The 144,179-nt window shown below is 50.3% G+C and overlaps 1 protein-coding gene across 2 annotated transcripts; it reads right to left on the bottom strand.

Moving 5' to 3' along the window:
- Positions 1–25,865: 25,865 nt before the first annotated feature.
- Positions 25,866–142,958, bottom strand: Adgrd1 (adhesion G protein-coupled receptor D1). Of its 2 annotated transcripts, XM_059249082.1 has the most exons (26): positions 141,897–142,958; positions 141,778–141,814; positions 131,044–131,127; positions 128,429–128,524; positions 126,428–126,550; positions 118,540–118,719; positions 113,091–113,345; positions 110,336–110,391; positions 109,038–109,193; positions 101,415–101,474; positions 98,537–98,654; positions 97,400–97,510; positions 95,876–95,951; positions 94,247–94,388; positions 66,246–66,319; positions 58,169–58,292; positions 51,572–51,675; positions 50,438–50,549; positions 49,984–50,137; positions 40,248–40,314; positions 38,637–38,703; positions 29,721–29,812; positions 27,883–28,009; positions 27,514–27,555; positions 27,134–27,226; positions 25,866–26,194 (listed from the first exon to the last, which is right to left on the bottom strand). In XM_059249082.1, the coding sequence occupies exons 1-26, from the start codon at positions 141,960–141,962 to the stop codon at positions 26,099–26,101; spliced, it is 2,712 nt and encodes a 903-aa protein (XP_059105065.1). In that variant the 5' UTR covers positions 141,963–142,958; the 3' UTR covers positions 25,866–26,098. The 2 variants fall into 2 exon arrangements, with proteins under 2 accessions (XP_059105065.1, XP_059105066.1); XM_059249083.1 differs by lacking the exon at positions 128,429–128,524 and having other exon boundaries at positions 141,897–142,954.
- Between the last annotated feature and the right edge of the window lie 1,221 nt (positions 142,959–144,179).

Raw genomic sequence — 144,179 nt, 5'->3', positions numbered from 1 at the left:
ATGACACTGTGTGTATATGGCAGCTAGTTGGGATGTGTGGGGTCCTGCCGTGTAACAAATGATCCTTGGATCTCAGTTCTCTGATTCCTGGCCTGTGTTTTCTGTCCTTGGTCCTATGGCTAGGATATTGTTTCTTTTTAAAAACTATTTATATTTTTTGACATTCGTGCACATGTAGAAGTAAGAGATTAGGCACAGGAATCATTCCACAGAATTCATCTGCCTTATTTTTTGAGTTAGGGGCTTTCAGTGACTTGCTCAGTAGGCTAGGCTGTCTTCCCAGCAAGCTCCAGAGGCCTGTCTCTATCTCCTTGGTGCTAGGATCGCAACTGGGCACCACCATGCCTGGCTTTTCATGTGGGTGCTGGGAATCATGCGCTCATGGAGAGGACTTTCCTGACTGCTCCATTTCCTTAGATGCAGAGGGCACAAAGTCCCTGTGTTGACAGATAGCACTCAGGAAACCAGAACTGTTAAACACACAGGCTTTTCTCTTCAACAGAGGGATTTATATCTGTTTCTGCCCAGAAGTCTGGGAATGGATGTATTTAATAACCTGATGATCTTTGCTACCTGTAAGGCCAGGCTTCACCTGAATCCCTCAGACTATTATGTTTATCTTAGACTCCTGAGCACTGTTTCTCAGTCAATAGAACCTAGTCTTATGAAAGATGTCCCATGTACTTTGCAGAAGAGTTTACTATTATGGTTATCCCAGACCCTTCCTCTGTAGACCCTTATCCTGAGCACTGTTTCTCAGTCAATAGAACCCATTTGTGTTATTGGGTTGTTTTATTCGTTGTCTCTTTGGGGGCCCATCATCCAGCTCCCAAGTAAATCACACATGGAGGCTTTTTCTTACTTATGAATGCCTGGTCTTAGCTTGCTTGTTGCTAGACAGCTTTTCTTAACTTAAATTATCCCATCTACCTTTTGCCTCTGGGCTTTTCCCTTTCTCTTACTTCTGTAAATCTTACTCTTTCTTGCTCTGTGGCTTGCTGTGTAGCTGGGTGGCTGGTTCCTGGAGTCCTCCTTCTTCTCTGGCTGCTGCTTCTTCCTCCCAGATTTCTCCTTCTATTTATTCTCTCTGCCTGCAAGCCCCGCCTATTTCTCTCTCCTGCCTCACTATTGGCTGCTCAGTTCTTTATTAGACCATCAGGTGTTTTAGACAGGCACAGTAACACAGCTTCACAGAGATAAACAAATGCAACATAAACAAAAGTAACACACTTTAAAACAATATTCTCCCACACCCATTCTTATGGAAGAGGTCACAGGTACTTTGCAAAAGACATGCACCTTGCAAAGGAGTTTTGATGTAGTTATGCCTTAAACTTCGTTGTGATAACTGTCACAAGGAAACTTTTTTCCCCAAAGTTTCACTGTGCTTAAATACATCAAAAACAAACTGCTCTGAGTCAGACTCTACAAGTTTGAACCAACACCAGCTAACTAAGTTGTGTTGAACCCAATTTCCTTCTTGCCTCACCTGGACATGGCATTTGCAGGGACCCCCCACACTCAGATCCCCATCTTGTCACCTTTTAAAAAGATTCATTTATTGTTTTATTTATGTATTCTTGTGTGTCTATGCATGTATATGAACAGATGTGTGTGCAGTTAGCTGTAGAGACCAGAAGAGGGCATTGGATCCCTTGGAGCTGGAGTTGCAGGCAGTTGTGAGTGCTAGGAACTGAACTTAGGTCCTCTGCAGGAGCAGGAAGTACTCTTAACCACTGAGCCATCTCCCTAGGATCTCTTCATGTCTTCTTTATACTGCGTCCTATGGCAGAGGGAAAAACAGAATACGATAAATGACACACTGAGTCCTAAGGGATTTCTTGACTGCTAAGATTGGTGCAGGGATGGACATGTGACCCGGTCATACCTAGTGATTCGAGGAGATGATTGATGGGAATGCCTGGACCAAGTTAGGCAGGCTTCCACCATACCAGAACCAGAGCGGATGTGAGATCTGGGGATGCTGTAGCCCCTTTGCATTCACGAAGAGAAGCTTGGCTGAAAATGTGCTACTCTATCCTGTGTTTGACCAAAAAAAAAAAAAAGACATGATTTTATATAAAAATTACACTGCAAAGTGGGCTGTCAAAATATTACTATCGAGCCAAATGACCAGCCTTTTATTCTCCTCACCCAAATAATGATTCCATTTTAATTCCACAGTAACTAAGCACATTGTCTTTGTAAGTGTCTGAATAGTGTGTGTCTTTTTAAATAAGGAAAGAAGACAAGCACACCACAAAGGAAAATTATTCCACTATTTCAAAGAAATCAATGACACATGAAAGAGAAACACTCATTTCTAAAGAAAGGAAGGAGAAAGAGTTGGATGTACTCCTGCTGCTGATGGGTGATGGCGGTTGGTGATAATGATGGTGATGATGGTGATGATGATGATGATGATGATGATGATGAAGATGAAGATAATGAAGATGTATAATGATGGTAGTCGTGGTGATGTTAGATCATACAAGGATGGTGCTGGTACTGTTGCTAATGGTGGTGATAATTATGAGTGAGATATTAATACTGGTGCTGATGAAGCTAGTACATTACTCACTGGCTTGTGTCCTTGGACAAGTGAATGTATCACTGCCGTGACTCAGTTTCTTCATCTCCAAACTGAGCAAAGACAACTGACTCTTGGGGTAGGGACCAGTGGGTAGGGCCTATAATCAGAGCTTCATGGGCGTGGCCCGCTCAAGGCCAGCATTGGGAATGCTGGTTCTTCACACTGGCCAGAGGAGACCCAGTGTCCTCCTCCAGGGCTGGCATGTCATTCCTGACAGAATGCCCTCAGCAGGGCCGTGACTCCCAGGAGAATGGCTCTTCTCTTTCAGCTGTCAGCTCCAGAACCCCGGGCTGACTATTAAACAAGCTGTTCTGACTCCATGTCCTGCTCTCCTGTCAGCGGGAAAACTACAGCTTCAGAGGACAGATCTTCGAGGAAAGACAAAATGTCACTGGCAGAGATCAAATCAAGAGCGTGTCCTTTGGTAGCAGGTGTCAGCTGGGCTGTGAGGACAGGCCCACTCTGTTCCGATTTGTTTCCTTCAAAGTTGGTATCTCCCAGCTGTCCACACAGCCCACGCTCACATTCAGATCTGGGACTCTAGTGAGGAGTAGAAAGCCTGTGGGAAGGCGGGATGACATCGTGGTCATCAGGTTACTGTGGGCTGTGATATAAAGATGTGAGGTATTTGAGATGACAAGGACCCCTTGTCTTTTTCTTGCTCTGCCCTGTCCTGGTGGTCTACCATCAGAACCATGGCCAACCTAACGACAGGCTGTGTCCAGACCATCCTGGAAGATGTTTGGGACCTGAGGTGGGTCATCCATGAGAGTGCAGGAGAGGATCCAGGGGCAGTCTGCACTGTGCAGAGTCAGCAGCAGCCAAGGGCAACAATAGGGCTGAGAGCTGAGTCCTCTTGCTGAGAGGGGTGTGGCCCGGGAACAAGGGCATCCCTATAGAGAGAGGGCTTGGCACTGATCAGTTGGTGGCATTCTGGGGCAGGTGAGCCTAAGGTGCAACTGTAGTGTTGAGAAGAGAGACTGTCTAAGCAAGCCAGGCAGGTGTGTGGGCAGCACCACTGACCGAGAGCTTGGACTGTGGGATCAGACACTGGATCACACCTGGGCACCATGGAGAATCTCTGAACCTTCTTGTGACTCTGTTTCTTCAGCATTAAAATGGGGGAAGTGACGACACCTGCCTTATAGGCTTGTGATGACAACAGAGAAGTGACCAATGGAAAGAACACAGAGCAGTTGCTGGCATGTGTCAAGTACCACATACACTGACAGAAATGGTGATGGTGTTTTGGACAGCAGTGATATGAAGGTGATAATGATGATGATGATGGTGGTGGTGGTGGTGGTGGTGGTGGTGGTAGTGCTGAGGATGATGGTGATGATAAGGAAAATGGGGACTAGAATGAAGAAGATGATGACAATGATTACAGTGATAGTGGTGATGGTTATGATGCTGGTGATGATAAGGAATTAATGATGATAATGAAGATAATGAAATAGTAACAGTGATGGCAGTGATGGGGGTAATGGCGATGATGGTGAGTGTGCTAGTGACGTCAGTATAAGAGTGTGATGGTGATTACACTGACAGTAATAGCAATGATGACCCCAACAAGGATGGAGATGCTGTTGCTGCAGCTGGCGATGGTCCTGATGCTGTTGGCAATACTGAACTAACAGTGATGACAATGACTTGGGTGCTGTTTATGATGCTGGTGATGATAACAAAGATGGGTCTGGTGGTGGCAATGTCAATAAAGAATAGAATGAAGATGAGGACCATAGCATGATGACAAGGACTGTAATGAGAATTCAGGTGATGTTGATAAAGAACTGGTGAAGATGACAGTTGGTGTCAATGACGTGACGGTGATGACAGGTACAGCAATGATGATCCTGATCATGCTGGTAGATGTCCAGCTCAGAGGGGAAGAGTTTAGAGTCCTTTGTTACTTCTTCAAAGTCTCCCCATCCACAAACACCGGCTAACTGCTCAGGAACCCAAGCCAAGACCATGTAGAGGACTTGGGCACAGGCGTGATTTCACCTCTCATCAGTGCTAAGCTCAACATCCACCTTTGCAGAATGAAGATGACCATCACACCTGTGCTGTGGGGTTACTATGACTACTGCATCAACGACGGACAGCACACTTGGGCAGCAGCTGGTGCGCAGTGAGCACTAGATTCCTGATCCATCCCTCCTCTCCTTCTGTGGTCCTACCACGACTCACACATCAGTGGGGATCCAGTGCACGTCCTTGATCAAAGACTATCCCTGGAACACACTGTCTATTTTCTCTTCCCTCACCCTGGAGAAGAGGATCTGGGGTGTGTCACTCTCCTGGGACAGGCTGTGGCATCCCTGTGTTCCTGGACTCTGGGGAAGTGACTGCCTTCTCAGGACAGTACCACCCTCTTAAGCCAAGGACCCGGCCTCACCAGCCATGCCAAGGGCATTCTCTGATCCAAGCACGGAGCAGGTCTATTTATAGACTGATCTCCGTACTGATGGAGATCATCAATAAATTGCTGCTGTTACCGGGAATTAGGCTCCTGTTGGAATATTGTCTCCAGTGAACTATCAAGGAGGCGACTTAAATTTACAAATGAAATATCACACTAGGTGAGAGGCCTCACACTGCCAGAAAGGGGATCATTGTTTTATTCTATTCTGTTTTTATTTTTAGAAATTGTCTTTACTTACACAGAGACACATGCTCCGGCCACTGTCTTAGCCATGCATCTATACAAACACATCTCCCTTATGGAGCTGAATGGGATCAGGCTGCTTGCTGTGATGGCCTCCCTTTCCAGCCATACCTTGGGCACTCCCTGTCACCCGAACCTTTGCATGGAGTGTCCCCAGGGCCTCCAGCTCATCTAGCCAGAGGCTGTATGGTACGGATCTGTGTTGGCTCAGAAACTGGGCAGGGAGGAGTCTAGGGGCAAACAGCTGGGGGCAGGCAAACCTTATAGCTGGCCAGGGTAAGCCTGAAGAGGGCACAGCCTCTGAAGACCCCTCCTCCTCCTGAGGTTAACAGAGCAGCCCAGGGAGCCAGACCCCACAGCTCTAGAATTATAGTTTCAAGTGCAATTACTGCTTTGTCACTGCCTCACAAATGTGATTTTCTTCCTTTGAAATGGATTCGTGGATCTGACTTGGCCTAGGTACAAATCAGCATTTATGGCTGGATCACGGACACATGATGATGTCTCCACTGTCTCTGTGCCAGGCCCAAATGGGCAGATTCCACATCATACCATATTGGCGAAATTATTAAGGCCACTCCACGTAGTTAAAAGGGAGGTTTATTTAGTGGTGTAACTTACAAATGAAGGGATAGGTAGGTCGCAGGGTCTGGGAAAGACGTAGCGCAGTCTGGCGGTGTTCTCTGGAGAACTCTGCTCGGTCTACCTCCAGCGTCCAGGGTCCAGGAACCAAGAAAGATGGCACATCCAGATCTCGGGTCTTCAGGGTCCTCTCTTGGCCCCGCCTTGTAGGCGTGACAGTTACCAAAGCCTCAATGGGGGTTGGAACTTCCAGATCAAGGTTGGAATGGCTACCCACTACAGTACCAAACCGGGATCACAGTGCATCCTGCCTGCTCTGCTCTTGAGGGCCCCAGGTGGTCACTGCCACGGGCATGCTGCCCAGAGACCAAGCTTGTCAAATAACAGCCCTAGTTAAGAGCCATCAGCAATGATCCTCATTGTTGTACTGTCCTTCACTGCTTCTGAGCCCTGAGACACTCCCTGACCTGAAAGAGGCTGAGACATAGCAGTCCGTCTGGCCCGGGGCTGTCAGTCATTACAGAGTCCATTTTCTACAAGACCCTGATGGCTCATGGGAGTTCCATCCAATGGCTCCTTTTCCTTGAGGGTGAGTGGCTGGTTCAGCAGGCCAGCTTCGTCCAGCAACTCTGGAGACATGGGATAGGAAATGTGTGGGGTCTCCCCACCCTTGCTGTGTAGGTGGAATGTTTCCAGGTTTAACATATGCTGTGCATGAGGGCATATCTGGGGCTTTTTTTCAGGGATGGGTATGTAATTCTGTGGATATATCTGATCGTGTTCTTCACTCTTTCTGGGCCCACTGTATCCAGCATCAGAGAGCATATTCTAAGATAATCCCATTTTGACAGGGGGACAGGAGGGGCCAATGGGGACACTTGCATAGTCTATATTTTAAAGACACACCTGTACTCCATACTATAAAGAGGAATCAGGGCATACATACATGGCATCACTCGCTTAGCATGTACACACTACTAAGGGTTGGCTTGTCTGAGTTAGCCCCTCCCACCCAGATGCCCCAGGAAGAAGAGAAAGTTGACATCACAGCATCGGGTAAGCTGGACTCAACATATCAAGAAGTAACAGAGCCTGGACATCCACAGGACGAGGAAAGTGTGTGAGGGCTGATAACGGGAGAAGCACCAATGTGGCGGGTCTCAGAAACATGGTAAACCTCCAGACGAGAGAGTCCCAGCTGAGCTCTGGAATGACGGACTGCCTTTGATTCCCGCCTCCCTCGCCTTTCCCATGGCCTATTGGCTGGGGGATGATATAGAAGGCAGATATTTAGGATGGTAATCCCACTTTCTCACATCACCAGCTGGCTGAATAAAACCCAACTTAAAGAGACAATTCCTGTCTCTGCTAATTGGCCTCTGTTGTGCATCAGGAGGGATGAGCTCCCGTATTCTGGTTACTGTCCTGCTCTTTGGCCCCATCCATATGGTTTCTGTCTCACCAAGATCTTCACTCTGTCAGCAGATCTCTGATGGATTCTGTCGGGGATGGGAGGAAGGGCACACTCCCTTCCCCTTCCTGTTCCCTACTTTAATGTACCCCCCCCCACTCACCAGCCTGGCTTCGGGATAGCTCAGACTAAGCAGGTCTAGCCTGGGGACTCAGACTGTTCACGTCCTATGGACCCAGGGGAAGCTGAGTCTGGGCAGCCCAGGTGGGTACACAGAAGCTCTCAGATCCCCTGTGGGGTAAAGGGGGTTCCAATCAGCCCTCCAAGGGCTGCTCTCCAAAGATCACTCAGCTTGTCCTTTTAGCCTTGAGTTCCTAATACCGTCATCCTTCCAGCCCTGCTACCCGCACAGGGGGATCCCACCCAGGGCCATCTTCTTCCTGGGTCCTTTATCTAGGCAGAGGCTCATGGGTAGTCCATGAGTCCAGGGACCGGCTCGGTCAGGTGAGGGATGTGGTTGCAAGGGAAAGTTGGAAGTGGAGAGACGGCTTCCTCTTCAAAACAGCGAGCTGCAGAATGAGGGGAAAGCCTCCGCAGAGCAGAGTTCAGGAGGGCTACAAAGGGCTTCAGCACAAAAACAAGACCCTCAGGACTTACTCTTGCCCGGTCACTCCTGCTGCTCGGCAGCCCTGCCACACCTCTGTCCCCCACACACCGGGTCAACCTACCCCGAGCCTAGATCACTCTCCTCCTACATGCCCATCTAAACCTCACCCAAATGTCACCTCCTCAGAGAGTCCTTCAACAGACTTACAGTGACCCTTATCGATCACTCTAACACACAACCCACATCGAAGAGCACAGTGGCCAGACTCTACCCTCTCCTTCCGGCAAGGTTATTCATTCCGGGCACAGGGCACAGATCCCAACCGTTGACGCCCACAGGCATCTTCAAGACAGAGATAGCTCCAGGAGGCATGTCCCAGGGATGAGGCTGAGCCACTGTCACACACTGGTGCCTACGTGCATCCTTTAGCAGACTGGATGAAGAGCCTCCCTCAGCCAACATGGCCAACACCCCTTCCCTGCTACCTTCTAGAAAACAGCTTTTATGCTCATGGGTCCTCCATAGATGTGTGCCTGCACCAGGGGGATGCCAGTGCCTGAAGTAGTAGGAGGAGTCCAGACGGGAACTGGCCATGTGTCCATCTGAGGCAGGCGACAAACGCACTATTTCTCACAGCAAATATCCCCACCCCCACTGGAGAGCTGATCTGCACACCCGGAAAGAAGATGGCAGAGGTGGAGCTGGGTATCACGGCCTTGGTGTCACAGCTGCTGCCTATGACACCTCCCTCCTGATGTGGAGGCACCGTCTGGATTGTCCCAGCAGGGACACCGTGGGTACGGCGTGATGTAGCCAGGGCTTGGAGCCCCTCCATTCTCTTGGTGGACAGATCGGAGATGGAGGGTGTGGAAAGTCTTTGGATGAAAGAGACACCTGAGGCCCTAGACTCACTGTGGGCATCTCCTCACACCAAGATCCTCCCTTGCGTTCCCTCCCTTATGCATTTGGTCACTCCGCCATTGGCTAGGAATGATCAAGGAGGGGAGGGGCATTCAAGTGATTTAAAAAAAAAAAAAACAGAATTGGATTTAAACTGTGCTCACCCATGTCACCTTGAGGTTATGGCTATCCTGGCTACTTATGCTTCAGAGCTCTGAGGCACGGCCCTGGTGTTCGGGGTCCGGCTTGGGGAGGAGGCAACTCCCGTAGGAATCCCGGAGTCAGCCTTACTGCCTATGTGGCCGTACAGGGGTCACCTCTTCGTTTACCTCAGTTTTCCTCTTGCTAAAATGCTGACGTTGGTACCCAGAGCCCTGAGGCAAGGTCAAACACAAGCATTCTTCAGTAGCCCTCAGTGTGGGTCCACACAGCAGACTCTTCCTAAGTAAGATCATTACCGATTTCTCCAGTGCTGATAGTCAAGGGTGTAGGGTTGCGAATCCACTGAGCTGTCCAAGCGTGTCTGTCAGTAAACGAGGTGCTGGGATGCAAGGCTTTAATCAGACAACGCCCCCTCCCTCAGAAATAGAGTTCTGGCCTCCATAATTATTTATGTTAATATTCACTTTTCTCCCCAAACCAGCATTTCTTATCATTTCAGTCCCAATATTTAAACGTCCATTTTAGGATAATCACAGGAGCTGGGCGAGACTATTTGTTATTTTTTAACATGGAAATTGATATTCTGGTTTCATAAATCCTGCCTTTCACGCATCGCCTATGGGTTATTAGCGTTCAGTCAGCGCATCCATTTCGCCTCTTCATATCTCATTTCTCTGGCTCACCTTCCCAAGGAAGGAGACAGGCTCATGAGTCTGCAGTCAGCTCACTTTGGGCTCTTTTTAATTTACACCTGACAGAAAACTAAAATTGCTCAAACTTCAACTTCCCATTTTCCCTCAGCTGTCTTTTCAGCCACTATTGTTCCCTTTTCTCTGTGTTTTTTTTTTTTAAGATAAAACTTCAAAAATTGAATGATTTGGAGGTGGGCAGTTGAGCAGCATATTCATGATGTTTTGCAGGGCTTTGGAGCCTTCCAGGTGTAACTCTTTCTCCTGCTTGGTTAGAGTGAGATACATTTGTATACATTGTTTCCCTTCAGCTTCTGCAATACACAGAATTGTTTCCTAATTGCTCCTTAGATTTTTCTTCGCTGATTGTGCAGGAACAGCTGGGTTTTGTGTTGATCCTGTTCCTTGCCACTTTGCTGAGTTTGTTAATGTTGGGGGTGTGGAGGGGGGAAGAGAAAGAGAGACTTAGCAGTTCTTTAAAAAGATTTTATTTTTATTTCTGCATGTGTGTGAGTGAACATGAGTGCAGGTGCCCAAGGAGGCCAGAAGAGGGCGGCAGATCCCTTAGAGCTGGAGTGACGTATGCTTGTGAGCCCCAGACTTCCATGTTGAAAATGAACTCAAGAGCAGTATGCACTCTTAATCACTGAACCATCTCGCCAGTCCCCAATTGTTTGGAAATTGTTTGTTTGTTTGTTTGTTTTACTGAACCAGCTGATTTTTCTGTTTTATCTCCGCTGTGCTCTTTGTTCCCTCTCTCCCACTAGTTTTGGATTTACTTTGCTCATCTTTAGAGTATGAAGTCAGATCACGGATTTGACCTCTCTGTTTTAACATTGCTGTTCACATTGCTGGCAAAGCGGCTTTCCCTGCAGTCCAAAAATTTGGTGTCTTTTTTATTTTTTTCTTCTTTATTTCATGTTAAAGGTATTTCCCCCAGGACTTCTTCTTCTAACAGCTCCTGAGAGCTTGTGGCTCCGTGTGTTAGTGCATCCGGGCTCTCTCTCTCTCTCTCTCTCTCTCTCTCTCTCTCTCTCTCTCTCTCTCTCTCCCCCTCAGCTAGCTTCGGTCCACTCTGTGTTGTTAATTGTATGAAACACAGACAAAACCAAGGTCTGTCCTGGACAATGCTCCACACGGGCACGTATCCTATGACTGTTGGCAGTGTATTCCTGATCTATTGGGTCCAGCTAGATCATGATGTCTGCATCCTCCATCCTGTTTCCATCCCTGTCCATCATCACTGTGTTACTGAGAGCACCTCCCTTCTCCTCTTCTTCTCATTTTCAGATGCCCTTGCATAAAGTTTACGTCGGTGAACCCCAGTTCATCAGAGCACCCTTACAGCTGGGCCTACCTCTCCCCATGCCAGACCCTACCCATTTCATCTGCTGCCCCTGTCACCCAGCTCTCTATTATGGAAGGGCTGTGGCTTCACCTCCCAGATGCAAGGAGATGCCGATGGTGAGGCTGGACACCAAGGGACCCAGCTGAGGTTTGACACATGGATGAGAAAGCATTAATTATCTGGAAATAGAATTCAAAATATTTTAGATGAAGTCAAATTAGCCTCCAGCTGGGACTCCGGCTGAGCAGATGTCACCTCATCACATCTCACTGCCTCTGCCTTCCTGGAATCTCTGCCATGTGAGTTTAATTCACAGAACTTAGCCTTGCTCTCCACTCACACTCCACACCTGAGAGGCCTGGACCTGGTGCCGTCACAGGAGCCAGTGGTGAGGTAGTATCTCAGGCAAAGGGGTCAAAGTCCAGGGCCTTCCCAGTCAAGGTCTTGTCCTGGACACAGGCTGTCATCACCAAATCCATGTGGGCTCCAGAAAGGTCGTTGCCTCTCCCCACAGGGTGCAGACAGTGTTCCGGGACTCACGCCTGAACCGGTGATGACAGAGAGGAATTCCCCGCTGCTCTGTAAGTGATGGTGTGTGGCTCAGGCCTGCCAGAGAGAGGATAAATGGCCCCCGAGAGCCTGTGAATGTGTGAAAGCCCAGATCATAAAGAGCAGTTTTCTTAACAAAATCAATCTTTAGATGTATGGTTTTCACAGCCAGGACGGGGAAAAGCACAAAACACGGTAATCGGAACAGAAAAATGAAAACACTTTGGCAGATCCAAGAGCTTTCTGTGCTGAGAGGCGACTGCTGGGCGTCCACCAAGTTTGTTTAGAAACGGCAGCATTGTCCGAAAGGTGGGGACTCACAGGGTCCTGGCTCAGCTGGTGGACCTGTCAGGACTCTGCCGGCTGTTATGCTGGTCCTTCTTGGACACGCCCTTCTCACACCTGACTCCCGTCGATCTCAAGGTCAGCTCCACGTGGCCCTGACAATGACACACACACACATACATACACACACACACACACACACACACACACACACACACACACACATCCTCAGCCTCAGGGATGGCAGCCAGCTTGGCTCTACAAGCTGAGAGCTGCTTCCCTTTACTTTCAGAAACATGGCCTCCCACATCAGCTCCTCATGGCCACCTTCAAAAATCACCACTGACTTGGAGGCTCAGAGAATGGATGTGTGTTTTCTTGCTGTTTTATAGGTCAGAAATCGGACACAGAAGTAGCACAGCTCAAGTCAAAATGTCAGTAAGTTGCTGGCCTCTCTGGAGACCTGAGGGGAAGCCCTTAGCGTGTTGGAGAATTCAGTGCCTGAGGGTTTAACACTATGGTCCCTTTTTCCTGATGGCTGCCAGTTGAGGTTTTACCAACTTTCTGGGCCCTTGTGTTCACTGTGGCTTACATCTCCTCTGTCCTCAAAGCTATTTCTTCGTTCTGGTCCACTGTGTGCTCCATCTGGGAATGATGGACACTGATCCACCATGGGTCCTTCAAGCTCCCCATGATCTCAAGTTCCACAGCCCTAATCACAAAGTATCTTCCCTCAGATTGGGGACATCCTTACAGATTCTGGGGACTGAAAGATAAAAGGCGTTGGTTATGGTGCTGGTTACCAGCGGAAAGGTCATGGTCACAACAGAACCCAGTATCAGTATTAAGAGCTTTATTAGGAGGAAAGGGGGGGAGAGGGAGCAGAACAGAGCAGAGAGAGAGGGTGGGGCCTTCGTCCTGCTTTTAAGGGCTCCCAGTACGGAGCTACACCATGCATGTGCTGATTGCTTGACCATGGTAGTCACCAACGCACATTGATGACGTAAGACGCAAGACCAAATTTTGCTTAACTCCTGGACTGAGCGTGTGCGGTCACACAACTGGAGTAAGGGCAGAATTCTATCAGGGATTGTAGTGGACATCTAAGGGACCATTATTCCGCCAACCACCACAGCACCATGAGCAGACTAAGGTGGAGGTTTTCCTGACTCCATTTCCCTACATGAGATGCGGCATGACTTGATGAGGACTTCTCTGTCCACCTCGTCTGACTTGAAGGTCAAACTTCCTGAGGTCAACAGCTTCCAAAGGTCCATCACTGAACTTGAGTCTAGGTGCAGTGAGATCCTCAGGGTGCCCTCAGATGTGGGTTTCTAGAGTACAGTAGACAGATGTTGACCGAGCTGGTCCCTTTTGAAGGAGACCTTTTGGGGGAGTCTATGGCTGTCAAGAATGGCCAGTGAGAATCGGGCCAGCTGTCCAAGAAAATTAAGAATAGGTATTTTAAGCCGAAGCTTAGCTTTTAAGCACCGGGGATGACTTCCCCTCTCTAGGCCCAGAGGAGGTTAAGTGAACATCTGAGGGCCCTTCTGGCATGTAACCTCGTGTGCAATCTATGTCCAGGAAAATGCCTTTTTAAATCAGTCTCTTTCAAACCTGATCTTATCTTTACTCCTTCATCTCCACAGAGGCAGAAGGCCTTCTCCTGTTAACACTGGTGCCCACTCCCATCTCCTACCCATTTCTTTGCAGCAGCTCCAACCCCCCCCCCCCCACTGTGTTCCCACCCTAAGCCTCGACTTCCTGCTTTCTTCTCCTGGGATACGCAGCCCCCGCCCCCTGCACCCATTGCCATCTTGAAGAACCTCCCTGGGTGGAGCTTTGTCAATTTCTCTAGGGGTCTTCAAAGCAAAAATGAAATATACATGAAATTTTCAAAGAATGATTGGAAAGGATACGGAATAAACACAGTAGAACTAATGAATCAGACATGCCAGATGCAAATGATAAACTCTAATCCTTGCACAAGAGCCCTGCAACACGTGACTTCCAGCTCTGAGCCCCGGGGATGTAGGATACTGAGTGATAGCAAAACCTGGGAACAGCAGAGCCAAAGGCATGCAGGAGGACATGTGTCACTTTCCTGCTGGCCATGCTTCTTTTCCGTCACAAGATATGCCTTCTTTTGAAGAGGATCATGGCCGTAATGATTTCCAAATATCTGTCCTTAAAAAGCGGTGTCCATTTCTGCCCTAGTTAACTTTAACTGTCAATGTAATACAGCCTATAGAGTCATCTGAGGGAAAAAAAAGCCTCTGCTGAGGAACTGTCTAGGTCAGATTGGCCTGTGGGAATGTGTAAAAGGGTCAGCCCACTGGGGGTGGTGTCATTCCCCAGGCAGGTGGTCCTAGGTTGTACAAGAAGACTAGGTAAGCGTGAGTGAGTGACTGAGCCAGCAAGCAATGTTTTTCATGGTTTCTGCCTTGAGTTTCTGTTTACGTTCCTGCCCCAACTTCCCTCAGTGACAGAAGTATAAGCCAAATAACCCCTTTCCTTCTTTAAGTTGCTTTAGGTCAGAGTGTTTTATCTCAGCCACAGGAAGGAAATGAGAACAACTTCCTAGCCATACTACCGGCCCGTCTCCACTGATGAGAGATTCTGTGCTCACTGTGGTCAGTGCAGGAGCAGGCCACCACCATCTCCATTGCCAATAAAAGGGGCTAGGATGGAGCACACCCCAAAAGTCAGATGTCTCCGCACCTGCAACCTCAAGAAGAACCAATACAGCCTCAATACAGTCACCCTTTATTTCAGGAGGGGTAGACTACCAGCGGAATGGAATAAATTCTCCAGGGGCTACACCCACCGCCAAGTGGTGCAGAGGCAGAAGCAGCTACAACAGGTATGAGGGGAGCTTGAGAAGCACATGTTGAGGAAGGTTGACACTCAGAGCCTCACAGAGACTTGCTCCCTTCCTTTTCAATCAGACACACTCAGGGTCCTGCTGGCTAATGGCTGATGTGGTGGGCCGAGGGCTGTAGGGTCTGGGCTCTTTCTCTCTGTAAAGCCTCAGATCTCTCCATGGGGCTTGTGCCCCCCCCCCTCCTCTGGAAAGAACTGTAGCTGTTGCAATCCCATTTGCTCCCTGGAGACTCCACCGAGAGCCCACCACCTTCGGCGTGTGTCTCAAAGCTACCGGATGTCATTAGGCTGTGTTTCTGGTTCCCGAATGAAGCGGAAAATCCCAGGACTAGGGTTTCACACCAGCGCACACGTACACAGTCTGCAGCTCTCTGATATCCCGGATCAGTGGTGGATGATCTGTCAGCTTCCGAGGCTGTATGCTAAGCATTTAGGATACAAACTCCAAATCCACTCAGGGCCTGGGGACCCACCCAATCACAGCCTATTCCATTTGTAGTGGGTGTGGGAAGTGAGAGGAGGTACTTGGATTGGGACTCAGTACTCCACCACACCAGGGCATCACCCAGATGGGTCCTAAGAGGGCCATGCCATTGCTGGATCTGAGGGAGCCTGACGCTCTGTAGAAACAGGCAAGCACTGGGTATGTAAGGTAATTAGATAGGCTCTGATTAATGGGAATTGACTGAAAGTGAGAAGCAGGTGCCTAGGCTCTGTCCCTTCTTCATGTCCAGGGTCCTGCAGGTGGGGGGCTCTGGTGGTTTGAACAGGTATGGCCCCCATAGACTCTTATATTTGAATGCTTGGCCCATAGAGCATAGCACTACTAGGAGGTGTGGCTTTGTTGGGGTAGGTGTGGCCTCATTAGAGGAAGTGTGTCACTGGAGGCGGGCTTTGAGGTCTCCTGTGCTCAAGCTACACCCATTGTGGCACACAGTCTCCTTCTACTGCCTGCGGATCGAGATACAGAGCTCTCAGTTCCTTCTCCAGCACCGTGCCGCCATGTCCCACCTTGATGATAGTGGACTAAAGCTCTGAACTGTAAGCCAGCCTCAGTGAAATGTTTTCCTTTATAAGAGTTGCTGTGGTGATGGTGTCTCTTCACAGCAACAGAAACCCTAACTAAGACAGAGACTTTCCAGTCAACAGAACAGAGTTTAGTTCTGTGAAGGGCATTTTTTTTTTCTAGAAAAATCTTTATACTGGGTCTCTGGGACCCTGAGACGCTGGTGGGCATCTCTGATCCAAAGAGGGGCCTGTGGCCCATGCTTTTGGCTCTGATTGGTGCAGGGATGGTCACCTGGTCCAGCCAGTCCAATCCCAGTAAACAGGATTTGCCCCAGGGTTGGTGGAAAAGGCTCTCACACTTTCCATGTGCTGTGCTCTGGCTCTAGAGAATAGCTCACTGCCAATAAGAGTGAGCTTCAGATCTGCCCCAAATCTGACAGGTGCTGGGTCTGGGAGGAAGCAAGGGCGACCAGCACCATCCTGGCACAGTGGCCACAGCTTCCCTCCTGGAGCCTGAAGCCAAAGCCTGAGAAGCTACAGCAACAGCTGAGATGGAAGAACTGAGCTCGATTCTGATGATGTCATGAAGCCCGCCTACTCCCTCACCCCCTACCCCCACCCCCACCCCCGCCACCCCTCAGCCTGCTCTGTAGAGAGCCAGCCCCGCCCCTCCCCTTTCATCTCCTGAACACACCTGAGGTGGTAGCCTTTGTTCCTGTCACCCACCTGTGCCACACTGAGCTTCGGCTCTCAAGCCTCAGTTTCCCCTCTGTGAGAGGAGACGGGGGGGGGGGGGGGATCCTGAATGAAGCTGGCATGAGGGCACTGGGGGAAGTGGGTGTCCAGAGGGGCCATTTATTCACTTCTGCACTTTTATGCCCACCCTGAGGATGAGGCAGAGAAACACTGGCTATCCAGAAACCTTGATGCCCCCAAAGGGTGCCGTTCCCTAAAGCAGGACCCAAGACCTCATCGCCCATCTGGGCTCTCTGCGTCTATCCTGGTAAGACCGAGAAAAAAGGAGCCGGCGGGAGAGGGTCTGCCCACTGGGGCTGGAGTCCATGGAGAGTTCTGACTGAGAAGACATTGCTGCCCAGGACCTGTCCTCGTAGAGTGCCTCACCACACGCAAGCAGGCTTCCAGGCTGTCCCGGTGAGGGGAGGGTGAGCTTAGCCTCAGAGCCCAGCTCCTGAGAGCTGGAGGGAGTGCTGTCTGGAAGGTCAGTAGGTGGGACACCAGCCTTGGTGATGCCGTTAGCCTCCTCCAGTTACCAGAGACCCATGGGAAGGAGCTGAAGAACTGGGGTCCCCTGAAGCCTTCACCTCTGTTCACCCTACACCATTTGGAGAGACGGGTACCATAGGAAACTGCTTGTGGGCACCATTCATGGGAGTGATGCATCTGGGTCACCAAGGGAACATAGATGTGGTCACTATAAGCGACATATTCATCACCGCAGGTGAGCTGCAGGGAGCACACAAGTTGGAGTCACAGAGCATTCGCACATATGCACGTAAGTGACCCACAGAGTCACACCTACATGCGACAGTGAGAACATGCCAAGGCAGACACAGGGACCCCAAAACGACACACACGGAGAAACCATATACAGGAAATGCACAAAACCCACCCATATCAGCCCCGTGCTCAACCGTGAGACACACGGGGTAAGACAGGAAGAAACAGGCACCCCAGATAAGTATCGACACGATGACATGTACAAAGGACTCAAGATGGCGACACATTCTGGTAAAGAGGCGGCTTAGACCCAAATGATGTGGACAACACGCAGAAGCTGCTCACACCTCAACATGATACACGTGAGAAGCCCACCTGTCGCCCAGGTGAGCATGCCCAGACTCCACATAGCCTGTAGTTAGTGGGCATGCCCACATAATACATCAGGGTTGCCTTATCTCCCGGTGTCAATGGTCCAGTAAAGCCTTTATTTCCGAGATTAAAAAATATGCTTATGCAGACAGTCCTGGCTGACATCTACATAAATCTTCTCTGTTGCGTTCTGCTGCTCAGGCTTCCCTCAGCACCCCCCGCTCTTCCTGGAAGTGCACCACAACCAGGATGTGTAACTGCTGAGTCCAGATGTGAGAGAGCACAGGTCCCAGGAAGCCTCTGGAAGCTTCAGCTTGGCTGGCACTGCGTGAGAAAACACCTGCTTCCTGCATTATTAAAGGACCCTCAGGATGCTGTTGGTGAACCGCGGGAGTGATGCTGCTCCTTGGCTGTCCATCTGTGCGTCTGTCCAGGTAAAGTGATACAGCTGCGTTATCTCCCAGCACTCACCACACTTACGCTGGGGAGACTGTGGACCATGGATAGTCCGGGTCCCTGTGAGGAGTGCAGGGATGGAGCCTGCTGCGTACCAGGCACTCCAGTGTGAAACTGTCTTTCCTGCACCATGTGACAGGCGCAGGGTATCAGACCCAGGTTTGTAGGAAGGCAGTTAACCTTGGGGGTTTTGACTCACCGAGTGTCGGGCACAATGCAAGTGGATTCCTAGGTGTATAACTAGCCGGTTAATTTCCTTGTCTTTAAAGTAGGGTGTAAGGGCAAATGAGCAGATGGGATCCTGTCATCTGAACTGCCCAGGGTCCCAGTCTGAAGCTTGGGGACCCAGGAATGAGGACCCAGTCCTAGTACAGATGATGGCCTGTGGCCCACAGCACAGCCTGAGTGTTGGGCTCTCTGGTGGCAAACACTACTGCCCAGGCTCTGGTATTCCACTCTGTGCATGTAGATTTCTGGTATTCCACTCTGTGCCTGTGGATTTCAGATACCCCACGGCTATACTCTGTGGGACAGGCTTGGGAGCTAGACCATCCCTTATAATGACTGCCTAAACTGTCCCTCGGCTCTCCTATCCACGACGTTCTCTCTCTCTCTCTCTCTCTCTCTCTCTCTCTCTCTCTCTCTCTCTCTCTCTCTCTCTCTCTCTCTCTCTCTCTCCCTCTCGCAAGGAGAGCTAAGAAGTGGGGTTCTGCGTGAATTAAAAATGCATTAAAGCTCTCAAAGGACATCAAAGGCAATTTCAGTTCCCGAGAACAAAGTGCACGTCTCAGAGCTGCGTCGCAATTCCCAGCATTATGGGTGCCCCCTCCAGCGCCTTCTCTATCGTTCACCTCCTGTGCGTGGTCTGTGCCGTGACACTCACCATCGTTTTAATTACAAGCCCATAATGCACAAATGTAGTTGGGAGGAAAGGGGACACAGGCCCCTTGGAGGGTAATTATGTGCTTGTTACAGCTCATTGACTGTCTCTCATGGTGTATGAAACTCACACTAGGAGCCCAGCAAGGACCTGGGTGGAGCGGCGCCATGTGTCACTCAGCGCGCATTTCTAAGTTTCTACCGTGCCCAGGCTCTGTGTTGCTGGAGGTGTAAATATTGCAGGACAGAGCACTCTGGTCCCTGGGGTGTCTCCCATCTGCAGAGGACTCAGAAAAAGGCCTGAGACTTTCCCAACAATATAAAAGTTAAGCCAGCAGACATTACGAAGGAAAAGCATGTCAGGCTCTGAAGATATGGCACAGAGGTCCAGGGAAGATGTCCCCAGGAAGTGACATTTGACCTGAGAACTTCGAGCCAGATAGGTGAGGGACTGAAAAGAAATACAGAGCCTCAAATTCATGGTGATGTCACCAAGAGGCCCTGGGTATTCGAAGCTATGTCCCTGCTCCCAGCCTCCCAGCTTTTAGATTTTGTTATACCCCTTGGGGTCTCCCTTAGGGCACCATGAACCTACGGAGAATGGAACCAGCAATGGTTGGAAAAGGCACAGACAGATCACAGCTCAGCAGGAAACCAGAAGCGTCTCCAGGGACACCGCCATGACACTTTGTCACTAAGTTTTAGAGGAAACGGATGACACCATCTCCAGTCAGCCAGACAGGCGAGGAAGAGCACAGACAGACTGCCGATGTACCTGCTGGCACACTCTGCCATTGCCCACTGTTGTCCAACTGCTGAGGAAACTCATGGGGCAGCCAGGGGACAGTAGGCGACTTACTAGCTCTCCCTTGAGGCTGAAGAGAGCTGGAGAAATTATTGTTCCCTAAAGGCTCCTATATCTACCAGGGCTGGATGGATGTCCTGGATAAGTGCACAACACACCTAGAGGTTCCAGAGGCAGGAGCACTTGAAGACCCGCTACCAAAGCGTTGAGGCTCTGCATCATGGTGCACCCCACAGAGATCACCATCTTCTACTAGGACACAGCAGGGACCATAGGGGACTAAGGGCATACCGCACAATGAAGGGGTGGACACACGGGACCCCTGGGTACACCGTATGCTTAGGGGATGGCCATGGGAGGCTAAGTGCTTGTGGCACACCAAGAGGAAGAGCCACCGGGGACTGTGGGCCTCCTGCACATTGGGGTTCAGCTTCCGGGAGCTGCTTTCTGCAGTCAGCCCACACATGGCCAGAAATCACTCCTCTAGTGACAGGTGAGTCAGAGGGAGGGTGAGCCAGCTGTGAGTGGCTGAGAACTCCGTGCCATAGGCGCTGAGGCAGGACGAAAGCTTGCTTCCCTAACAAAGCTAAGTGGGGAGTACAGTGCAGGGCTGGCCTTGTGTTTAACACTGTGGGGGGAGGGCCTGCTCTGTCCTGTCTCTAGGGTACCCTCTGTGTTAGACTTCTCTGAAGTTCCACCATGGCTGCTGGAGCTCTGGCCTCCATGTCCACATCCCATCAGCCCGTGGCAGGAAGGCCACCATCCCACCTGACTCTAGTCTGACTGCCCCAGACCCCTCCCCGCTTGTGTACCGGCTTCACACTGAGTCATCCTAGCCACGGCTTGCATCCTGAGATGTACCCTGGGAGAGGCAAAGACATTCTCCCAGCACGGCCAGAGGAGAGGAAGGATGTCGTGTGCACCAGCCCCCCAGCCCGTGTGGAAGGAACCTGGCCAATGTCCATCCACAGCACACAGCACGAGAAGAGGGCGACCATTCCCTGAGAATGAACCCAAGGAAGCCTGGAGAGCTGCAAGAGCAGGCGGGGAACACAGAGCGGGAGGCTTCGCGCATCAGAGCTGAGTTCACAGCTGCAAACCCAAAGGATGCGGAAGAGGCTGTGGGGCCAATTACAGAGCAGCTGAGCTGGAGGCAGGAGGCGCCAGGATCCTGGTTCCCTGGGCAGACTCCATTAGGCCCATCCTTCCTTCCCGATTAAATCTCCTCTAAGTGCACCTTCCTAAGGGAGAGAGAGACTGCTGACAGCTTGCATTTTACAAGGGCCACAGGTGGCACCCCCAGATCCCCGCCTCAGCTCCAAGCCAGAGATGATGTGTGGTGCAGTCCTTCTGGCCATAGTGCTATCCTGGGGCCTCTGCAGTGACCCACCAGGGGCCCCATTCTCTCCCAGTAGTAGCCCCAAAGGGACTCCATGGTGCATCCAAGAGAGGGTTCTATGGTGCATCCAAGAGCAGCTGTGCCCCAGTCAGGGACTTGGGTCTCTCTCAGCCATCCTCACGGACCAGCTGTAGCTAGAAACTTCTCTGTACCATCTGTGGGCTCTGGAATTGACAACGCAGGGTCCCTGGGAAATGACGACAGCCACCCTTGTAGCTCCGGGGCTGAGGGGCTGCCATACCAGTCCCTAGAAAGGGTGAATTGACAGAGATGGAGTCCAGAGTAGTGACACACACCTTTAATCCGAGCACTCAGCAGCCCGATCTCTGAGTTCGAGGCCAGCCTGGTCTACAGAGCGAGTTCCAGGGTAGCCAGGGCTACACGGTGAAACTCTGGCTTAAAAACCAAATAATGAATAAAGTTTCTGTGGTTAATATCTTAAGCAGCATCGTGGAAAAGGAACAGAGCACGCAAGACAGATGGGAAAGGTCGACAGGCAGACATAAAAGTGACCGTGCCTCTACTTAAAGCTATTCCGTAGCAACATGGGAGGCCTCTGGAGGCCGCAGAGACTCCAGACAGCCAGGGAAGGAGTGGGTAGTTTGGAAACAGACTGAGAAACTCCCCAAACAGAAACAGAGATGAGAAGGTGTTCTAAAAGCACCGGGAGTGGGGACTGGGGGGCAGTTATGAAAGAGGAAGCCATGGGAACCTGGGAAGAGACTGCAGTGTGTGTGTGTGTGTGTGTGTGTGTGTGTGTGTGTGTGTGTGTGTAAAAATAGTGACTAGGCCAGTGGGTGGCTCGGTTGGTAAAGGTACTGGATGCCAGGCCTGACAACCTGAGTTGATCTCCAGAACCTGCATGGTGGAAAGAGAAAATCAGCACCAGCAAATTGTCCCCTGATTCCACAATGAGCTCCAGCATAGGCTGGCTCTGTGTCTCCGTCTCTCTCAATGTAATTTTAAAAAGAAAGGAGCTAGAGAGATGGCTCAGCACTTAAGAGCACTTTCTGCTCTTGCAGAGGTCTGGGGTTGCATCTCCAGCACCCACATGGTAGCTCACAACCATCTGTAACTCTAGCTCCAAGAGACTGATGCCCTCTTCTGGCCTCCTTGGGTACTGCACACACACATGTGCACAGACATACATGCAGGCAAAAGACCCATATACATAAAGATTTTTTCAATAATGTTTTAAATTAAAATGAATAAGGTAAATGACTGAGAACATTCCAACACACCAACCACAGATACAGGAATCCTTCATGGTGCAACACACACACACACACACACACACACACACACACACATGCTCGGAAAGTCAACCAAGATGTGTCATTAAAATGGTGCAAATCTCAAGTAAACTTCTGCTTAGGTCAGAAGGCGGGGGGGGGGGGGGAGTTGGAGGAGGGGGAGCCCAGCTTACCCACAAAGCAGCAAGAATAGTGTTACAGAGGAACTTCCTACCAATTCTGCTCAGGAAGATGGCGGACAGTAATATTGGAGCAATTGAAAGAAACACACACACACACACACACACACACACACACCAGTATTGAGTTATATAATTCTAGCAAAACCATTCTGTGGAGAAAGTCAGCTCTGCCTCAGACAAGCGGACAGAGGAGCTGGTACTCAGCACGCCTCTTCCTTGCAGGAAATGGTGAGTTTCTTCAGAAAGCGGAAAGTGATTAGATCGGATATAAACCCTAATTAACACGAAGAACAGAGTCCCAGTAGTGGGATGCCCAAGAAGAAATAAGGGAGGGTAGGATAAAGCGCTGTTTCCGTTCCTAATTGATTTAAGAACTAGCCGGTCCACTACAGGAACATGGCAGCAGTCTTACCTTATTAAGTTTTGTCTTTTGCACCTTCTGCTACCTGTGGTCTACCAGAGTCTAAAAATATGACACAAAAAAATCCAAGAATTGATTTTTAAAAACTGCATGCCCTTCTGAGGGGTGCCATAAAAATCTCACGCGGTCCTTTTCTAGCCACCTGGAATGTGGATCTTCCCTCTGTCTGGTGTGTCCATATATGCCTCCTGACTGTCAGCTGGAAGCATCCAACCCTGTAGGCTTCTGGCCCATCCACCATGTACAGCATCCACATCCTGTAGGCGTCCTGCCCATCCGTCTATCACATGCCCCACCACATGCATGACAGAGCCAATCGTGTTCAGCATCCACACTGCATATGTCCCCTGCTTGTTGGCCTGTCACGCCCATGCCATATATGCTTCTCCCTGCCAGTCACTCAGCAGGCTTGGTCATGAGGTCAACAGTGATTGGTTCAAACAATGCTTATCGAGGAGGCTAAGGCTATGCTGGGATGCCCAGGTCATCACCATGCTTCGTCTGGTCTCACCGGCATTGCGTCACCCCACACCCTCCCAGGAAGAAAATACAAACGTAGTGCGTTCAGAGAGAGATCAGAGTCCCACCTCTCCTGACATTGCTATAGTTGGATCGTTACTATTGCTGTTCATCTCTTACTGTGACTGTGAGTGACAACCCACTGACCAATGAGTAACTACAATTTAGCAGGTTGGACCTACCGTAGGCAAGTCCGAACATCCGCTGGGCTGCACATCAACCAAACTCTCAAGCCTTAGCATGAACCTCACTCTGCCACCGAGAGCTAATTTTAGCGGAATAAAGAAGGTGCGTGCTGCAGCCAGTGAGGGAAATACGTTTGGAAGGGTTGTCTATTGAAGCAAACAGCCTAGGAGGACCCAAGCCAGACAGTTCCTTCTGTTGTTCCCTTCCTTCCCAAGCCTGCTGTTTGCCCTGGGATGCTCATACCCACCCCTGGGATACAGACTCCTGGGACGGAATATACTGGGTATACAGTAGGCGCTGAGGCTTTTGTGACAGCATCCTGTTCGGGTGCTGCTAACCACAGATTGTGAAGCCCAACACTGTAGTTAAGGACATTGAGAGTTTATTTTATCAAAACCACAACATGTCTTCACTATAGCAGCAACTCATCATCCCCCCTCTGCTGTAAACTACTCACACACACCATTCCTCCTAATTTATGTGGGGCCAAATTACACACAGATAATAAATGATTGCGGAAGCCGAAGTAGGTAGCCTATAAATAAAACCACACGCTTTCACTCACTGGAAACGGGAAGCCGAGACAGGGTTTGCTCTTGGCTTCTCTCGATATATCAGCTACATAAGAGCGAGTATTACAAAAAGCCAGGAACTGAGACTCCCACTGGGAATAAAGACAGTCCTGGCCTGCCTTGCCTCAGTGGGAGCCCAGTATGCATGGGGGGCGGGGATACAGTGTTCTCACTACTGGGAGCTCAGCAGGGCAGGTCAGACCCTGGGTCACTGGTGTCTGGTTTGGGGAGTAGTGAGATGCTGAGCAGTGACCACACACATTCTGTAGACAGGACTTGTCACCAAACACAGAGTCTCGGCATGACCTCAGCCGCACTGGCCAAAGGGGCTACAGGAGGGTAGGTCACGGGGGCCCAGGTGACTCATAGATCTAAGTCCTGGCTTCGACAGAACCAAGTCTGGTCCTATAGCCTTCTGGCTTCTGGAAGAGATGCCTTCATGGGGGCTGTCACTTAGGGGCTGGGGTGTGGCTCAGTGTGGAGTGCTTGCCTAGCTATGCAAGGCCCTTGCCCCATTTCATTACAAATGGAGAAAAAGAAAAGAAATTAATCAAAGCCCAAAAGATCCATAGAACTGAGTGGAAACATGTTCTAAAGCTAAGCAAGAGGGGGGGGGGCAGGAGCTCAGAGATGTCATGGGAAATGGGGGTTTTCCAGTATCAGGGTCAGACTGGCCATCCGTGCTGTGCATGCCATAGACACTTAGGTTCCTGTCACACTAGTTGACCCTTCACAGCCTGTTCCATAATTCTCCGTGATCCCCACCCACACGAGGATCTTGTTGACAAGCAGTTGTCACAATGACTAAATGACTGTGCTTCCCTGGGCTGGGTCTGATTCTGTCCACTCATGCCAACCCCAAAAGCCTCCAGTGGCCACCCTGCCCAGGAGTGGGGACTTTGTGTGGTCACTGATGGGAAGAAATCAGTCTCTGCAGTGTGGTGGTTGGTCTGGTGTACGACATGAGGGACATCCAATGTCTAAGCGACCTGGTGCCTCGTTGGCTCTTACACAGAGGTGGCATATCTAAGTAATGAGAAAGCAGACCTGTAGGGGTAGCTACGCCCTGCCCCTCCCAGAAAACCAGGAGATGCAGATGCAGGTGGTTCCTCAGCAGAGGATCTCAGTCCTAGAGGAGGCAGTGGACAGAGAGAGGCTCATGTTTGAAACCTAACGCTGACTTTAGGTCCAGCGAGGCACAGCTTGCAAGGAATAGGCTGAGTCAGTTCCTAGGCAGTGGCTCCATTAGACTGTCTTCACAAGGCTCCATCCACAGGATAGTGAGTGACTCCGGACAGGCAAAAGCAGAGACCCCAGAAGTGGTGTACAGCTAGGGTGGGAGGTGGCCCAATTAGCGTCCCCTTGCATGAAGATGTACATTCCAATTAGTGCTGGCCTCACCCCCCACCCCACCCCCGCCGCCGCCGCCGCCGCTGCCGCCGCCGCCATTAACTCAGCTATGTCTGTTGACCCTCTGGAGACACGCAGGACCTTAGGTACCTCTTAGAACTTTGAGTCTCCAGCAAGGCGGAGGTTATGACCTCTTGTAGCTGCATCCTCCCGTCTCATTTATCACAGCCTTGCTGGTACTGTGCTCTGTGCTCTCATGATAACAAGGGAGGTTCACACTTAGTGTCACCATGGGCTACATGCACACTCTGTGCACACAGTGTGCACAGAGGATAGACGTGTGCCTACCACATCAGGGAAGAAGGGCCACATCATCGCTGGCCACACCACCCTGAGTCAAATTGCAGTGATAGAGAGGATACTCTGCACAGTTATAGGTCGGGGCTGCGATCCCAGTCCAAGGCAGCAGGGAGAGGGACCCATGATGGAGGCAGGGTGTGCATTTTTTTTTTTTTCTGCTTCGGGGAAGGCACTTGTTTTGAATGGCAGCCACCCTGATCACACAGCGGACAGGTCCACACGGTGGGCAGAAAGGCTGCTCTTGTCCCAAGGACTTAACTTTGTGGATGCCACGCCTGGCCGGGTCCCGTTGACCTGCAAAACACAAAGGGAGGTATGAAGACAATTTCAAGAGGTAGAATTTCAGTCCGTAGGAATACAACAAGCTTTGGGCCCGGGGCCATGTGAGGATCTGGGACCGCACTTCTGAGACCCAAAGAGTCAAGACCAGAGCACCCCAGGCAGGTTCTAAGCCCATGAAGGTCAGGTTCTTGGCTCATCACCAATCAGTCAGGTGAGCTCTCTTTGCGGAACACGCCATGCACCAGGGACTTGGAAAAGGGGGAGGGGCACTGTTAGACAAAGAAAGCTAAGCTTCATCTTGGCCCTCATGAGTTTATTTCCAGGAAGGGGACAGACAACGGTCATTAGGAAAATGGCGGAGGTGGGAGACTGACCATAAGTAGAGACACTTTTACCTAGTGCCATCCAGGAAACACTAGAGCAGTGATTCTTAACCTGTGGGTCTCGACCCCTTTGGGGGTTGCCCATCGGATATCCAGCATATCTGATATTTGCATTATGATTCATCACAGTAGCAAAATTACAGTTACAAAGCAGCCACGAAAATAATTTTATTGTGTGTGAGGGTGTGGGGGGGGGGTCACCACAACATGAAGAGTTGCATTAAAGGGCCGCAGCATTAGGAAGGTTGAGATGCACTGCCCTAGAACAAAGGGTTAGTAGATGACAGATAAGTGGACTGCATTGCAGGCTAGACCCTCCCTGGGGCCTGGAGAAGATGGAGCTGTGGGCGGAGCTCTGTATTTAAACAACAGCTTGCAATAGCATGCATCCTCCCTGAAGCAGAGGCTATGTCCACCTGCAAGCAGGCTTGCAGCCAGGATTGCTGGTCCAGGTAACAGCAACACTAACTAGAGCCCTGAGGATGGTGAGGAGAAGGAGGAAGGCATTTGGAACAGGTCTAGTGAAGCCAGGGAAGGGACTCAGGAAGACACGTCACATTGTACTCACGATATCGGAACTGAAGGGCTTTGTGTTTGTGGTACGGGCAGAGCTGCTCGTGAGGGACCAGACCTTGGTCTTGTGCTTGAAGGCAGCTCTCACCTTCAAAGGCAGAAGAAAGAGCCTGAGAGGGAACTCCAGAAATTGACCTAGCAAGTTCTCAGGGGTCATTGCCAACAGCCTCTAAAGACTTGCTGTGGTGTGAGCCCCAAGCACCCAATGTAAGGGCGTGGTATCGGAGTTGGTACCAGTATCGACATCAGAATCAGTGGTTCCTAAGCAGAACCTAACAGGGATTGTTATTACCCTAGACAACACTGCCCTTCTCTCTGTGCCCTTATGGAAGTGAAAAGCTACTTGGAGCTGTCAAGGGGGTGGGATGGACATACCTCTGAGTTTAGGACACAGTGAAAGAGGAAGATGAAGAGACCCTGGGAAGGAAGGGGAGAGACAACATCAGAGCCACACACTGACACAAGGTCCCTCCATCACTCGAGCCTGAGGGAGACATGGGCATAGCTCACTGTGGCGGCGGGGAGGGGTGTGGGGGGAGCGGGGAGCCTCAGGCCTGCAGCCCCAGGGAAGGGAGATTTCCAGATGGCTCAATTCAGGGAGGGGCAAAGACCCTGATCACCACCCCCCGACTTCCAAGCAGAGGACACCAGACTCTGCCTTAAGCGGGCCTTGGTGCTCACACCCGACAGGGATGATGGGAGCCGTCTGTGTTGCCGGCCTGTTGGCCCGCAGGCTCTTCTTACCTGCAAGGAGTTGAGGCCAGCAAACATGTATTGGAAGACCAGGGCCCGGTCACTGACAGCCAGCACTCCAAACACCCATGAGGTTCCCAGGATGGGTAACAGCACAGCGACAGCCTTGGCCGTCAACCTGGAATGGAGACGGTGACATTCATGTTAGCCATGGGCAGGCGGACCAGGCCAGGAGAACCTTAGGGGGCCAGGTCTGCTGTGAGCAGAAACGGCTCAGCGGGGAATGAGACGGGGTTGTCTGTGGACTGCAGAGCTGCAGACACCAACCTGGCTTCCCAGGGTACCCTGATCTCTGAAGCTCCACAGAGCCCAGATGGGGCCAGCATTTGGTGGTGGGGCTTCTGCAGAGAGAGGTAGGGGTGAAGGCACCTCCTGGCTGGGCTCTGGGAGAGATGGTGGGTGTAAGGGGGGGGAGGTAGGAGTGCAAACATTCTGGGCACAGCGGCAGCCTTGGTCCTGCAGGTGCCAGGCTAAGATAGGAACAAAAGCCTGGCCTGAGTATGAGAGCTGGGGACAGAGCGGCCACCATGACCACTGAAGAGCCTTAGGGTTGAGGATGGAGTGTAGAACAACCTCCCCCTGGTCAGGCCACAGTGGGCAGGGGACAGTCCCGGCTCCCCCACCCGTGAGATGGAAGAGGTGAGGAAATGCTCCTGACCCTCATGAACTTATTTCCTCATCTAAGCACAGCCTAGAGGGTTCTAGGAGCAGAAAAAGCCCAAGAGAGCTGCCTCCACTTGTCAAGTTAATTTATGGGGTTTAGAATCATTAGCTCATCGATTTGCTGTTGCCTGTTCATAGTTTTGCCCGACGCACTGTTTAAAAAGTCGCTTACAGGATGCCAGCGGCCTGGCATCCCAGCTGTTTCTACGGGAGCTCCCAAATCACCTACGACGGGGCCCTCAGCCATGATCCTTAGGGTGCAGGGTGCTGGCAGTCCTCTATGGTCAAGGAGGACTATGAATCTTGGGTCCATGAATCCCATGAGTGAATCGCACCCCAATGGGCACAAGGCCTGGCCACTGTCACCATAGTCCCACCACACCCCCTTGTACAAGAAGGAAGACACTCTCCCAAAGAGGCCACTGGCCACCGCTGTTCTGCCTCTAGGAGCAGAGTGTAGATTTGGGCATGAAGCCCATTCAGAGGAGAGACACAAAATGGGAACTGAGCTCAGGAGATTGTATCTCCATGTATGGGGTATCTTACAGGCTCAGGCCTTCCTGGTCACTGCATCTCCCTCTGCCACATCCAGTTTCTACAGGTTTTTCTGACAGGCCCCAGTAGATAAGTACCAAGAACCCAGGCAACCTCAATTGGCATGATGGTCCCAGGGTGGGAGGTGAGGGCGGGGTACTTCCAAAGATCCCCTTCTCGTTTAGTGGTAGCCCAGTGTGCATGGAGCACTGCTTTCTAGAATGTTCCATCACGTGGCACCCCAAGAAGAGGGCTTTGTTGTTTCCTTTCCACTGTGAAGGAAGTGAAGGGCAGAGGGGCCCGCTGCTGCAGGACCTACAAGTCAGATTTTCATCTCTAGAGTCTCCGTTTTCCCTCCCTCCAGCCATCTCAGATTCTGGCTGGAGAAGTCCCAGGAGGGCATCTTCATGTGGTCCCCAAGGCTGCAGTCGGACCTCCTCTTGCATCGTTAGGAGTAAATAATGGAATAAGGACCCAAACCAACTAAGGCTGACCATGTAGGGCTTGAAGATGCAGAGCCACTCTGGAGGAGACTCAGGTGCTGGTCCTGGGAAGCAACGTTGTCCCTCCTGAAGCCTCTCGTAGCCCCCATGGACAGTGCAGTGGGATGTGGACAGTTGGGGTCAACTTACTTGAAGGCGCTGGGGTCCCCGTGTATCTTGTAGCTGTCGGTGCTGATGTGGGAAATGACCCTCGTCACAGCTACCAGGATAACGATGTTGACCTGTGAGGGAGGAGAGGGAGGGAGGCAGTGAGCGGCCGGGTCCATCCACAGGACACAGGAACATGCCCCCACAGTAGCCACTTCTCAGGCAACAGGGAACGCGGCTGGGATGAATTCAAGGCAGGTCCCTGGACTTTGAGTAGGACAGATGCTACATAAGCCTGCCCCACAAGCATCACGGTGGAAAGAATGAGTGTGACCTTTGGGGTCAGATGAACCAGTCAAAGCACATCTCGTGTTTGCTCACTCTGCCAGACCCTGGATACCTCTGTGGGTCCTGGGGATCTCTGCTTCCCGCTGAGACAAAGATTGGCTGGTGCAAACTAACCAGAGAAAGAGGAGATGCCTCATTTGCTCAGTCCATATATGGCAGCCGGTTCTCATCACCCACACACCCGTATGATGTTTGACAGCCATAGCGGTGGGGACGTGTTATCTGTGCCCAGCACTGCTCCTGCTCCAGGGTGGGGACATAGGGACATGCTGGGTGACTCCAACACTCTAGCCCAGCCCCTCTGCTAGCAGCTCTCCTGAATCCGAAATGTTAAGGGGCGAGGTAGGACTAGCAGGAGGAAGGACCCCCAGTCTCTTTCCGCTGGAGGGGCCAGTGGGTAGGGAGAGCGATGCCTTGGCCGGAGCCCATTGCCTTAAGTGTTAAAATCTTTGAGATCATCGGGAAGCCAGCTCCAGACTCACGACCTTAGAACTGACAGAGGCATCACTATCATGTGTCTCAGGGAGGCTGCTGCTCTGTCCAGCCTTGTGCAATACTGGAAAGGCCTGCAGTCAAGACCTCTGACAACACAGCCTTGCGACCACATGCATGCATCAGTGAGCCTAGGTGGCTGTTGTCCCAGGCCATTCTGAGACCCCTCTGCAGAGAATGCCTGATTTGGGGGGACTTGAGCTGCTTTCTCCGCTCTCATTCCAGCTGGTATTTTTCCACTCCAGCCCTCTCCCTCTGCCTCCTCCCGACTCCCATCCGTCATCCAGAGCCTTTTGTTAAAGGTTTTCAGCTGAGACAATTCTGGGTCTGTGCTATGCCGGGGGAAAACGAGGCACTATGGGTACCTCGCCTGTCCTGTCTAGACTCTTGCTTACGCTACCGTCAGACATGAACAAAAGCTTAACCGTCACTTTCCCTTGGTGCCTTGTTGCCCTGGGTAACAACAGAGTCTCCCAAGGTCGGGGAAGATGAGAGAGGTTAATGCATAACCAGCTAGCCCGGTGTCACGCAGTGTCCTGTAATTCAGCTGCCCTCCAGCCTTCCTACAACTGATGACAGGGGCCAGAAAACTGCAGTTGACAGGAGCAAGAAGAGACAGTGGGTGTGACGGGGCCGCTGACTTTTAGACCTAGTTACACTCCAACTAGGACAGTGACAGAAGTCAGAGCAAGCTATGCGTTGTGGTGACTGATTCAAGGGACAGGGGTGTCACCTCAGACCACCAGGGCCATTGACACCTGAGAGCATCCTGCTGTCTTCAGTCACGGTGCCCCGGGCTGTGTGCCCCATATCCTACAGAGCACCCACTGGGTCACCAAGGGAGAGCGGAGAGGGAACAGCCCCAGCTCACAAAATCACAGACCCTGCCAGGCCGCCTGTGATTCGGTAGATTTTCTTGGGGAAAAAAATAATAAATGCTTTTTTTGTTTGTATGCCTTTGGTTCATTTCCAGAGTGCTGGGTTTCTAACAATGCAATTCTTTTTGCCGTCCCCCTGATTTGGAGGGTAGAGTTATTCCGTCTCCCACTGGCACGCTGCCAGCCTGCCCCTTTCACTATGGGAATGTATAGCTTAGCTATCTCACACACCTGTAAAGGCTGATGATCGGAAGCAAATTGGTTATGCACCAGTGGGCTACAGATGTGGACCGCAGGGCTCTCTAGAGGTCATACCTATGACACAGCCATGGTCCTTTTTCCTGCCTAAAGCCTCGGGGCCCAGGTCCCCTGGAGGAGATACTACTGGGGTAAAGATACAGACGGAGGTGCCTAGTCTGCAGAAAACCCATGTTGATGGAGAAGCTAGTACCATGCCTGCTCCCTTGGGGAGAGTTAATACTGGGGGATGGAAGAGTAGACGTGGGCAGAGATTGTTCATATATTCAGATTTTTTTCATATATTCCTAAGATTGTCTCTTAACCATGTCTGTTACAAATTTAAAAATCAAATCACCTAACTACTTTTTAATCTGGAGCAATTATAAATTAAAAGGAAAATTACTTGAAACTCATCATCGGTGTATATGTCAACAGCGTCCTTGGGGGGTCACAAAGATATTTAACTGGGCTAGGTTCTAGCGACTTAGGAATGTGATGGGCTTGGGGAAGAGCCACAGGATGCTGCCTGTGGGAGAGATTCTGATATCTTGTGCCGGGTCAGAGGTCACACTACCCAGCTTCTCACGTGAGCTGAGAGGCCACATCATGATGAGCAGGCCACATGAGCTCACGATCACGGCAACTTCTCCAGACGCTATAAAAGGTGATTCCATCTCAGATCTCAAAGCAAAGACCAGAGATGTAGCCCCATGTCCCCAGGCTTCCTAAACCAGGCTACCAACAGTGCAATTGACTCACGAGAGAGTGTTTCGTGAACATGAAAATGTGACAGATGAGAACTTCAGGATTTTTTGACCAAACTACACTACAGTGTCTGGGCACCAGCAAAACTGCTCACATTGCTCTGTGCCCACCCATCACCATTTCTCTTTTTATAATTGTTTTTCTGGGTTTTATTTCTGCCCTAGGTGTGTCTGGTTTCATTTGGAAGCCTTGGACCTGGTCCACCACCTCTGTAGTGACTTATCTACATGTCCGCAGTTTCACATCTGTTGCTATGCCTGGACCATCCTGTCGGCAGCGGCACCGGGAGAGGGTGATCCTGCATCCATGTAGTGATTCAAGCCAGTGGCTTATGAACAACATAATCTAGAATTTCACAGAAATACAAAGCAGAGTGGGTCTGACCTCTCGGCTCCACGCTGCTCACTCTGGCCCACATTCTAGCAGGACTAGGGAGGCCTGGTTTGGTTGAGACGCTGTGTGACATGAGCGTCAGTGGTTTGCAGCAATTTGTGTGACCTGTCAGGTTGGGGCCAAACATCAAAGAAACAATTCCAAGCTGCATTTCAGAAGAGTAGAACTGTGTACCGCGCAATCAAACATAAAGCTGAGTACAGGCCAAGACGACCCAGGAAAAGATCATGGTGGCCTCTGGGGGATGAAGGAGGAATGGTAGGTGAGGCCTCTGAGGTTGGGTCTGGCTCTTCAGCTCTGTCAACTCAGGATCATCTAGGATCTTTTTTTAAAAAAAAAAAAAAAAAGCGGGGGGGGGGGAGGAGGATGTGCAGCAGTGTTTTACAGGGAGAAGCTATCCACATCTGTACACACATACACAATATATAGTATCCCAGTGGTATGTCACGTCCCAGAATCCCCGTGTCTTGTGTCTGTCTGGGAACTCTGTGTACAGCCTTGCATGTGGCTCTGGACTTACATGCCTATAGCTCTTTGTAACAGTGGATCTATGTGCCTATAGCCCAGTCTGTAATATGTCTATGTCTGTAATTCTGTGTAGCCATGGATCTATGTGCCCATAGCTCTATACATCTGTGGATCTATGTGCCTGTAATTCTGTCTGTAGCTATGAATCTATGGGCCTGTAGCTCTGTGTCTGTCAGTATCTGTGGACCTATGCCTGTAGCTTTGTGCATCTATGTACATATGGGCCTATAGCTCTGTGGATCTAAGCATCTATGAGCCTATAGCTTTGTGGCTCTGTGGATCTAAAGGCCTATAGCTTTGTGGTTCTGTGGACCTATGAGCCTATAGCCTTGTGGCTTTGCAGATCTATGCGCCTATAGCCTTGTGGCTCTGTAGCTCTATGAGCCTGTAACCCTGTGTATCTGTGGATCTATGGGCCTATAGCCTTGTGGCTCTGTGGATCTATGGGCCTGTAGACTTGTGGATCTGTGGATCTATGGGCCTATAGCCTTATGGCTCTGTGGATCTATGGACGACCTGTAGACTTGGAGATCTGTGGATCTATGGGCCTATAGCCTTGTGTCTCTGTGGATCTATGAGCCTATAGCCTTGTGGCTCTGTGGATCTATGGGCCTGTAGACTTGTGGATCTGTGGATCTATGGGCCTATAGCCTTATGGCTCTGTGGATCTATGGACGACCTGTAGACTTGGAGATCTGTGGATCTATGGGCCTATAGCCTTGTGGCTCTGTGGATCTATGAGCCTATAGCCTTGTGGCTCTGTGGATCTATGAGCCTATAGCCTTGTGGCTCTGTGGATCTATGGGCCTATAGCTCTGCAGCTGCAACTGTCTATTCATTCATGTGTCTATACTTGGCTTCTCGAGGAAGACAAGGATTTTGAGTACTAGGATCTTTTCTCTTTGCCATACCTGGAGGCATTGTTCTCCTGTCCTTTTTGGGACAGGCACAGACCAAGTGAGCCACTGTGGGACACAGGCTACAGTACCCATTCTCTTCCTGAAGTCTCTCTTCTCGGTAGGGGTGTGGGTGGCAGTGTGCACGCTCTTTGGACTGTTCTGCATTCCCTTTTGACCAAGCTTCTACCACATAACCACAAAATATCACTGCATTTTGAAGTGGGGCATTCAGAGAGGGGATGTATTAAACTGAGGTCATTTGTATGGGTTGTAATCAAACAGAGCTATGGCCTCCCACAGGCAAATGGCCAAGGAGAGAGGGAACCAGGGAAACTGACCCGCTGAGCCTTTGATTTCGGATATCTGGCTTCAGTGGCAATAAGGGAATAATTCCCTTCATTCAAGCCCCTGGTCTATGGCACTTTCTTGCAAGATCTTGAGCAGATGAAGCCCTTGGGAACTGCTGGTCCATTGGACAGGTCTACATTTAGCATCGTCAAGTTGGATGGTGGTTCCTGATGCTGAGGGGCTCAGTTCTGCTTTTCTTTTTGGCTCAAGGTCTAGGTGACTAGCTACTGTCCACAACCTCCTGCACCCGCAGCCTAGCCCTCACTAGTACAAGTAAAACTACACATTCTGACACACACATCCTACTTTCTAAAATGGCTTTACTTGAAAAGTTTGCAGGCCAGCCTGGCAGTGGCAGTGTACCCTTTTAATCCCAGCACTCAGGAGGCAGAGGCAGGCAGATCTCTGAGTTCGAGGCCAGCCTGGTCTACAGAGTGAGTCTCAGGACAGCCAGGGATACACAGAGAAACCCTGTCTCGAAAAACTGGGCTTCAGAGGGGTTTCTGCAGCTAAGAGAAAGTACTGCTCTTGCAAAGGACCTGAGGTTGGTTCCCAGGATCTACATTGGGTACCTCATAACTGACTGTAACTCCAGCTCCAGGGAATCCAATGCTTCTAGCCTCCTTGGGGACGCGCACTCCACTCACGTGTATAAACCCACACAAAGATACACACATATACAACATTAAAAATAATAAAAATAAATCTTTAAAACTGTGCTAGCCTTGTGGGGGTTGTTTTTAGATGCATATAAAGTCTAGGCATGGGGCAGTAATCCCACACTGCTCCCCAGGGAGCCACCATTCAGGAGTATCCGCCCCACATTTTCCCATCCATTTCCCACTTGCTTGAGAATAAGTGCCCACGGAGAGCTTTTACACAAATGGGGTCAGGCCACGCTTGACATCCAAAACTTGCTTCCTCCATTTGGAAGTAAGGCAGAGAATTTCTGGGTGAATGAGGGCATAGCTCAGGAGGGCACAAAATGCCATCCCACCCCTACTCCGGCACCCAGCCTGAGGCCTGGCAGTCAGCAGGACCAGCCACAGCATGCCTCACACCGGGGATTGGCCACTTTTTTCTGCCACGGGCTGGGTAGTGAATACCTTTGGCTCTGAAGGCTGCAGCGTCTGCTGCAGAATGTCTCTGCACCACAATCTGAACAGCTGCAGACACATTGTGAATCAGCGGGTGTGGCTGTGGCCCAAAACCTGACCTCAAAGTAGGTGTGGTCGCGCCGTTACCACGAAGCCCTTAGAGCAGCGGTTCTCAACTTCCCTAATGTGTGACCCTTTAATACAGTTCCTCATGTTGTGGTGACCCCCTAACCACAAAGGTTATTTTCGTGGCTACTTCATAACTGTAATTTTGTTGCTGTTATGAATCATAACGTAAATATCTGTGCTTTCTGACAGTCTTAAGTGACCCATGTGAAAGGGTCCTTCAGTCTCTCCCAAAGGGGTCGCGACCCACAGGTTGAGAGCCACTGCCTGAGAGGCTCTCTGCACCTCCTTCTCATCTTTGACCACGCCCCACTCTACAGGAAGGCACCAGATGACCCCACATTAGCTAGAGCAACTGGAGGGAATTTACAGGCTGCTCTTTCCAAAGCCTCTGCAGATGACGTCGACAGGGGAAGCTTTAAGCATCACGTGGTGTGGCTGAGGACTCCCGTCCCTGGGGTTGAGAATGACTGACACCCTGGGAAATGAGCAGGGTGCTTTAGGCAGCGCAACCCCTGGGAGTGACACCCAGCGCTCCATGAGCCTGGGACAAGGGTGCTGGGTTTCTGATGCTAGAGTGAGAAGGATCTGGGCCCAGTGGCCTCAGACCCTGGCTGCCTCTGGCTAGAGGCACACAAAGAACATCTGTACCCAGGGGTTCTTCCTGGCCCAGAAGATCCGGAGGGTCTGTGTGTTGAAGAAAGGAACGAAGCTGTCTCGAACATAAGTCCTCCCTTTCTTGGTCCTGGTGCCCCTCTGCCTTCAAGCCAGTGGTGTCCCCTGAACCAAGAGGGACTGTGGAGGAGTGGGGACCTCTACCAAGAATGCATTCACATGATGAAGGGTCCTGCTAAACCCCAGACAGTAGGGAGACTTGGTACCAACCTCTTGCCCAAGCCTCTGTGAGCCCCCCCCCCAAAAAACAACTAACAATGGCAGCTGGCCCTCCTTTAGGCCTGGGCACAGCACAACTCTAGCATGGGAAACTCCACAGCACTGTGATATGTTATGGTCTCTACACTGAGAGCTGCTAATGGGAAGAAAACCGTATGGAGGCCAGAGCTCTTTTCGGACATGCCTGGAGGGGGTTGGGCTCCACCTCATCCCTAGTCTAGACCTCTCTGTCCTCCTTGAAGGTGATTCCCACACTAAATGGGACCCCCTCTGGACCCTGTGAGCCTCCCTGCTGGGTCATGGCTTCCAGCTCCTTTGAGGCTTCTTTTCCCAAGAAGCTATGCAAGTTTGCCCGGGATAGCCCCCAAGCCCTGGGAGCTACCTCGGGGGACTGACCTGTAAACGTGGATCCTGGGTCAAGCCTCAGCCAGGACCCAGCCTGGCTAGTAACCTCAAAGCTAGCATGATCTACCCCCCAACCCACCCACACCCCTTCAAAGAAAGAGGAAATTACTTCCAGGATCCTATGAACCCTGCAGAGCAGAATTTCCAGTGGGAAAAGGTTCGGCAAGAACGGAGTACAGCAGGAACTACAATGGTCATGTGCTTAGCAGGAGCCACATGCATAGTGACAGTGCCTGGCCTCCCCGCCCCAAAGGGCACTGTGATGACAGTTCCCTCTCTGCCCTCTGTAGACCCTCAGCCAAGAAAGGCGTCATTGTGCCCATTAGCACGAGGGCATCAAAGGGATTTCTATGAAGAAGAATCAGCCCAGCCATTCAGCAACTCGCTCAGTTTCCTTTATAATTAACTACCAGAGTCCTGCCTCAACCAGTGCTACCGAATGGGGATGGTCACACAGATTCATAGTCAGGAAAAGCAGAGGAGAGGGATGGGGGTTATGGCCTTCTTGAAGTGTGTGTGTACGTGGAGAGAGAGGGGGACCCTCAGATGCAGTCCAAGACTTCCCAGAGGTCACCTCATTCTTTATCTGGTGAGATGTGAAGTCTGACATCACCTGAGATGTGAGGACAGTGTCGTCGTTCTCCCCACCCCTGCTCCCCGCAATCAGGGTGGGGCTGGGACACCCCATCTTGGGGGTAGCAAACAAGCCTACAGAAGGCCAATGTATCTCTACAAAGGGTATCCTTTGGCACTGGTCAGCAATGGCCCCGCTGGAGCCTATGAAGACTACAACACCCTACAAAGGTAGCAGGGTGGAGGGCAGGATCTCCAGGACCCCAGTTATGACTCAGTCTAGGCAGGAAGCCCTTCCCAGAGTAGGGTGGTGGTTGTGTCCTGACCCCTATGACTACACCAAGTTTGCTCCATGAACCCCCACACCCCCACAGACATGAGCCTCGGCACGCAGGCACTGGGGTCAGCAGGAGGATGTAGCCATGGTTACGAGAATGCTGTATGGGTTTGGCTGCTCTGCTCGTTAACCCTGGGGCAACAGCCACAGAGAATAGCCACAGGGAAGATAAAGAGCTTTCTAGCCACGGGTGGGTGGGTGCCCCACTTAGAGCCATGTGGCTGATACCTGTCTCTATGCCCCGGAGTGTCCCTACACTGTCACGTGTCTTCATTTCATGACATTAATCTCCACTTATATGTGGGGTTCCCACAAGACCCTCTAGCATCCCAGCCTTGGGGTGCTGGGGCTCTCTGAGAATTCTGTGCATGCCTCTGGGCTTGAGCTCAGCGGAAGTACACTGAGGGCTTGTTAGGATTGCTCCAAACTCAGGGTCTTCATGAGGCTATGGTAAGCCAAGGCTCAGAGTCACTCACCCCGCCCTTTCCCCCTGCCCCCAGGGGAGAACAGTAAGTATAAAAGATAAATGGCAGCATGATGCTATATCTTGGGGTGTATCTTCAGGGAGCCTGGCACAGTCCACGTGGCCCTGCCCCTGGCCTGCCTGGCTCTGCCCATGAAGTGGGGGGACTTACCACAATGACCAGCAGGGCAGGGCCCACAAAGGCCCAAACGGCACCACTTCCCAGGGACAGCCAGCAGCTGTGGAGAGAGAAGAGTTACTTCAGCAACCTTGTCCACCCTCCACAGAGGCACCTCCACTCCAGTGGTCCTCAGCCACAGCAATGGCAGGGCCGCAGCCCAGTGAGAGAATTCATCGGCTCTCGGTGCTGCTGTGACATTCGCTCTTCATCCCAGTCACTTCTGTGGTGATCTCATGGGTCTTTTTCTTGGAGAGGATGTCTCGGGATTGATGCCTGGGTCAGCCACCTCTGTGGAGTTCAGCCACAACACAGAGTAGATTTCTGTTTCATTACCACAGTAAACAAAAAGGCCTCACCGGGGACTGACTCCGGATCTTTGCAGAGCGAATCAAATATTAGCCAGGAAGGGACCTCCAGTGGGCCTCAGGGAACCGGTTGGCCACCTGCCCATCTGCCCTGGGCCTGCTGGTCACTATACCCCATGGAACCCTAGCACAAAAAAAAGGTTCCAGTGCATCCCAGCAATCGCTCACTCTAACATGCTGGGGTATAGTGACTAGGAATGTGGTAGTCCACCTGATGTTCTCAGAGACACGGCCTCTAACTCAAGTGAGATGGCCAGCTTCCCCATGGGGCTCCATGACCTCCCAGTGCAGGGGTGGAGTCCAGGAATGTCATCTTTTCAATCCTGGACACGAACGTTCCTCCCTCGTGACATGATTGGGACCCACAGAGACGGCAGGAAAGAAGGTAGCCCAGGCCTCCCAGCCAGGCAAGGGTTACAAGACCCATCAGCCTGTGCATCCCAGACTGTGTTCATTCACATACTCTCATATTCTTTCAGCCGGATGCTATACATTCGCTGAATACCCAAGAAAGGCCCGAAGGTCACAAACCTAGGCTTCATGGGTGACCAGAGCCGTGCATCTGGGAGAAGCAGGAGGATTTTTAAAAATTCCCATCAGAAGGATCAGTGGCTAAAAGCACTTCCTGCCAGGACTCCGGATGATCTGAGTCAGAACTCCTGGACCCATGTGGTAGAAGGAGGGGACTGACTCCTGAAGGATGCCCTCTGACCTCCAACTGGGTGCCGTGACATCTGTGTACATGTACATATGCATGTGCACACAAGCACATTTACACACACACACACACACACACACACACACACACACACACACACTGAATAAATGCAAAAGGAAAAAGAAACCTGGAACATTATAATACCCACATGGTGGTTCTTTTTCTGTTTGTTTGTTTGTTTGTTTGTTTGATACAGGGTTTTCCTGTGTAGTCCTGGCTGTCCTGGGAACTTGCTTTGTAGACCAGGCTGGCCTCAGATTCACAGAGATCCGCCTGCCTCTGCCTCCCGAGTGCTGGGATTAAAGGAGTGTGCGGCCACCTCCACCTGACTCCCATCACTGGTTCTAAGAGCGTAACGACTGCTACAGCTCTCTCTGCACGGGCCTGAGGGAGCCGGCCAATGCCCACTCTGCACCCAGGTGAATTTGGACATCTAAGACTATGGGCACCTTCCAATGCTCTTCTCTACAGGAGGCCTGCCAATCATAAGGCATGTTCAGGGGATACGGCGTCACTTACCTGTCACTTGTCCCATAACTGTCCATGGAGAATGACATGGAGATGACGCAAATGAGAAGAGGGCACCCTGCGGAGAGATGGAGATGTCACACGGCATGTTCCCATCCGCTTCTGTCCACAGATGCGTGTGTTCACTCATGGCTGGCATATGCCCTGGGGACTATGGCTGAGCACTGGGCACAGAGCACTGTTAGATACAAGGAACTTGTAGGTTAAGCCAGAGGTCACACATGGTCACACTTACACAGTACCTTATTTTGGTTCTACCTAGGAGCCTAGGGGTCTGTACAAGGCTTTGGGGCAGGGTGGCCCATAGTGACAAGAAGGGAAGCTAGGTGTCCTCTGTTTGGGCGATGATTCCTAGGTCAAGTTGACCCACAAGAAGCATGTAGGAGCGGTTGAGGGCATTTTGTGTATGTTAACAGGGATGTGTGTGCTGGACATTCAATAGGCAGAGGCCCAGTCCTCTGCTGAACACCCCACATGCCACAGGTTGGCTCCCTGTGCTGGTTTGAATAGGAACGGCCCCCACAGACTCATGTGTTTGAATGCTTGGCCTTTAGGGGGTGGCACTATTAGGAAGTGTGGCCTTGTTGGAGTAGGCGGGGCCTTGTCGGAGGAAGTATGTCACTGTGGTCTTAATATGCCAGCTTTGAGGTCTTAATATGCTCAAGCTAAGCCTAGCGGGGCAATCTCCCGCTGCCTGTGGATCAAGATGTAGAGCTCTCAGCTCCTTCTCCAGCACCGTGTCTGCCTGCATGCTACCATGTCCCGCCATGATCATAATGACTAAACTCCTGAAACTGTAAGCCAGTCCCCAATGAAATGTTTTCCTTTGTAAGAATTGCCGTGGTCATTGTGCCTACTCACAGCAATAAAAGTCTAACTAAGATACTCCCTAAGAGAACATGAGTTAAGAAACCACTCCATAGCTATAGGGAAGCAGACAGTCCAGGGCCAGCCGGACTAGACTATCAAATATACAGCCCCCATACTGCCAGTGTTTGAGCCCATAACTCTCTAGCCTGCCATTCTACTTCACATCTATGGGGCCCAGAGACTGACTCCTTCTTGGCTTTCAGGCTTGTGACCCATAACTGGCTCAGTGGGCCATCAATCCCTGTAGCTACAGCAATTGATTGAAAGATGGACATGTGACCTGGATGAACCAATCAGACTCCAGCAGGGACTCAAAGGCAAGACTGCCTTTGATACTGGGAAGAAAAAACTCACTCCTCATGGGGTTGCAGAGAGGGTAAGGACATTGGTGGGACAGGTGGGGCTTGTGCAGCCACCTTGGTACCATGGGGAGTTAAGGAAAGCTCAGGGCACTGCCAGTGAGGATATCAAGAAAGGCAAATTTGTGTTGTGGAAGCCCACGGATCAAGACCCGAATTTGTCACCAAAGACCTATATGAACCATGGCTATATGAACCATTAAATTCCCTTTGTGCCTAAGCCACTTTGAGCTGGATCTGTTTTACAAAACCTCATCAGGCTTCTGGAGAGGTGGTGGAAGAGAGGTCGAAGAATAAACTAGAAAAACATCTAGACCAGCAATTCCCACGGCATTCTGTCTTCCTGCCAAGAAAGAACTCCAGGTCAAACTGCTCTTAAAGCCAGCCAGCCCAGAGAGAGCTGACCGCTCCCTGCACTTTAAAAGTTCAGGGGATTGATATATATATTCAGATGTGAGTCTCCACCAGGAGGAAGTTGCTCAGCGTTCTTTAGCTCAGTTGTGGCGTAGGGTTTCACTCTGGAAACATGGCTGTGCTCCCCCCCCCCCCCCAACACACACACACCTGAGCTTTCAGGCCGATCCCTCTCAAATTTTGCAAACTTTTTCTGCCACTCGGCATTTCTACAGGCTCAGGATCTGGTACCCTTTGCCGCCTCTGCAGGGGGTGGGGGGTCGGGGGTGGGGCAAAGAGACCAAAGACCTGGCTCCATAGTCCACCATAGGATCCCTCCAAGGAGAGTGTTCAAGAGGAAGGGGGCTAGAGAAGTAGTTCTCAACCTGGGGGTCACATGACCCTTTCACAGGGGCCACATATCAGATATCCTGCATATCAGATATTTATATTACGGCTCATAACAGTAGCAGAATTACAGTTATGAAGTAGAAACGAAAATAATTTTGTGATTGGGGGTCACCACAGCATGAGGAACTGTATTAAAGGGTGGCAGCATTAGGAAGGTTGAGAACCACTACAATAGAGGAAACTTATTTCTCAGCTTCAACCGGCTTGTGTGAGAAAGAGCAGCCCAGTGTCTCCACCCCACAGCTATCTAGCGCCCCCTGCAGACGGAGAGCTTCATGCCTTCATTCTCTCTACCAGAATGGCGGTTTGAGGTCTACCCTCATCTTTTTAAGGCGTTTCCCCCACATCTTTGCCTCTGAGGCAAGGACCAGTTTAACCCCAAATAAACACAGGAGACATCAGGGAGTCTCTTAAGGCGGATGGTCAGCACCGGGAAACAACCGGTACAGTGAACCTGAGGCTGCCTCAGCCTCCCCTGCAAGTGCCACTGAGCAAGGAAGACTGCTTCTCTGTGGTGATTGGTGGGAATATCGGCGATGACTCTCTGCTCCCTCCCGGATGCAGCCACAGCCTCAAGCATCAAGAAGTCCCCATCTTGCTCTGGAAGGCACATCTCTTACGCCAAGATCTCATAGTCTACTCGAGATGACAACATGGCCTCTAATACTTTGGATGGTTGAAGTGAGGGCTGGTCCCAGGTCGTGACTTTATACTATCACCTGGTGACTGATGAACAGCAAGATGGCGGACAGACTGCTCAGAAGACAGTGCAGAGCAGGGAGGTGGGTGGAAAGCCCGAGGGCTTCATACACTGGTCTTTCTCTATATATATCTCTCTCCCTTTCTTTTTCCTTCCCTCCTTCCTCCTCTTCCTTCCTTCCTTCCTTCCTTCCTTCCTTCCTTCCTTCCTTCCTTCCTTCCTTCCTTTTCTCCTTCTTCTTCTCCTTCTCCTTCTTCTTCTTCTCCTCCTCCTCCTCCTTTCTTCTTCTCTCTCTCTTTCTTTTCCTTCCTTCCTTCCTTCCTTCCTTTTCTGCTTTGGGAATCTGATTTTGTGTGTGTGCGTCTTTTTTTTATCAGAAATTAAGAAGAAAAGTTCACAGAAGGACAAACCAGGAGAGTGGACACAGACAAAAGACAACCAAGGGAAGAAGCCTGAGTTGTGGGATCAAATGACACCTGGCTCCCTTCCTGGGGTCACACCAGACCTGCTGTGCAGCCTCGGGGAGCTGGCTGAACCTCTCTGGGCCTCCGTGACCTCGTGGTTTATGAAATGGAGTCTGAGGAGTGCTCACATGGGGCTGTTGCAAGGGCCACATGAGATGCACAGGGACAGTAAAGCCCTTGGTGTGTGGCGCTGATCCCTGTCGTAAGCAGCATCCTGGATGACTCAGATTCCTCACCTACTCCCACCAATGTCTCATCCGAAAGCGTCTTCCCCCAAACCCCAGCTAACTTGTGCCACCCCTCTGTGGGCCCTCTGGAGTTCTTCTGGCCCTGTCACCATAGCTATACTCTCTCTGGGTCGAGATGCACTCCTCTTAGGAACATGGTGATCTTCCAGAAGACTCAGCCTAATGCCAACCCTAGAGTTGGCCTCCTAAGATCCCGGTAAGGGTAACAGACATATTTGGGAACCACTGCTGGGAAGTGCTGGCAAGAACCAACAGAAGACTTGGGCATCCCCCAGGAGATTACTGAGGCCACCTTTCCACGTTTCTGTTGTTCCACATGTGGCAAATGTGCAGTCCGCCCCGTGAGGCTCTTGGGACCTTGTTCTGAGTGGCAGGCAGAAGTGGTGTGTGCTTCTTACGGGTTCAGTACTGAATTCCCAGCACTGGCTCCAGGTGACGACCTCTCCACTATGGAGTCTGGGTTCTTACCCTCTCACGGGCACTGTTCCATGGTGGATAGGTCTTAGAAACCTAACACCACTGCTCGGCGTTTACACTGTCTGGTGTGATGTCAACTTGACACCAGCTGGAGTCATCAGAGAGGAGGGAGCCTCAGTTGAGAAAAATGCCTTCATGGGATCCAGCTGTAAGGCATTTTCTTCATTAGTGATTGAAGAGGGGAGGGCCCAGACCATGGTGGGTGGTGCCATCCCTGGGCTGGTGGGCCTCGGTTTTATAAGAAAGCAGACCGAGCAAGCCATGGGGAGCCCAGCCAGTCAGCAGCATCCTTCCATGGCCTCTGCACCAGATCCTGCCTCCAGGTTCCTGCCCTGCTTGAATACCTGTCATTACTGTTTCTGATGATGAACTGTTATATGGGACTGTGAGTGAAATAAACCCTTCCTTCCCCAAGTTGCTTTTTGGTCATGGTGTTTCATCACAGCAATAGTAACCCTAACTAGAATAGCATTTAAACCCAAGCAAAAGCAGGAAGCTGGTTATTAGCGCAGCACGGCCCAGAAGGCCCTGATTAATATCCCACCACCACACAGAGGCCAAGATGGCTTCCTAAATAAAAATGCAGAGGAAGGCAGGCCTGGAATGGACTTCAATGGGGTCTCACCCCAGATGAGGGGGGAGTCACAGAAGACATCAAGTGCCATGGAAACCAATAAACCTCGTGACATCTCTCCGTGCCGAGTCGGTAATCAAATTCCAGTTGGCTGCATCAAAATGCAGGCACCAGCGTCCCTCATCTCCCCAGGGACACAACCTGGTCCCCTCACTTCCACAAACCCCTGTCCCCAGCTCAGGGCATGGCCCCCAACAAACCTGTAGCTGACTCCACACCTCCTCCTCCTCCTCCTCCTCTTCCTCCTCCTCCTCCTCCTCCTCCTCCTCCTCCTCCTCCTCCTCCTCATCTCAGCTCCCAAACAGGATTGGATTTCTAAAGACTTCGATTATGTGCAGGCTGAAGCGCTGCCTGTGAGAGATCCAAGGGGAGGAGGCTATGTTTCCCATGGTCTCTGCCTGCCTCGGGGTCTCCTGGGTCAGCTCCAGTTCCTTCTTCATTAGGGGATGGGGGCTAAAAAACCTGCTGCCTGCAGACTGCCTGTACTTAGGCTCGAAGCCAACCCTGCCCTGGCAGGATGAAAGACACAGTTCATGGGCTCCTGATGAAATTAATTAAGGGCAGGATGTTGGGAAGATGGATGGGGGCTGCGGGGGTCAGAGCTGCCTGGAGTTCTATTTGTAGAGAGCTTGTATCAGGGCTGCAGACTGAGTTCTGTGAGGACCACATATGTGGACATCAGAAAATGCCAGTCCCTGCCACATTGGGAAGCAGGATGTCCTGCCTCCTCGTTTTTTTCAAAGGGGCTTTGCCATTGTAGGTAATGTCCCTCGGTGTTTTAATATTGGTCAATAGCTCATTTTTCCCCAACACTGGCAGATCAAGTAAAATATTCCTCCAGATTGGATAGAGTGGATTGTCACACACGCACACACCATCATACGCCCACTCACAATCCACTCACACACCCATCACACACCCACTCACCTATCCATCACATACCTTCTCACACTCACACACCCATCACACCCCTCTATTCACACACTCACTCATGATCCACCCACATACCATTGCGTGCGTGTGTGTGTGTGTGTGTGTGTGTGTGTGTGTGTACACACACACACACACACACACACCACTCTACCAGCCCTGATCATCTGCCTCTCTCTACCAGAGTGACAAATTTCCACAAAGAAACCAATAAGCTGTAGGGAGGTAGTCATCCATGTCTGTTTCTAGAACTTTACTAACTGAAGTCAGAAGTCACTGGAAGGAGCCACCCTCCAACCTGGGCAATCGGGTGGACTGAGGGAGCAGGTCACATTTGAACCAGCCTCACTGGCGGGATGGAGAGCAGTGGACACCCAGCCTTGTATCAGACATATCCAAAAGCACCCAGCCTAAGCAGTAAGGCAGAATGGAAACCATGGGGCCAGCGGGTACCAGCTGCATGGCCTGCAGCAGGAGGAGGCAGCTACCCACCCACATCCTCTGTGCTAGTCTCTCCAGGGAATCCCGGGGAAAGTGTCAAGTGTCAACGCCTCCACTTCAGCCTCAAATAAACGACATTTACCAACTCCACGCGCACACAGTAAACACGGTTAATCTGCTGTTTGCCTAATGAGGGCTGAGAAAATTAAACCCATTTGAAGAAAAGGAGAAACAAGCAGCAGCAGGTCTCTGATGCCTGGCCCACGTTCCCCAACAATGGCGAACGTGGAGGGTGCCCAGCCTCAGTGCGACACTGGCAGGAAGTGGATCCACCTGCGCTGGCGGAGGGCGCCTTGGGATGGGCGAGAGTCCATACGGCCAACAAGCCAAGACCGGGACACTGTGCAGGCCATGGCTCAGTGAGACGATGGATGATAAAGGATCCAATTTTTGAAACTTTCAAAGTCCCTGTAAACTTTCCTGAGTGCGCAGCAGATTGAGATAAACGGTCTCAAGGACATCCACAAAAATCACTGTAAGAATAGGGAGACCAGCTGTGCAGTGGTGGTGCACGTCTTCAATCCCAGCACTCGGGAGGCAGAGGCAGGCAGATCTCTGTGAGTTCGAGGCCAGCCTGGTCTACAGAGCGAGATCCAGGACAGGCTCCAAAGCTACACAGAGAAACCTTGTCTTGAAAAAAAAAAAAAAAAAAAAAAAAAAAAAAAAAAAAAAAAGGCTAGGGAGGCCAGGGACACTTAAGTGGCTTACTGCTTACTGGGTGGTGACATGAGCAGGGCTCAGTCCTTCCCATGCTCCCCAGCCCGGGCCTGAAGGGTATTCGTAGGGGGCAGAGCCAAAATCCCTAACCCTCAGCTCTGCATTGGAAAGCTCCACTCTAAGGAAGCCATTGACACCCACGCTGCTTGACACCCTCCAAGCCCAGCCCGAAGTGTGTTTATCCATAGAGATGTGGCAGCTCTCTGTGTCCTACCTCAGCTGACTCTCAGGGTAGAGAGGAACACTCTGCAGACCAGAGGCCACTGTCCCTTCCCAGAGCCCTATGAAGAACGGCATGACACCAGGTGGCCGCTGTCCTCACTCTGTTCCTGCACTCTCATATCCTGCTAGGAAATGTCAGGCCAGGACTAGCTTCAAGCAGTCAAGTAACAGAGCAGCGAGCCAGCCAGCGGCAGGTAAGCACTGGAGGATGCTCAGAGCCCTGAACGATCTCATCCAAAAACACCAAATACTCAGCCAAGGTTCTAAGTCATACAGGATAGCAGAAAGTGTGGTCTGCACAAAAGAAAAGTAGCTGAGAAACTGCCTGGGAGGGGCCAGTGTCATTGAAGACGTTGAAAGAACTAACTAAAGCCACCAGCAGAGTGTGACGACCATGTCTCTTCAGAGTATCAGATAGCAGATGGGATTTTTTTTTTTTTTTTAAGGAGAAACAAGGATCAAATGGACACTCTGGAACTGAAAAGTATAATCATTGAAATGAAAGCTTCCCTGGAAGAGCCAGCAGGGGCCAAGCAGCAGGAGGAAGAGTCTGGGGGACTCAAACACCACACAGACTATGCCACATGACAATCAGCGCAAACAGGAGCCAACAGAGTCCCCAGAGAAACAGTGACACCCTAGGACTTCTGGCAGGTGCTAGAGAGCACCAGAAAGGAGAGCAGAGTGAAGCAGGTGTCTGAAGACATCATGGCTGCTTCAACAGCTGATAAGGACCAGGAAGAATGCCAGGGAGTGCAGGAGGGAGGCAGCCTGGACACGACTGAGTGCAAAGGCTGAAAGCAAGTGAAACCACTGAACAGCACAGGAGAAAAGCAGCCCTTCAGCTCCAGGAGCTGTCAGGATAAAGAGCAGACTTCAGGGGAACAGTGGAGATGGAGGTAATGAGGGGCCACAAAGCGACTCAGGGAAAAGAATCTGGGTCCGGCACAACCACCTTGTAAAACGAAGGTGAGACTGATGTGGCTGGATAAATAACCATCCCATCCAAGCATGCGATTAGAAGGCCTGCCTCGACAGCCATAGAAAGGGAAGAGAGTGCTCCAGGATGAGAACCAGCAGCAGAAAGGGAAGAGAGTGCTCCAGGACGAGATTCAGCAGTAGAAGGGGAAGAGAGTGCTCCAGGATGAGATTCAGCAGCAGAAGGGGAAGAGAGTGCTCCAGGATGAGAACTAGCATCAGAAAGGGAAGAGAGTGCTCCAGGATGAGAACCAGCATCAGAAAGGGAAGAGAGTGCTCCGGGATGAGAACCAGCAGCAGAAGGGGAAGAGAGTGCTCCAGGATGAGAACCAGCATCAGAAAGGGAAGAGAGTGCTCCGGGATGAGAACCAGCAGCACCAAAGGCAGTGACATGCACAGACATGCACATCAGTGCAGACACAAAGACACATGCATGCACACCTACAGCAACACAGACACATACACACAGACACATACAGAGATACACAAACGCATGGAAACGCAGACCTACACACACACACACACACACACACACACACACACAGCACCGATAAATTACGGAATTATAAGCAACAGTAGAGTTGTGTGCCCTCTTTTTTTTTTCCTTCCTCAATTGAGTTAAAAAGCAATAATATCAAATGACATTTATAGAACTGCATTATTAGGCCCATAACAAATAGAAATGTAATAAGCTTCCGAGGTACACCAGAGAGGGACGATGACAAAGCTGTGCTGGAGCACGGTGACAAAGCCAGATGGCAATTCAGACTCTCAGGGACAAACACAGAGGGCCAGAAATGGTGCGTCCAAGGGATAATAGGACAAACGCTGCGGATACACGCCCCATCTCCTTTCTTGGCTTCTTTTAGCAAGGCAAGGTTGATAAAGTAATATTACAGCCTGTGCCCCCCCATGTAGATGTGATATGTGTAGCAATAACCACAGAAAGAGGAATAAAGTAATAGAACCACTTAAAAGCAGCGTTTCCGTGTTGCGCTGTAATTTAGTAAGAACATAAAATAGATTTTAATATGCTGAAATGCATACAGTAAGCACGGGGACAACCACTAAGAAAACAACCCAGAAAATACGGTGGAAAACTCATTAAGAGAATTAAAATGGTGTGCAGGGAAACACCCACTTAATTCAAAAGGAGGCAAAAGGGGAGACGCAGGAACAGACCAAGTGACGGTCAGTGCCTCACTTCAAGTAATGGGTAGAGCAAAGAGAGGAAAGATCTAGGTCAAAACAGAGGACCCGAATGTCACCTTGAGCCAGCTAAGCCTGACACTGGTAGAACACACCATCCAACAGCAGAGAGCACATTCTTCCCAAGATGATGGAACATTAATAAGCCGTGAGACAAACCTTGATATGTTCGAAAGTAGAATCATGCTGACCATTCCCATCTTCACCAATGTCACCCCAAAACCTGATCCCCCATCCCACCCCATCTCCACCTGATCCCATCCCATCTCCAACTGATCCCACCCCATCTCCACCTGATCCCATCCCATCACCACCTGATCCCACCCCATCATCACCTGATCCCACCCCATCTCCACCTGATCCCACCCCATCTCTTTATGACCCATCTCATCTCCCCCAAAGCCTGTCCCACACTCTCCCACTCTGCCTCATTGCCACTAAGACCCACTCCGTCACACCTGGCCCACCTCCTCCCTCCCAACTCATCATCATTGGTTCAGCCCCTACCATCTGCCCCACCCCTACCACATACCCCAGCCTATCCCTGCCATCTGCCCCACCCCTACCACATACCCCAGCCTATCCCTGCCATCTGCCCCGCCCCTACTACATACCCCAGCCAATCCCATAGTAGTAGAGATGCTTGCTGTCCTCTGACCCGAAGACCTTTATCACCATGCTGTAGAGATGCAGTCCCTCCACCAGCATCCAAGCAAAGGCACTCAGGAAGAAGTAGTGCAGGAGAACAGCCAGTACCTGGCACGGGACCTGGGAGCCAAGCAAAGACGCAGGGTGAGGCCACGGACCGCACAATGGCCGTGCTTAGGTTTTTCTTCCCAGTGTCTATTTCCTGGACACCACTAGTCACATGACCTCACTTTCATCCCGGGGAGCCAAGGCTCAGTTTCTCAGTCCCAAGTTCTTCTACAGCCTCTAACTCTGCCACTCACTCATGCCCATTCCTAGCACCGGAACTCAAGAAAGGACCCCCAACAAATCCTCTCCCCAATGTCTCACCTAGGTGCAGAGGGAGGCGCAGCTGCGGGGTGAGGATCAGCACCTACTCACCGTGCCAGGCTCCACACGGAAGCTGATGAGCAGCAGAACCTGGGCCACCAGGACAGCAAAGGACAGGTTGGCATGGATGTGGTAACGCTGGTTCCGAATGGTGCTGACAGAACTGAAGACAGAGAGGCGAGTGTGAGTCCCAGAGCTCAGCCTTGACATCCGATCCCCATTCTGGTCCCCTACCTTTGAGAAACCATGGGTATCTTTATGGCTTCTACTCCTCCATGCTGTCGCTCCCTGCTTGGACCCTCAGCAGCTCCCTATGACTCTTGACTAGCATCCCAGGTCCTTCCATAGATCCAACCACCCTGCACAGCCTGAGCCCTGCATGACAGTCCAGTGGTTCTTCTAACATCCCTGGGACATCTTCTGTTCCACACCCTCCACCCTGGGGGAGTGGGGGGGGGACAGGGACACTCATCTGAATTCTGAACTAGAACCTGCAGAATATACACCCCATGACATCATCAACATCATTGAGGGCAGCAGGGAGGGAGAGAGCCACTTGGATACAGGAGGATGGTTGCAGGACCTGCCATCCTTTTCTAGTCGTTCCTGGCAGGGCTCTGCCTGTAGGCTTGGATGGCCACCAACAGGGAGAGCTTCCTAGCCTCCCGCCCCAAGATGCTCACCTCTGTACTGTCTCCTTGCACATGGCAGACTGCGCAAGAAAGCATTATTTATTCTTTGGCTTTCTCGGTTATTGATGGGCCCCATCCAAAGGCACTTGTGCATGACTTGGCCTCAAAATCAGACATCATAGCTTGCTGAGGAGGGGAGAGTCAAGGATGCCTGTGCTCACTCTTGCCTGGCTCAGATCCCCCCCCCCCCCCAGAACTCCTCAAGTGTCGGCGTGGGACTTTCCAGACCTTTCTAGTATGTCTAAAACCTAGTGACCCCACTCCACAGGCCCTGCTATTTCTTTATAGCTTCCCTGCACCTCAGATTTTGAAAGTGAATGTCACTGGAGAGCAGTCACATCGTCACATCTGGACCCCACCTAGCATGGCTGGGATGTATATATACCCCCAGGGTCTTTAAAGCCAGAGAGAGGTATGACCAGAGTGGCAGGATGCACAGATATTTCCAGTAAGTTTCTAGGCCTCCTGGGGACACAAGGAGAGGGTGACTCACGACAGGACTGCAAAGGTGACCAGCGTGGCAGCCAGACAGAGAACCGACAGAGAGCAGCCAACGTAACTGATGGACGACAGCGCCACCTGGTGTCCACGTGTGAGCTGCGGGAACAGAACAAGGTGTGGGTGGCTGGCCTTGGACCCCGTTCCAATGGCGGGGAGGGTGCTGCATGATGCCATAGCGCTGACCCTGTGATGCTGACCACTGAAGCCTGCCTCCTGCCCCAGTCACAGGCAGAGAGATATACCACACTGGACTTCAGGGTTGATGTGACCCATGCTTCAGATTGCTTGGCTTCCTGACTTAGGCTGCCTGACCTCTTCTGCTACGACACTCCCCAGACTCAAGTCCGTTCAGCCATGTCTGAATGGGCGACCTAGGGTGAGCAGAAACATATGCCTCCACTGGCTATGAAATGCAGGAGATAACAGTGATGGGCTTGAAGCGGGGAGGGGGTGTGTGTGTCAATGGATTCGCAGACATGAAGGACTCAGGGAGACCACTCACAGCATGTTAGATGAGAGGCTATATTGACTTGCAGAAGGTCAGTTCCCTCTCTGGCCCTCAGTTTAAAAGCATCACCAGCCCCCAAATTGACAATGTGCTTTTCCTCATTGGCAGATACATGCCAGCCCTTGGTACCTTCTCTTGAGTCGACACCCATTTGGTCACCTAGATGGACATCTGTTGTGACAGATCATCTTTCATGGCAAAACAAGACATGTGTAAACAGAATTTGCACCCCACTAGAGCCCAGCAGCCCAAACCTGAGTGTTCCATCCATGCCCTAGCATCCGGTACCCATCTCTGTTTTGTTGAAGCTGGTTCCTTCCCATCTGTGGCTCTCAGAGATTATGTCCAAGTTCCAATGGATGCTAAGATCCCTCCATGCTGCTCTCTGGCCCTGGACAGAGCCCAGGTACAGCCAGACCTTGAGAGACTCCATGGTTCCCTGGGCAGCTCTAGCTTGGCGACTGTCCCTTATCTTAATCAGCTCTAGCATTTGCTGACCACAGGCAGGAGCCTTGCTAGGGCTGAGCCTGGCTGTCATCATTCTGTGTCCCATGGAGATGGATACCCAGTGCAGGTGCCAGTGGGCATGAGCCACCTAAGCTGCTGTGGCAGAATGGAGGTTCCCTGACCTCTCATGGGGTTCATCAGACACGGAGTCTAGGCCCCCTCCAACTGAGGTCACCTCATAAGAGCCAACTAGGGGGTCCAGGGCTCCAACACTTCCTCCTAGGAACCGGGAGTCTCTATCCCATGAACCACCTGGCTTACCGGGAAAACAAGGCGTATCTCTCCTTCACAGTGAACAAAATTCAGGACTTTCACCAAAAGCCAGGAGACTCCTCAGGGCTGATGAAGTGGCTAAGATGTCCGTCACGACAGGGAACTAACTACCTTCCTGGCTATAGGGCAGAAGCCAGGACCTGGAGTCCTGGTGGGAACTGGAACCATAGCAGGATACAGTCACTCTCCTAAGAAGCCCGTGTAGCCCACAGTGATTAAAAACCTATGGGTCTCTTTCCCCATCATCTGCACAGGCTGTCGGAAACTAAGACCAGCCTTCAGTGCAAAGCCAGGCGAGGATGGAGGTAGGGAACCCATGGAGCAAAGACCCAGGGCCAGGTGTGACACAGGCTCTCAGGACTGAGTCCTTCATGAACACTAAGAAACAAGGACCCTCTCCCTACGCTGGCAGGTCCTGACCCCAAAGTGCTGGGGGAAGGAAGAACTGCAGACAAAGGTCCCCCTGTTTTCCAGTTCATCCCAGAAGCATAGCCAGGCAGCTTGAGACAGTGGGATGGGTTTTAGCATTAAACTTCTTGGTCTTCAGGTCCACCAAGAGGACTTAGCCCACAGCACTCAAATGGGGACGGGAAGGGGTGTGTGACATCTCACCCTTGTCCGAAATGGCTGGAGAGACAACCACCACTGAAGCATGCCCCCCACACACACACACGGAGGTCAGAGTCCTGGGGAGACATGGCAGTGGGTCACATGAATGTGGCTGGGTCTGTATGCACCTAGGCGGAGCAATCAAGATACACAGATTCGTTTGTAAGAAGGGAGCAATCTTCACCCTTTGTTCAGAGAACAAAGAGGTGCTTGCTGCTGGCTCAGACGGCATGTCGGTGATGATGGGAAAGCCTGTGTGCGTGCATGCGTGCGGGACCCAGGAGACAGGAGAGAGGGAGAGGGGAGATGTTGATTTCCTCTCTGCCTGGTGTGTATAATTTCTACAGGACCCACAGAGAATTCCTCCACTTCCTCACGCATCTTCCATCTGGTCCTTGGACCTCTATGGGGCGCCCTGTCCATAAGGAGGCCGGAACCTAGGCTATGGTACACTTCAACCTTGGAGCCAGAGCTGCCCACGCTGGCCATCCTCAGCCCTTTGCTCCATTTTGAGCCCTCTAGGATGGAGACTTCCCTCTGCCTCATCTGTCCTGTCCCTGCACCTAGAGCCACCAAGCCTGCCCCTGCCCCTTGGGAGACGAGCCCCATCCTGAAGGCAGCCTCCTCCTAAAATAGGATCCCAGAAAGAGGCAGACAGCCCCCCATCTGGAGAGAGCTCCTGCCCCCCCCCACAGTTTCAGAGCGGCTGATGCTTAATGAAGATTCTAGGATAACATCAGCACCATCCGTGTCTCTATTTCAACTGCGGCATCCTGGACCTGGCTAGAGGAGCTGATGTCGGGGAGTCAGAAGGTGGACCCCAGAGTAAGGAATGAGGGTGGGGCTCCCCAGAGGTTACCCGGCAGCCTTTTATACACTTCGCTTTCATCTCCTCTGTCCCAGGTGCCCTGCTCTCTCCTTCCCTCCCGGGCCCTCCTAAGAGCAGTTTGCACAGTTACCTCTCCTGTGACTTCCTGAGCTCATTGCCATGGCCCAGGTGGCCCAGGAGCCTCCCCAGAGCCTGAAGAGAAAGATGCCTGACAGGGAGAAGCCAACAGGGAGGCTGCCACGGGGAGAGAGTGAGAAGAGGGGAGACAGGATGGGGGCCAGACACGAACTTGAAGGGGGAGGCAACGGGAGGGGACCAGGACAGGGAGCAGAGAAGGTGAGGCAGAGGAGAGTCTGCTCTGAGGCCTCTAGCCTGCACATAATTTGTGCCCTTCCACGGGTGACATTGGCATCCGGTATCCCCTTCAGTCACTCTCCCTACTTTGTTACTGAGGCAAGGTCTCCTGCTGAAGCCAGAGCCAAATGGGTTAGCCTGGTTAGCCAGCTTGCACCAGGGATTCATCCGTGCCCATTCAGTTTTTCTTTGGGTGGCTAGGGACCTAAACTCTAGTCCCCACTCGTGCGGTAAATGCCTTATTCACTGACCCACTTCCAATGCTGACACTTGAATGTAAGAGGTAACAGTCCTAGAGGGAGTGGCTAGACCTATCCCCGTCCCCTACCCCCTACCCCACCCCCATACTCCTCTCTCTACCCCGGTGAGCCCTCACAACCAGGACATCCCTAAGACTCTCATGCTCCAAGCTCATTCTGTGCCAGGCATGGAGTTCAGAGGCTGGGGGCTCAGGGCTGGGTGTTAGCGGATGATGGCGGGTACCAGAGTCTGAACCCTCAGCTGCGTGCTCAGGGTTAGGGACTCAAGGTAGGGTGCTGAGGCTGGGTTCCCAGGCTGGATAGTGCCCACTCCTTCCCCTTCTGATATCTGCCATGGGCCTCCAGAAGCAAGTCCCGCCCCCTCCCCCCACCCCTGCACCCTGCTCTGCTGCAGATGGTAGTGGAACTGAGTCTCAGCAGACCCACACCGCACATGGCAGGGAGGAACCCTGTGTGTCCCAATAGCTGGCACAGTTGACTTATAGAGGGGCTAGCACTGAAGACCCACAGCCCAGGACAGGGACCTTTACTGGAGGTTGCCTATGCATAGACTACGCATACAGCCTGTTCGTGCCCAGTCCTCATACATGCCCCCAACCCCAAGAAGCATCCATGGAGGTCTGGCTATGCCACGTTTCTGGAACCACAAAAGCGGCTCACACAGTGGTTGTACTGGTCCCATCATTCCTTGCTTTCACACCTACACACAGGCCCCCTTCGTGGCTGTAGATGACCGCCACTATCTTGGATCCAGGCTAGAGATGGTAAAATGGCCATGAGTGGAAAGGGGTTCCACGACAGCACCCCCACACACTCACACCACACGCAACACCAGCTTCAGGGCAGCATTGTGTGCCCTGGCTGTGCCCTTTCTTTCCCACCATGGCCAGATTTAGAAATGCCCCCCCAAAAAAAAAACCCTGGCATTGGTTTCAGGACTGGATCCCTCTGAGTCAGCGACCACAAACTCAATGTCCTTGAAGTGCCTGGAGAGACTGCAGGAGACCAGCTGAGGCTCCCACTCAGAGGAGCATGTGGGGCCACTCTGCCCGAAGATCGCTCATCCTCCATCTGAGCCCCTGGGGGTGGCCAGGACATCCTCCCCTCCAGACAAGAATGAAAAGTGTTGCCGTCTTCAGCACAAACTGAAGGTGAACAGCTACTGCCCATGGTAGGGGAAAGTGATGGAGATAAAGATGATCTGGACCCATGAACCCCTTCCCTGAAGGGGTCAGGATAATACCTCTATCCCCTCCAATATCGTTTCTGGTCAAATTCAGCTCAGTGTGCCTGGGTCTTCTGCTCTTTAATTAAATATAAGTAATTTTTCCACCCCACCCCCGTCTCTCTCACTCTGTGTGTGTGTGTGTGTGTGTGTGTGTGTGTGTGTGTGTGTGTGAAAGGCATGTGTATTGTGCATGTGCACATGTGTGCTTTTATGTGGAGACCCAAGGTTGATTTCAGAAATCTTCATCCCTCTTCCACCTTATTTATTGAGTCAGGGTCTCTCAATCAAATCCAGAGCTCTCCCATAGGCCTAGTCTAGCTAGCTTGCTTGCTCTGGGGATCCCATCTCCACCGTCTAAGATTGGAATGACAGATGGGCCACCACCCCCATGTAACATTTATGTATGTTCCCGGGAACCGAACTCTCGTCTTCATGCTTCCAAGGCAAGCGTTTTCATCACTAAGCCTCCTCCCTAGCCCTGTTTTACTTTTCTGAAAACCAGAAATCGAGACTTTGAGATCAAGTAGCTGAAGCATGAAATTCTGATGCGAGAGGCAAGCCTTCCACATTCAAACTTCAGGAACACTTGAATGGCCAAGGTCAGCCTCAGACCACATTCTAGGGTCTCCTGGAACATCATCCTGGGGTCTCCTGAGACATCATCCCATGGTTTCCCAGGGAATCATCTTGGGGTCTCCTGAGATATCCTGGATTCACCTGCGGCATCATCCTGATATCTCCCGGGCCATCATCCTAGAGCATCCCTCCTGGCATTGGTCCGCCAGTCTACGTCACTACTCAGGCATGCCTCACTGTCTGTTGAGACTGCACAGAAAGGCCACACTCACTCAACCTGGAAGACAGAAGCCTCCAGAAGTGAGCCCCTAGGAAGAAACCAGGAGTGGAGAAGTGTTGGACAGACCACAGAGAGTAAGAGAGATGGGAACACGACGTGGCAAGAGTGCCCAAGCGCAGACTTGAACCACAAATCCAAAGACCATGAGGGGGAAATTGGTGCCCAGGAGGAAGCTGGCTTGGTGTCAAGGACATGAGGTCATTCACACCACCTTTTGAATTCCATAAGTGTGCCCCGGGCTTGGCCTCGCTTGTGAGAGCTGCCTTAATTTCGTTAATGTTCATGATCCGTTCCTTTTAAACGGGGATAATTTTAAACCATTTTCAAATCAACCTTTCCCAGCAATGAATAGATGTGATTTTTCTCCCACGAAGACACCCACAGGCTGTCTAAATTTGGTGTCACCAATACTGACTGGTGACAGATTCATAATATAAATGAGTCTGGATTTCCTTCTTCTTCTTATTCTGTTGTTTTTCCCTTTTTGACTTTGTAGATTGGACCTCTCTTGGGACAAATGCCAGGCATGAGTAGCCGCTCCCTGGAGAGTACACATCCCTTTGTGCTGCTCCCGGGTAGGCCAAAAAGGGGTATAATATCCCTCCAGCATATGGAGGACCCAGAGGAGGAAGCTCCCTACCCTGGTGTCATTTGAAATGTCCCCCAGTGGTGTGAAAGCTCCTGTCTCCCTCACTGAGCCAAGGGGTGCACCTGTACCTTCCCTCTGAGCGGTCTTTGGCAACACTCAGGTTCCCAGCCAGCACGCTGGATGCTCACTTGCTTAACTGCCCACTAAGAAGGTACCTCCAAAGGCAACATCACTGGCCAGGTACCTCCTCTGCTGGCCCTTGATGTGTGCTTGCTGGATGCCATGAGCTCATTTCCCGCAACTCTGGAGCACCTTCCCAGGGCAGCTCACAGCTTCCTACTGATCTCCCCTCCAGGCTTGTGATCTGTGTCCCATGTCCCCTTATGCTCCCTTAACCAATGTAGGTTTTTATGTGAACCACATGTCAGACTCCCCGGCTTGCTCTTCAAAGATGTTAACTGTGTCCAGCCACCTCCCAGATAGGAGATCACTTTGTAGACCATCTAGATCTGCTCTGAGGGTGGCGGCGACAGCTTCTGCGACCTGAGGACCAGGCGGGGTCTACGTGGCACTCACCTGCAGTGGGACCACTTGCATGAGGATGGCGAAGTTGGTGAGATGCGTACAGCGGCACACTGAGTGGGTGAGGTTTCCCTCTGTGAGCGCACAGCCCTGGCTTGACCAGACACCTTCCCCGGAGCTGAGAGCACAATGAACAGGCATGATCAGTGGGAACAATAGCACCCCTCAGTCCCACAGGCTCAACAGCTCACTAGCTAACCCTGACATCAGGGTGCAAACCATCCTTGGGTCTTAAAACTGGGAAGTGGCTGACACTGGGACAGAGAGAGGCCGGAGCCACTGCCTCAGCTTGGTCCACTGGGAAAGCACCTAGACCCCTCCCACCCTGGGAGGGAATGTGTGTGGCCCAGAGTCCAGCTTGGGAAACCAAATACTCAGGGACTCATGAGTGACCTAAGGAAAAGCATTACAATTCTTAAACGTGTGTCTGAGGGACAGATACATAAAATGCCAGGTGTATAAATAATATATACATAACTAAAATGCAGTGCATACAAATATGATACAATGTGGTAGATATGAAGAAAAAACTCCTATATAACACTTTAAAAACCTTGAGGCTGGAAATAGGGTGCCATGGCTAACGTTACTCGCAGTGCGACTATGAAGACCTGCATTTGATTCCCAGCCCCCGTGTAAGAAGCTGGGCATGGTCCTATATTCTCCTGTAACCCCAGTACTGTGGACAAGTGGAAGCCAGGGGATATCTGGGATTGCCAGTCCAGCCAAAAAGAATGCAAGTTCAAGATTCAAGGAGAGACTCTGACTCAAAGGAATAAGCTGGAGAAGTATCAAGGGCACTCGATGCCCTCTAATGACCATGGCATGGGCATGGGTGGGCATGTGCAGACACACATACACACACACACACAACACATGTGCACATATTATTGTCACTTTAAATTTTATTTTAAGGATTTTATTTTGTGGGGGAGGCTGTGTGTGTGGAGGGGGGACTGGGAATATAGATGCATGTAAGTACAGGTGTCTGCAAAGGCCAGAAGAGGGCATTAGATCTCCTGGAGCTGGAGTTACAGGTGATGATGATGATGAGCTGCCACATGGGTGCTGGGAATTGAACTCAGATCCTCTGAAAATCAGTCTGTGCTCTCTACCTCTGAGCCAGCTCTCCAAGCCCCCAGAAACTTATTTTAAAAATAATCCTTGGCCAGTGTGTACCGTTACACGCGAAACACAAAAGCGGCACACAGGGCATCGTGATGGTGTGCGGGAGGCAACATCGACCTGGTTTCTGTGAATGCACACACAAATGAATGTGAGTTACGAAGGACACTGACAGCCTCGTCACAGTGGCCTCCAAAAACCCAGGAAGGAGGTCAGAGGAGGAGGCTGGGGTCAAATGGAATGTTTGCTTTTCTGTAATGTTCTAGTCTCTAATTGCTGTTGACGCTGTGATTTCTCACAGCGACACCCAGGCCAACAGGCGCCAATGCCAGCCGGTTAATCTTTGCAGGGAGCGTGGTGGTCGCTGTCATTGTCCTGTGTGAACTTCTCTGTCCTTTCAAATGCCAAACAGGTGTCTTTGTCCGAAAAGCAAACCTGTGTCTCAGCTTGAGGCAGGAGCCCCTAGTCTGTGGAGCTGAAGGAGCCTGAGGCTCGGGTTGTCTCTCATTTGTAGTCCGCTATAGTTCCTCCTTCTACACTGTGGGGGTAGCCGCCTGGAGTGAGGGAACCCGGGACCTGATCTTGCACCCCTGACAATATCCAAGGACGAGACCACTCAGCTATAGCAGTTTTATGTTCCAAAGAGGCATGTAGCCCTTGCAATAGTAACCTTGTAGCAGGGGTGAGGGGGGTAGGTGGGGGGAGTAGGGGGATGGGGGGAGTGGGGGGAAGGGAGGAGTAGGGGGGGGAGCCTGAGAGTGTGGGAAGAGGGCCGTGGTGTGGGCACCGCACCTGGTAACTGAGAACAGCAGCTTTCTGGGTGGTTCTCATGATGAATGAGTCACCTCCTGGGGGAGGTCAGAGGCACCCAGCTGAAAGCAAAGCCTGGGCCAGTGGAACCACATGTAGAGAGACCAGATCCCATCAGTAACTCCAGAATACAAAGGCGTTGTGGGCCCCTCCCCCACCCCACATTTGGATCTCACTTTCCCAGGACCTGGGGAGGGACCAACACACAGGCGATTGTGTTTGACACAGCTACTTTGTATGCCTACTTAATGCAAGGATGCCACGTTTCCATTTGAGGTGACCCTGAGAATTCACAGGGGTGGACACAGTCAGGAGGGTGGACCTGGCCCTCGGCTCTAGCGAAGGGTGTGCAGACAAGCCTTGAAAGTCACATCCCAAAACTGAACCCTGAAGGTGTGACTCTGCCCTAATCAACCAGGGAAGCTGAGTTGTGAGAGGTGTCACCTCTGTATGGGATGAAAATCTGTTCCCAAGGGAGGTGGTGGGGACGAGCAGGAAGCTTCCCAGCTGTGCACACATAAATCTGCACAGAAGACGGCTGAGCCATTTCAGATAACATCAAAAATATGCACAGCCTGTGACCCGGGACATCCACGTCAAGGCAGAAATACGGTCACTCGGGTACATAAATACAATGTGATGTATATAAATACAGTAAAACAAACAGGTATCGGTAGAGGCAGAACACAAAAGAAAATCGTGTGGAATGGTGCAAGAAATGTCCGGCTAAAACACTTCCATATATTTCTTATGAATGCAAGTGTATATGACACATAAATTATTTCAACACACATGCATAAACTCAGGGTAAGATGTAAAAATAAAAGAGGTATTTGTCTTTTAAAAATGATGTTTCACCTTCAAAAATAAAAAGAATAATATTTTGAAGCCCAGACATGGTGGTACACGCCTGTAATCTTAACACTTGGGAGGCTGAGACAGGGGGCTTGCTGTGAGCTTAAGGCCAGCCTGGGTTACATCGTAAATTTTAAGCTAGCTTGTAAAGTGAGACCCATCTCAAACAAATGAAAAGGAGGAATGTGAATATATTAGGGGGTGGGATGGGGCTATAGTTCAGTAGTAGAGCATGTGCCTAGCATGAACGATTCTGGGTCCCATCCTCAGTCCCACAAAGTAAATAAGTAAATGCATGTATACCTAAATATTAAATATACACCAAGAGAGTCTTTGTATAATTTCTTAGAGTATTAATCTTTTCCAAAAAGTGACCCGCGTCGCCTGGCAGGATGGCTGCTCAGCCATTAAAAGCGTTTGCTGTCAAGCCTGAGGACCTGAGTTCGACTGATCTCTGGGACACATAGGGTACAAGGAGAGAGCTGACTTGAGCTGCAGGCTGTCCTCTGGGCATCCCACACACACTCTGGAACACTTGCACCTATGGCCAACTACACATGCACACACAGACAAGAAGTATCTTTAAAATTATAACTGATAAAAAATGCAATTAGGAAAAAGTGGCCCAGAATTCTAAGACCAGTGAAGGTATCTTTCAACAACGAAAGGGAGCTTGTTCTCAGACGAGCAATAACTGAATTTGCTTCTGGCAGGCTCGCAATACAAGGAAGGTTAAAGGGACATTATAGCAGACAGAAGCGTGGCTCTGCACAAAAACATAAAAATAGCTAGAGATGGGGTCAATGTAGGCGTCTGTGGCATGGCTCTGGTCTTGTCTGGTAACTGCTCTACAAGACAGTTGATCGTCTGGGGCAGAAACGAAAGAACCTGCAAAGATCTCCTAAAGACAGTGCAACCTCACAAGCTATGGGCAGGAGGAACTGCCGATGTACTAATTACATCTTAGAATACCTTTAAAGTGCTAGGACATCCATTTCAGGTAGACACAGGGCATGCAATGTAAATGGTCTGAGCAAGCCTGTGAGAGATGGTCTAAAAGCCCCACTTTCAGTCAAAGAGGATGGATGAATGGAAAATGGTGGGTGAAGATATACTAATTGAGAGGGTAGAGGGAAGCCTGGAGAAATCGCTTGGGAATTAAGAGTACTGACTGCTCTTCCAGAGCACCCTAGCACCCACATTGGGAGGCTCACAACCACCTATAACTCCAGCTCCAGGACATCCAATATCTCCAACTTCTGTGGGAACCTGAGCTCATGTGCACATACCCACAGATGCAGACACACACATATCCCTAATTAAAAATAATAAATACTTAATTTTTTAAAAGGGCCGCGGAGTTGTGTCTAAATGAGATGGTGCAGACCTCAGAGTAGCGCTTATCTTCCAGGGCAAAGAAGGATGTACCACAGACAAGAGCATTGATCCCAGGCCACCATCACAGTCCACACGCCTCCTCTGAGTTCAATGTTCTGGGTTATCTCTTTCTCAGGTCTGTTCACTCCATCTCTCAGACCGAACCCAGAACCTCATGCATGCTAAGCAAGTGCTCTGCCACTAAGCCATATCCCCCACCTCCCTTTTCACTTTTTATTTTGAGACAGAGTCTCACTGAGCTGCCGGGGCTAACCTTGAACTCTCTCTGTAGCCTCAGCAGGCTTTGATCTTGCTGTCTCCCTGTCTTACTGGCCTGTGACTTTGAGCCCAGCTTCCCACTCTGGGAACTGGTTCCAGGACCCCCTCATGGAGACTAAATGCCGAAGAAGCTCAAATATTTAAAGTGGCCCAAAGTTTGCATAGAGTCCCCACACACCCTCTTACATTCATCTCTAGGTGATGCATAATATCAAATGCAATGTGAATGGCATGTGGACAGTTATATCATGGAAGGAATAATGACAGGCAAGAAGTCCGCACATGCTCGTTACAAGTGTAATTCCCCCCCGAGCCCGGACATTTCAGGTTTGTGGTTGGTTGGATATCTACCACAAAATTCATGGGGACTGAGGGCCGAGTGTGATTGGCAGGACAAGTTAACAGAACAGTGGCAAGACCAGAAGACCTGTGCATAACTGCTACTTCGTGTGACCGCGCTGACATTTATGGAACTCCTGCCATGAACGCATCATTTCCCAGGACGACTAGAGTATGGTTTGTATAAACAACTTAAAACGCATCTTAAAAACCCAGGCTGTAGGAAGTACCTTTTCAGATCATAAAATATTTAATTACAAATCAATAAATAGCGGAAAGGGCTCCAGAGAGTTCCCCCACTGTTCAGAAGTGAAGCAGCTCCCTTCAAAATGAACTAAGGGGCCGGGGAGAGGGCTCAGTGGGTAAAGGCGCTTGCCATCAAGCGGGATGAGCTGAGTTCCATCCCTGGGACCCCACATAGTAGGAGAGAACCGACTCCCCAGGGTTGGCCTCTGACCTCCATCCAGATGCATGTCATAGAGGAGAACATTTGAAGTGGATGGCATTGTCCTTGATCTCGGTCACATGATGGCACAGCTGTGTTCACTTATCAAAACCAAGAGGACTATGCTTTCAAACTGAATTCTCCTGAATACATAATAAGGAATCATTTGCAAAGTGGTCTGGCTGGATGTGTGTGGTGTGGCCGTCTCTGGGAGCTGGGGCTGAATAGAATTGCGCTGTGCGTGCATATCATCAACGTAGGTTGATACCATATCTTGGCTATTGTGAGTAATGCTGGGAAAACATTCTCTCTAACTTGCTGACTCCACTTTCTTTGGATGTGCACCAGGGGTGGGTCTGATTTCTTTTCTTGAGGAACCTCCAGACTGATTTCCACAATGGCCATGCTAACTCGAACTCCCACTTTGCTCCACACCCTGGCCAGCATTGCTGTCTGTTGTAGTTAGTTTCAGCTGTCAACTTGACACAACCCAGAAGCATCTGGGAAGAGGGAACCTCAGCTGAAGAACTGCCTCCATCAGATTGGCCTGTGGCCACATTTCTGAGGTATTTCCTCACTTGCTAACTGATGTGGGAGGGCCCTTCCCACTGTGGGTGGTGCCATCCCCCAGTCAGGTGGGCATGGGTGGTGTAAGAAAGGTAGCTGAGCATGCCAGGGGGAAGTAAGTAGTGTTCCTTCATGGTCTCTGCTTCAGTTCCTACCCTTGGCTGCCCTCCATGATGGACTCTAACATGTAAATCAAATGAACGGTCTCCTCCCCCATGTTGCTTTTGGTCAGAGTTTTATCTCGGCAATAGAATCTAACCAGAATGCTGGCTTTTAGCCTTTTTTTTTTTAAGTCAAATATATCATTTGGTAACAAGGAGTGAAAAGAAATTCGTGTGTATGTGTGTGTGTGGGTAGGCACACATGTGTGTGCGGAGGTCAGAGGTCAGCTTTGGCTGTCATTCCTCGGGTACCATCCACCTTTTATTTTTGACAGTCTCCGACCGGCCTGGAGTTTACCTTTTAGGCTAGACTGGCTGCCAGCCAGCCCCAGGCATCCTCCTGTCTCTGACTCCTACTACTAGAACTACAAGCCCATGTCCCCATGTCTAGCTTTTGACATGGGTTCTGGGGAATCCGACTCAGATCCCCATGCTTGCACAGCAAATATTTAACCTACTGAGCCATCTCCCCTGCGCCAAAAAGGAACTCATAAATCTTCTTCTCTCTTCTTGTGGCTGACTGAATTGTGGTGGTCAAAAGGCCAGCGACACAAGAATTCCCTTGCAGGCTTGCTCTTTTGCAGAAATGAGAAGGGGCCAGAGTTGCTCGACTTGCAATTATCCTCGAGACAAGAGTCCCGACCGCTGGGCACCCAGTGTCTCAATGGCTGCTACAATCTCCTTCTTGTGTTATTGGGAAGTTTCACTAATGTGTTCAATGCCTGTGCCCCAGCCAGCTCTCAGGAGCAGCCTGTATTCCAGGGCTGTGAATATGGCCCCCTCAACACTGGTTCATCCTTCTGGCTTTCCCAGGATTCCCTTGGATTCCACTGACATCTCTCCATGGAAGTTGGCTATAAACACCAACCATTTCCTCCTCTGATTTATAATTCCTAGAGTCAGCCCTGCTTGTCCCTTGACCCTTTCTCTTTGAAGGTCCGAGAAAATGAGTCCCGCCCCCAGAAGCTCTCTTGGCTTGGGTCCTCCCTGCTGCCTCGGGGTGTCAATGAGGTGTTCCCCCAAGCTGCAGGTGACTGTATTCTTGGATGAAGTGAGCGATGTGTGTTTACAAGGAACTCCTCCAAGACTTTCATCTGGTGAATGGCCTCACTACAGCTTCAGACTTGAGTCGGGGCTCTCAGCAGCCACTCAGTAGCCCGGCTTACCTGGTTTTCCACTGAGCTCTTTCTGTCCTGCTCAGCTTTCAGGAGTCTCTGTGATTCATTCTTGCTCACTTTGAGCTTTGAGCTCATCCCCACTCTTCTCTCAGCTTCTTGCACTGTGCCCATCACCCCCGAGGTCCCCACCCACAAACCTCATCTTGTTTATAACAGCTGTTCCTACTGCAGTGGAGAACTGCCTCATTGCAATCTTATTTGCATTTCCCTGAGGACTGGGATATTGATTTGGTTTCTTTTCTTTTCTGTATCTGCTGGCCATTTTTATTTCTTCTCTTGGCAAGTGTCGATTTAGGTCTGTCACCCATGACTTAATCAGGGTATGTGGGTCTCTGGCTATTGGGTTATTTGAGTTTCTGGACATTAACCCCGACACTAACCATCAAATAGAGAGATGTTTTTATTACATTTATTTATTTATTTGGGGGTAGTGTATGTGTGCATGCTAGAGTACGCATGTGGAGGTCGGGGAGTTGGCTCTCTCCTTCCGCCATGTGAGTTCCAGGGATCAAAGTTAGGGTTATGAGACTTGGCAACAGACACCTTTACCCACTGAGCCATCTCGCTGGCCCCAACACTAAGATTTGGATATGCTAGCTAGTGAATGCTGTTTCCCAAAGCCCTGAGTCCTAGCCCTTCCTTGAGACTCTCATAGAAGGCAGTGGGACGGTATTCCCATGTGGCCTCATGGTGCCCCGATGAACTGATTCTAAGGACTATAAAAGACCTTTGAATCCATGCAACCTCCAGTCATACCCAATCAGGTCTTACCCTCACGCATGCTCATAAACGCAAACACGTTGACTTCATAAACCGGTGATTACAACCCTACCCTGTGTGATGTGATACCGGCCTGGGGTGGACACCTTGTTGTCTTCCCATCTTCCCCCACGCTCCCCCTTCTGTCCACCTGGTACCCCCCACACTGACGGTACCTGAAGTTAAGGAAGACACAATACAGGAAGAGGCGGTTGCTCTCATTGGTGGCATCGACCAACTGCTTGTGAGTCTGAAATGAAAGGAAACGGATACGTCTGTGATGCGGCAGAAAAGGACAAACGCGCATCCCGGAGCGGAAACAGGATTTCCTCACAGGGGCTAAGACAATGGCTCCCTGAGTAAAAGCATTTGCCAATGCCGGACCTAATGACTCGAGCTCAGTCCCTCCACCCAAACAAAAACCAGATGTGGCGGTGCACATCTGTAATCCCAGGGCCCCTATGGTATAAAACAAGTGATGATGATGTCGTGAGCCAGCTAGCCTGGGTGTGGAGCATGGTTCCAAAATAAGAGAAAGCCCTGCTACCACAAGGGCCTGCGGAAGGCCAGAACTGACACCCGAAAGTTGTCTCTGACCTTCCCACGTGTGCCACGGCACACACATGCCTGCATCGATATGCACAAACTTTAAAGTGTGTTCAGTTAATTAATTTATTTAAAAAGATTTTCAAACTTTAAAACGTATGTGCGTAGGTGTGTATATGTATCTGTGTACACATGCATGTGAGTGCAGTGGCCACGGAAGTCAGAAGTGGGCACTGGGTCCCCTGGAGCTAATTCTAGGTGGTTGTGAGCCACCTGAAATGGATGCTGGGAAGCGAACTAGGGTCTGCTGCAAGAACAGCACACACTCCAAACTGTGGAGCCATCCCTCCAGCCCCATAATTTTTTTTTTAATTCCCCCCTAAGATCTCTCACATCCTGAACATCCAGGGTGCCCGTCACAAAACTGGAGAAGTCAAATGACCAGCATGAGCGAATTCGAAACCACACTCCTCCAGGGCTGCCCCAGATCAGCACCTGTAGACTTCCAGGTCTCTTATCAGTTCATAAACAGCCTGCATGGATGAGTGGGGCAATCAGAATGCTTTTGAGTTTCTGAGTATGAAGAAGGAAGAACTCTATGAAATGCCATGGGAACCTGGAATTAAAACCACTTGCCTCAGAATGGAACAGAAAGGTTTTTTTTATACCATCCCTCTGCCCAGGTACTACAGAGCTATAAGGCACTCGGGGGAAAGGTCTAACTAACACAAGGAGCCCAGAGTACTCCATGCCTGCATCCACACTTGGCATTAAACAGCTTCTGATTACCCAGTGATGGGGATGCAGCGGGAGGCAGAGCATGCACATGAGCCCATGGAGGGTGGATGATGTAACACTAAGCTGGAATTTAGGAAGAACAACCTTGGTAACAACCAGGCCAGGTGAGGACGCGTCTCTACTGGAATAGGAGCCCTGTGTTTGATATCTCCTCTGGACCCAAACTGCACAGAAATGTCTAAGAGGTACATCTCTGTGTCACCCAGGTCATTTGGAAGTATTTAAAGCAAGCAGGTGGCCAAAGGAAGCCAGCCCCAACCCCCCATGCCACAAGAGACATGGGCTCTAGGGAGGTGGTCGGAAGAATGTCTTCTCCTGGGTGGCTTGTTTCTGTCCCCTTCCACCTCCAGAGACCAGAGCTTAAATCATCCTTCAAAGGAAAAGTACAGCTGGCCAGTGTGCAAAAAAAAGCCAAGTGTGTGTGGTCCGTAAGGGAGGGGTAGACTAGCTGTCTTGGGTCTGGGGCCAAGGTCACGGCCTTGACCAGGAATTCCCTGCCCAGCTGGTCCTCGGGCTCTATCCCAGGCTCAGCTCTTTGGCTAGGAAAAGCAAGTTGCTCTAAAATAAAATTTTTTTAAAAAGGAAGCCTTGATGTTTTCAGAGAGATTTTAACATATGGGAATGTGGCTATGCCAAAGAAAAGGTGAGTTGCCTCTCACAGCCCACGTTCCACTTGCAGAGGACCGTGGGAGGCCGACAGCTCATCCAAGTCCCAGTTGCCTGGGCTGGAGAGAAAAACCATTTCCACAGGTCAGCAGGATGCTGGGCATCCAGAAGGGCCTGGCAGGGTCCCTATGAAGGTACTAGCAGAGAACCCGAGGACCATCCCACACAAGCCTGATTGTTCCCCCCACCCCCAACCCCCACCCCAGACACCTGCTGTATGTCCAGAGCCTCAGAGGCTGCAGAACAGCTCCGGCCTATTCCACAGGCTCCCTGCATCTCTGGAGTGAGCTTCCCGATGGGATTAACCAGCCAATTACTCATCACCTGCTGCTTATAGGCAAAGCGTGGGCTTCTGAACATGAAAGGGAAGGAAATATATCTGAGAAGTTCCCTTAACACCCCTTGTTCAGACACGTGTCTGCTTTATGTTTTAGCATGTGGCTTTACCGATAAAGAAATTGGGAGACACTTCTTCATCACTGTCCCCAAGAAGAAGGCAGAGGGCACCATGGTCCTTAATTCTGACCCTCAGCAAGGCAGCATCACAGACCAAAATAGCCACATTCCCAGCATAGGGCCAGACACAGGCAGAGTCTAGCAGAGGTCCCACTCCACCCTCACTGCGTTTTTACCTTCCATCGGCATTTCCTAGCAACCCAAGCCCAGCTCTGAATAATAAAGGATCTCGTAAGACAGAGGCCTGATGTTCTCTGGTTTTGGAGAAGCTTTGGATAGCCCTTCATAGCCCAAGAAAGCCCCGGCGTGGAAGACTGGTGGGCCCATCTGGGTCAGAGCCAGGAAGGAACAGTTGGGTAGGTTCCTATCCCAGGATCTGAGGCAGGCCAATGGGATGGGCCACCCTGAGGGCGGGAAGGATAAAGACCAAGCCAGGCAACACCCTGTCTGTGCTTTGTACTCAAAGGCTCTGTCTTCCCAAGCCCCCCAGGGTCAGAGAGAACCTCGCCAACCTCTGTATAACACAGAATTCAGGTTTCCGTCTCTTCACGGCCAATGCGGGCCTTTGGGGTCTAAAGATAGACCCATCCCTTCAACATGAACTATATTCGAAACCACATCCCTCCAGGGCCGCCCCAGATCAGCACCTGCAGACTCCCAGGTCTCTTATCAGCTCATAAACAGCCTGCATGGATGAGTGAGGCAACCAGCCTGCTTTTGAGTTTCCGAGTATGACCAAGGAAGAACCCATGGAATGGCGTGGGAACCAGGAATTTGAGCCACTTGCCTCAGAATGGAACAGAAGAGTTTTTATACGATCCTTCTACCTAGGAGGTTTAGACACGTGTTTGCTTTATGTTTTAGCTTGTGGCTTTACCTAGGTACCACACAGCTACAAGGCACTCAGGGGGAAGGTGTAACACAAGGAACCCAGAGTATACTCCATGCCTGCACCCACACTTAACATGAAACAGCTTCTGGTTACCCGGGGACGGAAATGTAGGGGGAGGGTAGTAGAGATGGAGCCAGACTCAAGACAGGATAACCTTGGTGGCAGCTGGGCCAGGTGAGGGCGTGTCTCTAATGGACCAGGACCCCTGTCCTTGAACTTTCCTCTGGACCCAAACTAACCTTCCACCATCCAGACCTGTAGTCTGGTCTGGGACACAGGGAGGGGTCCTGCCACTGGTAGAGACATCTGTCCATGCCTCCGGTGACAGCAGCCCTGCTCCATCTCCCTCAGGCCTACTCCTTTCTTATCTACCCTTCCCATTTTACAATGGGCCCTACCTACCTTCATACTGACCACACCCCTTCTTAACTGATCTACGGGGGTGTGGCCTGAAGGAGACCAGTCTATGCGGGTGCTTCCTGTGGTCATACACACTCTCCCATCCAGCCTAACCCAGCTGCCACATGGCCCCCTGGGTCCAGTGGCTCAGGAGGCTGCCCACTGGCCTCCCACAGCCACTCCTGCTCTTGCCCCCCCAACCCCCATCCTCCCACCTCCAACCTTGTCCTTCTCACAGCACAAATCCAGTCCCATCACACACTTAAGCCCCTCGTGGGAAAGACGGAACGCAGACACCTGAGGCATGGAGGCCACCCTCCCTTTGTGGCACCGCCTTCTGCTTTAGCTGAGCCTACCCTGTCCACCTGTCCCACCTGCCTATCTGTCCTCCCATCCATCTACCTTCCCTACCTGCCTATCTGCCCACCGTTTTCCTGTTCATCTACCTACTACCTCCTCGTCACCAATCCCTCCCGCCCCATCTACCCACCTCCTACCACCCCCACCTGACCATTCATCCACGTATCCACCCACCTCTCCTCCACTCACTCACTTATTCACTTATCCACCTACCCGCCCCACAAATCCACCCTCCCATCACCTTATTCCCCCATCCCACCACATACTCCTCACTTGCCCATCCACGCTGCCCATCATCCACGCTGCCCATCCATACACACATCTCCCAAGCTTGCCCACCTTGCTGCGGCTGCCTGGGAGGCCTGACCTTCCTGACGCTCCTGCAGAACTCACCCTCATCGAAGCCCCAGGCTCCTCCAGGGGTGCCGTCCACTGTCACGTTTTTCTTCCCTCTTCTCTGCACACTCTTGTGTCTGATAAGTCCCACCCTTTCACAAGGTGTCAGAGCCCCAGAGCAGGCCCCACCCTCGACACCACCCCATTCCACACGGTGCTCCTTACCAGATAGGTAAGTTGTATACACAGGGACTCATGAGAACTGGACAGTCACCCCGCTCTCTGTGGGCTCCCGTGGGAACCCCAGTCACGCCTTGTGATCTGTCCCTAACACAGCTACAGAACTGCAGAAGGATGGGAAGGTGACTTGGGTATAGATTAGGAGAGTGGATAGAGGAGAGGACCCCAGAAGGTCATCTGTCTTCTCAGGTGACTCCGGCTATCCGTAGTGACATCTGATCAGTATTCATTTCCCAATTCTTGCTAACAGAACCAGTTTTGCTCAGGATGACAGTGTGGCTCTGAGTCTGTCTACCTAGCACTTGCAACCTCATCCTATATTGCTGGGGGGCAGAGGGACAGTCTTCCCCGATTCACCAACAAACGTTCACACTCACTCATGTACTCATACTATGGTTCACACCTGGCCTTGCTGGTACATCTGGACACTCTGGCCTGCTCCTTCCTCCTCTCAGACACCAGCCTGGTCTCCAAAGGGATGGAGTCAAGTGTAAGTCAGACCCATACGATGGGGCTGTGTGGAGCTCCTGCGCATCAAGGTCTAACACTCTGACAGACCCACAGCCCATTCACACAATAGCCTGCTGGCTGGCTGGGCTATTTTCCCTCCCAGAGCACCATTGTTCAAGGACTATGTGCATTGATAGTTATTTTTCTCAAGATGCATAGTTGGAGTTTCCCAAGACGCACAATCCTCTTTCTGATGTCCCTCTGCTGCAATACAAGGTAAGATGAAGTGGAGCCCAGACCATGCCACACACCTGCTCTGTCTGGACTCTCCATCTTGTCCTCCTCATCCTTCCTGCCCTGGGATTCTGCTGTGTTGAGCATCATGAAGATGGTCTTTGATAGACCTGAGCCTATCACTCAAACTGTGCTGTTTTATCCCCCTCCCCGTGTGTGCATGTGTGTGTGTGTGTGTGTGTGTGTGTGTGTGTGTGTGTGTGTATGCATACATGCACATGGAAGTCTAAAGTCACCTTTAAGTGTCACCTCTCAATAGCTATCCACCTTGTTATGGTCTTTCATTGGCCTGAGGCTCAAACAATTCAGCTAGGCTGGCTAATGAAACTCAGGGATCTGTCTGACCCCTTGTATCCATGGAGAGGATGGTGCTGGCTTACAAGACTGTGAAATCCCCACCTATCCTGCAGCTGATCCTGTGGCTGTTGATGGTCATTTGTGGTGACTGTACACCCTCGAATATGCCACATGAAAATGCTGTTCCCCGCAAGAAAGGAGCTGGTTTACTTCGAAAAGAAAGCTAATATTTGATGGCTGTAGTGGTACCTATTTCTTTGCAGTGTGTGTGTGTGTGTGTGTGTGTGTGTGTGTGTGTGTGTGTGTGTGTTCATATGGGTGTGCCTGTGTGCGTACATATAGAGGCCAGAATCCAGCCTTGGGCATCACTCCTCAGCTGTTGTCTACCTTGTTCCTTGGAGATATGGACTCTCCTTAGCCTGGAGCTCACTGAGTAGGCTCGGCTGTCTGGCCAGAGAGCATCAGGGACCTGCCTGTTTCTGCAGGAATGACAGGTAGGTGCCACAGTGCGTGGCTTTTTAAGGTAGGTGCTGGGAATTGAACTCATTTCCCTCAACTTTCCCAACAGAGCTACCTCCAAGTTTTGTCCTTGTATGTTCCTGGTTTCCCCATCTGCTACTCTATTTTATAAGCCTGTAGACATTACAGCTCAATCCCAATATCCCTGGGCCCCAAGTATACACACACACACACACACACACACACACACACACACACGTGCGCGTACTGTTTAAGAAAACAGACAGCTTGCTCCTGAGATCGTCCCCCTGATGAAGGGCTAACAGATAAAAAGGTGCATGGAGACTCCCTTACAGACACAAGGAGAAAGGTATAATTTCACTCACGAATTAACAAGGGACGAGCGGATATGATATGACTGGCCCTTCCAGGAAGGAGTCTCAGAGCAGGTGAGGCTATCGGAACTACTGAAGCAAATTTGCTTAATAACCACAAAACATTCAGAACTGGCTGATTTCCACAGGGAGGGAGTGAAGGAGTCTGCGCCAGACAACATTTACACTTCAGTGGGAAGAATGAGGTCTTTCGAAGCCTTGTCTGTATTCAAGTTGCAGCGCTGTGCAGGAGCGCAGGGGCCAAGGGGTGGGGGTGGGGATGATGGGATAGAACCAGTAGGAGCCAGACAATGCCAGGTAAGGCCCAGATGAGCATGCTGTGCGTCCTTCTGCTTCTGAGTCCTCCACAGTTATTTCTCCCACAAATTAATTACACACACACACACACACACACACACACACACACACACACACACACTTCCAGAAATAAAATGCCATCTTGATGGGGTCAGAAATGGGATAGAAACCAGTGAAGAGGTAGTTCCGAAGATGTCTGAGTGGAGGTAACGATTACCCAGCCCATCAGGGCAAGCAGTTTGGGAATCTTGCTCCTAGAAGCAATGAATCCATCAGGATGGTAGATCCATCAGGGTGGTGGATAGATACCCTGATGAGCAGGAGCAGGTGGGAAGGGAGGTCTCTAGTGAGGGGGCTCACTGACAGCCCATGTTTAGCAGAGAGAATTTCCAGATGGTAGAGATGGGGAGAAGACATGGGCAGATTCCAGCTGAGCCCCTGGTGCTGAGAATTGGAAGAGCAGCTGCCCAGAGGGCATGGCCCCAAGACCCCACAACGGCTTCTATCTGTTCTCAACACGGTGATGATCAAATGCCCCGTGAGCAGTCAAGGAAGCTACCTACCTACAGCAGGCTGGGAAAGAACTGCCCAGCAGGCAGGACAGCCAGAGGAACACCAACCAGAAAACCACACACTAACGGTGTGGTGGGCGGACTGCTTCGAAGACTCCCGTCTCACCTGACTTAGCTGGCAGCAGGCAGCAGAATGAAACAATGCCAGACAGAGCACAGCAACTCAATCCCAGAATGCTCTAGAAAAAAATTGCTTGCAACAGCCATACAGAGGCTGTGGGACATGTTGGGATAAATGTCGGGGGCTGGAGATGGGGATGTTTGAAAAGGGGGCTAGGGGATTCTGGATCAGAGGCACAGACCTCTGGTCTTCCTAGCAGTAATGGTCTACAGCCTGGATACAGCAGACTTTAAATATGTGTGTTTTCTATACCTCAGTAATTCTGTCTTTTGGTTTACGTTGACGTGCTTTGGAGGGTGCAGAGGAAGCAGCCCCGGGACCTGCAGGTCAGCACAGAGGAAGGTTGTCCTGGGGAGGGTCAACAGGAGCTAATGGTGCATGGAGATCCGGGTGCAAAAGCACCAAGCTCATAGGAAACCAAAGAGGGGAAGTGCTGTGGATATCGTTCTGTATAACTAAAACACTGATTGGCCAGTGGCCAGGCAGGAAGTAGGCAGGACAAGGAGAGGAGAATTCTGGGAAGTGGAAGGTGGAGTGAGGGGGACACTGCCAGCCGCTGCCATAACAAGCAGCATGTGAAGATGCCAGTAAGCCACAAGCCATGTGGAAAGGTATAGATTTATAGAAATGGATTAATTTAAGATATAAGAACAGTTAGCAAGAAGCCTGCCACGGCCATACAGTTTGTAAATAATATAAGCATCTGTGTGTTTATTTTATAAGTGGGCTGTCGGACTGCCGGGGCTCGGCGGGACCAGGAGAGAAGCTCTCCAGCTACAGGGAAGACTAAGTCTTCATACCAGCACCAACTGGTGCATCTGATGGTGTTGGTGAGCAAGCAGGGATGCTCTGCAGAATGGGGTGACACATTCTGGCAAATCTAAACCTAGGCGCAGTGGCCATAGCCCTAGACCTGGACTCAGGAATGGCGGTGAACATAGAGATTCCTGGCTGCCCAAGGTGCTCAGAATGAGTGGAGTTGAGGGAACAGCCCTCCACAAGACGTTGACATCATCTCCTCGGATGTTAGACTCAGGTAACATTGCAGAAGGATGGGAGAGAGTACGTAAGAGCCAGAGGGTAGGGTGCAGCTGTGAAGTGGCTCCCTCTAGACTTGACAGCCATGGTATGATCGCGAATTCCCAACTACAGTCATCTGCACTGGGTCAGCACAGAACAGCCCCAGTCTTACAGAGTCAGTCAGGGATGGGAGGAGAGTTCATAGGATCTTAGCTCTTACTGCTAAACTCTTGGCCATTAACAGGTTCTGGAAAAGGGGGAAGTCATCATCTTCATTTGTGGGCCCACTATCGAGCCTACTAGGTTCCAACAGATACCCCCAAACCAGTGGTCACAGTTTAAGCTCAATGGGTCACAAAACAGATAGATAGAAAAAGGAGAAAGATTTGTAGGTAACAGTGCAGGTAGACTGGGATGGTAGGGATTTGGGAGGAGGTAAGGGGGTCAGAGTGGCCAGTGTGCATTATATACATATGTGAAACTGTCGTCGGGCAAATGTAATTAATAGAAAAAGAAATATGTTAAAAACTGAACCCATTCCTAATTGTGATCTGTGTTCCCTCTCCCAAACCAAGCTACCCTGAGTCGTGTATCAGCCAGACCCACTGTGGACTGCACACAGACACTCACCTCCCACTGTGGGGAAAGTCTGGGTTTCATGTCCCGGGAGAAAGGTGATGTTCTATTTATTCACTTTAACGATGACTAAAATTCAGAAAAACAGCCCTATTTATGAGGTTACCGTGGGGTTATGGCTGATTGCTTCTAGGACATCACCTGTCACTCCCAGGGCACAAAAAAACCACTTCAGGTCCTTACCAAAGCACTGTGGTGCTCCATGAAAAAGCTTTTACTTGAGCAGTGTATTTCCCTGTTCAGCAGAGCACTTTAGCAGAATTAAACAGCCTGAACAAAGAAACACATCCAAGACAAAAAGAAAAAAAGAAAAAGAAAAACACTTAGAACTGGCAATGGCCCAGACAGTAGAGTCCCCAGATAGGCTCAGGCATAATGGGGAGGCAAGAGCCTTGAGGTTCCCTGGACTCAGCCAGCATCATGCCCACCTTGCTTCCTGGGGGCTATTACCCAGATCTAACAGAGCATAGCCATGACATTGTCCATTGGGAAATGACCATAGCGCCAGCGGCACCAGAGCCTCCGACCCCCAGCATGATACGACAGGGAGCCAACCTCATGATCCAAACCATGACCTGGGCTGAACTCGGGGGCAGGTGTCCCTGTTGTACAAGGCAATTCTGCCCCACCCCCCACCACCACTTAGACATCAGATCGCTTCCTGTCCAGACACACAACTGGAAAGGAGGCGATGAGTGAGGGATGGAACTGAGGGAGACAATGTCAACACGGCCAAGAAGCAAAGAACAAAGAGCCTAGAAGCTTCCAAGGACACAAGCTAACGGAACCTCCTAGCCACAGCTGCCACCAAGGATGCCTTGGTGGAGACTGTGCAGATGATGATGGCGATTTCCATTGAGAAGATGGGGACATCTGCTCTCTAAGGACCACCAGTGAACGGCAAGCCCACTGTTCTGGCTGGGATATGCCAAATCCCCAGCTTCCTGCACACAGTTTCTGGAACCTCATGTCTCCAACACATTCCTGACACTGTAGATGGAACACTTTTGTTCAGTCCCACAGGGACAGAGCCAGCTGAGATAGAGCCGAGGCCATTTCCTTGACCACCCAGGGTGACACTCAGGAGCCCCAAGCAGTCATCCTACTAATCAGGCTGAGTGACTGGATCTGCACCTGGTAACAGCTCCCACCCTCCCCTACCAGGCTCCAGTCACAGACCTGGCTGTGGGTGCCTTTGGGACCCCCACTAATGTCACCACAGGATGGCCAACCCTGCCAGGTGGCTCGATTCTCTGTCCCTCTCCCATTCAAACAAGGAAATCTCTGTGAGGCTGGTCCCAGGATCACTACCTCCACCTCATCCCTGCACCCCTGCCCCTGACGCCCTTCTGTCATACCCAGGCAAATAGCACACAGTCACCACGCTGGTGACAGCTAGCCAGATTCAGCTGTAGCCCTGGTAACTGCCCCTCAGAGGGGACCGCTTCTGATCTATAGGGTCATGTGGTGTAGACCAGATGCAGACTAGAACATTATAATGTTCCAGGAATGCTGGGTGGGTTGACATGGCTAACATGAGGGGTCAGCAGGCATTTGGGGAGACAAGTTTATCAATATGAGGTGAACATGGGCACTGCATGTCTGAACATCTGAAGGAAGAGAGACCAGGTGGGTGAGACTCAAGAGAGGAGTCCAGAGCTGACATTAAGGTCACGTGGCACCAAGGCCCCCATGACCTACTCCTTCTGGGAAGTCAGCCACACAGCTCCAGTCCTGCTGCTGGCATTTGGTGTGGCCATCCCACAGCCCTGGGCTCAAACAGCACCAAAGGCCCCACACCATCATGAGGAAAGCTGAGGCCAGAGACCAAGGGACTTGACCGCTGTCCGACAATAGACCAACCTAAGGCACTCACTGTGGCCCGCCTTGGTAAGCTCCTGGGTCAGAGACTCCTTCGTCCTCCCCAGCCCTCACTTCTTCCTTACGCCTGGCCTGTTTTCTTGTCCCCTTCCCTTCTCCCTCCTCCCCGACTCTCACCCTGAGCATGAGGAAAGGCCAGGCCTACGGTGAAGCTAACACCTGGGAGTGCTGGAGAGACACAGAGAGGGCTGGTCCTGTCCACAAGCAAGGGACAGTTTCTCAGCAGACAAGCCCGTTAGCATGGCTATAAAAAGAGGCTGGCTCCACAACCTATGATCATCGTGGGATAAACAGCAGGTCTGAATGTTGGCTGAGATGGAGCCATCTCAGCGGGCCCCCACCCTGTCTATCTGAGGGAGCCTCAAGTCACAGCCAGGCCTGCCTCTCTCTCTCTCTCTCTCTCTCACACACACACACACACACACACACACACACACACACACACACACACATCCAACTCTTCCCAGAGGCCATGTGTTCAAACCAGAGAGGTGGGTAGCCCTTCTGCACATCTGCAGCCCGAGTGTGTGGGACCTACAGAGGACCTGTGGGTGCATTCCCACCTGCTACAGGATGGACAGGGCAGAAATGAACTGTGGGGGAGGGGAAAGAGGACCCAGGGCTGCCAGCCACCACACCTTCAGAGATGCCACTCCTGACTGAGCCCACATCCTTCCTCAGTCATCCACACCGAGTGAGCAGGCTTTATGGGTAACAGGTAGACATTTCTCCTCTCATGACCCAAACTAAGCGTGCCTTTGACGGCACGTGACTCCACCCCAGCAACTGGATGCGTCAGTCTACACGTTCTCTCACATAGGGGGGACCCCATCATGCGGGAGGCCCAGGCACCTTACTCAGCAAAACTGCATGAAAGAGCCGGGCGGTGGTGGTGCATGCCTTTAATCCCAGCACTCGGGAGGCAGAGACAGGCGGATCTCTGTGAGTTTGAGGCCAGCCTGGTCTACAGGGTGAGATCCAGGACAGGCACCAAAAGCCATACAGAGAAATCCTGTCTGGGGAAAAAAAAAAAAACTGTGTGAAAGCCTTTGGGGGGCCTAAAAATCACCAGTCATACCATGCTCTGCTTTCAAAGACAAACAAACAAATAAACAACAACAACAAATAAAACCTTGCCCAAGGGAGTCAAGCTCATATAAGTTTCCATCCTGTAGTTAAGCACACAGCCAACCCCATCCAGAGGACATGCAGGGCTGGCCTATAACCCCAAGGCCATTCAGTTGAATGGGGTTCTCTGCTCATTCCCTGGCCTGTCCTAGCAGCTCCTCTTGCTCATTTTGTCCTGAATGCTTCCCCCGTGTCCATGCGGCAGCAATGTCCTCCTCCAGGGTGGAGCTGGTGTGACCAGCGCACACACAGAGCTGACCTTAGCTGTCCAGTGTCAAAGCCCTGACCTCAGGGCAAGAATCTTTCTCTCCCTCGGGGTGACAGAGGCCAGCAGACCATCATCTCTGCAGTGGGCAGGGCAGAGGATGCTCATACTATACACAGAAGCTGTTCTGCATTTGGTCGGGCAGTGAGTGTGTGGTGAGAGGTGGCGCAAGGCCCATATGTTGATGGCAAGCAGATTTCCACTTTCCCCAGGAGCCTGAAGCCTGGCTTCTACTCCCAGTTCTGAATTTCTTAGCCAAGACAGAGTCCCAGCAAACTCCAATCCTCATCTGCCGTGAGGCTCTCACAACCATCCCTACTGTTTGCTGTAAAGCTGCTGGAGGGGATCATGGGTCTAGACGGCAATGTTTTGTTAAAATATAGAGTTAACTTTGCAGGGGCTCGTGATGCTCCTGGGACACCAAGGACCCATACCACCTTATCTCTGCACCTAGAGTGTCCTCCCCAGTCCCCCCACCAATCTCCCTTTGCCCCTCCAGAACAGCTGAGGCTCCAGCGGAGACGCGAGTCCTAACTAGACAGGGTGCAGACAGGGTTCTGAGCAGTGGGGATGTAGAAGGCCATGCTCTGGTCAGACACTCTGGGGAATGGAGGGTTGAATGTAGTAGCTGGCTTGGCCCACTGTCTGACTATTCCCAGGTGAAGCTGTATATGAGTCAACATCGCTTCAACTGTCGCCAGTGGGATGGACTGAGGATCTGGCCCCTTCAAGTCTGGCTTGAGGAACAGTGGAACAAAAGGCTTTTCCTAAGCATGTGCACCTGGGTGACCTCTCCAGTTGTATGGATACCACCTCTTGGCTCACGTGGATGCCACATACAGGTCCGGGGTGGACCTGTGGAAGACAGCTAGGAAAACATGGGGTGGGTGTGCCTCCCAGGACAGGTCGGGGTGGGGTGGGGACTATAAAGCGTTTGAATGGTCTTGAAGGTTAATAGGCCAGCCCTGCATGCTGTCTGCTCTCTCCTTCCTGGTCCTTAGAGATGCGAACAAGCAGCCTCACATCCCTGCTGCCAGAGACTCAAGCTGCTCCAACCACCACGGTGGACTCTATGCCCTGAACCATGGGTCAAAACAAGTCTGCTTCCCCTCGGTTGCTATTCTTGGGTGTTTGTTCACAGCAATGAGAAAAACAACCAATAAGAAGGTAGTAATCTTCCCACTGGCAGCAACACCTTCCCAACCAGCTGTGTGATGATGCCTGTGGTACTCGGTGACTTCCCCGCCCATAACCCCATGAGGTTAGACTCTAATTGTCACTACCCCGTTTGATAGCCACGTGGCCTGTGACGGGGGCAGGGTCTACTCCAAACCAGAGAATTGGTCCAGGGATCATAGGGATTACATCATGACATAGCTGTTAAGAGCAGGCCATCACCAGAATGGTCACCAGGTTGTCTCGGGTCCCCACAAGCATGAGGATCATCAGAGCCATCTATTCAAGCGTTTGAATGATGTACACTGAGCTGATGGCACATGGGGACTATGGTCCCATGTTCTACCACGATCTGAAGGAACAATGTACATTTGTCTCACATGTGACCTAAGATACATAACCACACGTCAGAGCTGTGATTCCAGATCATGTTTCTGTTTGTGAGGAGGGGAGAAGAATGAGAAAGAAGAGAATGGAGAAGAGGAGAAAGGAGAAATGGGGAGCTATTTAAAGGAGGAGGAGTGCGGAGAAAAATGAGAAACGGAGGCAGGAAGGAAGGGGAGGAAGAAGGGGAGATGCTATCAGGGTAGTGGAGGCAGGTGACAGATGCCCCAAGAAGCTCCATGTCCCTGTCCTGATGACCCATCCTACCCACCTACTCTAGACTGCCGGGAGAGCATGGGAGATAGGATTTAGCCACCTCCACAGGAGCAAAAGCCACTACATCGCTTCCCCCAGGCGCCAACCTGCTGGACGCGTAGGGCAAGGCTTGGCACAGTAAGCCCTTCAGTCACATCCCCGGATGGAGACTGGAGCCCAACACAGCAGACTAGTGGCAGGTGTGTGAACACGGCCCCTTGTCAGGCCCTCCCACATCAATGGAACATGTAAATCCAGATTTGCCTGCGGCGCCTTGAGGCTCCAAGCCAGGCACAACTGTAATCCCAGCATGCAGAAAGCAGAGGCAGGAGGATTGCTATGAGTTTGATTAGTTTAGACTACATAACACGTATGAGACTACAGATCAGCCTGGGCTATAAAGGTGAGACCAAACATCAAAACCAACCAAGTAAAGTAATAACGTAGACACCTGCTAACAATTCACTATTTTAAAAACAGAGAGGAAGAGAGGAAGTCGGGGCCTCTGGGGCAGAGTCCCGGCCTGAAGCAGGCAGTTGAAGTGAGGCTGTTTACAGGAGGTTCAAGAAGGATGTTAAAGAGGGGCTTTGGGCAGAGGAGCCTTTCCTGGGCTAGTCCTCACCATGCCAGAATCACCAGGCTGGTGGCCCCTCCTCACCATTACCCAGTGAGGAGCCGCTAGCACCCAAGAGATGCATGTGCCTGCCAGATCCAGTAGCCCCTCTCTGGAGACCTAATTTGGGCAAGGTAGGACTGGCCCCATGGTCTGGGGGGCACAGACCCCATTACACAGAACATTTTGAGGGATACAGCCTGGCCATTCCTGCAGTTTCCCAGTGTCTTGTATTCTTGCGCAGACTTTTCAACTTTCCAAGAAGCGAGCAAGCACAAATCCCCAAGACTTCTCACCACAAGGCCCAGGCCAGTGCTTGACCCCAGGTGTCAGCCTGAGCCCCAATCCTGTGCATATGTAGGCACACATGCGCATGCGCTAAGATGTTTAAACATCAGCCAGCGTTACGTGCGCAGTCAGCAGTCAGAAGATGGTACTCCCGGAGCTGGGGGGGGGGGGGAGGGGCGGGGGGAGCTCAGAGTTGTTTTCTTCTAATCCCACTCTCAAGGCCAGTTCACCTGTCACCCTCAGCTCTTAGATGTATTCTTGACTTAAGAAAGGGGTTCCTCCATCATTTCTGCTCCATCCAGGGGTGCTAAATGGTAAGGGATTCTCATGTACTGGACCACTTCGGTGACTAATCCTGGGTACCGCACCTGCCTCATCTGTTCCAGAAAGCAAATATTCAATTTCTGGCCCCTGGCCTTGGCCTCTATGCAGGAAGGAAAAGAACACACCTGCCGGGTAGACTTAGTGTGGAAAGCAGCCTGGCTCCTCTCTGGAGGAGAAGTGGCCCTGAGCTGCGCCATGCAAGAGCAGGCACCCAGCAGTGTAACAGACAGGTTGATGAACAGGGCTGGGAGGCTGCAGGAATCTCGACAGTGTGGCCCGGATAAACCTACCCAGCACCCGTGGGTGGTTTGTCATTGTGGTGACGAAGTCAGGTCATTTACAGTGCTGGCCAATGGAACCATTGACAAAGACTCATTGATTTGGCTCCACATCGCCACGTGTTCTAATAGCGGGGTTGGGGGGGGGGTGACGGGGTGCAGAAACCACAGTGCGTGACTTGCTCAGAGAGATGGAGGTTCCACTCAGGACATAGATACAAGGTGCACAGATCTGGTGATCCAGGTACCTGCTGTGGGAGTCTGGCAAAAAGAGAGTGCAGCTGAGCAGGGTCCTGCTGCACTGATACTAAGTCATCTTGAAAACTCAAACACGGGCCTGGGGAGATGGCTCAGCAGGTAAAGGCGCTTGCTGCTAAGCCGGACAATTTGAGTTCAATCCCCAGGACCCACTTGGTGGATAGAAAGAAATAACTCCCAAAAGTTGTCCCCTGACCTCCACAGGAGTGCCATGGCACATGTGACCCTCACCACCCCATAAATAAAATCCAAATCCGTTTCATAAAAAAAAAAAAAAAAGGCCAGATCAAACAAGTTGCACACCAGATCCTTGACAGTGCGCTGCTTCCCTCTGCAGTGAATTCTCTGCGAATAAATCTCCCAGAGACCAGTTTGCTTTTGTGGAGACGGCGAAAATAATTAGCCAAGGAAACAGATCTCATCCACATTGTGATTCCCACCACGTAACCCTCTGTGTGCATTAGACATCTGCGGAGCTAGACCCAGACCTAGGAAAGTGGGCAGATTTTTCTCCTTTTGTTTTGACCCCCATTAGCATGGTTATAATACGGTTTCTCTGGGACACAACAATAGTGCTTTCTCGGCCTCCTGCCTCCTGCAGCTTCTCCATTGTCCAGTCTGAGAACAAGTAAGTGAGCATCCTCTGTGGGGCTGGCGATGGCCACGGGGCCATCATCTAGGCGCTCCAGGCAAAGAGAATTTTGCTTCGTGGAGACGTGGGGGCTTAAGCCTAGGCTGAATATGGAGAAACAGAGTGCAGTGGAGCTCATCTAAACAGCACAGGGCAGAGGCCAGGGGCTGCGTTCCAGCTCAGTGCTGTGAGTCATACAGGCTCCAGGCTCCGTGACACCCCCAGCTGACTAGCTATCAGAAACAGGGTGCTGCCTCTGCAGTACCAGCTCCTACTGCGTGCCACATGGGACACCTAGCATGACGCCCGTGTACAAATGCACAGATCTGGCCTCACGGGAACATCAATAACCACACGGAACATGGGTGCCCTGAGGAAGGGACATGACGGGCATATCTCACCAGCTCCATGAGATATGGAGCCTGGACACAAGGAGAGCAGGAAGGAGACCCAGGTGTAAAAGCACCAGGGCCAGGGAGTGGAGTGTGGACTGGGGACCGGATGAGCGATATCCGTGCTGTGTAAGGGCCGCTGGGAGGGCTTGCCCTCACCTCCCTGGGGTATTAAGGGAGCTGGGGAGGGTCCACAGCACATAGAGAGGTGACCGGATCTACCTCTTCCAGGACCTTGTTGTCCTGGAAGAGGGGGTGTCAAGGCTATTACAGCTTCTCAAGGCCAATGAGGAGGCTCGGCAGCAAACAGTCAGAGAGCACCACCATGCTAAGCCAGGGTGCGAGGTCTGGAAGTAAAAACATAGGGGCCCAGGCACAGTTTAGTGTTGTCAAGGCCAGTCAATGAAGGAAGAGCCTCAGGAAAGAGCCTCTGTCCTCAGAGCTCAGGTAGCATAGCCTGGCTCACCCTGACCAAGCCGCACACACCCGTGTGGCTCAGGGTTCACTGTGTCTGATGGCTTCTTCCGTTCATTTATTCAGTCAACAGACATTGGTTATATTCTTCCTTCCTCTCTCTCTCTCTCTCTCTCTCTCTCTCTCTCTCTCTCTCTCTCTCTCTCTCCAAAACAACCAAAGTCATGCAAACAGGATTGTGTATACCTCCAGGAAGGGAAATAAAGGTAGCAGGCAGGATAGGGTGTGCTTAGGGTGTGTGGCTAATTCTTAGAGGACAGTTGGGCTGTGGGACAGAGTCTGCGAAGGTGGTAGCCATGCAGGAGGCCTGAGGAAAAGCATTCCATTCAGGAGGGAAAAAAAAAAATGAAAGGAAAGGTCCTGACTTGTGTGAGGCAGGCCAGGAGGAGGCTGTGGCAGCTGGAGGCTGGGAATGGAGAGGGCCCAGGAAAAGGTTTTAAAAGCATGGGTGACAGTTTTAGAGCAGACTGAAGATTTATTAGTTTCTACTTATTTTTTTATGTGCTTGATGAGTGTTTTTGCCTGTATGTGTGCCACGTGAATGCAGGGCCTGCAGAGGCCAGAAGGGGGTGTCAGATCCCCTGGAACTGGAGTTACAGGTGATTGTTAGAGGCCATGTGGGTGCTGGGAACTGAACCCTGGACCTCTGCAAGAGCAGCAAGTGTTCCTAAGCACTAACTCATCTCTCCAGCCTCTTTTTGAATAGTCCTCTGGGTACTGAGTTGAAAGTGGGGTCAAGTCTGGAAGAGGGGGCCACTAGGGGGCGTGGCTGTCTTATTGGGATGGTGACAGAGACCAAGATAATGATGGGAGATGGGGGAATAGGACTCAGATGCAGCTAGAAGTTGGGCCTTTTTCTGTTATGCAGCAGTGTTGGTAGGGGGTAGGGTTGCCCCGCCTGGGAGGCAGAGCAAGCCATGCACACTGATGCCCGGCCACACCCTGGGCCTACCTCACCCAGAGCTCAAGTGACGTAGCAGCTTTGGAAATGGGCCCACGGAAGACACAGCTGAATGGCCCTGGCTAGACACTCCCTGTTCACAGTCCCAGAGACCACTGTGTCCCCACCCTGCGATTAGTCTCTGTGGTCACCCATCAACTCTGGCAGAAGGGATGTGCGTGCATTCCTTCTCTCCCAAGAGCTGCCTGTCCAGACACTCATAAGGGACGAGAAGTCAGTGAGCCGGACTGACATCCAAAGAAAAAAAACGTGAACAATCCTACACTCCACCTCACCACATGCCCCAAGCCCCATCTGTATAAAACGGAGAGGCCAGGTGTACACAAGTCTACCTAACTCGTTTGTTTTTTTTGTTTTGTTTTTTGGTTTTTTTTTTTTTTTTGGTTTTTCGAGACAGGGTTTCTCTGTGTAGCTTTGCGCCTTTCCTGGAACTCACTTGGTAGCCCAGGCTGGCCTCGAACTCACAGAGATCCGCCTGGCTCTGCCTCCCGAGTGCTGGGATTAAAGGCGTGCGCCACCACCGCCCGGCTTATCTAACTCATTTTATGGCACACTTACACCACACAAGACAGAAAGCAGGCCGTGTCGTGCCATGATGCCTGCTGCTAACTTACCCACTAGAGGCTCCAGACAGCCACCCAGGCAGACATGAACCTCGGAGCCTCCTCAGAGTGCTGGGATGTTTGGGTTTAACAGAGGTGGGCACTGGGCAGGTAGGAGTCGCTAAAATAAGAAACTTGACTGAACTCACCATCTCCCAGCTGGAGCCAGAGTTGGGGAAGGCCCCAGGCCTTGTCAGTACAAACCACTTACAAGCCCCCCACTAGGCATGCTCTTGCCTGCGGGCTGTGTGCTCAGTTTGTCTTACTAAAGCTCTTGGAAAAGCCAACCAAGGGCTGCTTTGAATTCCTAGTTTTCTAAGGCCCTGCCCACTGATGGGGGAGTACCCATGGCTTTGGACTCTGCAGAGGTGCCAGATGGGAGTAGTAAGGAATGCACGGCAAAGCATGGCAAACCTATTCACCACACGGCCAGAAGCCAAAGGAGAGAAAGAGGGGGTGAACAGGGTCCCATTATCTCCTTCAGGATAACGAAGTCCCCCGTGATCTGGAGCTACCATCCCTCACTATCTCCCAACACCTAGGGGAACAAATCTACCATAGGTCTCTGAGAGCAAAAGAGTCACATGATAGCCAAGTGCAATGCAAGGTCCCTTCTGAAGAACACAACCCACCACAAATGAGAAAGGTGTGGAGGAACACCCTGGGCTGCCTCCAGCCATAAAAGGTGACGTATCAACAGTGTGAGGTTTGGACAGGAGCACCCGAGTGAGCTACAACCAGCATGGAGAATTTCCAAAGTTGGTGTCGGAATGTATCAGCTGACACACCCAGGGACTTGGAAGAACACTCACTGCCCGGGGAGAGTGAAGCTGTGGATTTCTCTGCAAAGCTACACCCTGAGTTCCCAACCCCGAATGGCAATTCGGGTTTATGGAGGGTCTGTTCCCACCATATAGGGGCTTCAGCAGGGCCTTGAGAAGCTGTGTGCCCTCCAGGGTAGGGCCCGGCTCATGTCTGACTCTGCAGAAAGCTTCAAAGGGCACCTGTGGGGTGGCATCCCCATTGCCAGAGTCCCAGAGCCAAACCCTGGGAAACACTCAAGGCACTCACAGGTGTCCTGCCCCAGCAGCTTGTCATGGAAGTGCCTGGTCGGCTGCCTGGTTCTACACCGGCAGGGCTGGAAGTGGAAGAGAGTAGTGCCTATTGGGGCATGCCAAGACGTCCAGTCCCCAGAGCTGATCCCTAGAAGAAAGCTAAATGACTTTGGCTCCTTCGGCTATTGACCAGCATCCCTCAGTCCCCTGATGCACTGTGAGGGAAACCCTACACCGGCCTTCTCATTGGGGGTGGGAGTGACATCCGTGACATCTCCCTGACCCTTTGAGTATCTTGTCACCCGGAGAAGAAAGGTTTGAACACAAAAGAACTTCAGCCACCAAGTGGGTGAAGCGGGGGGAAGAGTCTTCTCTGAAAAGGGCTGTGACTGTCTGCTGAAGGTGTCCACACTCTGTGTGTGTGTGTGTGTGTGTGTGTGTGTGTGTGTGGTGTGCACTGTGTGTGTGGTGTGTGTGTGTGTGCATTGTGTGTGTGTGTGTGGTATGTGTGTGGTGTGTGTGTGTGTATGTGTGTGTGTGTGCTGTGGGGGGGTTGTATGTGTGGGTTGTGTGTGTGTGTGTTGTGGGTGTGGGTGTGTTTTGTGGGTGGGTGTGTATTGTGGGTGTGGTGTGTGTGTGCGTGGTGTGTGTGTGTGTGTAGTGTGGGTGTGGTATGGGTGTGTCTCCATATGGCAAAGGCTCTATGCCAATGCCTTTCCATCAAGGGTCTTGAGATGGAAGAGCACCCCGGATCACTTAGATGGTCCTGATGCAGCCCTTGTGAGATGGAGATAGCTGGAGAGGGAAGACAGGGAGAGACGGCAGTTCAAGGACTGGTCTGTAAAGTGGTGTAGAGGCGTGGAGCTGAAGGTGTCTCCAGAAGCTGGGAAGGCAAGAAAGGAGTTGCCCTTTTGAGCCTCTGACACCTGGAGTCTAGCACAAGGAAACTGATTTTGTACATCAGCCCTCCAGGACTCCCAGATAATAAAGCTATGTTGTTCCAAGCTACTGGCTTTATGTGGATTTGTCACAGCGGCTGTGGGGAGCTGAGACGTCTTTCTAGAGGAAAAACGGTTGACACCCTTGACAACATAGAACTCTTTAACTTGCACAAGGCAAAAAAAAAAATTGTCAAAATAAAACACAGCTATGGCGGATTGCAGCAGGCAATGAGCTATCTGCAAGATGAGGAGGGATCTTTGAAGTCAGTAATGAAGCCAACAGCATATCCCCCCTCCAAAAAAAAAAAAAAAATCAAGGCAAGAGTGCATGATCAGAAACAAAGATGCAGATGGCCAAGTCACTCAGGGAAGGGCGCTCGGCGTTGCCAGCAATCAAAGGAACTCAAACAGAAACAAGCAGATGTAAGTTGTGCCCGTCAGAGTTTAGAGCTAAGTGGGAAATGGGCTAACGAGCCCCGGTGGTGACAGCGCTGATCTTAGAATCCTTCTGAAGGCACTTCTGCCGTGAACATCAGTCGTGAAGATGTAGATGCCGCCATCCACAGCCCAGGCGAAGCGGGAGGGTTAGCACGGCTTTAGCATAAAGCCACTGAAGTTAGAGAGAGAGAAACAGCCAGTTTGATGGATGGGGAAGGGCAGCGCAGCAGCCTGAGGCAGAGGTTTATCTTGCCGACAGGGGGAGCCTGGTAAATCGGGCATGCACGTGGGGGAAATAAATCTCGGCCCTACCTCATCACACACTGACACAATTAGGCAACGGCCGCAGAGCTTAATGGAAGCGAGCGCGGCGAGGGCTTCGGGCGGCACCGGAGTCTCTCTGTGACCTCCAGTCAGATGAGATTCCTTGACCAGGGACACCCAGGGGCCTGAAGCTCAAGTCAGGAGCTTGATAAATGGGCTTGCATGAAAATTTAAAGCAGCCACTCATCAACAGACACCCTGAGAGCAAAAAGGCCAGGCGCAGCGGAAGAAGGAGTTTGCGGTGCAAATGCCTCACGTCGGAGACGGGCCAAGAACTGAAAATCGATCAGGAAACAAAAGCAGCAACTAGGTGGGAAAATGGGATATATATATATATATATATATATATATATATATATATATATATATATATATATAGAGAGAGAGAGAGAGAGAGAGAGAGAGAGAGAGAGAGAATGCCCAGTAAACACATAAAAAGGTCACCAATGTCACAGAGAAAAACAAATAGAAAGAATGAGGCAACACAAGCCCCCTGGATGGCCAGCCTGGAGAAGATGGACAATCCCAAACATGATTGACAGGTCCATACGTTCCTGGGGGTTCGGAATGGTGCCCTCTTTGGGAAATGTGATCCGTCGTTGGTGCTGTTCACCAATCACACACACACACACACACACACACACACACGCACACGCACACGCACACGCACACACACACACACACACACACACACACACACACACACACCTGCCCCCGGACCAGCCACTGTACTCCCAGGCTCATGTCCCACAGAAGTGAGCACACGCCAGACAGTTCTGGAATGTCCTAGCCATGTTCCCTGCACAGCACACAGTGGGATGGGGCTGGGCGTGGAACGGGCATTCAGACACTGTTTGCATTCTGCCACTTGGCTTGGGTGACCTCACGAGCATGTCCACTCTGTGAGGCATGTGGCACGCACACCGACAGGTGGCTTCCTGGGAGGGGGTTACCTGCCCTGGCGCATGCTCCTCAGAGGGGAATGAAAGAGTTTGCTCTCAATTACCCTAACCCCCACAGCTCACATTCTGAGCCCAAGCTCACAGGTCTACTGTCTCCCTCTGAACGTAAACACATACTTGGCTTAAACATCACAAACAAGTTAGAGATGATAAAAATCTGTGGCCATTTAACCAAACGATTCTACTTCTAAGATGTTATCAGAGAGAGAGACCTGAGTAGGCATAGTTCATCACAGTCTTGTCTATTAGGATTGAGACTGTGAAAAGCCAGACAGAACAGCGGGAGGCAGGGTGTGGACTGTGATGCAGCCACGGAAACGACCAGAGAATTTACGGCAATTGGCTTGGATATTCAGACAGATCGAACCAAGAACTGGAAAAGACGGCATGGCTAGCCTCGCCTCATTTACCCAAGTCTGTGTGTGTGCCCTGGTCTCTACAGAGTCCTGTAGGAAGCCCCTCAGAGTTCAACATTCATTGTAGATGGATTTTCTTTTTTTTTTTTTTTTTTTTTTTGGTTTTTTGAGACAGGGTTTCTCTGTGTAGCTTTGCGCCTTTCCTGGAACTCACTTTGTAGACCAGGCTGGCCTCAAACTCACAGAGATCCACCTGGCTCTGCCTCCCGAGTGCTGGGATTAAAGGCGTGCGCCACCACCGCCCGGCACGGATTTTCTTTTTTAAAGAACGATCTCACAGCACAGTCTGCAGAGAGGGGCTACCAGTCCCAGACAGAGCACCACAGCAAGAGAGGAAAATGCTTTGTTTATATTACAAGACTTTTTTTTCTCACGGGGCCAACAAGATGGCTTAGTGGGTCAAGGGGCTTGCCCCAAAACCTGTTGACTTAAGTTCAAACTCACATGATGGGAGGAGAAAACTGACTCCCACAAGTTGTCCTCTGGCCTCTATACATATATAAATAAATACATAAATAAATGCAATTTTTTTTTAAAAAAAAGACCTTTTCTCATTCACAACAGATCATAGCAAAAATAATAGCTGTAAACCATTGGTTTTAAATGTTATTCTTTAAGAAACAGAAGAGTGACTGTGCTTAATAATCTAAAGTGGAAAACAACCCACGCATACCCCAGGAGATAAAGGATAGGATGCTCGCACTATGGAATATTATAGAGCAACGGCAACAATCTAGCTGTTCCTACTGCGATGACATATGGGACTCTCAACTGGGAATCTCCCAGGGCACTCCTGGCAAACGTCTGGAGATGTATCTGGTTGTCACAGCTGGGGATTCTGCTCCAGGCATTGAGTGAATAGAGGCTACAGATGTTGTGGGATGCCCTACAGTTTATCGACGGTGCCCACAAATCCCCACATCCCGGAAGCATCTTGCTGAGTCAAGAGGCCACAGCTGTTCCAGCAGAGAGGTCAGTTGCTACTGAAAGATTAGCCAGCATCTGGATCCCATGCCTGAGTGTGCCATGCAGATGAAACTTCCAGCTCCATGGGAGCACTAGACTGGAGAACTGTCACATGATCCACAAGCCTTTCGAATCTACTTCCTGCATACTATCAATCCTAGTATCCTAGGAGGCCAGGTAGATAAGTACTACTTTGCATGGAGAAGGGCTCCTGGGACCCAAAATAGCACTCCAAGAGAAGTCCAAGCTTCTGGCACACTTAGAGGGGACCATGGAATAAAACAGCCAGCCTCAGGGATGGAGCCAAGAAAGGTGTGGCGGTGACCTAAGATATAGCATAGCATATATCCCTCCCTGCAGTCTGGCCAATCCATACACCAAGCCAGCACAGGCCATCTGTCTGCAGAGGAGCAGTGCCAAACACTGGCCTGATTCAGAACTTTCTCAGCTCATTTATCCTCCGCAGCCTGAGCATCCAGGGTGGTGGACGGGACCTAGCACATTCAGAGTGATGCAGCCTTAGGTCCCAGAGGTTTTCAGCAGGTTTGAAATTATATGGGCTAGGGAGGGTGTGTGTGTGTGTGTGCTGTACGCACCCCTTATCCCTAGAACTCACCACGTACCTGTTCAGGAGCCTCCAGGATAGGTCTGGTAGTATGCTATGATGGTTAGTTTTTTGGTTTAGTTTGGGTTTGGTGGATGCTGTTGTTGTTATCAACCAAATGACACAACCAGGGTCATTTGGAAAGAGGGAACCTCCACTGAGAAAATGCCTCTATCAGATTGGCCTGTAGGCAAGTGTGTAGAACATCTTCTTGATTAATGATTGATGGGGGAGGAGGGCCAAGGCACTGTGGGTGCTGCCACCCCTGGCAGGTAGTCCAGAGAAATAGAAGAGAGTTAGCTGAACATGAGCCTGAGCAGTGAGCTAAGGAGCAATGTCCCTGCATAGCCTCTGCTTCGGCCCCTGCCCCTTCACGATAAGCAGAGGTTAGGACTCATATACCAAATAAATGCTTTTCCTCCCCAAGTTGCTTGTGGTCATGGTGTTTATCACAGGAATAGAAAGCAAACTTGGACAGGTACCTATACCCTCAAGATCCTGGGGGGGGGGGGGGGATACCAACCATAGTCCATGACAAAAAAGAGAGGACCCCTCAGCCAGGAACCCCAACCTTGACCTGTGTGTGCTTTATAGTGTTGGAAGACAGTACTGTGACCCCTGCTTCATGCTTCATGGACGCAGTTGGGGGAGACCATGCTGAAGCCCCCACCCCCAAGCTCCCTCTGTTCATTCCCATCAGCTCTAGAGAGGACTCCACAGGAATTGCTCCCTGCAGCTGTAGCAGCAGCCCTGCCTAAACATCCTCAGAAGGATAGCGGGAACCTTCAACCAAAGGAAAAAAACAAAAAAACCCGCACAAACAACAACAAAAGCCCCCCAAAATCCCAAACTCTTGAGGACACCCAGTAAAGACTGTCTTTAATTACTGTTCTCTTCTGGTAGGATAAAAATTCCCCTCTCTTTAAGGCACAACCCCTCATTCAAGCTCTTTGTTAAAAATAACTCCAGCAACTGGCCATTAAGCCGGGAATGTGTCTTAGCCTACCCTTCCTTTTTTTTTTCCTCCCTCTGTTTGCAAATTGGCACCTTCCCAGAACTTCACAGAAGACAAAAAAAAAAAAAAAAAAAGGAAAGTCTTCCACAAGACCGCCACCTACCAATAGCACCGGGAAGGTGAAGGTGGGTGGGACCTGTAATCCCACTGCAATGGGAGGCCATCCCTCATCTCAGGCTGGCTCGCAAGCCTCCAGACAGGGTGTGTGTGTGTGTGTGTGTGTGTGTGTGTGTGTTTGCAGGAATCCGTTCTGTTCTTCCACCACGTGAGTCCCAGGCGTGGAATTCAGGTTGTCTGGTGGCAGATGCCCCTATCTGCTGAGCTGTCCCCCTGACCCCACCACTCCCCTTCTTAAGTAGAGTCAACACTTGAAACAATCCAGTCTTCTACCTGTCAGGGAGAAGCCTGCATGTTTTGAGAACAGACAGCGCCCCACTCAGGTTGGTCTGTAGCTCTTCACCAGCTCCTTAGAAGTCTTGGTCTTCTGGGTTCCCACCCCCCCCCCCCCCCATAAGCCATCATCTCCTTTCCAACAAGACCAGTTGCGAATGCGTGCATGCAGGCAGGCAGGCGTCCAGCCCTCCTGCAGCCTCTCCCTGAGCATTCCAGTGGGGGGGGGGGGGGGCGGGCCAGCAGCCTACATCTGCTTCCTGCACCCACACTCCAGTCAGTTCTGCTGGGCAGGGTGCACATTTGGGTGGTGAACTCCAGTTTTTCCTGCTGCTGCGGAGCCCCATAAGACTTTAGTAGGGTAATCAGTCTTTAAGACTCTATGTTAGTCTGTCCTTGACCACTCATAAATCTGCATCTTCAGAAGCGAGTCACACACACACACAAACACATGACCCCAAGAGAGACGGAGTGGAGGGAGGCGGGCTACAGTCTGTCACTGTTACCCCACCAGGATGACGACCTGAGACTCTTTCTCTCCCTCTCCTGTGTGTGTGTGAGAGAGAATGTGTGTGAGTGTGCGTGCGTGTGTGCGTGTGTGCGTGTGTTCTCTCTGTTTCTGTCTCTCTCTCTCTTTCCTCCCTCCCTCCTTCTACCCCCCCTCCATGGCATAGTGAAGGGGGCAGGATGGAGGGATCTATTAGCAGAGAGGAGTCTCTTTGAAAGAGACAGACTTTCCAGAGTGCTGGGTGGATGGACCCTGCTGTTGTGCTATACACAGCACACCTGAAATTCTCAGAGGTGGCTGTTGAATACTGGGAGCCCTGTAAACCAGGTTAGGGGCAGGGCCAAGCAGACCACGCAGTTGACAAAAGTTGGGGTTTCTGGGACCAGCCTGGAGACACTTCTAACACAAAGAAGAGGGAGAAGAGCAGGAGTGTCTCTCTTCATGAAGGGAAAGTGGAAATGATACCAGGACACAAGGGAAGAACAAACTCATGTTTCACATTTTAGATTTCTTAGCTCCAGCGCCAGCCTGAGTGCATGCGGGCCCGTGTGTACACATAAACAGATGCACACAAACAGGTGTGCTCTCCTTGGCATATGGATACCACGAAGCCCTGGTTCTGAGCTCGCTTGTCTGCCCTCAGCCCTCAGTGGCTCTTGCCCCACCCCTCCTGCCTCCGGAGAGCATCCCTGGCTGTGTTTTCCAACATGTCTCCACCTGGCCTCATGGTATCTGCTGTCACCTATGAGTTCCCTCTCCAGGAGCCTCACCTGGGGCCTCACTAAGGCAAGATGCTAAATGCCAGCCACAGACGTTTGAGAGATGCACAGGAAGACGACGCGCGTCCATGTGTGCACACGTCTCCACATGAGCATCTCAGGAACATCAGTACATCAACTCCCATCTCTGCCGTTCTCACCTACAGGCGGAGCTCCATCAAGATGAGAGAGAGCCTCAGCGCGAACGAACGAATGAACGAACGAACGAACGAACGAACGTATCAGGACAAACAGCTCATCCCTCCAAACCCAAACACGGAGATGTCACTCTCAAGCTCAGAAGCAGCACACTACAGAGCTCAGCTCTCCATCTTGCTAACAATGTTGTGCCTGCTAAGTGACACTGGAACAGCTTTCCCTCTCCTCCAAGCAAAATATTGCCACAAGCCAGAGGCGCATACCCGTAAGAGCTGTGCTTGCTTTGGAGAGCCACAGCAGGCCCCAGAGGCCTCTTCACTCAACGTCAGCCCATGTGTCGTTGGCAAGGCTCAGCCGTGTGGTTCAGGAATAAAATCGCAAGGAGATGGACTCTGGGAAGGAAAAAGTGCTCCTTACCCGGCACCAGGCCCATGAACTCAACGCCACGGGCAGTGAACCATATCCAGGGCCAGTGAAGGGGAATGCCTTCCACTCACCAATTTGTGCCTAAGATGGACGGTGATCAGAGGACAGCCCGAGAGGTTCTGGGACAGAGTGGGCGGTGGGGACACTTCCAGGGAGATCAGGTGGCTGGCAACAGACAGCAGGCAATCTCTGCAGTTCACAGCCTCAGGAATCCTGGGAAATGAGAGGAAATGGGTTACAGACAGGGATGGAGGGAGGATGTGCCCATAGACCGTGACCTTGAAGCCAAGAGTTCTGAGGCCAATATTTGAGCCTGCATCTGGAAGCAGCCTTTGCTGCTAAACATTGCAATTCTGTCCCTCAGTTCTACCCTCTTAGAAGTGTGACAACGTGGCCTGGAGGTGAGGACCTCAAAATACATCAGGGAATTTGGGAAGAACAGGCCTTTGACCCCTCAGCTTGGAATCTCAATGCATTTGCATGCCTGGCTGTACAACCTCAAGCACTCACTCACCCCTGTCTGAACTCAACCTTCCCTGATGACACAAACATGTGGTCAGTACTTGTGTGCTGGGGTCTACTGTCTCATTGCTCCTGTCCAATCGTTTCCCCACGAAGGTGCCTCAGTTTCCCCAGTTCATTCAGTTGGCCAGTCTTTCTCCACTCAGCCACACACTCAGAGCTGAGTCCATGGCTCAAGAGCAAGCCCCGCCATCTCCAGCTCTGTTGGGCAGCACAACACATTGCTCAACCACACGACAGATCGGGGATGAGGTCGCACGCACCCCAGGGATCTTCCAGGAGAGAGAGAGTCCCGCTTCCCTCTGCTGGGTGTCAGCTCTAAAGGACAGGGTCTCCCTGGCTTAAAACTGTAAGGGGACTGCCTGACAGAGAAGGGAGCCCACCCTGGAAAGAGTCTAGAGATGGGATCTGGTAGCAACACCAGGGCAGCTGGGTCACGCTGCTCCTGAAGCCAGATGCTCAAGGAACTTTCATCTTACATTATTCAACAAGTTCCCCATTTGCTTAAAACCCTTCAGACTAGATTTCCCTGCCTCACTCCAACCCACAGCAACCCCTTCCTTGACATCTCCTAATCCTTAGTCTTGGAGTTCTGAGGTTGAAATGCTGTTCATGGCCAAAGTCAGGGACAGTGCCATGAGACATCTGGTACACAGAAGTTTGGCTTAGGGACTGATGAGCTCGGTATGTGGATGATCCTGGGGTGAGTTTAATTATGTGCCCGAGCTTCCTGCTCCCCTCACACCGACTGTGGAGGAAGGAATGGAAAGAGAGAGAAATAGAGAGAAGGAGGGAAGAAATCTTCCTAAGGGAGACAATCCTAAAGGCAGGTCTGCTGCCTTCCCATTCTACAGATGTGGAAACTGAGGCTCAGAGAGCTTCATTCATGGCTCCCAGATCACTGTCAGCCCAGAGGGCGCTAAGGTCTCTAGCCTGTGCCTCTGAGCATAGCTAGCCAATCTGCCCCAGAGCCTGCTGGATCCCACTGAAGGAATTCTTGAGTCTTTTCCAAATGGCTAGAAGCCCATTCTGGCTTGGACAGCAAGGCAGCAGGTGTTGGTAGGAAAAGTTTTCTAACATGCATGTGTGTGGCAGTGTAGGGTGTCATCGTGGTTGGTCACCCAAGAAACAAGTGCATACACACACACACATCCCACACATCACCTTACGATACTTACTTTGTGCTGGCTGGAGGGATGTTGTTCAGGTAATAGTGCATGGAGTGGTAGAGGAGGCCGACAATCGTGGTCCAGGCTGAGGACAAAGCAGAGGTCAGACACCCGTCAACACCCAGTCACAAGCAGGAAGTGTGCAGAACCATGCACACAGCGGTACTGAAGACAGCGACTGGGTGACTCGGCGTGGGGGGGGCGGGGGTTGGAAGAGCCAGGAATGATGAAATTTACAGCAGCATGGACACCGTGGCTAGCCCTGTGCTCAGCCGGGACAATGGCCTCCTGCCCTGTCCCCTATGTCCACTCCAGACACAGGTGCCGAGGCCCCAAGACACCACAGAGCCTCGGGCGCAGGGGGCTCTTCATGGGCTACCAGTTGCCCGGCACTGAGTGTGTCTCAGTCTGCAGGATATGCTGATACTCAGATGCAGGTCCACAGACTAGTAGACACCCAGATGGCTGCAATGCATCCCCTACCCCTTAGTACAGTGAAAATCACATACTCAACTCTTTTCTCACTCCAGAAGTGTGAGATCACTCAGCCGTCATTGGCTGATTCCCTGAACTCTCCCTAATGTTAACTCAGGACTCACTATACACCAGGCACAGTGATTTATACACACTTGGCCTTGTAAAGTCTGAAACAATATCACGAAACAGGTATTATGATTGTCCTGGCACAGATACAATCAGCGACTTGCCCAAGGTCACACAGCCAGCAGTGGCGAAGCTGGGACTCTAACCACAGAATCTGCGTTGGTTAACAGAAAGTGTTGAGAACGTGGACTCTGGCCCTTCTGGAAACCTGGGTTATTTATAATATGTCCTGCAGTGGGACCTGGGAGGATATAAGACCCTATGCAAGGCTGCTAAGTGGTGCCTCTCTCCTGATAGCAAGATACACTGAGTCTTTGCCAGGAGAAGATAGACGTCATGGGCACCTGTCCTCCAGACCAAGAGATGGATCCTTGCTGGGGGAGGGGCTGTGTGGCAGGGCTGGGTCTCTGTCGGGTGAGGATCCACACCAATCCACAACTGTGAGTGGACACAAGAGGAAAGGATCTGCATAGAGGATGCCATCCAGATACAGCCAGAATCGCCTGGGCCACATCCATCAGATGCCCTTGGCTACTCACTCATAATGAGACTTGACTTGGGCCTGTCCTGGGATAGTTTCTGGCTCTCCTATACAGACATACCCATCTGTGGCCACCTTGAACAAGGAGGGGAGGTGCCCCATCTATTCCCATTCAACTAACCAGGAGCTGAGCAGATTGGGGGACACACACAACATCCTGGTTCACCGTGGGTGGGTCAGACTCACAGGAAGGTAGTTTTGCGGAGCCTCCTCACTCCAAGGCCCAGCTCAGTCTACAGTGTGTTGTGGGATGAGGTGGTAAGGTATGCTTTGCATCGGAGCCCTCTCTGGGAGCACCCAGCCCCACTCTCCCGTGGGGCAGCTCCATCAGGGAGGGACAGTCACCCAGACTGTACCACCTGAGATCCTGAGCAACCAAATCCGCTCACCTTCGCTGTGAAGGGCCTCTCTCGGAATCTCAATGTAGCTGTGTCCGTGGGCTGGGAATCTGTAATGGGGGGCGCTCAGGGCTGGGGGGAGGACCTTGGCCACGGAGAAATCTGAAGGAGAAGTGGACACAGTAAGTGGGGTCAGCAGACTCACTGGCTACAAGAAACAGACTGAAACCCTGTGTGTCACTCTCCTTCATTTCTTAAAGCAAGCCAGCTCCTAGGGGAGAGGGATCGCCTCTAGAAAAGGCGACCTGGAACACATACATGCACACACACACACATGTGTGCGTCCACAGGCATACGAGTTAGGGTGAGAATTTCTGCAGAAGCTAAGTCCTCCGGCTACATCCTAAAGGAACTCCTACCTGGTGGGATCCCACCCCTCTGTACCCCTCTAGCTTTAAGCGCTCAGCCTCATGTTATCAATGATGCCAGACCCCATGGGAGGGAGACTGTGGCTATCTCAGCTCTGGGAGACCCTGTCAGAGAAGGGAAAAATTAAAACACATGTGTGGAGGGAGTGCCTTGGCAGACAGGCAGCTCCAAAAGCTCCCTCTGGGGGCAGATGAGCCCCTGGGCTATGGTGGGGTGCTGTGTGTTGCCCCTGCACTGAAGTGTCCTCAGACAGAAACTCAAAGTGAAGAATTTATGCCTGTCTGTGGGGGACCTGACATATCCTGGGGAAACCAGGCTGCTTCCTCTGAGATGTCCCATTCTAGCATTCACCCAGACTCACATTCTGGGCTCCTCTCCTGCCCCTCCAACAGCCTTCTTCACCCACTCCTCATCTCCAAGGCAGAGAGCATCTCATTGGATACTTAAGGACCCAGAGGCTCATGGGAGTTGGAGTCCCCATTTTGTTTGAGCCCAGACAACTGTCATGGGACACCTGTAGCTCCACACTGCATTACTGCTTACACAGTCCTGTGTGCATACCATGACCCAGCGCTTCTAGCCTCATGCTAACACATTTTTCTTCAAAAATGGGGTTTTGCACAAGGTACTTGACCTCAGAGAAATGGTGGTTGATCTCAGCTGCTGGGTGAGCCTCAGACAGCGTGAAGGCCAGTGGTCCACACACCTGGCACGTTCCCTCCCACGACCTCCACTGTCCCCTAATCTGACAATGGCTACCTGCCATGGAGGAAGAGCCTGTGAGGGTGACATGGGGTTCTCTGGGCTGCAGGTTGGATGATATGTGGCCCATGACGGTATCGATGGTGTCGACCAGGCCCAGCGTCACGGCGTTGTCCTGGAAGCAACACAGATGTGAAACTCTGAGGACCACCACACTCAGCACCGCATGAAGTCAGCACAGCATGAACTCGGAGCTTCATCACTTCCCCATGGTGGCCACAAGAGAGAGAGAACCACCCAACTGCCCCACTTTGACCATGCACCTGATGAGTTCACGGAGCATGGACACAAGTCAAAGCTGAACCAACGTCATAGCTTTAGTTCCTGAGTGGCCAAAGGGCTCAGACTCCTGTTTGTAGCTCTGCTATGACCTCTTCGAGGACCTGGGCAAGTCTCAGGTCTGCCCATGCCTCTGTTCATAACTAATGGTCCCGAGTCCCCTGAGGCATGAGGACACCAGCAATTCTTTTCCCCTCGCAATGAAGCAGGAGCCTCTTTGGAGGTACCAGTCCCCAAATTCCGTCTGGCCTCCTTGACTCCCCATGCAATGGCCCCTCTTCACCTACTCTGCATCTTTAAGGCAGAAAGGGCACCACTGGATTCTATCTACAGGAAGACGGGTTCCTTCTAGTTGCACAGACCTCTGCTGCCAATTTGGGACCAGTGTCCATGTCAGGGTCCACGTCCACCTTGGCCTGACTGTCTTGGACCTCAGACACCATGGCAAAGAAGAACAGTTGTCTCCGCCCCCTACCCCACTCTGCCCGGCTCTGCTCCCCCTACCTCGCCCATCCTCTCCCATCCTTTCTTAGACAGCATCTGTGCTGTTGAGCTCCTGGCACCCTCTCACATACACTCCAGCAGGACTTACTGAGGCGGAACCAGATACACAGGCCAATTTTAGACATTGTCTCTTAAGCCCGTGGTCTGATTCCAATCAGAACGTCTGTGTCTTTGGCACGTGGTTCTGTGGGGGGAGCAGCGATTCATGCGTGCCCTGCTCTTCAACGCTCATAAGCTTGCCTAAGCCTGGATTGTTTCGTAATTATTCATATTTTGCCACAGATTTGCATGTTTTACATTCAAAGAAAGTTCATTTAAATCAATGAAGAAAAATCTGTCGATCCGAGGCCTCCACTGGCTGCTGTCTCTCTTCTGGCTGTCCTCACTGGCTATTCTCCATGGTTCAGACTGCAGCTTGTACACAAAGTCCCTTAGAAACCTATCCCTGGAAGTCTACGCTTCTTGAAAAAGACTGTGTTTCTTTTTCTTTCTTTTTTTTTAAGATTTATTTTATTATGTATACAGTGTTCTGCCTGCATGTATGCCTGCAGGTCAGAAGAGGGCACCAGATCTCATTACAGATGGTTGTGAGCCACCATGTGGTTGCTGGGAATTGAACTCAGGACTCTTATGTTCTTGACTCCCTTCCCATTTGCCAATGTTATGCAATCTCATCTCACGTGAAGCCGTTCGATAAATGGCCCATGGCACGCACAGGCCCTCATGCCATCTTATTAATACGGTGAGAATTGGCTGTTGCCTCTGCCTCTCAACCTTGCAAAATCTCTGAATGTTTGAAATGAGGAGGATCCAGGAGAGTGAGCACTTCAGCATGTTCATATGATCAGGGCCCTCCTGGGCACCTGGGAGGCCTTCATTGTCCCTCTCATTGAACTCCTGGAAGCCATGTGTGGCACAGAAGCTGGGCAGAGCTGAGTTCCTGAGTCCCAACACGGACTCTGAATATTTGAGAGGTGAATGCTCACTATACCAAGTCACTGTGAGGTGGGGTCTGTTGTTACTGTAGCATGGCCTATACTGACCTGACTAACACGGTGTTCAGAGTACCTTGGCAAATGGTCTTTCTCCCCACTTTCCCCATTTTGTGTGTGTTTGTGGTATGCATGTGTGTGGGTCTCTATGCCCACATGTGCATGTGGGGCCTGAGGTTCATGTTGAGCACCAGTCTCAGTCACCCTTCCCCCTCACTCACTGAGGCGGGGTCTCTCAACCAAACCTAGGGCTCACCTATATGGCTAGCCATCTTGCTCTGGGGATCACCTGTCTCTGACTTCCCAGGTTGGAATTAAAGGGAGCCTGCCAAGCCCACCCAGCATTTGTGTGGGTGCTTGGGATCTGAACTCCAGTGTGCATGCTTGTGAGCCATCTCCCCAATCCCACCTTGGCAAACGTTCTTGGTAGAGTTAAGGAAAAGCAGGTCCCACCAGATGTCTGTAGAGCGAATGCGCGTGAGTGGGCTCTGGACCAGACTGTGGGGCCAGATGAGGTTGCTCACCGTCACGCTCTGCCTGAAGGCCCCGGGTGATTCTTATCTTAGGTATTTTTATCATCGGCCGTCGCCACAACTATTCATCGACTGTTCTCATGTTTTAAAGAAGTAATATCAATAGGGTGGTTTGGAATCAAAGAAAAGCACTCCGTTCTGCTTCCTGAATTTTGAGTGCAGAGGGACAAAAGCCTTTCATTTTCTCACTTTAATCATGAAGCACACTTTCGCGCTCCCCATCTCACTCAATCCGCTGATCTTAAAATGCCAAATATGGCTCTTATGACTATTCAAGAATGCAGACTAAAGGGAAAAAAATGCATTGTGCGAAATGACAAGCAAAGGTCAGCCTTCTGGAAGAGCTGGTCCCTTTCCCAGAGCCAGAGATGGTGGCACGGGACTGGGGATACCAGGGTCCCCAGCAGACCAGAAGACACAGTACCCTGGGTATATTTCATGCCCAAGGGTAATGAACTTCAGCATCTCAGACATCAGGACCGGGAAAGGCCCTGGGATGCCACTGCAGGAAGACAGTCATAACCCAGTACACACACACGCTGAAGGTCAGAGCATCCTTCCTCTTACCTCGGATACGTGGGTCCAACTGGGCAGCAGAAGCACATCACCCACAGTTCTTAAGAAGGTCTAAAGATAAACAGAACAACACTGCTTAGCGTAGATCCTTGAGCCTCACATCTGAGTCCCTCAGTCTTCTCCCTCTTCTCCTCAGCCGATAATTGGTTTAGCACACAGGCAGACCATAGTAGTTTATATTTATGGTGTGTGGACATCTGTGTATGTTTACATGTGTGTGGGCACACTTTTGTGCTGATGCACCTGGGAGTACATGTGTGTGCATGTGAAGCCCAAGGCTGGTATCAGGGACTGTCTTCAATGACTCGTCCACCTTATTCATTGAGACAGACTCTCTCAATTCATCCCAGAGCTGGCCAGTACGGCTAAACCTCACCAACCAGCTTACTCTGGGGAGCTCCTGTCTCTGCCTTCTGAGACTGGAATTATAGCAGGTTGTCATGTCCACTCAGCATTCTGTGGATTCTGGGGATCTGAATTCAGATCTTCAGGCTTGTGGGTCAAATGCTTTAATCACTGAGCCCTCTCCCCAGCCTCGGGCTATGTCTTATAGATGCTATCTCCTCGCTTGTTTCTTGTGACAACTTTGTGAAGTCAGTGATCAGAATGTGGATATCACAAGCGTCCAGTGCATGTGATAGGCCCCAGCATGTCCAATCAATGAATGAATGGATAAGCGGATGAATGAAGGAATGAGTGGATGGATGGATGAGTGGATGGATGGATGTGGGGATGGATGGATGGATGGATGGATAGATGAGTGGATGAATGGATGGATGAGTGGATGGATAGATGGATGGATGGATGGATGGATGGATGGATGGATGGATGGATGGATGGATGGATGTGGGGATAGATGGATGGATGAGTGGATGAATGGATGGATAGATGGATGGATGGATGAGTGAATGAGTGAATTAGTGAATTAGTGAAACTGCTTCTTTTGAAAAAAAAAAAAGGCATTAGCCTGCCAGCATCCCCTGTAACCATGGAGGAAAGCTGAGCAGGGTAGTTGCTTCAGTGGTACTTGCCCCAGCCCCGGGCCCTCCCTACTCATCTGTCTCAGTCTTTCCCTTTCATCTCTGGCTACAGACACCAGACTCAAGCTTGGAGGCCAATTCACTGACCTCCATTTCCTCTGCCCAGTGGTTCTCAACTTTCTTAATGCTGCGACCCTGTAATACAGTTCTCATGTTGTGGCGACCAACCTCCAACCATAAAACTACTTTCGCTGATACTTCATAACTGTCATTTTGGTACTGTTATGAGTCATCACGTAAATATTTTTGGAGATCCAATGGGTGCCAGAGGGGGTCGCAACCCACAGGTTGAGAACCATGTGGCGTCTTCCCGGCCAACAAAGTCCCGTCCCCTCCTCACCAAATAGCTAAGTATGTGCAGGGTGCCTCATCAAAGCTTGCTTGTCCCATTCATCTTCATCCCACAGCTGTTGATTTGTATTCTCAAGCACAGGGGCTTAACTAATGACCGTAAAAATGCTTCTGCTTTCTCTCCTTGATCAGAGGAACAGCAAACATTTTTTTAATCCCTTAGTCCTTTTCCTCCTTCTCCCCCTCCTCTTCTCTCTCCTCCTTCCTCCTTTCTTCTTCCTTTCTCCCCTTCTCCTTTCCTCCCTTACCCTCCTTCCTACCTTTCCCTCTTCCTCTTCCTCCTCTTCTTCTTCCTTCTCTTCCAGAAGGTCTCATATAGCCCAGGCTGGCCTCAAACTCACTATACATAGAACTACCCAGGCCAAGGATGACCTTGAACTTCTGATCCTCTTCCCTCTGCCTCCCAAATGCTGGGGTTACAGGTGTGTACCACCAGACTTGGTTTGTGTGGTACTGGGGGTCAAACCCAGGACTTCACGCATGTTGGGTAAGCACTCTTCCAACTGAGCCATGTCCACAGGCCCCCCCCCACGATTTTTCTAAAAAGCCACAAAATAAAGACTTCACGTGGTCAGGCTATAGCCTCAGCTCTGCCACAGAGTGCAGAAGCAAGCTAGACTGTGCAGAAGTGAGCGACCATATGTCCCTAAAATTTTACTACAGAAATAAGCTATGCATGGATTACATTTGGCCTGAGGGATAGAAAACAGTTCTGAGAACAGAAACGAGTGAACCACATCAGTTAACTCGGATTTTTTTCTTTTTTCTTTTTTTTGGGAGGGGGGGCAGGGGCAGGCATAGGATCGAATGATGTAGTCTCAAGGTCATCCTGCCTCAGTTTCCCATGTACTAGGATTACAGGTATGTACCACTACACACAGCTTTTTATTTCTAATCAGTTGCTTCTATGAGGGGGAGCTAAATCGATTAAATAGTATATTTTATTTACTTAATTCAACACATAAAAGTATCATTTCAACATGCACATCATATTTTTGCTAACCGATAGATATTTTACATTTCTTTGGTTCAGGCTGAGGACTGCAGTGGGCATCCTGTACGTGGGTCACTAGTCCCTGTACATGAACCATAGACCTCGCACTCAAAAGCACACCCAACTGACAGTACAGCCTAGGAAGTGGCTTCTGGCCACTGTACTAGGCCATCACTGATGGTCAAAAGCCAGGACACTATGGAAAGCTATACAATGACTTCCTAGAAATTTTGTTTCCTGTTCAATTGGATTTGAGAAGTTCTGGACATCATCATTCTGTATGATTTGTCCCCAGGGTACCAGAGTCAGCACAGGCCATGGAAAAGCCTCAAACTGATGGCCACTGGGCTCAGTCAGCCTTGAGGTGGTCTTCATTTGATCTGTATACATTTCCTTTTAAAATGCCAGCCATGTTTTCAAGGATTAGGGCTTCCCTTGCCAAATCAGAAGAGAAGAGACTGAAGGTTGAAATCAGGAGGCTTCGAGTAGCTGGCTGTTGCTCTCTACGGGTCAGCTGTCTGCCTGGTGGTCCAGCCCATCACATCCTTGACTTTGATCGTTGATTCCCTCCCACCCCCCCAAAGGCATCTTGGTTTGCAATCTCTGACTCTGTGAGGTTCAGCAGAGAGGCAAAGAGAAAGTAACAGGCAAGGAGCCGAGCCACCAAGCTCAGAAAATGTTTCCCATGTGGCCTGCGTTGAAGTCTGTGTTCCAATACACCATCTTATGAAGAACATGGGAACACCTTGGCCATGTGTCCCCACCTCACTTCATCCCCCACCAGCTGTCCTGTAGCTCCGCACTGGGTTTAGCAGAACAACCTGTCTCCCCTGACCCAAGTCCCTCCATGTCCTTACTGAAAGATATATACTACTCTTTCTGCGGCCCTCAACCACAGTGCCTCTCAGCATGCACAGCTCAAGAAAGCTATCCAGCCCCTCATCTGCCAGCACATTCCAACAGGCGATACAGGATCAGGAGGCGGGAACTAGAGTGTGCTGAGGGCCTGAGGAAGCAGACAGACTTTTGAAAGATTCCTACACTCTATAGACAGACTCTCAGACCAGCTGTTACAGGAACAAATGAGAGATGTGATGACCCACTTACTGTAGGCCAAACCCTGCTCCAGGGCATCACATACCATCTCCCATCAGTGACCTGTGCGTAATCGAAGAAATAAAACTTGACTGAAGATCAGAGGACAGAGCCAGCCACCGAGATAAACATAGAGGTCAGGCAGAGGTGGCCCACACACCTTTAATCCTAGCACTTGAGAGGCAGAGATCCGTCTGGATCTCTGTGAGTTCAAGACCACACTGGGCTACATGAGATTGATTCAGTCTAGGAGAGAAACAGCCAGGCAGTGGTGGCATACACTTTTAATCCCAGCACTAGGAAGGTTGAGATAGGAAATGAATTGACTGGGCAGAGAAAGACATATAAGGTGTGAGGAGACAGGAACTCAGGAGCCCTTTCGGCTGAGGACTCAGAGACATTCAGTCAGAGGATTCATGGAGTTGGCAAGGTGAGAAGTGACTGTGGCTTGTTCCTTTGTCTCTCTGATCTTTCAGCATTTATCCTAATATCTGGCTCCGGGTTTTTATTATAAGATCGTTTAGGATTCGTGTAACATTGACCTATAAGATTGCCCAAATTTAGGGATTTTCCACCCAATCCAGCCCCTCTTCCTATGGAAACAGGAAGTGTGCCACACAGGCAATTTTGCCCAACCAAGATCTTTTTCATGACTGGCTGGTCTGCCATGACAATTCTGCTCCCCTGGGCTGGTGATTGGTCTAGGTGAGGTCAATAAGCCCAGTTACAATCAATAAGGTGGGGTGGCTACTTCCAGGGTGCTGAGGGCTGTGGGAGTATACAGCAGGTGATAACTAGTGTTTGACAAGTCGACCCACCAGATGTACAACTCCCTGATGGGGAGCCCCACCTGGCAAAGCCGTGGGGTCACTGGCTGTGGAAAACGGTTGTTTTCTGTCTGTAGCTTTCTCAGGTACCACCGTTATACCTCCCTGTAAGCACAGCTGTGGGGTGCTTTCTACAGCCCTTTGGTAGTGTGTTCTACATCTCTGGGCACACATTCAGCTGTGTGTGGGAGCCCATTTTCAGGTTTCCTGATGGCTTTACCCAGCAGGTCCACATAGAGGATGATTAGGACCACGGGCCTGAGTGCAGGTGTCTGAGATGGTCTGCACTTGGCTGTGCTGGGGGGAGGTCTTTTGCTCCACCCCTTGGCATTCCTTTATATACCCTAGGGCAGAGACAGTCGGGGGCCCAATGGATTAGGATTCAGGCTCTCTCAAGGCTATCCTGTATTTTCTATTTCTTTCTCTCCCCTCTATCCTTCTAACTAATATTTCCTGCTTCTCCTACTCAAGAGTACTCTGGGGAAATGTGAGGGTGGTGGGTAGCCCTCCCCCCACAGCTGTGGATGTCTGTTTAAGCTGTATAATTCTGATGAATAGATATATTACCAGAATATTCTTCTTTACTGACACAGGAAAGTAACAATACTCTCAGTCGCAAAGACAGCCTTTTAAACATTTTGCAAAGACCTTAGAACTAGTCCAAAACAGGCTAAGCTGCCCCTGCAGAATATACGCAAAGACTAATTCCCAGGTGTTATTTATTGCTAAATCAAGGCCAGGCTGTTTACATCAAGACATAATCCTTGCAGTAGCTCCCTTTCTGCACATACCCTGACCACTTAAGGTTCAGCCAATTGTTTACTGTCTGAGACCCCTCACCAATTTAGAGCTCCGTGAATGGGTCAATGTGACGTTACTAGCCTAAGAGAAACTGCGTGACTTATCTTGTGTTGTGAGAATGGGTAGGGCCCTGAAAATGTAACGATAGTTGTCCAGAGTTTGGCTGAGGGAGAGCAGCAGCGGTGGTGTGGGGAGAGATGGCTATGTAGTGTGTGTGTGTGTGTGTGTGTGTGTGTGTGTGTGTGAGAGAGAGAGAGAGAGAGAGAGAGAGAGAGAGAGAGAGAGAGAGACATGCGAAAGAGCTGCTGCTATGTAGAAGAACTGTGTAAAGTTCTGTATGGTGAGAGCTCTGTAAATGAGATGTTTAGTTGTGGCTGTGTGGAGATTTGTAACCGTGGAAGCAAGGAAGATGCTGTATGGAAAAGAGATATAGAAGAGAAATATATGCAAAAGATAGAAGTGTAGACATGTGGAAACAGGTGTGACTGTGTATAGAGATGAATGGACGTATGTATGTAAAGAAAGACATGTAGCTGTATGTATAGAATGTAGCAATGTGGAGATATGTAGCTGTATGGAGACAGAGTCAGAGATCATTCTTAAGTTGAAGTAAAAGATAAAGTTAACATCAGAAAGCATGTGTGTTTCCTTACACCAGTCAGATAGATAGAAACTTACTCCTAATTACCCTCAGATTAAAAAAAAAGTCTAGCCCTCGCTGCCTTCGTGGATTTTCTTGCATTGCCCTGGAGGTGGCCTTGGAGCACGCTCTCCATAATGCCCCTGATACCAGGGCATCATGGGAAGGCTTCTGCCCTATAAAGATGAGCCACTCACCCTTCCCATCCCCAGCACATCCAGACACAAAGGCAAAGGGCTGGGAGTAGTTGTATGGATATAGAAACTGGGTCCATTGGACACTATAGTTCAGAGCACAATGACCTCAACAATAACAGATCAGTGGTCAGGATGCATAAAGGAGGGCCACACAGCAGATCCGCCCAGCCACTGTCAATGCCAAGGACTCAGACGCCGTGGTCCACACCTGCTCTACGCTGAAGCCTTCTTATTGCCATGCAGGTACCAGCTAAGTATCCGGGCAGCACGACTCCTCTACACCTCCAGGGAAAGTGAGGCCTTGCGGGGTTAGACAATGTGCCTGCCAAACTTCCAAGAGGACAGGGCTGGGCTCATCTCCAGCTTGTTCCACTCCAGAGCCTGGAACCTGAGCCGAGGCCCCCCAAGCCCATCCTTCCATAGCACTTCCCAGAACCTGAATCTATCTTAGCTCCTCAACCTCTTGAAAGCCATGGTAGTTCTGGGTGACGTGGAATTCTAGAACCTACGTGTTCTGAGAGATGATGAAATCTCAGACATCCAACTTGCTTCTCCTGCCCTGATCAAGAAAGCTACTGACTACCTCCAGCCACTCTGGGGAGCCTCTGGTCACTATATCCCAGGTTGGATATGTTTCCCTGGGTATGCCTTCAGAACTAGACACTAAAGTGCACAGGGATCCATTTGGTGCCCTGAGATATGGTCACAGTAACTATCGCCTCCATGTGTCAGAATAGCCAGGAAGCTAGCAACATTTGTACCCTAAGAAGAAGTACACGGTTATAACATGCAGGGCAAAGGCGGGTCTAGCAGCCAGACTCCACACTCCCTGCTCATCGCCTTGGGGTGTATTCTCAAGAACGGCCTACCTCAAATACCCCTTCTCTCTCCATACCTGACAATAACCCTGGGTCAAGAAAACCATACAGCCGTGAGATACCTCAAGCTCCTTCCTCTCCCTGGGAACTGTTAGGAGGAATGAAGAAAGGGAACGTCCCGACTTTAATGTCCTAAGCACCACACTCATAGAGTGCTCTGGGTGACTTCAGGAAGGCACACTGTACATGGCGACCTGTGGCCTCTAACTACATCTGCTAACATCCCCCCACATCTGCTTTATTGCTGAGGAGACATCAGACTTGACACTATGAGTTGCAAGCTCTGGAGGCTAGGTAGGTGTGTGGATGGACCAGGAAGGCTAGATGCTGGGAAGTGAAATGAAGATCCAATTCTCAGCTCAGGGAGGCTTCACTGAGCATCAGAGAGCTGGCCAGAACAACCTGCCTGTTTAGAAGAAGCCTAAACTTTGTTAGGCAAAGGCTCTTGATCTTGCTGTTCTTTGCACATGCGTGTGCAAGAGCATTGTGTGTGCACGTGGGTGCATGTGCATGTGCGTGTGGTGTTCGTGAATGTAAGCCAGATGTGTGTAGGTACCCCTGGAAGCCAGAGAAGGGTGTTATATCGCCTGGATCTGGAATTATGGATGGCTGTGAACCATGCAGCATGGGTGCTAGGGAACTGAATTATAGTCCTCTGTAAGAGCCGCAACTGTTCTTAACTGCTGAGCCATCTAGTCAGCAGCCATGGCTCTAGATCTTTCTAACTTTCTAATTTATGGTCCAGCCATGCATCAGCCCCAACCCACCAGCCAAAGGCACCAGAGCCTTACCTGTGTGAGGTTCAGCGCAGTTTCCTCTGAGAGGGATTTATTGGGCAAGCTGAGGGACACATTTTGAAGGTATCTAAGCACGGTTCCAGGCCTCTGGAAACATTTTCTCTCCTCTGTCAGGTTGGTGATGATTGGGTGGTAGGCGTCTGTGGGCATCTGAAATACAGTGGCCACATGACTTCCTGCTAGGAACTAAAACCAGGACATTCTATAGAAGCTCAAGGTGACCTCTGGCTCTGGTCCCATCAGGACAGTACCAAGACTGGTCCCTCACACACATGGATGCTTCTGGGAAGAGCCTGCATAGAGACAGCATCCCATCCTCACAGCCACCTCATGAAACAAGAACCCGCTTGAAAAATGAAATTAGCTCTACATGCATACACAGAGACAAAGAGAGAGGCATACAGAGTTGATGATCGGTAAACAAAGATCTGAACCCAAGTGGACTAGAGTCTGGGCATTTGCTGTCAAAGTCCCTGAGCAAGGGACATTCTTTAGACACAAAAACTAATCTGAAGCAGCCACAATTCTGTATAAATCAACCCATTCCTCCAATGTCAGAAAAAGAGTCACCAAAGGAAGACGAGGAGAGATGGGCCTCAACTGCCCAGGAAGCCATTTCAGGGGTCACTGGCTCCCCACAATTTCCTTTCTTCCTAGCGTTCTAAGGAATAGGAACCAAGGGGATCATTTTTCCCATCACTCTGGCACCCAGTGTTACCCTGAAACTGGATTCCCTCCCTTTATTGTTTCATCCTGGACATGCCTCTGGCCTTGCTGGCACACAGCACAAGCCAACCCAAGCACCAGGAGGGTGGGGTTATGGTTTGAATGTGAACTACTCCCCTGTGAAAGCTTTGGTCCCTAGTGGGCGGCACTACTAAGATGCGATTGGGTTGTGGCAGGGTGCTAACTTCATCAATGGATGAAACCCATGGATGAGTTGGTATGTTGTAGAATGGGCTACAGAGGTGGGTGGGGTCCAGGTGGAGAAAGAAGGATGTGCCCCTGAAGGATGCATGATCCTTAGACTCTCATTCTCTTCCTACTCCTGCCCCATCTCTCTTCCCACCCCCACCCTTGCTTCCTGGTTGCTATAGAGCACAGAGGAAGCATCTTTCCCTCACTTGGCTTTCTACCATGTTTCTGCCTTGTCTCCGGCCCTCAGCAATGCACCCAGCACACCACAGACTGAAAACCCTTTTTCTCCCTTGGGTTGTCTTCTCAAATATTTTTGTCCCAGCTATGAAATGTGACTCACACATATGGGGCAAAGGGAAAAGGCCCCTGCTCACCACAGAGTGCGCTGTGGGCATCGCCGGTGGTGTTGAAGACAACAGAGCGTGTTTACCTGAAAGAGAAAAAACGATGCTTCCGTGAGGGCTAAATCATCCTTGGTCATGCCCCAGGGAGGCCTGCCCTTATTCGGATTTTACCAGCTTGAGGTGTCCTACGGAGGCGCAGGATGTTTTGAGCATGGATGTTGCTGGGAAGATAAAGGGCTCATAAATCAGCCTAAAAGGTAGATTATATGGATTTTCCCAGCAGAAATTATTTTTCCATTTATATTGTAAATTGCTTCTGAACACCGTTCATGCAAGCCATCACATAAAAGGATGATTTTATGCAAGGTCTCACGGATTTCAAACAAAGAGAGAATGAGAAATAGGCTTCAGTTTCACCCAGACTCATTATAGATAAGACACAGGATCCTTAATCACTGGGTGCTATGGTTTGAATCAGAAGCATCTCCCACACTTGAACATTTGGTAACCAGCTGGTGGCACTATTTTTGGAAGGTTCTGGACACTCTGGGCGGCAGAGCCTAGCTGGAGAAGTGAGGGCCACTAGGGACAGGTCCCTGAGGGTGTATTTATTTCTACCCACTTCCTGTTGTTTTTTTCTCTGCTTCCTGCCCCACTGTGACATGACTAGATGTCCTCCTCTGCTATGATGTCCCACTCAAATGTATTCATGGAGCCCAGTGGCCACCAGCTGGACCCTATGAAATCATGAGCCAGGATCCATCAATCCGACTTAAGTAAGTAGTTTTTGTCAGGTGTTTTGTTACAGCTTAAAAGAAACTGATACACTAGGCTAAAATGCTACCCCAAAAGTGGTGAAGGAGACAGAATTTCTGCTGTGAAGAGCCTGGTTATTCTCTCTACTGATGATCATGGTTAATTATGAGCCATTCCCCATGACGAGACGTCCAAGATCAAAGATGAAGCTCCCCACTTGATGTTTTTCTGCCTACGCTTCACCGACTACTTCTGACTCTATTGTTTCCTGACGAGAACACAGACTTAACTTGATACATGACCTTGTTTTCGGGAAATGTCTCGAGGTTGCTTTGGGTGACCTGAGGAAATGACATCATCCCCCCTGGCTGGCTTGAGAGTGATGGGCCCCTTGGGACTGGGTGGGGTGAGGTGGCTGGTGATGTAGAGCTGGACCCCAAAAGCATTTTGTTCTCCAAGATCGAGTGACATTCGTCGCTTGGGTGCCAAGAAGTTACAGGGCAGCCATGCCATGTGTTCATGTCATACTATAGTCAACTCCTGTTGACTTGTGTGCCGCTAAGAGATCAAGGCAATGGAAATGGAAGTTTCCGTGCATACCATAGGAGTGGCCATGCAAGATTGAGATGAGAAGTGAGACTCCACCGCACCCTTGGTCTGTCTCATTCCTGTGTGATTCTTACTATGGGGTCGTCTGGCAGATGATACATATGCCTAGATTTCACAGATGTGTGCACTGAGATCTCGAGATCTGGACTTGACCCTCTCTGCCTCTCCATGGGAGCTGCTCGCCACTTGAGCAGCAGGGACTGGGAGCCTTGCTGGGAGAACAGACATCAACAAGCCATCTTTCTATGAGTCAGTAAGGGATGGACTCTCTAAAACAGGTGAACCTCAGAAAAAAGAAATCGATCAGTGGCTGCAGAAGTCAGTGATGGCTTAATAGACATGGATGTCCCTTAAGGACAGTAAATATTTGAAGATGATATAGAGGCTGTGGTTGCACCCTGTGAACTTGCTAAATACCACCAAACTGATTCTCTTAATGCCATTGCTTTTTTGTTTCGGTGTGTGCATGGGGAAGCAGAGGTCAACCTCAGTCTCTTTCCCGAGGATCTGTCTGTCTACCTTTTTTTAAAAACTAGGACCTGGGGCTGCCTTGTGATGCTAGGCTGGCTGAAAAGTGAGTCCAAGAGATCCTCCTACCTCTGCCTTCTCAGTCCTGGGATTATACGCACACACCATCACACCCTGGTTTGGGGGTTATTTTGTTTTTGTTTTTGTTTTTGTTTGGGGGGGGATGTTTTGTTTTGTTTTGTTTTCCCGGGACAGGGTTTCTCTGTGTAGCTTTGCACCTTTCCTGGAACTCACTCTGTAGCCCAGGCTGGCCTCAAACTCACAGAGAGTGCTGGGATTAAAGGTGTGTGCCACCACTGCCAGGCTTGCCGTGTTTTTGTTTTTTGTTTTTTGTTTTTTTTTTAATGTGGGTCCTAGAACTTTAACTCAGGTCCACGGTTGAGAGGCAAGTGCTTTACTTACTGAGCTATCATTCCAGCCCTATATTTTTTTAGTTGCTCACTTTAAATGGTTGCACAGATGTCACATGAAATTTATCAGAGCTTTTTAAAAGTCCCATGGCAAAGTAAGAACTGAACCATATCCACCTGTCTACAGGCCCCTGCTTGGAGCAATCACCTGTAATCGCGCAAGAAGAAGGTACCCTGGGGTCTGAGGGCCCCACAGAGGTTGTGCACATGGGAGGCATTTGTCAAGGGTCTGACTATTTGCCATCAAAATCTCTGTAATCAGCCTGTGTATACCCCACGGAGCCTGCAAGGATCAGAGAATATTAATCTCAGTGTGTCTCCTGTGAACTGTTCGCTCATTTATCTTAGGGAACAGGTGTTCAGAAACATGACTATACTTAGAAGGTTCATTAAGATACATCTCACGTCTACCCTGACACGAGCTTGAGGACTGAAGGGTGATGAGGACCCCAGATCTACCCACAGCCTTCCCACACACTGACCAACGGCAGCTGTGAAGTACATCTTGACCTCATCGGGAGTCAGCGCGCGTTCCCAGATGATGAACTCATCGAAAGCTTCATTCTCGTAACGCTTGGTCTGGTCCTGCTCAGACCCTATGACCAGGTTGACATGAGGCTCCCCGTAGGTGTGAGACACTTTCCCACTCGGGTCTGAGGTGCTCAGAGTCCCGTTGACGTAGACTTTTAGGCCCTCCTTGGATTTCCACGTGAACAGAACATGAGTCCAGTAAGGACCTGGAAGAGAGTGAAGATGCATTCTGAGCTCAGCAGATGAGTTCTACATGAGCTTCCTAAGCTCCTAACCACATCCCTCTTTCATGGGATGCTCTGTCACCCTTGGCTTTAGTGAGTCCAACTATGGGTTATAACATAACCTAACTCCCCTTAGTCCTTTGGAGCACATGACCTTTGCTCCCACCCCCAAATTCCAAAAGCAACTCGAGAAGACCCTTTATTATTTTGATACAAGCGTCATAAATTTAAACATCTGCAATCAAAAGTAATAAAAGACTTGTTTAAAAGGTGAGATCCAAGCCGGGCAGTGGTGGTGCATGCCTTTAATCCCAGCACTCGGGAGGCAGAGGCAGGTGGATCTCTGTGAGTTCGAGGCCAGCCTGGGCTATAGAGTGAGTTCCAGGAAAGGCTCCAAAGCTACACTGAGAAACTCTGTCTCAAAAACAACAACAACAACAAAAAAAAAAAACACCCAATAACAACAAAGGCTAGATCCAAGCACCAACCAATGGGATCATAACCCTAGTTGAAAATCTCAACGTGGTCAGGAACAAGATGAGGACAACCCTCTGTCACAGCTCCTAGCGGTCCCCACTATTACAGTCAGCAGGGAAAGAGGCACCTGGGTTACGAAGAACAGACTAAAATTATCTTTGTTATCAAGAATAAAAGCAAAGCCTGAAATGCCCATGTGATGTTCACATGATGGGTGGGTGAAAAGCTAAGAGATAAAAAGTCGGCTGTCTTCCAACCTGACAGTAATGAACACGTGGCGCGTGTGTATAAGCACACACACACACACACCCACACACACATGACTGAAGAAAACTGTAAAACTGAGGAAAGAATGCAATGTCTAGAGAGACAGCCCATGTTCATAGACAGGAAAACTCAGTGTTGTTAAGGTGTCTATCCCAGTCTGTTCTTCAGTAGACACAATGCAATTCATACCAACCCAAATGCCAGCAGGATGTCTTTTGGAGAGTCACCATTGGACTCTAAAGTCTACACAGAGAGACAAATACCAAGAAAAGTCACATATTAAAAGGAGAAAAACAGAGTTGGAGGACGGACATGGCCTCCTCCTTTTTTTTTAATGAAATTATTTTACTCATCTAAATTTATTATAAACTACAGATACTAAAGACTTTGCTAAGTTTTGAAGGAAAGCTTCCACTGTTTGATGGGAAGCGTCCGCTAACTTGACCTCCTTCTGAGACTAAAAATGGCCCACCCAGCCATGGCCTGGGCGGTGCATGCAACCACTTGCAACTGAGAATAACCATGAATGTGGAGCCATGCAAAGTTGTAGACACTTAAAACGTTGTAAGAGTCTCCTTTGCAACTCAATAGCACAAGTCCGGAGCATGAACTCTGCAGGTAGTAATGTGGGTTGACGGTGCCCAGAGGTCGGACATGCTTGGGTGAGTAAGCGAAGCCACGTGGTATTAGGGAGACAAACAGATCAAGAGGAACAGAACAGACAGCCCAAATACAGAGCAATACAGACACCATCTGATGATACCTGACAGGAACAAAGCCAAATTGGAATAAACAAAGCCACAGTGGAACTAATACAGTCTCTGCAATGGAGGATGCTGGGGAAACCGGATGCAAAAATAACAATGAATGAATAAATAAGGACCTCATCGCTATGCCCCCAAACTAATTCAAAGCGGGTGGTGGATGGAAGCGCCAAACCCAGATCTGCACAGCTTCCAGAATAAAAAAGGGGACTCTAGAATGACCCTGGGCTTGATTCTGACTTTTAAAAAAAATGTTTGCTTTACTTTATGTATGTGGGTGTTGTTTTAGTCAGGGTTACTGTTGCTGTGGTGAAACACCATGACCAAAGCAACCTGGGGAGGAAAAGGTTTATTGGCTTACACTTTCACATCACAGGTCATCATCAAAGAAAGTCGAGGCAGGAACTCAAACAAGGCAGGAAACTGAAGGCAAGAGTTGATGCAGAGGCCATGGAGGATGCTGCTTACTGGCTTGCTCCTCATGGCTTGCTCAGCTTGCTTTCTTGTAGAACCCAGGACCACCAGCCCAGGGATAGCACATGGACTGGGCCCTCCCACGTCAATTACTAATTAAGAAAATGTCCTCCAGGCTTGCTTACAGCCAGATCTTATGGAGGCATTTTCTCCATTGAGGCCCCCTCCTCTCTGATGACTTTAGCTTGTGTCAAGTTGACATGAAACTAGCCAGTACAGATGCCTTGTCTACATGTATGTCTGTGCACCACATACATGCAGTGCCCATGGAAGCCAGAGAGGCTGGGGAGGCAGAGCCAGGCGGATCTCTGTGAGTTCAAGGCCAGCCTGGGCTACAGATTGAGTTCCAGGAAAGGTGCAAAGCTACACCGAGAAATCCTGTCTCTAAAAATAAACAAACAAACAAACAAACAAAGCAGGAAGCCAGAGAGGGTGTCAAAGTCCCTAGAACTGGACTTAGAGGCAGTCTTGAGCTACCCTGTGGGTGCTAGGAATCGAACCCAGGTCCTCTGGAAGAGCAGCAAGTACTCTCCAGCCCCTTGATACTGCTTTTTTTTTATCATCAAAAGCATGATCCAGGATAGAAAACCTGAAAAGCTAGTCTCCATTAAAACTGAAAACTTCTGCTCTGTAAAAGAACTTGCTGATAGAAAGAATGAAAAGGCCAGCCACGGGCCAAGGAAAATGTCTGCAATGGACACTGTCACACAAAACGTGCAAAGAACTCTAAAACTCACGGTAAGCAAGCAAATACCCCACTTAAAGAGAGGTAAAAAGTCAAAACTCGGACTCCTCCCCAACATACAGAGGGTATGACACCAGGAATGGACGCTGACATCTCTAAAAATAGGCACACATTCAAGTAGCTCATCACTGAAGCACAGTGCTGGGATGGGGGGTGCTTCTGGGGGGGAATCTGGTCATGTGCAGAAGTAGGGAGCCCCTGGGAGCCCTTTGTTCCTTGTGCTCAATTTCGCTATGATTTTTAAATGCCGTGAAAAAAAATGGAGGCCGTTGAGAAGAATAGTACAGTCATGCCAGACTAGTGTTCACGCACCTGGGCTGCGGAGCCAAGGAAGAAGGAGAAGAGAAACCTGGTTTCACTGAGGACAGGCCTCTGTGCTGACTGGGCTGTATAGGAAGGTGGCTCCTAGGAGGATTCCTCCCCTTCCTCCTCCTGCCACTAAAAGATGGAGCTGGGTTTCCATTCTCTTTTGTTTCCAAGGTCTCAATTCAGACATGAAATCAGAACTGCTGGTCACGCCTCATTCAAAACATCACTGAATAACTAAGCAGTCACCCGAGCAGGGGCCACCAAAACATCTAAGGGACTGTCCTAACATACCCTACATGGCATTAACCAAAATGAGGTGACATGATGGCTATGGCCAGCCTCCGAGCTCCATCATAAACCCCCTTAGGAAGCCTCCTGGTCCCTCCTCTTGTCCATGGGAAGACCAGCCCACAAAGGGCCTTGTCTGTTCTTCCTGGGGTTGACAAAGAAGGAACAGGGGAGCCCCTCTAAAGGACACACAGTGCCCCTGCCCGCCGGTCACTGTGGACTGCCAGTGATTACGTCAGGGCTTCCTGCTGGGGATTGTGTAACACTTTTAGTAATTTTGACACTCTGAGGAACACTCGGATCCTAAGCAGGGCCAAAGCATCATTGCACTTGACTTTGAAAGTGAGAATAACAAAGTCCTCCAGTGAATAAATGAGGAGCAGATGACCGGGGGTTGTTTACAAGTCTCTCGGCATCCCTGGGTGGGAAAACAGCACGTGTTCAGTTTCAAAGAACCTGCTAGATGCCTGACTCTGTGCCACAGGCCCAAGGCCCATAGGGAATGAGCTGTTACCTAGGAAATCTTGACCGCCAGCGGTCCTCACTGAGAGCCGTCTCAGAGATTCAGAAGGAGCCTCGGGAAGTAGGAAGGCAAAAAATGTTTCCGGCTTTGGAAAGCATCCAGAAATTCAATGTCTTCCCTGGATGCTGCATTTCCCCCACCTTACAGAAAAGGAGTTACGAATTCAGCTTAAGTATGTCTAGCACCCAAAGGGCAAACCCAAGTCTCCCAGGATTCTGCAGCCCATTGTTCAAGGCTCCCCCGATCCATCAACTGTCTGTCTTCCTGGGAAAAAAAAAAATAACTGCTACTCTTTGAACGTTACAAATGAAGAAATTGAAGCACCAAGTGATGGACTATGATACCAGGTCCATAAAGCTACGAGGCAGATTCAGGACCTGGCCCAGCGCTTAACAGTTAAGCCATGCCACCTCCTTCAAATGGGCCAGAAACGGACCCTGAGCTACTTTGAAGACATTGCTTGCTCCTAGGGCAGTGCTTCTCAACCTTCTTAATGCTACGACCCTTAAATATAGTTCCTCACGTTGTAGTGACCCCCCAACCATGTCCGTTGCTATTTTGTAACTGTCGTTTTGCTACTGTTATGAATCGTAATGTAAATATCTGATATGCGACCCCCAAAGGGTTGAGAACTGCTGTTCTAGAGCCTTAGTATGGAGCACCCCCTCCCCCACCTCTGACCTGGCTGGTTTCTGTCCAGGTTCCCCCTGGACGTGTCACATGAAACTCCTGGTCACCTTACTCCTCTGGTATCTTGGACTATCCTCAGTGACCAGCGTCCAGCCCGACTAATGAACTTGACACCACAGAGCGTTAGAACTTCTCTGCCTACTCTGAAACTCCGGCCCATGGTACCCCGGTCCCCTCCCACTGGTTCTAAAGGCACATCCTTAATCGAGACCACACGGTACCCCAACCTCTCCTCCTGCCTGCCTGCCTGCTCCTTGATTGACAGGCTGTCTTCCCCAAAACTGTTTGTGCTTCTGGGAGCAGCTTCAAGGCCACCTCTCCAAATGGTGTGGGGACAGGGGGATTCAGCCACGGTCTGTCCATCTTCTCCTCACAGCTTCTACTTGGTCCCAGCCAATGACCGGGCACCTGCCATGTCACCTCCATTATGCAGAAAGCCAGCCTCACACAGCCACTGGGTAACAGCAATTACACAGTGACCTTTGACCTTGGCATGAGGTCATCTTGTGACAGGTGCCCTTCTTGTTCTCCTGACACCTTCCCAAGCTGCTGGCAAGAAGAAACCCTGTGCCACAAAGACTCCTTTGGTGTCCCATCATCACTGAGGACCACAGAGGCTCCAGTTGGTACCACACTCACCCGGAGGGTTGAAGGTGGCCTTCCATGTCATAGAATTATCCCGCGTGTACAGCTCCACGGAGCCCTTTCCACCGCTAGAGCAGACTTTGAAACCGTCAGAGATGACCTGACCCCCGTAAGCGAAGGGGGCTGGTCGAGGCTGCTCCCCTTGAGTCTTCCAGAAAAATGAAAACGTCACTCCTGAAGAGAGAAACACATGTTTTATCAGCCGGTGCTGCAGCAGCATGAAATGCCACAGCAATATCTCGTCAAAGCCAAGTACCTTCCCCAGGGTGTGACCTGAGCCACCATCCCCTTTCAAAGAGTGAGAAGCCTTGCTCCCATTCCCAGTGCTCAGAAGAGGAAACTGAGGCCAGCGGGTTAGTGACTGACGGAGGTCGGATACAGACCCATCCTGGCTGACTCTGAACATGCAAATGTGAACCCCTTTGACACAGCCTCCACCCCCACCTACTCACCCAGATCCTGACAATGACTTTACAAAGGAAGGAACCTGTTTCATTCATTCTGGTTACACACAGCATCTTTTAAAAGATTTACTGCCTCCGGAATGTCCTCCCACATCCCTAAATACGCTTTTCCACTGCCGTTTTTTATGTCTGCCGGGCGTCACATCCTAAACAAACTCGTTTCTGAGTCATAGGATTTGCTTCAAAGTTTTGAAGGAACATTCCAAACAGAACTTGAAGCTAATTTTTTTTTGACATATCTCAAATTGTATGTATTTCAGAGCACGTTCCCCAGGGGGTGTTCTTGTGAAGAGGGAAGCTGGTTTTTCAAGGTTCAGAATGCCTTGGCGGCTGACTGCCTGTGGGTGAAGGTGTGAGGTAGGCAGAGATAAGAGCAGCTACTGTGTTTTCCAAATGCCCAGTATGGGTAGGTGTGATAGCTCTAGTTTTAATCATCCATTTGACACAACCTAAAACCGCCTGGAGAAAGAGTCTCAGTAGAGGATTATCTAGATCAGGTTGGTCTGTGAGCGTGCCTGTGAGGGATTGTCTTGATTCCTTTAATTGGTGTGAGAAGAACCAGCCCACTGTGGGCAACACCATTCCCTAGGTTTGGGTCCTGGACCATATAAGAGTAGAGAAAGCTAGCTGAGAACAACACATGCATATATTCATTCTCTCTCTGCTCTTGACCACGGATGTGATGTGAGGGACAGATTTATAAGTTCCTTCCACTTTGACTGGCCTACCATGGTAAATTATAACCTGGAATTTTGAGCTAAAAGAAAAACAACTTTCTCCCCTATGTTGTTTTTGTCAGGGGAGTTTATCCTAATAAGTTTGGATCCCACATCCTGCACTGGCATTGGGGTGGTACCCTACGTGGACTATGTGGTCTTTGCTACAAACATCATCATGAATGAGTCAGGTCACAGGGGATGTGATCCCTTCATTCCCAGATGCAGAGAAAATATAGCTGACCAGCCAGGCTCTGGATGGCCAAGAGTGTCTGGCATGCACACAGGCAGGTCTGGGCCCACCTTCACTCAGGTCCATCAAGCATAGACCTGGTGGGAGGCACCCAGGGGGTATAGACACCCCTGAGGTTATACTATAGCTTGCCTGCTTCTGGTAACCGGTGCCCAGTTCCTTTGCAGACGTGTACACTGTATGTGTGTGTTTGTATGTGCACATGTATGTTAAGCTGGCCACCGACTGGACTCTATGTGAAAGACAGACATAAAATGATTGTCTGGCTCCTCCCACCTGGCCAGGGAGGTGATGGAGTGTCCGTGACTCAAGCTGATCTCCTCACAGGGCTGATCATAATAGGCCACCATGGATCAGGGTACAAGGAGGAGTGGGGACATTTGCCCTGGCCTTATTAATATAAATGGCGCCAAATTCACTCTAGTTGTTATCAACAAACTGAGGTCATGTAGAGAGGCTTACCAGACCACTGCCTCTGACGTATGTGTTGGTGTCACCTTACCAGCCATCTTTGCTGCAAAGCCTTATGGGTTGGTCTGTGAGAGTCTTTTGAAGGTCTCGTGACAATATTGCTGCCTCATGCCTTCTGGTTTCAAAGTCCCCATATGACTCACTCGAGCATGGGAGGTGTGGCACAAGTTTTCTATCCTTGGCTTGGAATTTCTCCCTTATGTTTCTTTTTCTACCCAAGAGGAATCTAAAGATTTTGAATGCTCCCAAAAAGTAATGAGTGACTGAAAAATGCTTGCGATGACATATTTTGAATTGCTCTGCACAGGTTAGTCTTAAGCACATAGGTGTTGATGTGACATACAGTACCCATAAAACACATTATCGCTCAGTGTGAATCAAAGATGAAAGTCAAGAGTCAGGAGATAGCTCAGTGGTGAAAGCATTTGCCAGGCAACTGTGACTTCTGGAATATGGATCTCTATAAAGCCACATAAACACACGGCCATGGCAGCCTGTCTATAACTCTAGCCTCAGAAGACTAAAACAGAGTCCCCAGAGCAAGCTGACCAGCAAGACAAACCATATCCATGAGCTCTGGGTTTGATTGAGAGACCTTGCCTCAATAAATGAAGTGGAAGAGCAATTAAAGGAGATTCCTGACACCAACCTTGGGCCTCCACATGCCCGCACACACACATACATGTAAACACCCATACATACATACACATGGAAAAAATGGAAAAATAAATAAATAAAAGCCAGTCAAAGATGGTGGTGCAGGTCTGTATCTCAGCTACTTGGAAGGCTGAGGCAGGGGGGTCATAAGCTCAAGGCTAGCCTGGGCTACATAGTGAGTTCAAGACAATGCTAAACAACTTAGTGAGATCCTGTCTCCCAATAAAAAGTAAAAAAAGGGGGACTGGAGAGATGACTCAGTGGTTAAGAGCACTGACTGCTCTTCCAGAGGACCCAAGTTTAATTCCCAGCATCCACGTGGCAGCTCACAACTGTCTGTAACTCCAGTTCCAGGGGACTCTGACACCCATGGCAAAACACTAAAGCACATAAAATTTTTTAAAAATTTAAAAAGTAAAAGAAGAGCAGAAGATGTAGATCAGTGGTAGAGCACTTGCTTAGTTTGCTGGCCATGGGAATAGATAGATAGATAGATAGATAGATAGATAGATAGATAGATAGATAGATAGATAGATAGATAGATAGAGATAGAGGTATATGGATAGGTAGATAGATAGACAGACAGACAGACAGATAGATAGATAGATAGATAGATAGATAGAGGCTTTGGGGCTTTTTTTTGAGACCAACTTTCTCTTTGTAGCCTTGGCTGTCCTGGAACTCACCATGTAGACAAAATTGAACTCAAACTCACAGAGATCCACCTGCCTCTGCCTCCCAAGTGCTGGAATTAAAGGTATGTGTCATCATGCCTGGCTCAAAACTATGCTTTGTTGTTTTTTTAAGAACTTCCAAATACTAGGAAGGTCCCAGACCTCTCTGGGGTTCTGGGAGCTCTGGGTAGAATCCAGGTCTAAGAGGCATCCTTGGGTTGCTCAGGAAAGTGGTCCTGTAAGGTCTCCAGCACTAGGACAGGGTGACGGTGGGAAGCTGGAGGATGCTGCTGAGGTCCAGGCCACTCTGGCTGTGGAAGAGGGGACTTAGATCTCTCCCTCCCATCCTTCCTCCATCAGGATCAGATGACACCCTGCTCCACCCCGCCACACTCAGAAACAGCCAGTTTCATATGGAAATGAACAAGGCACACTGTGGATTTTTTGTCGTGAAATGTATCTCCAGCAAGACTCCTGGAAGTCATTTCTCCCCACCCCCACCTCCAAAAAGCGTTGCTGCTTTTAAAAAAAAATCCTTTCACTCAACTGAAAAACGCAAAACGATGCTGTCTCTGCCAAATGTGCCTCTGCCCAGGAAGAGAAATAAAAATAAAAAATTCAATAGAGTGTTAGGTAATAAGAATAAAAATTAAAAATTCAGTGTAGTGCTGGACCGGGACAAGGAGAAAGTGGGTCGTGAACTCTGCCAGCGAAGCAGCTCGTTTTAGCTCAGTCAACCTGCAAAGTAATGACTCCCGTCTGCCAAAGCCCTCATTGAAATATCAGTCTGTGTCTCCACGGTCTGGAAAGATTCACAATGTGCCCACAGGAGCACCTGTCAAATGCTCAGATCATCAACCCAGAGAAGGAAGTCTGAAGGGGAAAATAGTAAGCCCAGCACAGCACATTGGTTCCGTAGTTGGCTCTTGTTAGGATCAGTAAATCCTAATCTCTCCACAGCCCCTTGTCAGGGATGTACTGAGTTAGACAGAAGCATCAATGAGGCGTCCAGACCAGCTGCGCCTGCTCGGTAAACGCCTTGTGCTGAACACGGTAAAGGCCTCAGAGAACCAGGGGGTGGTCCAGACAGAGTCCCCACAGTGCCAGAGAGTAGGAAGGAGATGTGACAGTATCCCACCATGAATCACCACGGCTTGAGCTGCCACACGGGGACAGGAGGTCTGACATAGAGGCACTTGCCAAGCAAAGGGAGTGTGGAGCAGAGCCCAAGGTCTGCAGGTAGCTCCCCAGATCCCCAGAGAGGTCCTTCCTACTCTCGGCTTCCCTGCATGGGTACTCTGTGAAGTGAAGGAAACGTAAACTGAAGGAACACGGACAGACGGCTCCCTGAGGCTGGTGCTCTCTGGGTTGCATGTGCATCTCCGTTGGTAGAATGCTGGCCTAGCATGAAGGCCAGCAAACACATGCATGAAGCGCTGAGTTGGATCTCCAGAACATAAAACCATGTGTGAGGTGCGTTCCTCCAATTCTTGTCTTGGAAGAAAGGGAAATGGAGAGAGACAGAGACACAGAGAGAGAGAGAGAGAGAGAGAGAGAGAGAGAGAGAGAGAGGACAGAGACAGAGACAGAGAGAGACAGAGAGAGAGGGAGAGGGAGAGAGAGAGGGTGGGGGGAGAGAGAATAGCCTAGTGTGTTTTGATGGCCATTTGAACTGAGAACCAGCTATAGGTTAGCAAACACCAAGACTTTGACACTTTGACCTGAAAATTGCCCCACAGTTTCTCATAAAGCTAAAAATAAGACTACCCTGTGACCTCGTTATACCACCTCTGGGCGTATACACTCACAGGACTCCACATCCTACCACAGAGACATGGCTCGTCTATACACAATAGCCAGGAAATGGAACCATCCTAGATGTCCATCAATGGCTGAGCGGATAATACAAAGGCAGTACTTTTATTACATAACTGAATTTCATTCAGCTGTTTTAAAAAAAAAGAAAAAAAAAAGAATGAAATCATGAAATTTGCATGAGAATGGGTGGAAGCGGAAAACATCACAGTAAGTGAGGTCACCCCGGTATAGAAAGACATAATGTCTCACGTCCTTTCTCATATGCAGATCCTGGCTTTGAATTTCCAGATTTGTGTGTTTAATTTTGAATGTCTGTAGAGGAGCCAGAGAGGACCCATGGGAAGGGGAGGGGAAGAGGCCTGAAGGTGTGAGGGGACAGTCGAACATACGGGCTGTGAAAGCGGAGGTGGGGATGCTGGGGGTTAAAGGGTTAAGCAGGAACGGGGGGGGGGGGGATCAGGGGGATGAGATTGGGGGTGAGTTAACCAAAACTGAAGATATGTGAAAAATACTTGTGGAAACTCACTACTTTGTTAGCTACTTAAAATACATAATTTTAAAGAGGAATTTGAACAAAAGTGCCCTGCATAGGTCAACAATGAGGCTCTCAGAAGATATGAGTTCTTTTTTTTTTTTTTTTCTTTCTTTTTTTTTTTTTTTATTTGGTTTTTCAAGACAGGGTTTCTCTCTGTAGCTTTGGAGCCTGTCCTGGGACTTGCTCTGTAGACCAGGCTGGCCTTGAACTCATGGAGATCCACTTGCCTCTGCCTCCCGAGTGCTGGGATTAAAGGCGTGTGCCACCACTGCCCGGCCCAAGATATGAGTTCTTAAATGAAAACCTCAGTGCCAGACATGGACACCCTCCCTACAAGTTATATATTGGTCAGAGTGGCCCCAGAGACCCCTGAAGCAACCCAGACTCTTACCATGGCTTTTGGTTCCCTACCATCACTAGATGGTAAGGCCCATATTGCTAAAGACACCACGTACTTTGGTTGCAGGACGGAGAGAAATCCAGCTAGGACTGACCTGAAAACATCTTTGCTGGCTAGCTTTCACAGTGCTGGAAGGTGTTATGCGAGCCACTGGGAACAAAATGTAATCATTGATCTTATTCACTGCTAGACCCTGCATGATTAAAATACTGGTCTGCCAGGTAAGATGCGCTCACTGGCACAGTAGCAGCATGACAGGTAGGAGGTAACCAACCAGCTTCTAATTAGATCTGATACCCACACCCAGGAAGGAATTCATGCCTTGGTACTGTAAACTTGGTCAACAGCGTGTGGTTGAGGAAGTCATAGACTTCGGTGGGAAACCTACTACTGTTGCTTTAATAGATGGACACGTGATCAAGCTGCCTTCCAAATATTTTTCTTTACACCCATGGATCGTTGCTCCTGTCCACCTTGGTCAGGGGAGCTTCTTCTGTTCAAAGTGCTGTGACTACGTGACTACTGAGTGCTCATCTCTAAACGGGACATCTGTATCAACCCTTCTAGGGCATGGGGACCGTCCCAGAAGAGGAGACAGGAAGGATATAAGAGCTGGAGAGTGGGAGGAATGCTGGGAAATGTTGTCTTCTAGACATGACGTGGTCGTTGTCTTCACAAGCTCATGGTGGCTGTGGTCACTTACACAACGTCAAGTCAGTCAGCATTCCAACACAAACTGAGAAGGGGCTCGTGAGGTCCCACTCCTCGCTCAGGCACTATTGACGTTTGGTGACTACTGGGGGAGGAATCAGTTTTCTTCTGGGCTGTGGCCGCTGGCAGGTTGCCCATGCTCTGGTGGATGGCCCCACACCCATACCCTTGCAGACAGCACTAATTGGGTGAATAGGTTGTGAAAACGAAGAGGAAAAGGGCATGAAGCTGGCTTGGGGGGCAGAAGATGATGTCCCCCAAAGGATTCGAATGTAGTCCGGACTCCAAGGGGAGAGGAGAGGTCTGCCTTCTCTTTGACACACCTATCATGAGTTCCAGCCGCAGGTCACGGGCTAGAACGGGTCCAGCCACCATCCAGCCACCCTCAATGAACACACAAGAAGTGAACCCGGTTTGAGGGTTAACAGGCACACCCTGCTCTGCCAGGCCTGACCTGTCATCAACATCCCAGATCCAGAAATAATGCCGTGAGAGCCACACCATCAATTTCCTTCCCACAAGTGCCGGGCCCCATCCCAGCCCGAGGGACATCTATCTCAGCGGCTGTGTTTTAAAGTGGGATGTCCCCCGTTCCTCTACAAGGTTCGATATTTTGATCTCCTGGCTCTGTAGGGCCATGTCCTGACTTTCTGTCTCCAGGACAGGGGACTGCATTCAGGTGGCTGCAGCCCTTCCCTCTTTCCCCTCCTCAACTTGCATCTGACATTTTTCACACACATTGCAGTTGATAAGAATCCTGTTCTCTTCGGATGGGGACATGATAAAGCAGGGAATGATGCTCACTGCGTAAGTATAAGGACCTGAGGTCAGACGTCTAGAGCCCACATAAAAAAGGAAAAAAAAGAAGCCAGGCATGGTAAGTTTCACCTATAACCCCAATGCTGGGGTTATAGGTAGGGATTTCAAGAAGATTGCTAGAGCTGAGAGCCCAGCTCCAGGGCCGATGAGAGACTCCATCTCAGAGGAATGAGGCACAGAGTGATAGAAGAGGACACCCAGTGACCGTCTCTGGAGCATGGGTACATTTACTGAGCACACACACACACACACACACACGCACGCACGCACACAAGTGCTCGTGCCCATGCACACATACGCGCTCTGTACTCACTCTGTTCACATGTGCACTAGCAGGGTAACGTACATCTCAGCCCCAACTCACCCTCAGGTCCACACTGGGCCGGGTTGCTGATGCAGGAGGACTTGAAGCTGCCATAGTAGAGGAATGTCATACCCTTCTCCTCCTTGAGGTAAATACCTTTGTTGACCTTCCCTTCCATGATATCTAAGAAAGGAAACAGACATGTCAGTCACCCAGTTGCCACCAGGGGACTAAACACACATGTCAGACTTATACAAGCAGCTTACAAATGAGTTCGCAGGGCTATCTTCCTTCCTAATGCATGCCTAATGTCACACATTATTCCCTGATAGTAATCACATCCACTAGTACTTAATTATTGATAGTGAGAGTGTGAATGATTCATAAGTTTAAGTGTTAGGGAATAAATTATTACCCTCCTATTGATGACAGGTCAGCATAACCTATATTTTAATGCAACAATATTGTGACTGACGGATTTGTCAACTGTTGAACCCTAAACACCACTCACACTCCTGCTATGAGGGTCTTTCCCACTCTGCCTCACGCTGAGCTTTCCGGATGGAGAACTCTCATTGTTTAAGTGTGAGGCCACAGCTGCAGATCAGTCTTGCTGGCTACTGACTAAAGCATGCTGGTCCTCTCTGTGTATGCAACCTCAGCTTTAGGGCCACGTCTAGACCCAGGAGCAACCACAGCCCCATTCGGAAAAGTCCCTGAAGGGCCTGCCAACAGCGATCTCGGAGAGCCACAAACCCCTGTCTCCAACACAGCTCATTCCGCGATCTTGTTTTGTCATGTGTCATGTGTGGCCGGTGTGTCCCACGGCTGAAGCAAGGTGGTTGCTTTATAGACAGATAAGTGAAGACTCTAGAAATGATTGGTGATGGGCTCTCGCTATGCATCAGAATGAGTATTACCCAGAGACTACCGCAACCTGTGTAGGAACAGGGAGGTTGATAGTATATGTCCTTCTGGCTACGGGCCAAGTGTGCATTCAAGATCTGGACACTCTGCTCACACGTATAACTGGCTGGGTGCAACACTCCCTGTCACGTGGACCTCCATGCAAGGGCTCCGATGTTTAAACCCTCTGGTTCTACTAATCCATTGGTTGCCATGGGAGGGCTATATCTTACTTCACTAAATGGATAACTACCCACCAGATAACTGAGCCAGACTGCTCAGGCCCAAGAACCAGACTGCTTGCTTAGTAAAATCATTTAGAGATGCTAAACAGCCCACAGTGGAGACAGAAGTTGGATGATGTGCTAAGAAAAGAGAGAGAGAGGCGTACGCAATCTGAACAGGCTTTCTATGCCCATCACTGCTGTCCCTTCAGCTCCGAGCTCAAGGGACTCACAGCCTCTGGGTTAACTGGCAATCATCTGACTTGAGTGGGCGTGTCTTCTAAAATGGCTCCTAAAGAGTTTGCAGAATGCAGCTGCAGAAATGCTGATGGGATGTTTGTGAGACTAGATTATTTTTTTTTTTTTTTTTTTTTTTTGCCTGAGTTTTAAAATCAACTTGCGGTGTCCGTGAACTGGGCAGGGTTAGCCTCTCCCAGCCCCGCCCCACAAAGAATACAATGTATTCGAAACTCCAGCTTCCTCCAAGCATGGTGGTGGTGTACAGCTGGAATCCTAGCACTTGGGAGGCAGGAGGAACGGGAGTTCAATCTTGGCTACACAGAGAATTTGAGGCCAGCCTGAGCTACATATACCTTGTCTCTAAAAAACGGGGAGGGGGGAATCCATTTTCAGTGTTTCGGAAAGGTCTGGGACCTGCTTGTTTTTGCTTCTGAGATCAAATGACTGACTCAAAAGAGTCTGGCGTCGTAGAAGAGCCTCCACCCCTTCCAGACATGCCTGTCAGGGAGGCTTCCTAAGCCAGAAGCCTGTGTGGCTTTTCCCAACACCCTGGCTCTCTCTCTGGTCGTCCATCACTTGCACCTGGCCACCCACTCCTTTACCAGCCGAGTGAGTCCTACAGAACCAGATTAGACCGGTCCTTAACTTCCCTGGGCTCCAAACGTGACGGGACCAAGCAGCCGGTGCTCACCTACAGCCGCAGAGAAGTTGGAGTAAGCGGAGTCATTGGTAAAGACAAAGGTAGCATTGTGGGAGGGAGGCACAGTGAGGTTGTGGGTTCGCAACGCTGGGTGGGACGACAAAAGAGAAGACACCACATGAGTGACGTGAGACACAAATGGGAACAGCACATCTCTCACCCCAGCACACAGGGGAAGGGCGCCTCCTCCCCACGTCCGCCTCCACCCCCACCCGCAGGTTTCTTCAGCAGACTCCAACGCCGATGGCCCCCTGAGTTGGGTCACTGCTGGCCTTGGCCACAATCGAGCAGATAACCGTCTCAATTTGCTGGCTCCCGCTCCCACCCGGATGCGTAGCTGAGAGATGTAGAGTTGAACTCAGCCATTCGTGAAGCAGTGGTAACAACACGGGGGAAGGGGTGTGATGTGAAGGACCAATGGGAGACAAACACTGTGGAAAAACAGCTGCGTGAGATGGCAGTGGACAAGACAACAGAGGGTCCAGCCACACACAAAGGGCTGCACGTCCAGGAGGTAGCATCCAGAGCCGTTCCCGCCATCCCCAGCCTTGAGAGGTGCTGGTAGATCCCAGCTTGCCTCTCCATCCTGGGGAACCTGCTCTCGTGATGACACACGCCTGTTCGGCAACAGAGACGGCCGAGGAGGCTCCAACAGGAAGCCACAGTGCCAGCACCACATGGCACAGTGTGGGGACAGGCATGGAGGCACTGAGGAGTTCCTGCTGTGTGTCTGGGTGATTGTGGGACTTCAGAACATCAGGAGCTCCTGACTTAATCAGCAGCAGTGAGCTAAGCTGGGGAGACGCGGTAAAAATGCCTAGGATGGGAGCTCTGGGGTCCCGAACAATGCTCTTCCACTAATCCAGGTGATCGCCTCTCGGGGGTTTCAAAATAAAGACTTCCAGAGAAGAAATTTAGATCATGATGAAGGCCGATGGTCTGTTTTCCCCTGATCCAACACACCAGCTAGCACAGGGTGCTGTCGCCCTTCTTACTACAGCAGAGTGGAAAAAAATTCTTGGCTGCCATACAGTCCGCAGGGGCCACCAGCATCCTACCACATGGGAGAGCCCACGAAGGATGGAGGATACAGCATAGTCAAGCTGAGCCCTTCACAGAGGCCACGCCCACCACTAGCTGGAGCTTCTAGACTTGGAAGATTTTTGTTTTAGTTTACTTTTAATTTTAAAAAACATTATTTATTTTATTTTGGTTTTTAAAATACACGTGTCTGTTGTATATGCACACACACACACACACACACACACACACACACACACACACGTGCTTGCATGACACAGCATGTGTGCACAGGTCAGAGGACAACTTGAGGAGAATGTATTTTCCCCATTCTACCATGTGGGTCCTGGAGACTGAACTCAGATTGTGAGTCTTGAGAGCAAGTGCCTTTATCTACTAAACCATATTGCCAACTCTTTTTCTATTTTAGAGAATGGGGCTTGTGTATACCATGAGGCATAAGTTGAGGTAAGAGGATAATCTTCTGGATTCACTTCTTCTATCATGGAAATCCCGGGAATCGAACTCAAGTCGAGATGCTTGGCAGCAAGCGCCTTTACTCCCTAAAGCTCCTGGATTCCAAAGTTTTAGGGAGACATTTTAGAACCTTCTGCAACAGTTTCCCGCTGTGCTTGAGTCGTATCAAAGAGGAAGACGCCAAGGGTGTGCAACATGTTCACCAGCAGTATTCTGAATACATTGCACTCGAACTTGTGTATATACAGAACAAGGACATAAGAGTGTGTGTGTGTGTGTGTGTGTGTGTGTGTATGTGTGTGTGTGTGTGTGTGTCCCCACATTTGATGTTCATAAGAGCAGCAAGCATATAAAAATAAAGTGGAAGACCTTCAAAATTAACTCCGAATCAATACTTTTTTTAAAAAAGGAGTTCTTGTTGGAATGGACATGCTCACAACTGTCCTGAGTTTCTCCAATATTATGGTCTGAGTTCAGTGAGACAGAGCCCCTGACACCTTCTGTGGAGTTAACACCAGAAAGAACATCTTAGGGGATGTTGGCTGGTGTTTGGCTAAGTGCTTGGTAGACAGGAGACACCTTGCTTCGGGAAACAGTGACCTTAAGACAAGACAGTCTGTCACAGTTCATCATAATCTACATATCAGCTTGTTATGGCAACTCAGCTCTGTCCACCGGCAAACATCTACCCAGACTCTCGCCAGAGCAGAAGGTTGTACACTGATTAAGGTTTAGGAAACCCTGCCCTTCTATTGTAACAATGTATAGATGTTCTCATAAAACACTTTGCAGTGACCATCAGTGAACCAGAGCGATCGCTTATCTCCGTTGCTCCAGCTCCAATGCGTCCTGGGGCATCTAGAGTCTTTCCCTCTCTCTAGAGCCTTTCCCTCTCTCCAGATGCCCCAGCCTCTGGGAGGCGCTATCCCCGCACTGCAGGTATTCTCACCTCCCTAAATCCATAGGAGGCGCTATCCCCACACTGCAGGCATTCTCGCCTCCCTAAGCCCCTGGGAGGCGCTATCCCCACACTGCAGACATTATCACCACCCTAAGCCCCTGGGAGGCGCTATCCCCACACTGCAGGCATGCTCACCACCCTTGTCTACCTCCAGTTGTGTCCTGAAGTTCAAGGATCCCGTCCACATTTTCCAAGGGCCAGTAATGAGAAGCAGAAGCCAGGACCGCAAACCCTGCAGAGAGAAAGGACCAAAAAGTTTACATCACAATTAGAGAGGAAGGAACTGGAGATAAGAGCTGTGACCCCAGCATTCGAAGATTGAAAAAGAGTGAGATTGTCGTGATGACCACGGACCTGGCTGGACAGGCATTAAGAAAATTCAATACACGCTCCTGGTTAAACAGAAACCACCACTTTAAATTGGAAATCAATAGCTAGTTTCTTAATTGGACAGAGCAGGACAAATAGGGAGGGACATCCCCTAACTCAGGGAAACAAAAGCCCCGTGCATGTCGGTACAGGGCTAGGAGCTGCCCGTTAGTGTGGGGGAAAGGCAGAAATGCCCATTATTGTGCTGTTACTTGGAGTGGCTTTAGAGGCAACGTCTGATATAATTGGACCACAGAATGAAACAAGGTTTAAAATGACTTCACAGGAAGAAGATGCCGGGCATGAGAGAGGCCCCTGACAAACACTCCCCTGTGTCCTTTAACAGTAACCCGCAAGATTGCACGTCCTCCCCCTATTTGTAAACAGAAGTGAAAGTCTGTCTGGAGGGCTGGGAAGATGGTTCAGCTGACAAACTGATTGCCACACAGGCGTTGAGTACCAGAGTTCTATTCCCCCAACCCCACATGAAACCAGGTGGGGTGATAAATGCCAGGGAGGCGGAGACACGGGGATCCTGGGAGCTCACAGGCCAGCCAGGTTAGCTAGAACATGAGTTCGGGTTCAGTGAGAGTTTTTGAGACCCTGTACACATGCGTGTGCACGTGTGCATGGGCACGCGCGCGCGCGCGCGCGCGCGCGCGCGCGCACACACACACACACACACATACTCCAAAACATAAAAATAAATAAAAATAGCTATAGCCAAAAATAAATAAGAGGACCTGGAGAGGGCATGATGGGGGAGTACTAGAGGTGATAAGGACAGCAGAGGTCTTGAGGGGAGCTAGGGACAAACATGGAGGATGCAGTGAGAGGACGTTGTGTACCACGCATGTAGACAGATGTTCAGTGGGAGGAGAGGCCACCGGTGGCTCTACTACATAGAGACAGTTGGCTTGTGATAAAAGTGGCATTTTAAACCAAAGATCTACTCACCACAGACACTGAAGTCAGTTAGACATCTGGGGAAAAAAAATAAGATCTTAACTCACTAATACTTCTGATGGTTCAAAATGTGAGTGTGACGTAAAAGCTGAGCTAGAGGCTGGGGTGGGGTGGTACGTGGCTTTAATCTCAGTTTGGGAGGCAGAGGCAAGGGGATCTCTGTGTTTGAGGCCAGCCTGAGCTACATAGTGAGATCCAATCTAAAAAGAAAAAAAGTGAGCCAGGTTCGGTGACCTGTGCCTTGTGGCTGCATGAAATTAGGGTTTAGAAGACTCTCTCTGCCCTTCAGTTATAACATTTTGAAGTAGCCATCTGTGAACTACCCAGCGCTCCCTCATCTCCATCACCCCAACTCCAACACACCCTTCCCTCCCTCTTGGGAGGTGGAAGGGTTAGAAGTTCAAAGCCAGCCTCCATGACATAGTGAGTTCTAGGTCAATCTGAGGTGCATGAGACCCTGATTCAAATAAATACATAAATAAATAGAAGCTTTCTGAGGTTTTACATTTGGCCAATTTTGAAAATTTCTATATAGGAAATAAACCGAATCTAACTTGGAAGCAACATTCTCGAAGTATATATGGCAGAAACACGTTGATTTCTTTTTAAGATGTGTTCAATTTACTTACTGTATTATTAAAATTCCTGTGGGCCAGGAATATGGTTTAGTGGTAGAGTGTTCACGTAATATGTGTGAGGACCTGGATTCAATCCTCAGACAGCAGAGATAGGAAGGAAAGAGAGGAGGAGGGAGGGAAGGAAGGAAGGAAAAAAGGAAGAAAGGAAGGAAGGAAGGAAGGAAGAAAGGAAGGAAGGAAGGAAGGAAGGAAGGAAGGAAGGAAGGAAGGAAAGAAGGAGAAAGAGAGAAACCCTATTAATGAGAAGGAAATCAACGGAAAGCTTAGGCACAGTAACACAGTTGAAGGAAAAAGAAATGCAAACTGTTTTTTAACTATTTTTAAAACAGCTCACCCTCCCAACTTTGCTCAGTGCATCCCAGGATCGTAAAGACTACAGAGGACAGTCAGCCAGACTTCTCCGGTTGGAATGGCCACCGAGAGGCCAGATGTGTGAAGCTGGTCAGTTCTGACAGAGGTTCAGAGTGAGTCAGCTTCGGTTTGGCCTTTCCAGAGAGACAATTTGGCTAAGTCTCGGCAGAGGTTAAAGACACGTTCTCTCTGGTGAAGTAACTCTATTCCTAGGAATTTATACTCCAGAGGCTCTAAAACGTATGATCAAAGACCTGTATACAAAAGTATTTGTTGTGGAATGCTCCCACAGGATCAAACACCAGAGAACAGCCTGGATGCTCATCTGGGGAAAGCTGACTAAATAATCAGCATGTATGTATGTGAAGGGAGCTGGTGAGCAGCTGAAGGAACCACAGCTCTAGGGGATCACACACACACACACACACACACACACCACACCACACCACACACACACATTTTCTCTCTCTCTCTCTCTCTCTCTCTCTCTCTCTCTCTCTCTCTCTCTCTCTCTCTCTCTCTCTCTCTCTCTCAACAATTTTTACCACATTGTAGCTAGACAGAGGTAGGAATCTCTGCTGTCCTGCTTCACAGGGGATTGACTCCAGAGAGCAGCCATGTCCCACGAATCTCAAAAGCTAGCAGAGAGAGTCAGTTAAATTCCCAGGAAGCTGAGGCAGGAGGATTAGGGATTTGAGACCAGCCTGGGCCACAGAGCAAAACCTTGTCTCAGAAAGACAAAAAAAAAAAAAAAAAAAAAAAAAAAAAAGGAAAAAAGCTGAAAGAAAGGAGTTTGGGTATCTTTACCATGAAGAATGATAAATGTCTGTGGTGATGGAAGTCTACCCTGATCTCACAGCGTGTGTCCACACCAAGAGAAGACGTGGTGTACCACGGACATGGCAGGTTCCGTGTTTTTAGGAACCAATACAAAATAAGGCGAGTCAGTGAGATGGCTCAGTAAGTGTGTGCCACCAAGTCTGCCAGCCTGAGTCCAATTGCCAGATCCACAGGGTGGAAGGAGAGAACCAACTCCTTCAAGTTGCCCTCTGACCTCCACATACACACTGTGGCACACACACACACACACAGACACACACACAGAAATAGGTAAATGTAAAAGAAAAGCTACTGATTAAAAATAATAAATAATAAAAAATAATTTAGCCAAGCATAGTAGTACAGATCTTCAGTCCCAGCACTAGGGAAGGTGAGGCAGGGGGATAGTGAATTCCAGGTCAGCCTAGTCTACAGAGTAAGAATCAGTCTCAAAAAAAAAAAAAAATTAAAATAAGCCGGGCGGTGGGGGGCGCACATCTTTAATCTCAGCACTCCAGAGGCAGAGGCAGGAGGATCTCAGTGAGTTCGAGGCCAGCCTGGTCTACAGAGCGAGATCCAGGACAGCCAGGGCTATACAGAGAAGCCCTGTCTTGAAAAACCAATAAATAAATAAATACATAAATAAATAAATCAAGGTGAGATAGCCAGGCATTATGGCATACAACCTTCAATTCCAGCACTCGGGAGGCAGAGGCAGGTGGATCTCTGTGAGTTTGAGGCCAGCCTGATCTACAGAGTGAGTTCCAGGACAGCCAGGGCTATGTAGAGAGACCTTGTCTCCAAAAAAAGAAAAAAGAAAAGAAAAGAAAAAAAAAGAAATAAAAAATGAGAAAGAAGAGTCACAACACTGATACCTCCTGTTCTGCAAGCCTCTGACCTACCTTCCTTGTCAAAACACTGTTAAATCCCACCTTCAAAATCACAGTGGCCTTGGGCATCATCTTGGGGCAGCATTAACATCATAATCCTAGATGACAGGTAGGTAGTCACCTTGATGGGTACCAAATACCCCATCTCTTGAAGTTCAAATTGCTGGCTCCATTTGCCAGTTGGTGTCTTGATTACTCTACACCTGTTGTGATAAAAATGCCCTGCCACAAGCAACTCCAGGAAGCTTTTCTTTAGGCTCACAGTTTGAGGCTGCAGTTCATCACGGTAGAAACCGAGCAGCTTGTCACATTTTGTCCACAGTCAGAAAGAAAAAAAAATGGATGCTGGGGCTCAGCTCACTTTGTCCTAAGTGTAGCATCCTTATCCACGGGATGGTGCTGCCTATGTTTAGAGTGTTCCCGTTAGCTCTATCAACTTGATACCGCCTAGAGTCCTCTGAGAGAACAGCCTCAATGGATGAACTGTCTAGAACAAATTGGGCGTGCCTGGGGGTGGTTATCTTAATTACTAATTGATAAGGGAGGGCCCAGCTCACTGTGGGCAGCACCATTCACTAGGCTATGTAAGAAAGCTAACTGAGCCGGGCGGTGGTGGCGCACGCCTTTAATTCCAGCACTCGGGAGGCAGAGCCAGGCAGATCTCTGTGAGTTCGAGGCCAGCCTGGTCTACAGAGCGAGATCCAGGACAGGCACCAAAACTACACAGAGAAACCCTGTCTTGAAAAACCAGAAAAAAGAAAAAGAAAAAAAAAAAAAAGCTAACTGAGCTTGAGTCAAAGAACAAGCCGGTAACCAGTGTCCTCCATGGTTTCCGCTTGAGTTCCTGCCCTGACTTCCCTCAGTGATGGACTGTGACCTGGGAGTGTGAGCCAGATACCACCCCCCCCACCCCCCACCCCCCGCCGTCGCTTTTGGTCAAAGTGTTTTATCACAGCCACGGCAATCAGATGACAATAGTGAGTTTTTCCACCTCAGTCAACCTAATCTAGAGAATTCTCCATATGCATGCCCAGAGCTTTGCCTCCCAGATGATTCTGAATCCTGTTGAATTGGAGATACTAACCTTCACGGTTTTCTCCTGGCCCTTCCGTGTTCCCACACAACTCCCAAATGCAAGCCAAAAACAGAAAAAGTCCTCCATTGGGGCCTAAGGAAATTAATCAAGGCCTAACTCCCACATGCAGCCAGGAAGCACTTCTGGGCAGTCTCCAGCTGTGAGATGCCGGAACTCAGAAAGGCAAAAATACAAAGCCTTCTTTTTCAACTTCTAATTTTTTTTAAACCCCAGAAAATGAAGATATTCGTTTTTAAAAACCCTCATGGGCTTGTTATTCAATTCATGTGGGAGAAACATCGGAAGCAGAAGGAACATCTGTTTCACAAAGAGCAACTAATTGTTGGGTCTTCAGAATCCACCTCTGCCACTAAGCCACGTGGACAGTGTCCCTCCTGCCATCTCTAGGGAACAAGGCGACAGCCAGTTCTGGGCAGAAAGGCTGACCAGTGAAGGTATGGAGTCACCCCAGAACCAGCCCATGCAATGGAGACAGGATGAAAGGTTTGAGCGTGTTGTCACCATAGTGCTGGCATGAACCCCGAGACAGGACAAAGCACCCACACGGTTCCCATTGTCCTCTGACTACAACATGAATCTGTCTACACATGGGAAGTCAGGGGACAAGGCTGATTGAGAGGAAGTAGTGTGGGGTCAGATGAGCCCTGAGGAGGAGGATGACATTCTAGGTGGTTAACTAGCCAGACGGCTGGACACACCAGCCAGGACAGTGGCCAGATCAGTCTACACCAAGCAGTGGCCAGCCTTGGAGCAGGAGAGTGCAGGCAGGCAAGGGCAGCCAGCCTGTGTGACCTTAGACCAGACCAGTGTCACACTGTGTGAAGGTTCACCTGGGATCATCAGGTCTCCCATTTTTTATTTGTAATGCTCATTACAAATAACCCAGTCCCAGGTGATATATCTACAATACAACTCCCGCACGTAAGGCTCAGGGAATATCTCAGAAGGGAAAGGTGGGAAATTCCTAAGAGCCAGAGGACCAGGAAATCCTAGAAACGACAGGGCAGCCTCCACCATGATTCCTCAACAATATGGCTATATAAACAAGACCAACAGGGTCCACAATAGCCATGCCAGCGTGGGAGGGGGAAATCAACCCTAAACAAAGAGCTACAGGCAACTAAGGGATGCTGAGAGAAAGACAATTATTCCTTCCCAGCAATCAGCTCCCTAATTCATTTCCATTTTATTACAGCAAGACCTCCTCCCTTGGCGGACCAGGCTGACTATGAACTCACAATCGTCCTGCCTCTGCCTCTGAGCGCTGGCGTGATAGGCGTCTACCATTGTGCTGACTCAAGGCGTCCCGCTTTGGAAAGATAAGTCAGAAACGCAGATGTTTTCCATTGGATTTTGAAATTTCCCCCAATGGTAATATCACCAGTTTTATTTTTTTATTAAAATCGTGTGGTGTTAATAAGAAGGGCTAGACTCAGCCCACAGGTTCCCTAAACGCCCAACAGAGCGGGATCATCCACGGTCCTCTAAGTTTCGTAAGACTGAGACAGCCTCATTCTTTTGTGGAAAAAGATAAAGGTGACAAGCCTGTTGCCGTTAGCCACATGGCTGCCTCAGACTCCCACAGGGATGGCAGGCAGGTCTCAGGAGGGAACACGACCTCAAGAGCTGAAAATAATGGCCTGGGGAAGGCAGAGAAAAAGAGAAGGAAGGGGAAGGAGGAAGAGAGAGGACAAAGAGAGAAATGTAAGGAGAGGATGAGAGCGCAGAAAGAAGGAAGAAGAGGGAGAAAGGATTTTAGTCTACAACATAACTATAAACCAGTTCTTCAGAATTCCTTTTTCATGCGCATCTAATGTCCCACCAACCCAGTATCAATTTGCTTTGAGGAGAGAGGTGGAAGGGAGGGAGAGAGAGAGAGAGAGAGAGAGAGAGAGAGAGAGAGATGAGCATCAACACTCCAATCCTCCATGTCTCTGATCTCTCCCCTTCCCAGCCTGGCTCCCTTTGGCCTCTGCTACCAGGACACCACGGAAGCCTCTCCCTGGTAGAAAAGTTGGTCTCTCTGCCTCTGCAGCTGGCCTTGGACATCCAAAGCTCATTTCCTGGCTGACTCTGTGGTCTGCAACACTGTCTCCCATGTTTTTCATAGCTGCCTCCTTCGAATCTGGGTCTCTGCTCCCCCTTACGAAGTTTCCCAATTCCAACACATCATGTTCTGTTTTCTCAGGGTGGGGCTCCATATTTTGGTCATGGTCTTTTCTCTACCTCATCAGCTTGATCTTTGAAGGTGGTAGAGGGAGGGGGGGGCTCATCTCTGTGTCCTGTGTTCACTGTATCCAATTACAGCCCTTCTGTGTATATGCGTGTGTGTGTGTGTGTGTGTGTGTGTGTGTGTGTGTGTGTGTGTGTGAAATTCAGGTTTTTGCATTTGCAGCCTCCCGTTTTAAATGTCAGTAATTAAAAACATAACTATATAGGTAGAATGAATGATAGAGTATAAAAACAACTAGACAGGATATAATTAAACATAAACATAGAATGACCACAGAATATAATTATATGCATAAAATATATTTATAAATCCAGCATCCCTTAGAAAAATCTCTACTTGCTATATTTCCATGTTTTTGTTATGGAATAAACAGTGTTTTTAAAAATTCCATTACAGGGGCTGGAGAAATGGCTCAGTGGTTAAAGCATTGCCTGCTCTTGCCAAAGGACATGGGTTCAATTCCCAGCACCCACATGTCAGTTCACAACCATCCATAACTCTAGTCCCAGGGGATCTGATGCCATATTCCAACTTCCACAGACATCAGGCACACATACAGTGCATAAACATACATGTAGGCAAAACATGCCTACACATAAAATTTTCTTTTAAAAACTCCATTGTGAATACATATCATTTTTTGGACTGGCCCAGCAAAGATGGAGAATGACATTCCTGCTATGACCCAGCGGTTTCAGAAGTCCTTCAGAAGCCACTACATAAACAATGACTTGTCATTGCCTGCTTTACATGCCAAGTAGAGCCATGAAGCCTGGGGCTGGACTAGGGTCGGCAGTCCCAGTGGCCTGGAAGGAAACTAGGTAACAACCCAGCTTGCTATTTTTCTCAAGTTTCCAGTCCTTCCTTACAAACATCGACTATAAAAGGGCATGTTTATAAACTTTTACAAAGTGGCCTGCAATCTTGGCGAATGCCATTTATGGGTTTGGATCCACCAACCTCGGAGCTTCCTAGGTCGTGTCCTGGGAAGCCAAGGGCTGTGAATCAGGACCTGGGGTGTGAGAGGGTCTCGGGTGAGTGTGGGGGGTCGGTCGCCTGTCTGGATTCCCCCTTCCACTCCTGGCTTCCCTATTGAGTGGGAACCTGGGTTAAATGGGCTCTCACTACAGCTATTATAATTCCTCTGCGGTGACAGCCCATGGTCACAGCCACAGGGGTACTCAGAGGGTGTTGACACTCCAAAGGACCTCATACCTTTTTTGAGATTTCTAAAACTAAGTGTGACCTCATACGGTAGATACAAGAATCCAGAAGCTATCTGGAGACCTGGGCCAGTGTAGACACCTATACACAGGGAGCTGAAAATGCAGGCGGCTGGTGGCCTCAACTGGGACTCTGTTTACAGGATGACAGTCCTGTCTTTACACCGACAAGGCGTGGAAGATGGTTGGTGACTGTTTTCTGAGTCCTGCCTCGTGCAGAAGGCACAGGGTTGGAGCCACCATGAGGCAATATAACGTCTTAACATGACTTTCCTGTATCACTATCACTTCTAGGTGATCCTAGGTGTCAGTTCCCCTAACTCCCTCCAGATGGCGTCATCTCATTTCTGTGAGCTTGAGCTAACCACTCCAGCTACAGACGTGCCATTGACTGGCCGCCATGCAGGTGAGTGTGGACAGGAGGGCTCCAGCTCTGCGTCCTTCTTAAGCTACTTTAGGCAATCCCAAGGCCACTCCCTTCCTTGGCAAATGACTCCCACTCTCTGTGTCTGGACAGTCCCTTGGCTCATGTGTCAACCCTGTGCCCATCTGGGGCTCTCATGGGTGGAGGTGTCTGTCAGGGATCAGGTTTTCCTAAAGTCTCCCTCGGGGCTTCTTAGGCTTTGGCGGCAGGAGAAGAAATCCAAGGAGACCTTTGCAGAGAGGGCTGAATATTATTATTATTTTTTTAAATAGCCAAAGTCCAAAAATGTAAGAAAAGACAAAAATGAATTGGGAGCGGGAGGAAGTAGAGGGGGGGAGAAATGAAGGACAGAAATGGGTGGAAGGAAGGGAGTGAGGGAGGAAGGGAGTGAGGGAGGAAGGGAGGGAGGGAGGGAGGAAGGAAGGAAGGAAGGAAGGAAGGAAGGAAGGAAGGGGGAGGGGAAAAGGGGAAGATAGCCTTTGGGTTGTGCCCTGCGGCCGGTGGAAGCAGGAGGCAGAAGGACTAAGCTGCTAGGAATGGGAATGAGGACCAGAAGGACGGGGACATCGAGAGGCACCTAGGATCCCTGGCCTAGTCTCCGGGCACCCTGGGGCTCTACCTTCGTTATCTGTGGTGCGCATGGACTGATACAACTGAATGGCTGCTGGTCCTCTACGGAGGACCAACCAGGACGGGCTATGTTCTACCCGACATCAGGTCAGGAGTGAGGTGTCTCCACAGAACCAAGGTCTCCTAGCACCACTGACGTTTACAGAGTCCGGCATGCTTGCTCACGTGTGGACATGTGTGAGCGTGTGCGGACAGGTACGGGTCTGTGTGGACACGTGTGGATGCATGCGGAATCTCAGTCAAAGGTCAAATTCTGGAAAAGGCCCTTGAAGCTTTCTCCCCTCAGACCAGCAATACACACAGTTCAAAGTCCCACTGACTGATAATGCCTATTGGTACAGGCAGGCAGCCCCCAGTCTCAGCAGGGAGGGAGATCTTTCCCTATCACCGCTTCAGGTAGATTCTCCAGATCCACATCCTGTCTGCTGCCCTTCACCGTGCTTGCCATGTTGGCTTGCCAGCCCTGGTGGGGCAGGGCCCCTGTTTGGAGGCAGACTGGTCCTGTTGGTCAGTTCTGCCGGGAACCCTTGTCTCTCTGAGCTCTGAGTCACTGACTTCTTCACCCTGACCCACCAGGCTTTCCCAGCAATGGGTCAGACATTCCCCTCTGACCTTCAACAAGAATCCTAGCCCCAGAGCACCTGCCACGGGCAGGCTGCAAGTCCCTTCCTATTCATCCCCATTATAGATGGAGCAACCCTCGCGTCTGTAACAGGGCTGTGATCCAGACTTCTGAACAAGTGTCACCCTGTGCATCTGAAAGGGGAGTCACAACAGCCAGAGACAAGTGTCCTGATGCCTCCCCACCCCACCCCCGACTCCCTACCCCGCGGTGCATGTCCAGCACAATTGAAAGATGCTACACAGTGGTGCCCGGGTCCCTTGGGAGGACAGCCCCAAGGTTCCATGAGGCTGGAGGCACCAGGGAGAGTTCCCATGGTGGTGACCCTAAGTAGGCACAAGCGTGTAGTCCAAAGAGCAAAAGACATTCTGCTCTGAAGGACATGTCTCCTTAATTAGAAGACAGCACCTGACCTAGAGCAAGAGGCAGCTGGGACAGGGGCCAGCTTCCTCATCACCAGCTTGAAGACATTGGTCACACCAGGGTTGTTGTCTCAAAGGACAGAATGTATTTTCTGGGATCCCAATGCAGGGGTGGGGGGAGGATAAACAAGTGGTTTCTGGTGTACCCCCAAAGGCAAGGAGAAAAGCATACAGCCATCAGAGCAAGGAGGGACCTTACCTGGATGTTCCTGGGCTCTGGGCTGGGTGCCACACACCTGCAAGGAAAGATCACGGGGTAAGTATGGGGATATCCTCCACAGACATATCCCAGCTGCCTTTGGTGGCCTGGGGCATTACCTGGAAGCTGTAGAAAGACCAGAGTAGCCAGACCCAGCGGCAAGGCAGTGCCGGCAGATCCCTCATGGTGGGAACCAGGCAGTGGGATCCCCCACAGCCTGCAGGGAGCCTCTCTACCTCCAGCTTCCTGAGGACAAGGACATCTTCATCACAGGTTTCTGGCCACCAAGTCTGTCCCCTAAAGTTTGTGTCGTGTAAGGGCCTGAGAGCAGTTGGGGCGATTCTCCTCTCCGAACTGGAGTCTTTAGGGACCCGAAGGCTGGATGCAGTGCTGGGTTGAGTGAGCACTCCTCCTTAGCTCCACCAGAGTTCCCCAAGCTCCTGGCTGTTGCTGCTGGGCAGGCCAGGGCCTCCTCCGGGTGCCTGTAGGCTCAGGAGAGTCCTCCTCCGTGTCCTGGGCCTGGGACTGGCAGGCACTTGCCTCCCGTCTCAAGTTGGAGCTCAGAGCTCAGCTCGCAGCCTGGAGCTCAGGGATGTCTCTGCTGCCTCCTTCTGCAGCTGAGCTCCGCCACACCTCGTTGGCCCAGAGTCCAGGCCGTGGCTTTGGGTGGAGAGCCAGAGTGATGTCAGCGGGCCTCAAACTTTGTTCGCCTCTATTTATATCCATCCCACTCCGGCCTTTCCTGGGTCCTAACACCAGTCTGTTAGGAACTGCTGAGCCCTTCCCAGGACTTGCCCATCAAAAGGTGGCCAGACAAGCCCAGGCTGTGTGTGTACGTGTGAGGGGTGAGAATGTGATGGGGGTGGGTGTGAGAGAGTGTGTACGTAAATGTGGGAGAGGTTGTGAGGGTGAAAATGGGTGTGAGTACAGTGGTGAGAGTGTAAGTATTTGAGGTGAGAAAGTGTGTGTAGGGGTGTGTGTGTGTGTGTATGTGTGAGAGTATTGGGGGTGTAAGCATGTGGGTACTGAGGGATAGTGTAGGTGGGTATGGGAAGTAAGAATAGGTGTAAGTGAAGAATGAAGAGTGGGGTGAAAGTGGAGGGGTGTGACAGTGTGGAGGTAGGTGTGAGCAAGTGTGTGAGGGTGTGAACGTATGGAGATGCAGGTGTCAGGAGTATGTGTGGAGTGTGGCTGAGTGTGGGTCTACGTATGTTAAGATATCTTCTTCTCGGTGCTTTCTTAGTCACTATGTGCTTGTGAGTGCTTGTGATGGGCACAAGTGTGTGTGTGTGTGTGTGTGTGTGTGTGTGTGTGTGTGTGAGTGAGTGAGTGTCTGCTCCACATCCTATAGATGTGGGGGGAGTGGGATGTGAGAACATATGCATGTGGTGTGTGTATATTCTGTGGACATGTATGAGTGTGGCCATGTAGGCATGCAAGGTATCCACACAGGATATGGATGGATGTGAGTGTGAGTATGAGTGTAGATGAGTATGGGTGTATTGGTGTGTGGGTATACATAATCAGGGCACGTTCTCAGCAACACCCTCAAAGTCTCATTAGCATTAATAAGTACATGGGGCCAGAGAGTTGTCTCAGTAATTAAAAAGCACTTACTGCTATTGCAGAGGACCTGAGTCGAGTACCCAGTGCTCACATCAGGCAGCTCACAACCGTCTGAAGCTCCAGTTCCAGGAGATCCAACAGCCTCCTCCAGCCTATTCATCCAACAGCCTCTTCTGGCCTACTCGGACACCTAGACACATAGGATGCACATAAACTCATGTAGCCTCACACACATACACGTAAGTAAAAATAATAAACCCTTAAGAAACAATGTTAAGGGCTGAAGAGATGGCTCAGTGGTTAAGAGCACTGGCTACTGTTCCAGAAGACCCAGGTTCAATTCCCAGCACCCACATGGCAGCCCATACCTGTCTGTAACTCGGTTCCAGGAAATCTGACACCCTCACACCCGTGCACATAAAATAAAATAAAATTATTTTTCAAAAGAAGAAACAATGTTAATAAGCACGAGTGTAGTTGTGGATGGGCGTGCCTCAGTGCCTTGTGAATATGCATGTATTGTCGGCTCATTCCCATTGGCACCCTCAAAATCTCTATCAGTATTAGTAAGCACACGTGTGGATTAGACCGGGGACTCCGCTAGGATCCGGGTCTGCTCCAGCATGGGAAAACAGGGATTATGCACACAAAAGAAAGGAGGCATCGGAGTCAGGAGACGCTGCCAGCTGCCGCCATGAGTACCAACATGTAAGATACTGGTAAGCCACGAGCCATGTGGCATAGATTTGTAGAAATGGGTTAATTTAAGATGTAAGAACTAGATAGCTAGAAGCCTGAGCCATTAGGCCAAACAATTAAGAAAGAAAGAAAGAAAG

This window comes from Peromyscus eremicus, chromosome 23 (assembly GCF_949786415.1).
Source record: "Peromyscus eremicus chromosome 23, PerEre_H2_v1, whole genome shotgun sequence".
In the NCBI taxonomy this organism is placed as follows: Eukaryota; Metazoa; Chordata; class Mammalia; order Rodentia; family Cricetidae; genus Peromyscus; species Peromyscus eremicus.
This window is presented reverse-complemented; position numbering and strand designations above follow the sequence as displayed.

Bases quoted from the DNA above. Each gene is read 5' to 3' on its own strand.
- Adgrd1 (XM_059249082.1), bottom strand. From the start codon at position 141,962: ATGAGGGATCTGCCGGCACTGCCTTGCCGCTGGGTCTGGCTACTCTGG. The intron at 131,128-141,777 runs GTAAGGTCCCTC...TTCTCTCTGCAG, and splicing joins CAGAGCCCAGGAACATCCAG to GGTTTGCGGTCCTGGCTTCT. The intron at 126,551-128,428 runs GTGAGCACCGGC...TTCCTTTCTTAG, and splicing joins CAACTTCTCTGCGGCTGTAG to ATATCATGGAAGGGAAGGTC.